General features: G+C 41.1%; 1 protein-coding gene and 1 long non-coding RNA gene across 9 annotated transcripts; one reads left to right on the top strand and one right to left on the bottom strand.

The window, feature by feature from the left end:
* Positions 1-26,650: 26,650 nt before the first annotated feature.
* On the bottom strand, positions 26,651-120,260 carry LOC126457347 (delta(3,5)-Delta(2,4)-dienoyl-CoA isomerase, mitochondrial). 7 transcript variants are annotated; one of them, XM_050093573.1, is made up of 8 exons: positions 120,168-120,260; positions 88,227-88,356; positions 77,745-77,833; positions 67,509-67,636; positions 53,087-53,213; positions 44,402-44,555; positions 37,650-37,776; positions 26,651-26,841 (listed from the first exon to the last, which is right to left on the bottom strand). In XM_050093573.1, the coding sequence occupies exons 2-8, from the start codon at positions 88,343-88,345 to the stop codon at positions 26,743-26,745; spliced, it is 843 nt and encodes a 280-aa protein (XP_049949530.1). In that variant the 5' UTR covers positions 88,346-88,356; positions 120,168-120,260; the 3' UTR covers positions 26,651-26,742. The 7 variants fall into 7 exon arrangements, with proteins under 7 accessions (XP_049949530.1, XP_049949532.1, XP_049949528.1 ...); XM_050093575.1 differs by lacking the exon at positions 120,168-120,260 and adding an exon at positions 112,851-112,936; XM_050093571.1 differs by lacking the exon at positions 120,168-120,260 and adding an exon at positions 90,293-90,436.
* On the top strand, positions 91,062-99,467 carry LOC126457349 (uncharacterized). Of its 2 annotated transcripts, none has more exons than XR_007585462.1 (2): positions 91,062-91,111; positions 99,289-99,467. It is a non-coding gene; the product is annotated as an uncharacterized LOC126457349 (long non-coding RNA). The 2 variants fall into 2 exon arrangements; XR_007585461.1 differs by lacking the exon at positions 91,062-91,111 and adding an exon at positions 98,897-98,946.
* Positions 120,261-144,179: the final 23,919 nt, after the last annotated feature.

Genomic DNA, 144,179 nt, shown 5'->3' with positions numbered 1-144,179 from the left:
CCATGCACATGCCCCACCAATCATTATTTTTAGTATGTTACTCATTACACTCCACCCTACCACCATACAAAAATTTGCTATTACAAGAATTTTTTCCTCTATTTTTCCTTCATTGACTGGACTGTCCAAGTGGTGCACCATTTCTGGTGTAGCAATGCATATCACCCATATAAAATCAGACAGGAGCTAGCTTGTTACATGCAATACCATAAACCAAATAGCATAAAACTCTGTACAAAATTTTGTAATGATGCAGCTACAAACAAGATGAGTTTCAGCTTCTTATGTAAAGTACCATTTGAAGCACATACAATTTAGAACTTTTGTTAATAAATAACTTCCTAATAAGTTAATATGTATTGAGTAAAAGTCAGTGAAGAAAGTTGACTCTATATCTAGTCCTCAACAACATAGCCTGATATAACCAAACCTTAGACATGTACTTTCCGATACCAGCAGGTACCACTTATTTCATTTGATACATCTAAAAGTTCATATAAAACTATACCCAATAAATTTCATCATTTCATGCAAAAATATTTCTATTCTATTTTTATAAAGTATAAGTTTTGAAGTTTAACATAAAAAAATCTGTAAATTTTGATGTACCAAGTTTTGCTAAATTTTTATTCTTTAATATCTGACAATCTTGTAGGAATGTTCCTTACTTTTTTGAACTGAGTAACACGTGAAGTTACAAACACATAAAGGTCAGGTGCACACATAGCTGGAGTAACACAAAACAGTCTCAGGTTCAAAACTTAACAGTCACTCACTCAAGATCTGAATGCACTAGCCAGGCCCAGCGGTAGAAATGCTGGAGTATGAGAAATTGTTGCCTGATCCCAGTGTTCCCTGCTTGATATTCACACTTACAATGGTTGCACTAAGACAAGCAAAGTGAAATTTATTTTCTGCACAGGAGCATGTTGCAAAAGCACAATATCCTCAGTGATTGCATGCCAGACTTAAAGATGGTGTGGCGCAGGCATCTTGCAGCATTGCAAAAGCATCAGCGTCAGGTGCGTCATCACCTGACCAGCTCCTCATGGCACGAGTGCAGAGCAGCAACCGAAGTGGACGCTATGAGGTATAGAAAAAGACTGGTGATGCTCGGTTGGCAGAAACCTCACTAGGGTCAGCTATTTTTCCACACCTGTAGTCAGTGACTGTAGCAGTGAAGTGTCTTTTCGCACAGCAGGATCGACAGCCATGTACGGAAGTGTTGTGTAAGGGTTGAAACTCACTGTATTTGCCGACGGCCATAGTGAGTTGTGAGCATACGGATCTTCTAAGACAGCTGTGTGGTGAAAAGCCACCATACAGTCAAGCCCCCAGTGAGAGCAGAGCTGTGGTCTGGAGTAAGATGGCAATAGTGATGGAGGGTCATGTTGTGCCAGTAGTGATGCCAGGGGCAGTGGCGTTGACAGTATGGGTGTAGGATCTGCAGCAGGGGCGGGCATCCCACGTCAAGGCACTGGGTGCACGGAGGGCGGAGCGGCCAACTCTCAGTAGTGCTCATCCACTGCGTGACAGTGTACCGTGGCACATGGGCTGGAGATGCCACACCAGGACTGTCTGAGCCTGTGTTAGTGCTGCACGTGCAGGTGTGGGCAGGTGCAGTTGCCAGTGCAGTACTGTGGAGGCAAGAGTGCAGTTGCCAGTGCAGTACTGTGGAGGCAAGAGTGCAGTGGCCTTTCCAGGTGACTGTGAAGTGCTGTTGACAGAAAAGTCACAGACTACAGCGAAAGTGCATGCGCCGGGCACTGTGAGTGTAAATAGCCAATGCATATGGTGTCAGGACAAGTGGGGGCAGGCTGGGAATGAGGTGCTGGGGTCAGGTGAAATAACACTGTTGTGGAAGGATGGGGGCTGTGATGCAGCATTGAGGATGTACCCAACAGTTGATGGCACGGAGCGGAAATTGCTGGGTCAGTTGTAGTGTGTGTTTGGATATGATGAGCACCCAACGGCAAGGTCATCAGCGCCCTTACACTTATAAAAACAAACAAATGTAGAGATGAACATAAAAACAAACAAATGTAGAGATGAACTGAAAGTGTTGTACACGCTTGCACTCGAAATGGCCACACAGTCACTCACTCTGTATTACATACCCTTTCACATGCACTAAAGTCAATTAGGAGGGAAGAGAGCTAATCAAGAAATTAAAACACAGAGAAAAAACACAGAAGAACTAAAAGAAAACCACAGGGGAATGTGACAGGCTGCCCACTTACAAAAATCTAGGATTAGCCAGCCACCCTTTGACACACTAAGAACATCTCCCAGAAATCTTGTTAAAAATGTTGGACAGTTCACAAGAGTTTAAAACCCCAGCCACATTTGTTTGATCATTACATAAAACAGGTGGTAGATCTGCTGGCAAATCCGCCACAATCTGCTGGTTGGCAAATAAAATGCAGTCCACTAAAATGTGGCACATCGTGATCTGCACACCACAAGCACCACACACTGGAGGGGCCTCTCCCTGGAGGAAGACTCCATGTGTCGTAGGGCTGTGACCTATGCGAAGACCAGTAAGAAGGACCTCGTCCCACCGAAGTGGCTGGAAGGAAGTACTCCACGGCCAGGTTGTGAGCTTGTTTTCAGTCACTGCCAGCCACACATCTTCCCATTGACACACGACTTTGTATCTCAACAGCGAGGTGATCGCATGCAGGGGGATAGCACACCGAAGTACCGGAGGATGACAAAATGCCTCCTCGGCTACTTGATCTGCCCTTTCATTCCCCGCAATTCCAATGTGGCCAGGTATCCAGCAAAAAGATGCCTCCTTCCCCAGTAGTTGTAGTTGTAGGAGGACATCCTGGACATTCTTGGTTAATGTATCTGCTGGGTATAAACGTCGGAGAGAGTAAAGGGCACACAAAGAATCTGAGAAGATGAGAAATCTAACACCAGGAGAATGTCTCATCTGCTCCAGTGCTCACAAGATCGCATATAATTCTGCATTGGAGACATTAAATTCTGGAGGCAATCTCACCTTGAGGACACGATGTGGAAAAACAACATGGCAACCAACAGAGTCCCCGTGCTTAGACCCATACATAAAAACAGCTACATGCCTGTGGTACTCAGATAAAATATCGGAGAATATCACATTAAAAATGGAAGCAGGAATGCTATCTCTCCTGTACTGCACCATATCTAAAATCACTCTGGGCTTCTCCAGTAACCAGGGCAGTAGGTGGTTAGGACACTGGATTTGGAGTCATACTGGCTCCACACAGAGTGACTCCAGCAAACGCTGCACACAGATCCCAAATGGCATCGTGGCTCGTGTATGGTCGGAATAAAGGTGTTCCAGAGGTGGACGAGCAACAGTATGGTGTGCTGGTCAAGTTGAAGCTGCAAGGAACTTACATGCCTGATGCACCATGAGTAGCTGGCACCAGATGGTAAATGGTGGTTCCCCCGCCTCATCACAGGTGCTAGGTATGGGATTGGTCCGATAAGCACCCCTGGCCAGCTGAATGCCTCCATGATGGATAGTGTCAATGATAAGCCAGTAAGAGAGCTTCGCTGACCCATACACCATGCAACCATAGTCCAGCTGCAACACACAAAAGCCCTATAAAACTGAAGGAGGCGTGCGCTGTCCACTCCCCAAGATCTGTGCCTAAGGCACTTGATGATGTTCAATGCGTTCAGGATTTTAGCTTTCAGGTCTCGCAGGTGTGGTAACCGCAACAATCAGGAGTCAAAAATGAGGCCCAGAAACTGCACTGTGTCTCTAAAATGTAGGATGGTGTCCCCCATATTCAAGGCATGCAAATTAAAAAGATGATGAGAATGATTAAAATGAACACACACACATAAACGCACACACTTATCTGCAGAAAACTGAAAACCCGTCTTTGCAGACCACTCCTCTAACTGCTGAACTGTAAGATATGTTAAACATTACAGAATTTAAATTAGCCTCTTACTTCTGTAGTCAAAAGATGGAGAAAGGGGGAGCTGCCACATTTGTTAAAAACAGTTTTAAATTTAAGAATACTGACATTAATAAATTTTGCTTAGAGCAGCACTTAGAAGCATGTGCAACAGAGATAGAATTTCATAATAGGTCCTTTATAATAGTAGCCATATACAGAGCACCTTCAGGAAATTATTATCTCATCTAAAATTAAAAAACAAAGAACTAGTGGTTGCTGGTGATTTTAGTATAGATGTCCTGAAAAACACTGTCAGTGAATAGTTACTGAAATCAGTTACATTGTCATTCAATTTAATTTCTACTGTAAATTTCCCAACTAGGGTATACAAATGTTCTAAGACTGCCATTGATAATATATTTATAGACAATTCTAGGCAACTAAGCAACATTACAAAACCAGCAGTAAATGGGCTATCTGACCATGACATGCAACACCTAACATTAAAGTTTGAAAATTGTCAGGGTAAAACATCTATCAGAACTGAGTACAGAAAGCCAATAAAACCGTCAAAAACTGAGCAATTTAGGAGATTGCTCAAAGAAATTAATTGGATGGATGTTTACAGCATCCAAGACACAAATCGAAAATACAAAACATTCATTAATAAAGTTAGCACCTTATTTGAAAATTGTTTTCCCCTGAAGGTAACTCAAATTAAGCAGAAGCCTAATGATGATGAGCGTTTGGCGTCATTGGCTGGGAGGCCCCTCGCGGGGCAGGTCCGGCCGCCATATCGCAGGTCTTATTACATTCGGCGCCACATTGGGCGACCTGCACGCCGGATGGGGATGAAATGATGATGAACACAACACAACACCCAGTCCCTGAGCGGAGAAAATCTCCGACCCAGCCGGGAATCGAACCCGGGCCCAGAGGACGACAATCCGTCACGCTGACCACTCAGCTACTGGGGCGGACAGAAGCCTAATAAAAAACCATGGATTACACAAGGGATAAAGATATCATGTGAGACAAAAAGGAAACTCTATCTGATACGTTGGGACACCTTTGACACTAGCATTACAGCTCATTACAAAAATTATTGCAAAATATTGAAGAAGGTTATCCAGAAATCTAAACACCTGCATTACGAGAAGGAGATAAGTACATGCAGAAATAAAATAAAAACAATATGGGATATATTTAAGTCAGAGACAAGGTAGGACCAGAAATGAGGAGGAAGAAATAGCTCTAAAAATAAATGAAACCCTGGTAACAAATGCATGTTGTGTTGCAAATCATTTAAACAAGTATTTTGTCTCTGTTACTGATAGCATGGGGTTGTCAGGTTCAGTAAATAATGCAATGGAATATCTGAGACCAGTGCACACAAGTAATCTCAGTAAAATGGAATTGACACTTACTTCACCCAAAGAAATAGAAACCATCATAAAATTCTTGAAATCAAAGCATTCTCGTGGTTATGATAACATATCAACTTAGTCATATCTTAAGTTATTTGTGTAATCAATCACTTGTCACAGGAACATTCCTGGACTGGCATAAATATGCTGAAGTTATACATCTCCATACAAAAGAGGACAAAGAAATTCCATCAAATTACCGACCAATCTCACTTTTGCCTGCCTTTTCAAAAATCTTTGAAAAGGTTATGTTCAAGCATCTATTTAAGCACCTTAGTGAAAATAACATACTGTCAAAGTCACAGTTTGGGTTTCTTAAGGGTTCTGATATTGGGAAAGCTATTTAGACTTACAGCAAAAATGTCCTTAATTCATTGGCCAACAAATTAGAGGCAACTGACATATTCTGTGACCTGTCAAAGGCGTTTGACTGTGTGAATCACAGCATTCTTTTAAGTAAATTAAAATATTATGACGTCACTGGTAGTGCTGCAAAGTGGTTTCAGTCATATCTTACTAATAGAAAACAAAGGGTGTCATTACATAACACTTCAGCAGTAGGCAATCAGACATCATCTGACTGGGAAGAAATTACATGTGGTGTTCCCCAAGGTTCCATACTAGGTCCACTACTGTTTCTTGTGTATATTAATGACCTGTCATCTGTTACATTACCAGATGCCAAGTTTGTCTTATTTGCAGATGATCCAAGCATTGTAATAAATATTAAATCAAATATAAATTTAGAACGGGCAGCTAATCAAATTTTTACTGACATTAATAAGTGGTTCATAGACAATTCACTGTCATTAAACTTTGAAAAGACCCACTATATGCAGTTCAGAACTTCCAAGAGATTTCCTTCTGGTGTGTGTATAAGATATGATGACATGGAAATAGGAGAAGTTAAGAGTGTAAAATTCTTGGGATTACAACTTGATAATAAATTCAGTCAGGAGCAAAATACTAACGAACTGCTAAAGTGCCTAAAAAAGGTCTGTGTTTGCAATGTGAATGATGTCAGACATAGGATATATAAATATAAAAAAAATGGCATATTTTGATTATCTTCACTCCATTATGTCATATGGTATCATATTTTGGGGTAACTCCACAAACAGAGAAAAATTTTTTAGAGAACAGAAGCGTATAATAAGAGTAATGAGTAGTGTAAATCCAAGAACATCATGTCGAAATCTATTCAAAGAATTGGGCATATTAACTACAGCTTCTCAGTATATTTATTCCTTAATGAAGGTTTTTGTAAATAATACATCTCTTTGTCCAACTAACTGCTTAGTACATAGTATCAATTCGTCTGCTTGTGTCTGTGTATGTGTGGATGGATATGTGTGTGTGTGCGAGTGTATACCCGTCCTTTTTTCCCCCTAAGGTAAGTCTTTCCGCTCCCGGGATTGGAATGACTCCTTACCCTCTCCCTTAAAACCCACATCCTTTTGTCTTTCCCTCTCCTTCCCTCTTTCCTGATGAGGCAACAATTTGTTGCGAAAGCTTGAATTTTGTGTGTATGTTTGTGTTTGTTTGTGTGTCTTTCGACCTGCCAGCGCTTTCGTTCGGTAAGTCACATCATCTTTGTTTTTTGATAAATTTTTCCCACTAGGAATAAGAACAATATACATAAAGATTTAAAATCACTTACTCTTGCCCAGAAAGGAGTCCAGTATTCAGCAACGTATATTTTCAATAAGTTACCAGCAATCATTAAGAGTTTAGTTTCAGACAAGGCACAACTTAAACATAATTTAAAAGAATTTTTGGAGGCCAACTCCTCCTATTCCATCCATGAGTTTCTCAACAAGTGCAGAAGACCATTTTAACGAAAATTTATTATACTTTAATTTTTGACAGTACTTGGTTGTAACAGCCCCCGATGGATGTATGGAAAGCAGATGTAAGTCTTAAGTCAGTAAATAGTGGAAGTTTAATTTTAAATCTTGTACATAATTTGACTGTTCTTAACTGAGGATCACTGAAATGAATAATTTACTTTAATTTTTGACAATACTTGGTTGTAATAGACAAGAAAATAGCAAATGTCTGAAATATGGATTTAATGCAAGCAGATGTAAGTATTAAACCTGTAAATATTTGAAGTTTGAATTTAATTTGTGTACACAATTTTACTGTTTATTGACTGAGAATCATTAAAATTAATGAAACTCAAGTTTTTCTAATTACATTTTTGTAATGTGTTTATCTGACATGTACCACACAGGAGGATTCCCTCTTTTATGGGTCTATGGAATGAATAATTAATCTAATCTAATCTAAGTTGCAACTGACAGCTTGCTGTTGCAACACTGCCCTGAGGAGCACCATTCTCCTGCTCAGATCGATCAGACAGCGTGTTATCAACTTGGGTCCTAAAAAACCACTGAGACAGGAAAGACAGTATGAAGATGGGAAGGTGGCCATGAAAACCCCATTGACGCAGTTGTGCGAGAATACAGTGTCTCCAAGTAGTATCATATGCCTTACTTACATCAAAGAATATGCTGATACAGTGACGCTTATGGAGGAAAGCCAGATGAATAGCCACCTAAAGGAGGGTGAGACTGTCGACAATGGACCAAAATCTTCTGAATCCACACTGAGAGCTGCTAAGGATTTGCCTGGTCTCTAAGAACCAGACCAGATGATGGTTAACCATTCACTCCAGGGTCTTTCCTACACAGCTTGTTAGGGCAATACTCCAATAACTACTGGGACATGTGCAGTCCTTTCCTGGTTTGAGGAGAGGGGTCAGAATTTTCTCCCTCCACTAGTTGGGGAAGTTGCCTGTCTGCCATATTAGATTGAAACATTCGAGGAATTCTTGATGCCACTGCCAAATGTCGAAGCATGTAGTACCGGAAGGGGAACGCTTACCATGACTTTTACTTACTCATCCTAATGACGCATCGAGCCTTGGCCCTTGTGACTCGAAAGGCCCTAAGGTTGTCTGCTGTCGGTCAGCATTTAAAATGCCGAAGAGCCAAATGCCTTTCCTGGGTCACAGAATGGCACTCATCTCTTCACCAAGGTACTGGTCACCTCCTAAGATGACCTGAGGACTGTGGGATGGAGAAGTCAGTAGCACGATGGATCACTCATGTGATGTGGTCCACTCATCCTTTGATGCTGTCGTAGTGTTCAAACACAGACAGCTAGCTGAAATGTGTCCAATTAGCCCTGCTGACCAACCATTTTGGGGGCTTATTTCAGTTGGTGAGCCATTTGCTGTCAGTGATCTCCAGTAACAGTGTCGGTGAGGGTGGGAGAACAGAAAGAGAGGTCGATGGCTGAGAATGCTCCAGGAGCAGTAGAGAAATGTGTGTGAGTACCTGTGTTCAGGATGCACAGCTTGTAAGACATCATGAGGCTCTCCAAAACCCGATCCCAAGGGCAAGTATTGGTCGAGCCCCACAGGAAATGATGGGCATTGAAGTCGCCCAGGTGGAGGAATGGTCGCGGGAGTTGTGCGATAAGATTCGTGAGAGCCTCAGAGCCTAGTGCATCTTGAGAAGATAAATACAGAGAAAAAAAGGTGATCCTTCGACACACACGAATTTGAACTACAACTGCTTGCATGTCAGTAGTCAAAGGGAGAACACCGGATTGGCGTGTATTAGTGACAAACACTGCAACACCTCCTTTGTCCCTTTCCCCAGATAGCACAGGGACATCTGTATCTTTAAAATGTGTTTCTTGTAAATAAAAGCACAAGGGATGTGCCTGTGCTAGGAGTTTCAGTTCCTCCATATGAGTCCTGAACTCATTCATGTTCTACTGTAATATGGAAGCCATGTCATCAGTGCAGTTTTAATTTACCCCTACCTTTGCACTGAAGAGGTGAAGCACTGGAAGAGTGAGGGGGAGTAGAGAGGCTGCCTAAATCCAAGGCATCTAATTCAATGATATCCTCATCATAAGTCAGATGGGAAAGAATGACGTCTGACGGCATTTAAGACAGCTTTTGACCCAAATGTCGTGAGCCTTTCCCTGCACCCTGTCTCTTCGAGGATGGGGGGGAACGGGGACATTGAGAGGCACTCTGCTTTTCTTGTACCTTCTGGATGCTCCCTGCAGAACTGTTGTTGGTCTTTCTTGGTGCAGCAGCCTGGATTAGTTTGTCCTTACTCTTTTCCTCTTGACATGTACACGTGCAAGTACAGGTGCTTGTGGTGGATGCAGGCACACTAGGTGTCATCTGCGTCAAAGTGTCTGCCTTGGGAGTAGGTTTCAACACCATGGAAGAATATGAAGTGGCAAAGACAGAGGGTTTAGTCACCTTATATTCTTTCTTGGCTTTGGCATAGGGGACCTGCTTGGTCACTTTTACCTCCTATATTTTGCATTCTTCAGCAAAAACAGGGCAGTCTCAGCTCCAGACTGGATGGTTCCCAGAGCAGTTGATGCGGAGATGGGCAGACAGTCCCAGCGTCATGAGCGGCTTTTCTACAGTTCCTGCAGATCTCTTCACCTCCACAACTCATGGTTTTGTGGCCGAAATGCTGGAATTTATAGCACCGCATAGGGTTTGTGGAGTTGAGAGAAGTGTGCATCTCAACAATGATATCATAGTCCCCCAGTTTGTCCAATTTCTTAAAAAGGTCTACCTGCTTTGACCTGTTAAGTTTCCACCAACAATGAGCCATTATGCAGTCGTCTTATAGATTTTAATGTTCCAGCAAGACCTTCCAAACCTTTGTGGATATAAAAGGGGGACACTTTTTCAGATGTCCCCTCCTTCCTCTATATCAGCAGAAACATATTGTTATTCATGACTCCATGAGCCCTGTTACTGCAGTCCAAAGTATTCTTATAATCAGGAAGACTAGCATCTCTTTCTCATTCTTTTGGATGAATGGGTGTCAGTACTCCCAGGTGGTACATACTTCCCACTGGTAGGAGAAGAAGATGATTTTGAGGGTTCCATCTTGGTCCAACGAGCAGCTAGGGAAAAAAGGGTCCACTCAGACAGAGCCCTGCGTGTCTGAGTAAGCCTTATACAACTGAGTTGCGGCAGGTTCCCCAGAGGTTTGCCGCTAATGACTGTTCCATTTCAACAGCCATGCATCCCATCAGCGCACAGCACACCTTGAGACTGAGGGTTATCCTGTCCTCACGATCTGGGCAGTCAAGCCAAACCCCCGTTCCCTGAGACACACACCGTTCCACTGCCCCGCCATGCTGTGGTCACTGGAGCATACCCAGAGCTTAAAGTGACAGGGGACCAGCAGCTCTTACCAGTCCCCAGCTCAGAACCATGGGTGTCGCCAAGCCCATACCCAACAAATCAATGCTGAGCCCCTGAGGGGGTTGGGGAGGAGTGAGGGGTCAGTTGTTGGCTGTGGGAAAGGTAGAGAGGCAATGACATGAGTACCCTGTGCATCTGTATTGGCAACAGCCAGTGGGTCTGGTGCAGCACCAGCATAGTGTGATGAGTCTTCCATGAAGCTTTTGGCTGTAGTGTTGTAGGCGGGCACGTTGTGGGCTGTGGTGGTGGGGGTGGTTGGCACATCGTCGTTGCAGGGCCTAACATCGGCAGTGGCACTCATCTGCAGGTTATTGATGTAGTCGAGCTGGGTGGCATGGGGTCAGGCAGGCATATATGTGGGCTTTAACTTCTATTGATCGAAACACAGATCGGCGTGCTGTGCAGATGCAAGGTGAATGTCTTTAAGTCCCACTTCAGTACCAGGTGCAGCCCAAAGTAATGCAGTCAGAGTTGGTGAGCATAACTTGGGTGCCTGATGAAAATTACTGTGAATGAAAGTCCTGAGATCACCGTGGCACAGGGGAGGGCTGGGTTGCAGGCAGGCCATTCAGTTCTGCAAGCCAGCAATGAACTCAGAGATGACATCACCTGCGGGCAGGTCGGCAGGCTCCAGAAAGTCACCTGGCATGTTGAACAGCTGGCCATAAACAAGATCAGTGGCTTACATCTCAAGGTCTGCCTTGTGAGTGACATGGAGACTGAGATGTACCGGTGGTAGGGCTGTGGTCCACCTGTTGTTGCGACTGGTGAGGGCAGCCATGAGGTGCAATGTAGCCATTCATCGTACCGTAGTAAGATGTGTAATAGCTCAATGTCAGGTGCAGGTCACCCCCACACAGATCTGTCAGCACTTGAAAAAAGGCCAATGTAAATTGGTGCCCACTGTCTGTGATGATATGGCGTGGGCAGCCGAATGGGCAGTCCATGTAAAGACGAAGGTGGGTGCAACCAAAGTGGCAATAATGTCAGGTATTGGCATTGCCTCAGGTCAGCAGGTGAACCTGTCCACCATGGTAGGAACATAGCGGCAGCCATCAAAGCAGGTGCAGACTCAAGTGGCCGGCAGAAGACAGGTAGTCCAGCAGTGGTATCAATGTAATGTACGGTTGAGTGGTGGACCTTCCAAGGCATGCTGGATGGGTGTGTAAGAGCAGGGAATTGTACCAGGATGTCAGCGTATGGGTCATAATATGCCACTGCTTTACTTAAAAGAGAATAGTGACACGAGTGGTGGACTTTGTTGATCTCCTGGTATCACTGTCAATGAGGCACAAGCCATCAATGTCAGGGAGCAGTAGTGTCCAATGAAGTGTCAGGGAGCAGTAGTGTCCAATGAAGTCTGCCCGATAATGGGGTCAGTGACATTGGCAATGGTGAAGGAACAGGGCAGGACTCATTGCAGGTCAAGATCTAGAACGAATGTCATACATAGTGATGGCAGAATTATTCACTGCCATCAGGAGAATGGTTGTGGCAATACCAGAATTCCTTATGAGCCACTGTTTGAAGATAGACAACTTGGAGCCAGTTTCTATGAGGAATGGTGTGGCGGAACAGGTGTTGTGGACGAACAGCTGCTGGGAGACAGAGCAGAAGCCAGGCACACTTAGTACCAGTGGTCAAAAATGGGTGCCAAGAGCAGGTTTATCTGCAGTTCGTGACATCCGGGCTGAAGCACATATGATATCAGCAGAGGCAAGCCCTGTCACAAGGGGCATCAACAAGTCAGCTGGAGCTGTGGCGTCAGTAGTGGTGGTTGTGCCAGTGGCTGGGGTTCATGGGCTGTGGTGATCAGAGTCGAGTAAAGCCACGGTTGCTTGCAGTGTTGTCATGTCAGTGCTGAGGCAGGCGAGGATGTCATATATTCCTGGCTGCTGTGCTGCACAGGCCCGCAGTGAGGGGTGGGGCCGGTGACACCATAAGCTTCACATTGAGTGGAAAGGGTAGCGCGGGATGGGGTGGCTGGCAAGGTGATGGCCAGCTGGCTCCACCAGGTGCGTGTGAGGTTGGTGTGTTGTGGCAGTGGTCACAGGCAGAGAGGCCAGCATCTCATGCACCCTGTCAGCGAGGCTGGAAGTGGCAGTGAGGGAGAGGTCGGTTTGTGATGCTACTTCTGTCTGTACTGGGGCGAGGAGGCGAGCCAGCCAGATGTTATAAAGAAAAACATCAGAGACCATGTGTGGCTCCGTCAGACTTCGAAGGTGCGCAGGAATTAAGAGAGTTGGTTCCCACACTGCTCAAGGGAAAGTAGGACCCAGACATGCTGCATTTCGGCAGAAGTGGCACCAGAGTATCTTTTAGTGGTCAATGACTGGGTGCAATGAGTTGACATTGCGGGCATCCGTTGCGTATGTAGGCTCAGGCTGGCTGATCACCAAAGTGAACTTTGTAGCACCCTAGGTGGAGCCACAGTCAGTGAAGATAGTGTCTGCCAAAGAAAATCACAGGCACTTGTCCCAAGGGTTGAAGGGCATCAGATGAGCCGTGGCATGGCTGGATGGAGTGGTGCCAGTGTGTGTGGATCTGACAGCCGTGTTTCAAGGCCAGGAGGATTGGCGATGGTGGCGGGTGCGGCCGGTGCAGTCAATGGTATGGAATCCAACGTTAGGGACTGGGCCACTGGCAGTCATGTCGCTGTGAGGCAGTGCTTCGAGGCCGGGAGGAGCAGCGATGGTGGTGGGTGTGGTTGGTGTGGGCAATGGCATGGAATACAACATTGGGGACTAGGCCAATGGCGGTCACATTGCCATGAGTTGCATGCGCAGGTCAGCATCGCAGTGTCCAGTTCTGCGAGGTGTGTGGTCAGCTCGGCAATAAAGTTGTGCAGCACTGGCATGGCACTTGCTTGGAGTGGGGCATCAGGTGGGCCATTGGAAATAGCCATTGGTCACTAGGTTGCACAAGTGGCTGCAAAACGAACATAAGGAATGAATTTGTGGTGCGAAGCACACCAGCATCCATAGCACAAAAACAGAAGTTCCTGGGCGCACACATGCGGGATTCGGAGAATGTGGCTAGTGGGGTAAGGTGGCCAGTAACATGCCTAAATAGAATATTAAGTTGACCAAGTTCATCATCAGGTCACCAGTGTAGGAATGTTCATTACTTTATTGAATGAAGTAACATGCAAAGTTACAAACACATAAAGGTCAGGTCCACAGGGGCTAGAGTAACACAAAATGGCCTCAGGTTCAAAACGTAATTCAGTCACTCATTCAAAATGGGAATGCTCTAGCTGGGTACAAGCGCAGTTGGAGAAATTATTGTCTCGTCCCAGTGTTCACCACACAATATCCACACTTACGACACCTGCACTGAGACGTGTAAAGTGAAATTTGTAGTCTGCACAGGAATGCGAAGTGAAAGCATATGCTCAGCAGTTGTGTGTGCCAAGCATAAAAACCAGCATCAGATGCATGTGGCCATTTCCTCACAGTACAGGCACAGAGCAGTAACTGAACTGGATGCTATGAGGGAAGCACAAAGACTGATGACCATCAGCAGAGCCTCGCTAAGGGCAGCTGTTGTTCCACGCTCATAGTCAATGACCATAGCAGTGAAGTGTCCTGTTGCATAAGATCAACAGGCATGAATCGAAGTACTGTGTGAGGGATGAAACTCACTGCCGTAGCAGATGGCCATAGCGAATTGTGAGTGAACGAAACTGCTAAGACAGCTGTGCACTGAAAGGCCACCACAATATTAACCTATTTGTTTCAATTTTTATCTTTGAACTTTGTCTTTGTAGCTTGGTAGGAAGTCATGGGTGGGAGAAAAGGTCATGTTTGTCAGTTGGCGCTGATAGCTCAAGGAAGCAAATGAATGCTACAGTTTGTTATTCTAAGTTTGAAGTTTTAAAATATGAATATAAAGACCTGAGGACATTATCATACCTTTACAAGAAGAAAATGAAGATAATTTTAAGACAATCAGATAACTAAAAAGTTACATTCAAGTAAAGTGAATATACTCTTCAACACAGCTACATTCAGAATAACAACAAATGTCCGTTCCACAGAAAAGTCATTGTGTAGACAGTATTGATCAGTTTATTACAATAGTAAAACACTTCTTAAACATGTTAATTTTATATTTTAGTGACATTATGATTTCTGTTGAGTAGTATTATTTTCATTTGCAGTGCGTCTGAGTGAATAAATGCAGCATATATATGACTTATGAATCCTTGTAATTCTGAGTAGCAAAGTGTGTATGAGGTTGGGAATCTGAGTATATGTTGCTTGAGTGTGTCATACATGGGAGAAATTGCAAATTGTAAAGAAGCCAGTTTCTCGTACTTTGTGTATTCCCGATTAGTAAACATAAGGCTAATTTTCTTTTATTTGTTAATTTTGAGAAAAAGTAATTATGGAATGGGACAAGTTCAGTATGGGAAAATGACAGGTTTTGTGTCTGCAAATGGAAAGTGGACTGGCTATGTTGTGATACAGTCAATCAGAAGTGAGACACTTCATGCACTTTAGGTCCGGGAGTAGGTTTACATGCTGGAGTCGAGAGTAGTCATGCATAGCTCTTGGGAGAACCTGATGTGTCACACTGAGCTCTATACAAATTTACTAAGCTAGAGTAATTGTGAAATTTAGGAAATTGTAGACACTGGAAAACAATTAAGAACGAAGGAAGGTTTCATTCACAGAAATCCCGAATATTTTCTGTGCAAACTATGATCCTATTTTTGAAGAACAAAATCCATGTCATACGCTGTCCAGGCATGAACAAGAAATTTTTAACTGCAAAGTGAAGATTTGCAAAGTATAGGGTTATCAATCCTCAATGCAAGTACCTGGCAACGATTTTATTGCCCAGTCAGCCACCAACCAAAATGGCAGGGGGTATATTTCCCTTAATTGTGAGGCTTTGGTTTGTGCAGGCAGTACATTTTGTTAGGCGATGCAGTACAGTGTATTGAGTGAACGTGCTAAAAGTGAAATTTCAAAATACACCTATGACAATATTACGAAATGCTACTCACCGTAAAGTGGAGATGATGAGCCGCAGACAGGCACCTAGTTGCTCTTCCCTGTCCCCACCACATCCATGTATGCTCCAACAAGCATCACTTTACAGGCCCCCCGCTATCCCTCCCTCCTCCCCACCCCAGCCACCTCCTCACTCCCACCACCCAGATCGCTTGTCCCATCACGCAGAGTAGCTCACAGTCTGACCTCGTTGGACAGAGACAGTGCTCATGTGTGATTTGTGCTTCCATGAATGAATGTGTAAGTGTGTGTGTTTTGTCTACTTTAGAAGGCCTTTTGGCTGAAAGCTCACATTTAGCAGTTTGTTGTTTCTGTCTGTGACTTAACATCTCTGTTATATGGTGAGTAGCAACCTATCCTTTCATAGTATTGTTGTTATTCTAAACTATTCTATTCACCAAAGAGTATACATGTATGATTCATACATGCGTACAGAATCAGCATATGCAGTAAGAAGATTATTTCAACATGAATTACCTGACGTCCAAGTTCTTAATCAGAGTACAATTCATTAATTGATGAATTTCACAAAACAGAAAGTATTCTTGACAGGAAATATAGACAACCGTGTATTGTACTCACAAAAGGAAGTGGATAACATTGAGCATACTCTGAAAATTTCTCCTAGAAAATCAGTTAAACATCTTTCTCAGCAAATGAGAATTTCCTTGGGCTCTGTTCAAATAGCCACAAATGTTACTGAAGTTACAGCTCTATAAAATACCTGTAGTGCAATGACTTAAACCAGTTGTCCCTCGAAAAATGTTCGGGTTTTGTGAATGGATTTTGAATAGGGTCTGCTGTTGAATAGAATCTGCTGTTGTGGTCATCAGTCTGAAGACTGGTTTGTTGCAGCTTTCCATGCTACTCTATCCTCGCCAAGCCCTTTCATCTCTCTACTCATTCTACTGGGTTTGCTTCTGGGTGAAACAGGCTTACTAATATGTGCTTTATGCCCTGTGAGGTCATAAATTGTTTCCACTTCTGCCCAACAAAATTTGAAGCATTGTCAGTTAATAGTATAGCTTTGGTTTATCTACTCTACTCAAATGGTCTCCCTCAATTTTTTTTCCTGATATTTGTAGCTGTTGCATTTTTAATGCCATACATTTTGATACGTTTTGAGAAATTATCATATAGTGCTACTATGTGTCTTTACTACTCCTTTACTTCTTAGATATGGACCAGTTATGTCCAGGGATACTATATTTAGAGGTTCTTTTGTGAGTATTGTGTGTAGTTCAGTATATTTTGATATATTGGACTGTTTTGATTTTTGACATATTGCACATTTTATTAATATCTGTGGGACTCGCCTTCTCAAATTGGGAAAATAACAAAGTGTTGTAATTTTTTCAGTACATTTGCATATTCCAAAACGTCCCCATACTTAAATGTCCCCATACTTCATGGGTGTGTCTTATAAATTTGTCGATGTTATCTTCAGGAAAAAAAATATATATATTCAGGGTTATTACAAATGATTGAAGCGATTTCACAGCTCTACAATAACTTTATTATTTGAGATATTTTCACAATGCTTTGCACACACATACAAAAACTCAGAAAGTTTTTTTAGGCATTCACAAATGTTCGATATGTGCCCCTTTAGTGATTCGGCAGACATCAAGCCGATAATCAAGTTCCTCCCACACTCGGTGAAGCATGTCCCCATCAATGAGTTCGAAAGCATCGTTGATGTGAGCTCGCAGTTCTGGCACGTTTCTTGGTAGAGGAGGTTTAAACACTGAATCTTTCACATAACCCCACAGAAAGAAATCACATGGGGTTAAGTCGGGAGAGCGTGGAGGCCATGACATGAATTTCTGATCATGATCTCCATCACGACCGATCCATTGGTTTTCCAATCTCCTGTTTAAGAAATGCCGAACATCATGATGGAAGTGCGGTGGAGTACCATCCTGTTGAAAGATGAAGTCGGCGCAGTCGGTCTCCAGTTGTGGCATGAGCCAATTTTCCAGCATGTCCAGATACACGTGTCCTGTAACCTTTTTTTTTGCAGAAGAAAAAGGGGCTGTAAACTTTAAACCGTGAGATTGCACAAAACACTTCAACTTTTGGTGAATTGCGAATTTGCTGCACGAATGTGTGAGGATTCTCTACCACCCAGATTCGCACATTGTGTCTGTTCACTTCACCATTAAGAAAAAATGTTACTTCAGCACTGAAAATAAGTTTCGCACTGAATGCATCCTCTTCCATGAGCTGTTGCAACCGCGCCGAAAATTCAAAGCGTTTGACTTTGTCATCGGGTGTCAGGGCTTGTAGCAATTGTAAACGGTTAGGCTTCTGCTTTAGCCTTTTCTGTAAGATTTTCCAAACCGTCGGCTGTGGTACGTTTAGCTCCCTGCTTGCTTTATTAGTCGACTTCCGTGGGCTACGTGTGAAACTTGCCCGCATGCGTTCAACCGTTTATTCGCTCGCTGCAGGCCGACCTGTTGATTTCCCCTTACAGAGGCATCCAGAAGCTTTAAACTGCGCATACCATCGCCGAATGGAGTTAGCAGTTGGTGGATCTTTGTTGAACTTCGTCCTGAAGTGTCGTTGCACTGTTATGACTGACTGATGTGAGTGCATTTCAAGCACGACATACGCTTTCTCGGTTCCTGTCGCCATTTTGTCTCACTGCGCTCTCGAGCGCTCTGGCGGCAGAAACCTGAAGTGTGTCTTCAGCCGAACAAAACTTTATGAATTTTTCTACGTATCTGTAGTGTGTCGTGATCGTATGTCAATGAATGGAGCTACAGTGAATTTATGAAATTGCTTCAATCATTTGTAATAGCCCTGTGTGTGTGTGTGTGTGTGTGTGTGTGTGTGTGTGTGTGTGTGTGTGTGTGTGTGTGTGTGTGTGTGTGTCTATATATATATTAGCGCTTTCGTTTGGTAAGTCACATCATCTTTGTTTAAAAACAAAGATGATGTGACTTACCAAACGAAAGCGCTGGCAGGTCGATAGACACACAAACAAACACAAACATACACACAAAATTCAAGCTTTTGCAACAAACTGTTGCCTCATCAGGAAAGAGGGAAGGAGAGGGAAAGACGGAAGGATGTGGGTTGTAAGGGAGAGGGTAAGGAGTCATTCCAATCCCGGGAGCGGAAAGACTTACCTTAGGGGGAAAAAAGGACGGGTATACACTCGCACACACACACATATCCATCCACACATACACAGACACAAGCATATATATATATATATATATATATATATATATATATATATATATATATATATATATATATATATATATATATATATATACACAAAAAAAAAAAAAAAAAAAAAAATCTGATCAGATTTTTTCATGTTTCCTACGAAAGAAAATGACCTTTCACTCCTGACACAATTTAATTACCTTTCCACTTTCATCTTGCTTAAGGTTTTGCATGACTTTACTCCATCTGCAAACTTGCTGTGGTATAATTTCCATTTGCTTACAAAACTTATGGTAATCAGACTGTTGTGCTGTACCTTACATTAATAACGTTCCGATTTCTGCATCCTGCTCTGTTAATTCACAAAATTTCTCTAAACCTTGTGGTAACCTGGAAAAGGCATCTGCAATAACATTCTGACTTCCTTTAATATAAATGATCTCAAAATTTAATTCTTGTAGATATAGACACCACACAGCTAATTGACATGTAACAGTTCACGTGTTAAAAGAAATGACAGTGACTGATGGTCACAATAAACTTTGGTATTTTTGCCCCACAAAAAATATTAAAGCTAAACTTTCCAGTTCTGACAAAGAGTAAGATCTTTCTACTTCTTATAACATGGGAGTAGCAAAACTGATGACTCTGGGTACTTCCCTACCTTCTTCCTCTCGCATAAAGATCAAACACGCCCCCAGCCCTTTATATGAGGCATCTGCGCATAGACAAAGATCCTTGGACATGTCAGGGCAGCTAAGAATGTTTGCATTGACTAATGTCTGCTTAATGTTAATAAAGTCCTCTTGACACTTATCATCCCATAACCAAAGCTTATCTTTTTGTAACAAGTTGAGCAATGCATCACTGTTCATCAGTTGTGGTACGAACTTACGAAAAAATGAAACTAGTCCTAAAGAGGCTTTTAGTTGTTTTTTTATTCCATGGAGCTGGACAATTGCATATGGCATCAAGTTTTTTCAGATCAGGTAATATACCTTGTTCTGACACACCATGTCCAAAAAAGTTGACTTGATACTTATCGAAACTAGACTTTTTAAAATTGGCTGTTACTCCATAATCTGCAAATCGTTGAAGCACCTGTTCAATGAGCCTGATATGATCTAACCAAGTGGGTGTGGCTATTAGCTTGTTGTCTATATAGACAGTGACTTTGCTAAGCAATTCTGGTCGGAAAACCTTGTCCAATGCAGGTATAAACACTCCTGCAATGTTCAGTTCAAAATGTAGAACACGGAATTTGTTAACTTCTGCCACCAAAAACAAATGCTGTATATTTTCAGCTTTCTTCATGGAGCTTTATTTGCCAAGAGGACATCTTGAGATGGAGTATACTGAAATATTTTGTGTATTGTAAAACTTTATAGAAGCTGTTCATCCAAGTTGTCTGGTCTTATGCAAACTGTTACTATAATCTTACTGATACCTCTAGCATCGAGAACTAATCTTACAGAACCATCTGGTTTGCTTACTGGTAATATTGGACTACCATAGTGTGAAAATGAAGGTTGTATAATTCCCCATTTAATCATACAGTTGATCTGTTCCCTTACTGCCTCTTGTTTTGCCCAAGGAATAGGATATGACATTACACAAAATGTTTCATGTGGATAGACTTCAAATTTATATTTATTGTCTTTGATTACTCCTGGCTCCTTACTGAAAACCTTGACATACTTAAATAACAAGTCAGAAAGTTCTTGTCGTTGCATCTCATTTAGTACCTGTGATTAGTTTCTGCTCTACCTTTTTGTAACTAACACCAGTATTTGCTTCTTGTTCAGTATCAAATCTGTTTGTGAAATATACAACTGGAAAGAAATACTGTACCACTACACTTGACTCTGGTTTGGTTTTGCTACTTTCATCAGGTATTCTGACTAAATCAATAGAAAAGATCTGTTCATTTACCAAAAAGTGACATTTAGTATTACCTATGTCAGTCTGTGTTTTGTATATTTTAAACATTCCCATGGCAATAAGACAATTAACTATAAGTTTATCGATTATGTGAACTTCACTGTTATGTTCAGTTTGTAATGGAATAAGTGCCTGATATTTAACCAATTTAGTCTTACTGCCTGTAGCAGTTTGCACCTTTCAATTATGGAAAGGAAATGTTGGAAGTTGCCCCTCTTCTTCAGTTCACAAAAAAATGCATTTGTCATTAGGTTAGTAGTTGAACCTATATCTAAAATTAACTGTGTGTAAATGTTAAATATTTTCACCTTAATGAATGCTTGTATTTGTTCTTCCTTGACTTTATCCACTATATCTAACTCATTCTGATACAAATCATCCTTGGTATCACCTTGTTTGTCAAACCTTACAAAACGTGTATTTGGTTCTGCCTTGCCCCCACTCCCTGAGAGGTCACTAGCCTCAGGCTTAACTACAACCAGTTGGTGTTTCCCAATGTCGTAGCGTGACTTATTTTGTTACCTGGAGAAATTTCAGTTAGTTGCACTGTGTGGGTACTTCATCAGTTTGTGTAATTAGCTCTGTGCAGTTATTTTGCTGTCCAAAGGTCGGCTGCGGTACAGCGTACGGCATTGCATTGTTGCCACGCTTCGGCCACTGCTGCGGCTGACTGTTCCTGTTCATGTTCGGCATAGTGCCTTGTGATGGTGAATTGTAATTCGCTTGTGCATTGAAATTACCCAAGTTGTTTTGGAAATTTCCTTTAAATCTTTTGTTTTTCTGTTCCCATTACTGTACTCATTATCTCTGGGTATGTAATTTTGCTGTTGTGTTTACCATCCTTTCTGTGTGTTTGGATCACGATTTACTGACTGATTTACATACCTATGTTGTTGTTGTGCCTGATTTTCTGTTGCTCCATTGGGTGCAGGTCTTTCCTCATAGATTAAGTCGATAGAATCAAGCACTGACAGAAAGTATTCTGTGTCGTGATCTGGCATTGTGACTAATTTTTCTCTAATGTGCAATGGTTAATGACTTATCAAAATTTTTAACACATCTACCTGTGATATTGGGTTCGTTCAGTAGCACGACTTGTTCAGGTATTTTTCAAAGTATCCATGTAGACTACCGTATTTGCCATTGAATGGTGCAGGGTTGAAAACCTCACATCTGAGTTGTTCTTGCACTGCCTCAGACTAGTGTTTGTCGAGGAAAGCTCGTTCAAATTCGATATAAGTGCTGCAATGTTCGGCCTCTTCAGTTGCTCATAAAAGTACATCACCTTGCGTATATCCCACAACAAATCTGATTTTCTGTGCTTCCGTCCAGTTGTGTGGAAATAAATGACAAAAAACACTGATAAATACTACAGGATTCATCCTTTTACCTTCAGTAGTGAATGTAGGAAACTGTCTATGTCTCAGCAAACCTTCGTCTGCAAAAATAGTTAGACACACGGCATTTTCGGTCGTATTTGGGTAGTTATTGTAGTTGCCTGTAATTCCGACTAGTAATTGTTCAGCTATTGGAGTTGTGGATATGTTTAGATTTTGCACTGTACAACTGTCACCGGTATCTGCTGTGGGACTACTGACAATTTGTGGATAAATACCAACGGCTTGTGGTTTGTTCACTGTAGCCTGTGTATTATTTACATGCATATTTCGAGATTCAGTAATATTTTCTTCTAAAAGATTGCGGATCCTATTTTTTGCGGCTTGTAGATTGATGTTTACCTTGTTCACTATTTCATTTTCCTTTTTCTGAATAGCCTTTTCTTCTACATCTGTGTACAGCTTACAATCTGTTACTAACTTCTCTGCAATGGTATTACCCTTATCTAACATACCTACTTCAGCTGGACTAATGATATTACTCAAATTTTCATTGATGTTCTCTTTCTCCTTCTTAGCATATGCTGAGCCAACTTCTAATGTTGCTACTCTTAAAGTAAGCTCTTCTACAGCTAGAGGTACACCTTCATAGTCTTTATTTAGTTTGTTAACAGCGGTTACCTTTTTTACTGTCGAATACAATTGGTTTTGTGTGGCTTCAATGTTTGTGTTTGCGTCTGTGATTTTCTTTATCTGTTGTGTTACTAGGTCATTATAGTTGTTAAAGGAATCTGCCTCTTGTCTTAACTTCGTAATGTTACTGTTAAAATTAGACAGCACTTCATGCTTTACCTATGTTTTCATATCAATCAATTTTTCATCAACTTCAGTGTAAAAATTTTTGTGAGACCATGTCTTGCAAATCATTGAATACTTTTTTTTCTTCTTGTTTCAATGTAATTACATCTTGGGTGATGGTGTTCAGATTGTGTGTCAAACTATCAATTTTGGTATTCACATCTTGTTTCATATCACTGAAATTGGTGTTCATATTGTGTTTCATATCATCAAATTTCACGATTACGTTAGATAATAACTGCCATAGTAGTGCTTCAGTTGTACCACTGTGATTGTTGTGATTGTTGTCAGCTGTACTTACCAAGTTAAATGTTTGTGTTGTGACCAAGTGGTGTTTGTAACGCGTTGTCAAAATTCATATTGGAATCGTTCTCCAATGTTTCATTCATAAGCGGTATGTCACAATGGGAGATGCGTAATATTGTCTCGTCAATTGTAAACATTGTCTAGTCAAGGTGGTGGTTCTGTGGAGTGTCGCTATCATTTGTTGCTCCTGCGACACTCATCTCTGATCTACGTAAACTTTCTGTAGTAGGCACGCATGGCGCCTGAACTTCAATTGTTTGATCTTGCAATTCTACGCCATCTTGGCTGATTGTGCTTTTGCTGTTGTTATAAACAATAGGCATATATTTTTCGGCCATGTTGTATGAATATGCAAAAAATAAAATTCTCACAAAAATGTTAAAAAATTCATATGCTAACCATTACACTTGAAAAATGCAATTTATGTGATGTCAAAGCATGTTTTACAGCTATTATGATATGCAAACTATTGTGTCACAACTATTTATGTTTTACTGACAATATGTATCACACTGAAAATTTTTTGTACTTTTTTTGCACATAAAATTCAAGGAAGGGAATAATGAGGAAAAGGTTTCTATCTAAATCAAATGAGGCGCTACCAAGCGTAACCATGCAAACAACTTTGCTGCGCCAAACAAAAAGGCTTACTATTGAAATTTTATGTGACCTGGGTCCAATTCTTATTCCTTTCAAAATTTTTCTCCTCAGTTTTGCCAAATTTGTAGTACTTGCTCCCCATTGTGATTCATGTAAACAGAAAATACAGGCAACTAATTTTTATGATTCATAACAATGTCACAGAAATTTGTTACTATAACAATACTTAACAAACCCTACTTACAACCAGTGCTCTGAAGTCAAGACACTCAGGTCCCCAATTATAATAAAAGAAGAATAAATAGGTTAATAAATATTACTTAATATTCTTTACTATGCATATGAAGACATATTTTTTTGTGGAGTATAACTACCCTCTAGCTGTAGGTGTTATTAAAATGTTCTGTGCTTATTTGCATCTTTTGGCCATCTGACTTCACTTACATTTTAATTGTAGCTGCAGGCAGCAGACTCCAAGAACACCAGCACTTGTCATAATCAAGAAAATCCTCCTTATATGTTCTTCTCTTCACTTCAATAAATAAAAAAATACTTGATACTGTTATTCAATATAAAAAAACTTGATACTGTTGTTCTGTATAATATTATTCATGCACACACATGATACACAGAGCTCGCAATGCTTCATATCTAAGATCGCACATCTTCATCGTCCTACATACGAAAGAGTGTAAGATAAAAACTTTACAACAATTGAATGTTTTTTCTTTTATTTGTCTGCACCTTACCACACTTTCATAATAATGTCTTTGCCGAACTGTCTGGTCACTTGGCGTTTTTTTTTTTTTTTTTTTTAAATAAATAAATCTTAATTTTACGGCATCCTGGGGCCCTTTCATCATGTACCACATACAGTATTATCAAATTGTGTACATGTAGGTGCATGTGTGAAGGGGTTCTAGTTGCATACACCTATAACACCTTTATTACATGTGTATCTGCATCTCAACATTGCCAACAGGAAGGGGCAAGTGATAGAGGGACACTTCTTTAAAAAAAGCCTTGGACCAGGTGCTCCACTGGTAGCACCTTTTTAAGAGTCCCTTGCCAGAGTTATGATGAAGATCTCATTGGGAAATCATTGCTGGAGGAAGCATTTGGTACAGCACAGCTGGTGGAAGAGGGAAAGCTGCTTCTTTGGGGTGAAGTAAGGACTACTTCCTTGGGGTGAAGATGACCTCCAAAGACCAGGGGAGTAAACCACAACAAGAAAATCTGGCTTGTCATTACACCATAAGATGGGAACCTGCATCAATTGCCTACAGCTAGAGGGTGGTTTCCTGTAATGATCACACATGAGTATATCAAAATCTTTGAAAGGTGCAGTTGGTCAGACTTAAAAGATGATGATCTGCAGCTCAAAGTCTCTTCCATTTAATGAGTTGTTAAATCTTAATTGTATCCTGTCTGAGCTACTTCATTACCATATTATTTGTTGAGTTAAAGCTTCAGAGTTTTGTTGTTTGATGTCTAATGACATAAATCAGTGTCCAATTCTTTAATTACTTGCGTAAGGTACAAGCGGTGTTCCTTATTGATTTACACTTTTACTTATTCCCATCATTCATGGTGCACCATGTAATGCATCATGACAGTTCCAAGTATATAGTACTTTGGTCTATCCTAAGTGGCAGGGAAATCACTACAAGTGTAATCCCTGCACAGTACAGCTCATTTTCCCAACTGCTGTCATTACGTGAATGGACAAAATGGAGTATAACAACAAGGAAAGCACTGGAAAACACAGTTCCTTTGGAAGCAGATGTAAACATTGCAGATATTCACAGGCAATTGGTAGCAGTGTGTGGAGAGTATGCACTGTCATGAATAACCATGTGCAACTAGGTGGATGGCTGGAAAAGTGTCCACACGTCAACGGAGAAAGGAATCAGATCTGGGAGGAAAGTGACTATGGTAACACCAGACAACATTTCAAGTGTGGTAAGGCACCTATTCAAGAGAATAGGTGCATCACAGTCACAGAACTGGAGGTGGACACAGGAATCACCAGAAACACTCTGCACTGCATAGTATATTAACCACTCAACCTTGGGATGGCATCTGCCAGGTTGGTTCCCAGATCTCTGAGTACAGCACAAACACAACTGCAAAAGGATGTATGGAGTGAACACCAAGGCCAGGATCCAGAAAGTGTCATGTCCAAACTCATGGCTGTCAATGAGAATTGGCTTCACTACCATGAGCTGGAGACAAAAGCCCAGTCAGTACAGTGAAAGCATACAGGCAGCTCCCTCACTGAGGGAGTTCTCCACAGCAACTTCAGAGGAAAAACACTTGACCACAGTCTTTTGAGACAAGGGTGGAATCCTATTCATTGACTGGGTGGTACTAGGGACTACCATTAACAATACAGCATACATGGAGACTCTTCAGAGGTCATGCTGTGCAGTTTCAAAGAAAAAAACAGTAAAATGAGTGAAAGGAGTGCTCTTGCAACACGACAACCCTTGTCCCAATACATTTAACATAACTACAGCTGTCATCACTGAGATAGGCTCCCAGGTACTGCCACACCAACCATATTCTCCTGAATTGGCTCCTTGTGGCTACCACCTATTTGGGGCTATCAAGAAATCTCTGTACAGACTTAATTTCACATACATCCAGAAAGTGTGAGAAGGTGACCTTTGGTGAGTGCGAGACTCAACAGAATTTGCCAAATTGATGGAACAAGTGTGTGCAGCTTAACGGATAATGTTGAAAAAGTGCACGCGAAATAAGGTACACTTCAAAAAGGAAGTATATCTGTCGAAAAGAGGAAATTAAATTAGCGATGATTTCAAAATACATTGTTTTATGCAAAAATATGTACAAAAGTAATTGTAAAACATTCTTTACATTAAGAAGACAGTTACAAATTTATATAATTTATAGCTTCGAAAATTCTGGAGCACCACTCTTCGTTGCTGCAGCTGCTGCTGCATTCATGAAATCTTCACTCTGAAGCATTACCATATTCCAGTCACGCTGCAACAGGAAGTTTTTTTTAATACGTCTGTGTCTGTACAAATGTGTGGGAAAGTTATGGCAGAATGTAAATAGGGTAAAGGAGACCACTCACTGAATAGCAGAAGTGTTGAATCATTGAGAGGCACACACAAAAGAGAATGAAAACTCTGCTAGCTTTTGGAAGAAATCCTTTGATGTGCTCTAGAATACAAATACACATAGAAATGCACAACTGTGTACCATTATCAGGACTGTGTGTCCAGCTGGCATAAGCACAATGTGTGTGTGTGTGTGTGTGTGTGTGTGTGTGTGTGTGTGTGTGTGTGTGTGTGTGAGAGAGAGAGAGAGAGAGAGAGAGAGAGAGAGAGAGAGAGAGAACGTGCAAGTCTGTAAAGGATTTCCTCCAAAAACTAGCCTGTCGATGACCAACTTATTACCTCTCCTACTGGGTGAGTGTGGTTTCCTTTACTCCAACATATTTCTTGTGTCTGTATAAGGAGTGCAACACAACAATTAACTAAAACATGATTTAAGATTATGGAGTTTATAGTGATTGCAAAGTTCCCAGTACAGAAACCACTATCAACTAAAGTTAAACTCGGGAATCCCAGAATCGATTACATAGTTATAGCCAGGGGACAAAATTGATTGCCTATTGTGCATCATCATCTTTAAATTTTAAGACATCCTCTTTAACTATCAATATGCATTTTGCTCCTAACACATTTTCTGATGTCATCTACCTACATTCCATTATGTAATAACGTCTGTCTTTCTTATACCTTGAAATCCAGCAAAGAACCCCTTTGGCTCACATATTACCTGACAACATTACCTGCCAATCTCCATTTGATTTTGACTGCAGTCTAAATTACATTTCTCACTTACCTGTTCCACAGTCTATTTCCTTTTCCTCTTGTATCTTCTAATAACCCCTGTAACGCATCTCTCGATTACTTACTGAGCAACGCTATGTCTCATATGGCATTATTTCCAGCATCTTTTTATTTTTAGTAATGTCTGAGGTACAGTTTTACATGACGAAGGTCGTCCGCAGATTAGTGGAACCAAATTTTCTCGTATGACAATGCGTAGCGAGTGGCTACTGTGATGAAATCCATGACAGTCAGCAGTAGTGATGATCAGGGAGATGCCATGAATAAATAGCGACACAGTCCCAATGAGCTCATGGGCGACTGAAGAGGTGGTCCGATGGAGCAGAGCCTTCCAGAATGGTTGGCAGCAGTCTAATAGCTGCGACCCAGGTGAAAGTGAAAGGGGCCTTCTAGAGGGGCACAAGGGTGCCCAACGGCTAAGATCATGGCAAAGGTACAAGACGGCTCTGTCAGCCAGACACGAACAGCGGCAGGCATTGCAGTCCAAAGCCTTGGTTATGGCAGTCGTTGGTCAGCCTAGAGCTGAAATGGCCATCAATGAGCCACGCAGCAGCCTAAGCACCCATCAGTGGAGGAATACAGGTGCAGTTTCATGTGACTGCTTGTAAGTGCTTACAATTGTGGCAGTGCTTAGTGTGACCTATGCACCATATACTGGTTTGGCTTACAGCCCCTGACTCTTTGGCAGGCTTGGCAATAAACAACCTCCAGAGTTAATCCACGGCCTTTACCTGGCCTACTAAGCATCTCCACAAGCGTGGTAGCTGAACGTGCAGGAGCCCCGCCCAGCAAGTATTACATTCCTACCCCCTTACGGGTGATAGTGCAACTGTCTCAGAGAATCACAGCACCAACAGGAGGCGGCACTTAGCAGCCACCAGAGAAGATTGGAACAAAACATCGGGACAATCAGTCAATGAACCAAAAATTTGACCTGATGAAAGAAGTGCACTGCATCTGTGTAGGGGACAACAACTGGTCACTGTAGGCAGTGAAAAGGTAGCACTGGTGGTTAAGTGTCCAACAAAGTGCAATCCAGGCTCAGAAGAGCACACAACAGCGTCAGCATTGGCAGCAGGGATGGCTGGCTGCACGAAAGCATGGTTGCAGAGGAGGTGACACCAAAAATGGTGTCGAAAGGGCCAGCAATGACTGCAGAGAATGCTACATGGTCAGCTGCAGTGGTGGCCACAACAATGGCAGCAGTGGCAATGAAGGCAGGGCAAGGGATCGTGAAGGCTGGTGATGACGGGATGAGGCTGCACAGAACACCGCAACAGCCAGGGATGGGGTCCAGAGGACTAGTTGCAGTAGGGATGGCTGGCCATGACAGGTGGTGAAAAAGCAGTTGGTTGATTGGCGATTTTGTTTTTTTTTTTGGCGGGGGTGGGATGGGGGGAGGGGTCATAAGCACCAAACAACAAGATCATTAGTCCCTTGATTCATGAGTGGTGCATCTGGAAATAGACACATCCACCAAGAACATGTTCTGATCTAGTTGGGAGATTCATAAAAGTAAAAAAGAGAATGCTAAAAATGTAATGGATGTCTGTTGTACAGTCAATAATAAAAGTAAGATGAAGGAAATAGAGAAGACAGTGGTGGGCGTCCCTGGAGCTCTGCATGCGATACCAACAGCTGTTGCACCCTTGATCCATTACAGTCAGGAGTGGCCACTGTTCAACAAATTGTGACACCCAGAATAAATGACTGAGTGTGGCAGAGAGGACATAAAGCAGGAGATGAAGGAAAAAACCACTTCCACAGAGATAACCGAGAACCAATTCAACCATACTTGAACTGTGTGCCAATATTGGAGGCAATGAGTCCGAAATCTATACTTAGAATGGAGGGCCAAAAAAAGGGGGGGGCATCCCACCAACATATGAGCTACTGTTTATTTTTTTTATTTTACTGTCTATAAGGCTCAACAACCACATGAAGGTGGCTTGTGACACAAAAAAAGAAAACTATGGGTTAACCTGGAGTGACTGATGCAGAGACAACACAGGACTGTGGATTCCTTTCAGGAGAAGCGAAAGAAAGAGCACCATGCTGCAATAGTCTCCTTGACAGTGCAGAATTATTAGATGGAAAAGTAGCCCACTAGATGTTGTTCCATTTCTGAGTGAGCAGAGATCACACATGCAACCACACTCATGTGCACCCAAAAATCCGCACCTGGGGGTGGCAAAGTGAACAAGGAGCCAAATGGTTGGCCATTTCATTCCCCAGGATACCCACATGACTTGGGACCCAGAGAAAGAAGACTGAACAGGTAGCATAATGAAGGTCAACAAGGCCATGAATAGTGGGAGACCAAACAGTGACAAGAATAGATCTGTCAGTAGCCTGGAGACTTGTCATTGAAACAAAACATATTAAAACACCATCAATGGAGGCCCATTAATAAAATGGAGGGCTCTGCTAACAATTGACAGTTCTGCCATACACACACCTCACATTCCCTGCAGCAAATGGCATTCCATACTGGCAGGAGATGTATGAACATATCCTGTCTGACACACAGTTTTAAAGCCATTGGCGTAAAACATGGTAGCATACTGGAACTCTTGAAGAACAGGATGTAACAGACTCCGAAAGGTCATAGGGGCACCTAAGACTTTAGGACCTTGGAAGAGATCGGTCCAAATCCATGGTCTGGACACCATCCAAGGGGGAGTACACAAACAAACACAGGGAGCACAGTCCAGGGAGAGGAGATGGAGAACTTGGCAGAAGGAAGCAAGTTGCATTCCAACTGGTAAGCCCATTCGAGGGCAGGTAATCGGGAAGATAACACTCCTTGTATGTGAAGAGAATGTGACATCAGATAATCAGGGAATTGCCAAATGGACTGGGTCTAACAGTTTCAAAGCTGGAGGAGCTGCCATGCTATAAACTTGGCAACTGTAGTTCAATCAGGACAAAACCACGGCCCAGTCAATGGAGATAAAGTGTAGCACAATCTGCACCTCAAGATATTCAGGTAAGGAAGCAGAGTGTTGAGCTTATGCATGCATCTAGTCTCCACATGATGAATATGAGCAGCCAAGTCAGCTTTTTATCAAAAAGGAGGTCCAAGAAAAGTAACTGCACTACAATGTTCAGGGGTTGGGTACCTAAGAAGAGTTCCAGAATAGGATGGACCATGTTACAATGGCAGAAATGACCTGTATTTTTGTAGGGGGGGAACCTGAAACCATGGGAAAGAGCTCAAGAGAGGCGTGCCAGATGGCATTTTGGAGCTGGCATTCAGCACAGGCTATCGAGTGGGAGCTGTACCAAATGCAAAAATAAATGACATGCAATGCAGGGGTGACCAGCAGCCCAACAGAGGTCACTAGCCTACTGATGGCATGAGGAAGACAATAACACAATACAGAGCCCTTTGGAATGCCGTTCTCCGGACCCATGAGGAACACATTGAAGTGCTGACTCCACCTTGGAACAACCAGTGGGATAAAAACTAATGAATAACAATTGGTACGAGGCCTCAAAAGCCCCATTCATGGAGGTTGAATAAAATGTGATGACACCAAACAATATCTTACACCTTTGCAGATCAAAGAAGACTGAGAGAAGGTGTCAGCATTTAGAAAAAGCTTGTTGGATTGCTGTTTCCAACCTAAGCATATGCTTGGTTGTGGATAGTCTCTCCTGGAAACCACACTGATAGGAGGACACTAGGCCCCAATATTCGAGAACCCAGCATAATCTGCAGGCAACTATTCTTCCGAGGGGCTTACAGAGTACATTGGTCAGGCTAATCAGCCAATAACTGTTGAGAGACATTTGGTTCTTGCCTGCATTAAAGATTGGGACAATTATGCTATCTCATCACTACAAAGGGAAGGCATCTTTGAGCCAATGGTAACTGAAGAGCCTGAAGAGCCTGAGGAGGTAGTGCTTTTGGGGAATATCCAGGTGTTGGATCCTGGGGCTTGTGTCATGGGATGAGGTAAGGGCTTTTTGCAGTAGAAAGGAGGCCAGATAGAAAAACTATGCCACTGCTGTAACAAAGTGGGTCACAAGATGTTCCACAAAAGCCAATGAGCTGGCACAAAGGCCACCCTATGGGACAAGAACCAGAACAAATGTTGATCGTTCGTGGCCCATAAGACCACAGAGCTTGGCCCACACCTGAGATGAAGGGGGCATACATCTCCTGGGAGGAGACGCAGCACTCCCAGCATTCCTTCTTATTGTGTTTGATTAGACAGCAAGCCTTAGCACGAAGTCACTTACAAGTACTATGATTTATTGGCGGAGGATGTTGTTTGAATCACAGCAGGGCTCATCGGGAATCCACAATAGCTAATGAAATCTCCATGGCACCAACCAACCATTGTGGTGGGTGGGTGGGTGTGTGAGGGGGGGGGGGGGGGGCGGGAGGAGGAGGGAGACATTAAAAATGAGAATAGCAGTTACAGCAGTGTGGATGACCGCATCTGAGATGTCTTGCACAACCTCATCAGTACAATCCAACAGAGTTGGCAAATGTAACAGTAGAGGCATACAAAGACCAGTTTACTCTGTGAAGTGCACAACATGGTAGTCAGTTGGTCCAGCAATGGAATGGAAACATCATGATTACGGGAAAGTGGTCACTGCAACAAGGGTCATCGCGTAGTGACCAATGTAGTGAAGTGACAAGATTAAGGGAAGACATCAATAGCTGAAAAGATGTGATGGGCACCACTGACGGGGATAGAGGAACCTGAACTTAGGAGCAACAGATCATGGTCTGTAAGAAGCTGGCCAATTGGAAGGTTGCTGTCTGAAGAAATGGTATTCCCCCACCGGGTGTGGTGTGTGTTGAAGTCCCAATCAGGAGAAAAAGGGTGGGGGGATTGTTGAATTAATGTGGTCAATTCAATGTAAGTGGCCTGCTTGGAGGTAGATGAACACAGCAAATGGTAATCGCTGAGGTCATTTACACCCCCTTCACCACTGCCTCCAACAAGGCAAAAAGAGGAATCATTCACTGACTACATCTTTATGAACCATAGTACAGACCCTTCCAGATGCCCTCTTTGGACCAGCACAGTTCCAACACAACATACAACAGATACTGACTGTTGGAGAATGGTCATCAGTGAAGTTCGTTACTTGTAAAGCAATGTAAACTGCAGAAGACGACAGAACAGTAGCACCCATTACAATTCCAATGAATTACCATGCGACTGGTCACTAGGTTAGGTGTGACAGGGCTAGGAGGACTGTTCACAATGCAGGATCACTGCCTGTCACCAAATGGGGATGGAACCACATCCACAAACATAGGCTCAGTATCTGCATGGGGGAGGGGGGGGGGGGGGGATCTGGTGTCTACAGGGGCACCAGAAGCCATTGTTTCCATTGTTTGGCTTTGGGCCTCCAGTCTGGGGGTTGCCAGGGAGAAGGAGCCCTGTCACTGGTAGATGCCAAAGTAGGAGAATGCTTCTCTGGCTAGGTGCAGGAAGTGGTTCCCAAAGAAGTTACTGCAGGAACCACAGCAGAGAAGGGTGGTGCAAGATTTAGTTTGGGGAAGGTTGGGGGAGAGGGGGCAGCAATGGTCGTGATCTTGGGGAACTTAATCATCATATCCACAAGGTGTAAGAATTTAATCCCTTCTGTGCTTCAGCATATGACAGGCAGCCAATAGATTTGTATTCCTGGATCTTTTGTTCTTTCTTGAATCTGGGCAAACTGGCGAATGTGGAGGGTGGTGTTCAGTGCAGTTGACACACAAAGGAGGATATTCACAAAGGATACCTTCATGGAGTGATAATCCACAGTTGCCGAATTTTGGGTCCACCAAGCGTAGGGACAACGTATGTCCAAAGCGTAAACATCTGAAGCACTTCATAGGCGATGGTTTCACAGTCACACCTGTACACCTTGGTCTTATCCTTTTATGGGGGACATTTCCTTCAAAGGCGTCCCTGTCCATACAGTTATCCATGGGTCCTTTTTGTACACGTCATATAAAATGTACGCCTCACTGCTGGAGATTAGTCCAGAGCTCCTCATCTATCTGGAGTGTGTAAGATGATTCCCCGGACCATGTTCTAAGTTTTATGTGGGGCAATGGTCAGAGGTATGTCACCTACATGATCACATGCCTGAAGAGCTGTAGATTGAGCAGCAGAGAAAGTTTTAATTAATAATGAATAATTTTGCATTTTCCCCACAGATCAACCTTCCCAAATCTGTCTTAAGTGTTTTTGACAAAATGTAATTGTTTCATCAAATTAAAATTACTCCCATAAATCTGAATATTTACCAAGTATTGAGGGACATGTTTTGCTCCCATAAATTTGGCATGTACCTCTTTCCACAGTGTACTGAGGGAAGGAAACATCATCGAATTGAGTGGGGTCATTGTCTGTGGAATTCTGGGAATAAGAACAGAGTGCTGTATGGCATGAAAACATCATAATCACACTTGATGGCAGGAGGCCCAGCTTGCCACATGCACAACTCCAGGATGCGCTGTCCAAACACTGTGGAAAAACTGGAGAGCCTAACAGAGCCGAGTGATGCTTTGCAGCATTTCCTGAATTTATCTGCCCCTGAATAAAAGGGCTGAAGGCAACAAGGAACTGCCTGACCCCAGAACTGGAGGGCTGCCAGCAATGATAGCTCCCATTGAGAATGCACTGCAAGTGAACGAGAATCTGACTGAACACAGAAAAATGAGAAATTCATAAATTTACAACAGTAAGTAAGAGAATGTCCATTAGAACAACACATGAATGGACTGATCAAACTATGCAGAAAAGAAAACTTCTGCTGAGAAACATGTACATATATCGAGGGGGGGAAAAAAATGGGTTGACACAATCCCACTATAGTAAGGCATCAAATTACTGGTCCGGTAGATGGTTGGATACACTCGCGCTGAAATAGGAATCAAATACAGACTCGTAACAGAAGGACAAGAAAATGCTGCCCCATCAAGACGAACTAACATACTAGCAAAATCAAACAAGCGAGAAAGAACAAAGCCTTGTTCCAGCAAAAATTAATGAAGACACATCAAGAAACACAAACAAACACCTGATAGCACCTCAACTCACAGAACATGGGCTGGCCATGGCTACATCGCACATGCAAAATGCAACGTGGCAGGGCAGCATCGAGCTCAGCATAGCAGAGGGGAGGCAGCTGGGTGACAGATGAGACCAGAAGCTGGCACCGCAGCCAGCAAACTATACGTAAGTGGTGTACTGAGAATTCACACAAACTATAAATGTCACAGGTATCACGAAACTTGTATTGTGGTCACCAGTTGAAGCATATGGCGAACGAGGGAAGAGCAATGAATCATGAAACCGTAATCATCATTGCCACTTGAATTATCTTTGACCGAATGGTGTACCAAGATAGTGATTGATATGCACATGTTACAGGGACAAAGTTTGTTTATTAATGATGAATTAAATTCAGTACAGCTTTAAAGGGCAAAGTTCACCAAATAAATACAACTGAATGTCCTACGACGGTATGTAGCAAGTGACCTCTATGATAAAGTGCATGATCGTCAGTAGCAGTTCAGCAGAGAGGAGCCATGGATTTGTAGCAACACTGCCCCATGAGGCCATGAACTTGTGAGTGAAACTGGGCCTTCCAGAGTAGCTGAAGAAAGTCGAGTGGCTGAAGAAAGTCCATTGGCTGAGGAGAATCCAGTGGCTGTGATCCACATGAAGGCAAAGTAGGACCTTCCAGAGCAGCTGTGATTCTGGTGAAGTGCAAGATGGTTAGCAGCGATGGGAGGCACTGTGGCCCAAATTGTAGTCTTGAGGGCAACTGGTGGTTGACCTGGTGCCCAGACCTGAACTGGCCATCAAGAACAGTGACTCAAGTACCCATCAGTGGAGGAAAACAGGTGAGATGCTCACGTGGACATGTGACCACACAGACACAAGTAGGACCAGCAACTGCAGTGCTGTTTACCGCAAACTGTGTGCAATGTATTGGCACAGCTTGCACCCCCAGATACTGCAAGAGGCTTGGTGATAAACAGCTCAGCACCTCTTCAGTTGACAAACAACCTCCAGAGATAAGACAGGGCCTAACATGGCATATACTACAATACCTGTCTGTCTTCGATTCTTCATTTGACATGTTCAAATGCTTTAGAGGATCGTGGCATCCTTGGATAATTTCCTCTCTTTTCTTCTAATAACAGTGCTAACCTTCATTTTAACTGATGTAATATGGTGTCTACTATCCGACCAAAATATTTTAGACACACAGTGACTACATAAATAAGTACAATGTTGACTAAGGAAAACACATTGCACTGTGAGTGATTTCAAGATAGTTGTGCACTGTGGGTGATTTCAAGATAGTTGTACATGTACTATCAAGTGGTTCAGTGTGTTCTCATGAAATATTCAGTGTGTTCTCATGAAATATCACAATAAAAACTTATGGTAAGCCAACTGAAGGGGCCTCTCTAACAGGAACAATAATATTGTGGTTGACTAATAATCAACATCAATTGTTTTGTTTTCTTCTCACTATTACTGTTTTCAAATGCTTCTTATACCGATATTCATTACACGAGGGCTATCCACAAAGTACATTACGTTTTGGAATTAAAAATAAATAAAGTATTGGAAAATTTTTTAATTATATACAGATGAAAGCCACACTTAAATACTACTTTTCTACATAGTTGCCATTTAAATTAAGGCACTTATCGTAGCGATGGACGAGCTTGGAAATTCCTTCGTCGTAAAATTCGGCCACCTGCGCCGTCAACCACGTGGTTACCTCTTTTGGGACAGAAAAGGTGTGATTTTTGTGGATTTCCTGCAAAAAGGCACTACAATAAACTCCCAAAGGTATTGCCAAACTCTGCACAACCTCAGAAGAGCAATACAAAACAAGCGCAGGGGAAAATTGGGCTCAAAGATCTTGCTGATTCACGACAACGCCCGGGTCCACACGGCAAATGCCACTCGTGAAGTTCTCGAATCTTTTAAGTGGGAGTTGTTTCCTCATCCGCCGTACAGTCCCGACCTGGCACCGAGCGACTTCCACTTATTCCCAGCAATGAAGAAGTGGTTGGCTATGCAGCGTTTTGATGACGACGCACAGCTTCACGAAGAGGTAACCACGTGGTTGAAGGCCCAGGCAGCCGAATTTTACGACGAAGGAATTTCCAAGCTCGTCCATCGCTACGATAAGTGCCTTAATTTAAATGGCAACTATGTAGAAAAGTAGTATTTAAGTGCGGCTTCTCATCTGTATATAATTAAAAAAATTTCCAATACTTTATTTATTTTAAGTTCCAAAACGTAATGTACTTTGTGGATAGCCCTCGTATTTCTCATCTTCTCTGAGACATTTCCCAATAGTTATGTTTCATTTTGTATATTCCTTCAACTTCTATAATCATTTGCTAGAATCCCTTGCCTTTTCTTTAACAGTTGCATTTGCATTGTTCCATTTGAGATTTTATTTTTTTGGTTGACTTTGTATCTGCAGTACTTTCTGCTGTTTGTACACCTGTCTTTGTTAAGTAAACACCTGTCTTTGTTAAGTAACTTACACTTTTGTCTATTACTGTGTAACCTTAGCTTTCCAAGATGGAGAATTTTTTTACTTAATTTAATCTGGTTTATCTATTTGTACATAAATTTTCAATCTACATTTTTTACTTCCATCTGATCAGTGCTTCTTTCTAGCCTTGAATTTATTTTTAACTTGCATCCTAAATCTTTTTTAAATCTTACTCTGAAGAGGTACTATCCCTTAACTTCAGGGAAAAACATGAGTCAGTGAATGGCGTAAATGCTACAACTTTTTTGTGCACATATTGATGAAAGCTTTTCAGTATGTATATTCAATAATGGAATTTATCATCAATAATCCAGAGCAGAGCAGAGAGAGACACTATGCCATTGAAAAAATCACCAGACTGCCTGTACTTACAATATTGTCCAGCCCTTCCTGTACTGTGTGATCTCTTGAAAATACCAAATTTTTCTTAGTACCTTGGACAGCAACAGGACTGTGCGAAGCTATAGAGGCAGCCACAGAAAATGCCTCTTTCATCATACTGAAACAATAGTGCCATATTCAATAATGATGTTCTTATCTTACAAAATGCAAATTATTTTACTGTGATTCTGTTGAGGGGATGTACCCTTTAATATTCACAATCAAGATTAAGCAAACTTGTTCCAAGTATGTACAAACATAAAAGAAATGTATGTTGGTATAACCAAATGAGGTAGTGCATTTGTTAAGATGCTGCCTCAGATTTGGGAGGACAGAGTCTCATGGCTTGTGCAGCCATCCTGATTTAGTTTGCTTAAATATTTCAGGTAAATGCTGGGATGGTTCCTTCAATAAGCCCAGAGCTGACCACCTGCCCTGTACTCTTGTCGCTAAAAAGATGTTTCTTATATTTTCCTTGTATAAAATAACAAATTTTTATAATTGTAAAATGATGGTTAGGTGAATAAATTAATAATAATAATAATACAAATATGTGATTTGTTTCAAGTTTACTTCTACAAGAATGAGTTCTACCTTTGAACATTAACCAGGCCCCAGTGATTATCAGCTGTCATTTGGCCATAATCCATAAAAAGGATAATTGTGGGCTAGGTGAAACATTGTACATTGCACCCTTATCAGAAAAGGGCAAATATAAAATCACCTTATTTAAGAAATAATGAATATTCCACTATATCAATCAAGACAATATTAAGTTTGGAAAATATGTTAGGATAATTTCACAAAACTGAGTTACTACAATTATGAAGCCTTATGTGCAAGATAATGTAAACCTTGCCTTCAAATGACAGACTGGCCATATTAGGAAATTCATGCATTGGTTCCAGGATTCAAGCACGCTATCAGTAGACTGATAAATACTTCTGGTGAATTAGCTCACAAGAAAATAGTTATTGTAAATAATCCACATAGATACAATCTGGTACAGTTGTGTGCCATAAATAATGAAGCATTGAAAATTAATTATCACCTTAAAAGCATTTGATATTTATCTCTCAATAACTGTGACATAATGGTGGCATAGAATCACCCAATGTAATTCAACAAACTTAAATAATAAGCATAGTGTTATATATTTAAACCAGATGTAGTAGTCATACCTGAACACTGGCAACACGATGACATGGTTTAGTATTTGAAAATGTGTCCATGACATTCTATACTGCTTTCAGTCTAAAAAACAAACCAGGCAGTGGCAAACAAATTTAAAATGGAAAAAAATGAATGTTTAGTAACTAATTATGTGAACAAACTGACTGGAGCAATTTTGAAAGCTTCCTAACTGAAGTTACAGAAATGCTACTTTCCATAGGCAAGAAATACTGTAGCAAACATTGAATTACTGTAGAAATAAATATCTATGTGCTGACAAATTATGTACTAGAAAAAAGTAATATCTGGTAATAAGTGAATTTGGTCAACTGATGAATCAACCATGGAAACAGATGACACCACGACAACTTACCAATTTTTTCTGTGGTGACTCTACCCTTGAGCTTGGCATTTCTGATTACTCTCCAGCTTGCCTTCATTTGGATCCCCAAGGAAACAAAAATGGAAATAGTATGTATGTAAAAGACTAAACTATAGCGATAATATCAGTGGCCAATGTGTGTTTAGCAACACGTTCTACATATGATTGTTTTGCCACTGATTTCTGGTGCTGTTAATGTTTCAGTGTCACTTGCTCAGTGGCCAAGAAAGCTTTTGTTGCAAAATATACAAGTAAAAGTAGCTAGATCAATAATGATAGCTGCTAGATGAATTACAATAATTCTAATAACAATGCAAAATATAGTAAAAAACATAAATAAAGCTTTTTTCAATGATTATTGCGAATACTATAAAGGTTGAAAACTAAAATTAGAAGCAATTATACATTACCATTCGCCAAAGTGCATATACCACTTAGCTATAACAAATAGCTTTAAAAATGGAAGAAACAAATACTACAGTTACTTCAACATTCACTGGATGGGAACTTAAAACATGATCACTGTGAAATTACAAATCGTTTCAATGATTATTTCCCCTCAGTTGACTGAGTAAAATGTATTCATGAAACCTTTTTCTGCTGCATTTAATAAGGTATTTTAAACAGCTAACTTTCCTGAAAGACTGAGTGCAGCTTAATAGTCACAGTTTCTGAGAACGGTGATAACAAATACAAAATTTAAAGACAGTCTCTGTTCTGTCCATCTCCTCCAACATAACAGAAAAGCTGATCTACAGCTCAATCATAAACATTCGGAACAAAGACAACACAACACAATTGTTTAGAACCAAAATGGCTTCTTAAGAAAAATCCACTTATCTAGCAACTATATATTTCCTTGAAGAAGTAATAAGTAATTTCTACACAAGACTACTACTTATCCGTAATCCTTCGTACACAACGGAGTTATTTTTTCCTTTTTGAAGTTGACAAAAATTACTATTGGCTTTGGTGCTGCTCAGCAGTATGCTCCTACTCAGAGGCACAGAGAACAGTGTAAAGGGAAACAGAGTTTTTCACAATTGCATTTGTCTTCAGTGCGTCATGGTTGTAGCACTGATGCTGTAATTTCATCTCTGGGAGCTACACTTTCGATTCATCTTAATTCTGCTAGACAAGCTGCTTCTGGGATAAATTCATTGTGGTGTCTGAAAATGATTGGAGGGAACTCTGCTGTTCACCTAGCTTGCGCACATGTCAAAGAAACCTTTGAGGCAGTGTTTCCTGGAAGCGGTCCTTCTGAGTTCATCAGTTCAAGAACAAAGGCAACATATTTAATATGTGATACTTTAGTGCATATTTGAAGCAGCAGTTGATGAATGATATTGGAGGAGTTTTGAGGATAATGCAAGGGTGGCTTCAAATTGTAGGTATATACTGGTCCGATTCCAAACAAATGATTATGTCAAAACATCTACAGACTTTCTTCACCGCCAAAGCCACTGTTAGTCATATTTACTCTGAGTTAAATTAAGCCTTGCATAATGCACAGCTTTCTCATTCAAAGCTGTTGGTGATGGATGGTGATGGACCCAATGTTAACAAAACTGTTTATCATATTATGAATGCCTCTCTGAGCCTGTTAGGAAGAAAACAGAAAACTGATGTTGGAACATATAACATACATATGATCCATAATGCATTCCGAAAAAGATAACACTTTGGTGAAAATGCTTCAGATATAATGTTTCTCTTTAATTTTTTTGATGGCCAAACATCTCATCGGGAAAATTTTGAAAAATACAATCAGACATGAAACTCCCAGGGCATTGTTTTATGAAACATGTTTCCTCTAAATGTGTGACATTAGGACTAGCTGGAGAGAGACTAAGACTGTTGGTCAGCTGCAGAAAAATACCTTCTTCAGTTCATGCCACAGCACAAAAGCAAGCTGAGTTCTTTGCAATACAAGAATATTGTTAAACTATTAAAAGACAAAACTACCAAAACACAAATTATCTTTGCTTGTCCAAGGCTAACACATGTTCATGGTCCACTGGTTTCTTTCAGAGGAGAGATCTTTTAATGCAACTAATCTGCAATGAACTCCCACAACTCAGCAGAACACCCTCAAATCAATTTTGTTTTATTGCTGCTCCACTGAGTCTGGGGCATTTTGGGTAAGTAGTACTTGCCATTAAAAAAAACATAATACTTGAAATTATAGAAGATGAAACTAAGCGTACAAGAAAGATGCCATAACTCCCTGCAGGCTAGAAAGCACTTTGTATCTGCTTGTACACACAGTTTGGTCAAGTCTTCTTTGGATAAATCTATGTGTATTATCTTTGATGTTTGCATCTTGCAATGAGAGTGCAAGAAGAAACAGTGACATTCTTCCAACTGAGTACAGCGAGTATGTGTTAGTTGATGAATGGAAATTACTGGCATTAGAAGAAAGAGAAACTATTCATATCACAAGAAAGATCAGGTAGTGACAAGAACCCAGTGAACGTTTACTGGAGTAATTTTTTTGCAAAGACATATACCCTACTGTCACAAAAATTGTGAATAATGCACTTGCAGTTTCGCTTGGCAGTGATGGTGTAGTAAGAGGATTCTCTTTTTTAGGGAACGTCTTGAATGAAAGCACCACAAATATGTGTGAAGGAACATTGGATTCTCATTTGACTGTAAGAGATGCTGTGGTTAATTTATGTGAGAGGAAGGCTTACTTTGTAATTATTACTTGGGAACTTCAATTGGCATGTATAGCTCATGTCAGATAAAAGCAGTACTGTGAAGATAAGGAGAAAATGGCTGAGGAAATAACAAGAACAGGAAAAAGAAACACTGTTACAAGGAAATATGAAGAGTAAGTTTGAAAAAGAAAAAGTGTGTGTTGAACGCGGTGCCACGAAACAACAGATTAAAATGCAGTAGTGTAACTATTTGAAACTAAAATAAACATGGTGTGGTTAGCATCTTAAATGAGATTGATTGTATAACAGTAAACTAAAGTTCCATTTGATTTTAAGAAGCTAACAACATAATGTGTATTTTCATTTCAAACAGTTGCACTAACTTATTTTAACATACTGTATGATGGCACAGTGATAAAACCCACATAAGGGTCATATTTATTCCTTTGCACATATGGATATCACATCTGAGAGTGACCTCTGCCTATTTTCGACATCAATGTGCAATAACGAGTCACGGACAGCATGTGGCAGCACTGGCAGTGGAGAGTATGTAAAGCATTTGGGTGGGGGCAATGGGAGGGGGGTGGGGGTGCAGAAGACAGTGCAAGTCATTGTCATAATGCAAAAATGAGTGAATTATCTGACTCCAAAATGGAAGAACATTGTCTGACAGGCGAAGAGTGGAAGCAGTTCTGAAACGGCTATGTTCGTAAACTGTTTACATGCCCCAGTGGTTAAAGTACACCACACACGGCGAAATGATGGTATCCAAAACTAACTCTCCTCAATGACTCTTCGGCGAATGTTCCTGCGTACAGGGCTCCAAACAGGCACCAGATTCAAGCACTCATGCTAACTGCTGTTCATTGGTGGCGAAGGCAGAACTTCACAAGCCAGTACCACAACTGAACATCCACTGAGTGCTAACAGGTGGCCTTTTTAGATGAATTACATTGTATGCGCCATCAGACAGATGGCCATTGGTGTGTATGTCTGAAAGCAAAGACTTAGGCTGAAGGAGTGAGCATTATTGGGCGGGGAATGTTTTCATGGCATCCTCCAGGTTATCTCATCGTTCTGGAAGGCACAATGGATCAACACAAGTATGCATCTCTCTGTGGGGACCATATCCACCCCTACAAGCAATTTGTTTTTCTTTGACATAATGGCATCTACCAGTAGGACAACGCAACATGGTACACAGCTCGCAGTGTGTGTACATGATTCAAAGAGCATAAGAGTGGGTTTACCGTACTTCAAGACAATCAAACTGTCCAGATTTAAACCCAATTGAGAATCTATGGGACCACCTTGATTGGGCTGTTGCACCAGAGATCCTCTATCAAGGAGCCTAGAGCAGCTAGCCACAGCACCGGAGTCAGCATGGCTCCACATCCCTGTCAGTAACTTCCACAAACTCATTGACACTCTTCCTGCACATCTCACACTGCAGAAGGAGGTTATTTAGCCTTTTGACTGGTGGTCACATTAACATGACTGGACTGTGTAGTAATACATTGCTTTGAATGTGCATTCCCAGATTTTTGAAAATAATCCTCTTCATGATGCGCAATGTCTCTCTTGTAACATCTGTCACTGGAGAGTGAAGAGCATCTCAGTGACACTTGGACATTTTCTAAACGAAACAGTGATAAACTGCACTTATCTTCTTTGGATGTTCTCCATCTCAAGTATTAATTCTGTCTCATAAAGAATCTCTCTTTGCTCATTTTCTGTTAAAAATGCCCATAATTGGGAGAAGAGGGAAGCACGATACCTGCAAGAACAGTTAAAATGTTTTCTAATGTAGTTATTTCTAATTAAATCTTTGTCAATCTTCGAGAATACAACTATGGACGACTTCACAAATATGCATAGTGATCAGCACTGTAAGATAAAATAAGAAAAGTGTACCAGAGTTTACTGAAATAAGCATCACTGGTTTTATTTTTTAATACCAGCAGCCCTTCTACCTCTGGAATTACTACTGCACATTGTGATATTTTACTTGTAGGAAACAAGTGTATTTAATAATAATACAACACCACCAACAACAACATGAGCTTATTGCTTAATAAAATGGTTTTTAAATTATGTTCTTTACTGCACAAGCCACCTCAAAAACATGGTTTATGTTCTTTTCTTTTGTTAGTATTTTATCTCTCATGCAGTAGGATTCTTAAAAGTATGTTCTAACTAAGTTAGATTAAGAACAGTTCTCTTTAAGAACAATTCCCCCTTCACTTGGTCTGAGGAAATTTCCCATCATTTATTTGTAGTGAAAAACTCGAATGGAGATAATCAGATGAAATTTGAAAACATTTTCACTAGTAACAGTCTCACCACGATTTTGCCAAAATTCTTTTGTTAACATTAAATACATTATAAATATAATTTACTTTTTGGGAACTACAGCAAGCAGTTTGCTGTTGAACTGAAAAAATCTAATGTAATAATGTGGAAAATAACAAATTTAAGTTTTAACAATCCATATCTAACATACCCATCAGCACCCAACATACCTTTCTTTATCATCAAAAACTTTGCTGAGAAGTCCAAACTCTTTCGCTTCCGATGACAAAAGTTTACGTGCTGTGTAAGACAATTCTCGACATAAGCTATCATTTCCAGTCACTTTTGGAAGCCTCTGAAGAACACCAACATCTGCAGCCAGTCCTGCAACCATCCCCCAAATCAGAATTTCATAAAAAAACACACAGTTACTAAATACCATATCACAAATTACATTAACTATCTTTAAATGTGACATTAAATGCAAGACTTTTCTCATCTGGCATACTTCCCGTACACACAAATTAAGAAATATGAAATTCATTGCTATGTGCGTAAGCAGTGACAGTTATGCCCCTCATAATAGGCCTTAAAATATTAGTAACAAATTTGTATGTTTTGTAAATAAATTAGGAGCAAAGGCAGTTTCCTTTGTGGTGTGATCTATTTACGAAATTTCAATCACCAACTTTCTCTTCTGAATGTGAAAATATTTGGCTGACACCCACCTACACGGGGAGAAATGATCATCATCATAAAATAAGAGAAATCAGGGCCCAAACGGAAAGATTTAGGTGTTCCTTTTTCTCATGTGCCATTCGAGAGCGGAATGGTAGAGAAGTAGTACGAAAATGGTTTGACGAACCCTCTGCCAGGCACTTAAGTGTGAATTGCAGAGTAACCATGTAGATGTAGATAACAACTTACTGAATAGTAGAAGCACTGAGTCGTCAACAGGAAGACTTAAATCTTCGCTAGCTTTAGAATGAATTATTTTTGATAGATTCTACCAGGACTTTCCATTAATGTGTTAAAATCACTATTTTTATGTTTTAAAAATAATTCATGAAATTTGGTGTTCAATGAGAGTTTCTGCTTATTTATGTGCATGAAAGTAGGTGACAATTATAAACTTGTTTAAAAGGAGATTCACAAGACATTCACCAACAAAAGAAAACCTAGGCAACTGTAGTGACTGTGGCAGCATAACATAGATCTACTGTTGTACTAACTGATCAAACAGCACGTTCAAATAAAAATATTTACTTTAACTGAAAAGCCTTTGCAGAAATGATTTCTTTCCTGATCTAAAAATAACACTTACTATAGAAGTGTACAACTTGACCCTATTCAACTGCAATATCTGTTATGTTTGTGCTTTGAACAGATAAAAGGATTGTCTATTAAGATTTTATGAGCTCTCAACGATGACCTCATTAGAAGCCAAGCACAACTTCTGAGTGAGGACTGATAGGGCAAGAAATTAGCCATAGCCTTCTTAACTGAAACCATCGTGAAATATGCTCAAAATGGACTGCAGGACAGAAGAAAAACTACATCTTGATTGTCACCAGATGAGAACCTAAACCCCACTCCTCCAAAATGCATTCCAGGTATGTCGCCTAACTGTTTCAAACCATCGTGACATGGTAATTTATTATCTTCAGTTAACCAATATATCAAGTCAGTTTTACTGTTCAAAAATGCCACATACAGAAGTACAGTAGAAGTAATATTTATAATACTGTTACATTCTCTATTCAGAGTGTGACACAAGGAATTTTGCAGCTGCAAGCTGTGTTTTTATGGAGCTAGGTGAAATGCACTAAAAGTATACTTTTAGTTTTAACAAAACTGAACAGTAAACTACACAGACTTTGTGGACTTTACAGTAAATGTTGGAATGGCTGTTGTACATGTTCTGTGTACAATGAATTTCCAATTAGAACTTTGCTCAAGTGATTGTATTTGTTGCAGCGTTAACTTCACTCAGTGAAGACTTGACCACTATTATAAACACTGTTCACTGTAAACACTATGCGGACTGTCTATGCCATTATTCACCACACCTATTCAAAGATGCACATAGGAGAGCTTTCATGAAACGTAAAATACAAAGTTATTACATTTTCAGTATTAACATAAAAAAGCAAAGTTAGTTAACTCATAGAGAATGAATTTTTTTAACTATTACTTATATACCCTCAAAATGGCATAATGGTAGGTTCTACTTTTATGAAAGGCAACTTTGGATTAATGTACGCAGCGATACCAGCACAACATTTATGTTTTAATTATGTGTGCTTTTATTTCTGACACACTGATTTTCCCTGCCACATTTTATCTGAAACAAAATGACCATGTGACTTTCAGTATTGTAACAAATGTGTACAACTAATAATGTTACAAGATCCGATGATGACAGCATACATCTGTCGAAACTGGTCATAGTAATAAAAAGAATTGCTAGTGATCTTGACTAACTTGATTCTTCAGGAACATCAAACATATATAAAAATACACATTTTTTGGAACAAAAAATCAGGGCTGATTGACAATGACACCAGCTTTTTTTTTTTTTTTCCTATTTGAAAAGATTACCTCTCAAGTTTCAAACATTTCAGATTTCTTACGATAGCAAGAATTTTGAATATAGATATTTTCATAATTATACAATTTTCAGAAAATACAATATATTCATTAAAAAGAAGGAAACTAGGGTTTCAAAGAAGATATGTCAATCATAAAAAGACAGTAAAGTAGTCATTACCGGTAATCTGGATATTGTTTCGAACACTACAGTGCTTTACTAAGCATGGTAATTTTGGAGGTCTTCCTCGTCTTTCTCCAGCCTTTGAACTGACTTACCCAGCCAGTTATGTAGGGGTCTTTCACATTGTGGATGCTGAACTGTGATTTTTCACATCAACAAACATTGCCACAGGTGAAAGAGTTGATAAATAATAGGTAAAAATACTAGGACAAACCAGGGATTGAATCTGTCGGGTTCAGCTAAACTGGTGGCTATCCAACCTTTGCCTAACGTGATTCGGAAGAATGAAGACCTTCAGTTGAGCAACAATAACTTTATTGCGAGTACGTATCTGACGACGCCCGGCATGCATGGACAGATCCGAGCTATAAAATTTGCTTCCGCCCTATACAGAGGATCCTTAATCCTCGGAATCTTCCGTAGTTAGGAGAGAAAACAGTACTCGTCCACACCAGTCAAGAGACACGGAACTACTCACTAACTCAAAAAACAAGGAATAATAACAATAAACAGAACGTATATAAAAGCTAGAAAACACAGCGCCTCTAGAGGCTGGGCGCGGAACTACACTGACGTCGTGTACAGTAATTACGACCACACACCACAGCACTGACACATGCGCACAGCACACACACACGCCGGCGAGCTTGAATTAGCGCACGGCAGCGTCGCTACATCAGCCCCCCGGGCGGAAGCGGAGCGTTGGCGTCGAGATACCGCGCCGGAAAGTGCACCCGACGTCCAGAACGGGTCGTCCTCGTCGGAGGAGGAGGAACAACGTCAGGAGGCGGATGTTGTGCTGCGTTGGGCGGCGGATGTTGAAGTGCCGGCGCCAGAGATGTGGCGTCAGTGTCTGGAACAGCGGTAGGTGGATGCCTACGACGAGGTGCCACTAGTGGGGTGTCAGGAAAAACATACGCAGGTTTAACCCCATTCAACACAACAGTCGTGGTTTTGCCATTCACTAGGATATCCATGGTGTGGGCACTGCGCCGTAGCACTTCATATGGACCAGAATAAGGAGCTTGTAGAGGCGGTTTAATGCCCTCAGTGTGGAGCATGACGTGACGACATTGTTCCAGGTCCTGGTGCACGAAAGTGGGCGGCTTGCCATGACGTGTGGCTTTCGGAGGGCGAATCTTTGATACATGGTCCCTCAATCGTCGCAAGAAATCCGGCTGGCCAGTAGCAACTGTCTCTGTGGCATCGGCGTCTACAAAGTCACCAGGAAGGCGCAGTGTTTCTCCATAAACCAGTTTTGCCGCTGACGACCCCAGGTCTGGTTTGAAAGTCGTCCGTAAGCCTAACAAGACCACTGGTAGTGCGGCTGTCCAGGTTTCTTCGTGGCACATCAGCGCAGCCTTCAAACAACGGTGCCAGCGTTCGATCATTCCGTTGCTTGCTGGGTGATAACTTGTGATCTTATGGTGGGTGTAACCACAAAACTTGGCCAGCTGTGAGAACAGGTCTGATTCAAATTGCCATCTGCGGTCAGTGGTAATATGTAGTGGGCATCCAAATCTTGCCAACCAAGTCATTGCAAAAGCGGAAGCTAATGTGTCTGCTGTGATATTATCCACCGGCACTGCCTCCGGCCAACGCGTAAAACGGTCGATCATTGTAAACAGATATCTTTGCCCGTTCGAAGGTGGAAGTGGTCCGACTACATTTAAATGAACGTGCGCAAAGCGGGCGGTGGTATCCGGAAAATCGCCGATCGATGCGTGTACATGACGGTTAATCTTGCAGAGTTGGCACTGAAGACGAGATTGGACCCACTCGCGGCAGTCTTTTTGCATGCCTGGCCACACGAATCGTTGCGATGCTAGGCGGAATGTCGGGCGTACCCCGGGATGGCACAATCCATGTACTATATCAAAGGCTTGTCTTCTAAAAGCCGGCGTCAGAAAGGGACGAGGTCGGCCGCGAGAAACGTCGCAGTATAGCTGTGTATCTTCCCCCGGAACATCAACGAGTTTCAGTTGCAATGCGGAAGCCGTGTCTTTAACATAGGCAAGGAGTTCTTCGTCGTCTCTCTGTGCCTGTGCCAGTGCAGGAAAGTCTATGGTACTGGAAACACTGCTGATCCGTGAAAGGCAATCCGCAACAATGTTGTCGATCCCAGAAATATGTCTAATGTCGGTAGTAAACTGGGCCACAAACTCAAGGTGATGAAATTGACGGGGAGAGCAGTTGACACTATTCCGACGGAAGGTGAACGTGAGTGGCTTGTGGTCTGTATATATCGTGAAAGTTCGCGCTTCCACTTGGGGGCGAAAATATTTCACTGCCTGGTATACTGCCAGGAGCTCACGGTCATATGTGCTCCATTTTCTCTGTGCAGGCGAAAGCTTGTGGGAATAATACGCCAGTGGCTGCCATGCGTTGTCGGACCATTGTTGTAACGCGGCACCAATCGCCGTCTGGCTCGCATCTACGACAATTGCTAATGGCGCGTCGAGCCATGGGTGTGCGAGAAGCGCCGCGTCGGCCATGCTCTTCTTTGTTGCCTCGAACGCAGAACACATGTCCTCTGTCCACTGTATCAGAGACTTGCTATTTACTTTGGGGCCTGATAATGCCGCCGTCAAAGGTTCCTGCAGCTCCGCAGCATGCGGAAGGTGTCGTCGATAAAAATTGAGCATCCCCAAAAACCGACGTAATTCTTTTATCGTAGTTGGTCGGGGTAGCTGCAAGATAGCGTCCACCTTCTCGGACAGAGGAAGAGAGCCTTCAGCAGAAATCTTATGGCCAAGAAATGTCACCTCTGACTGCCCAAAAATACACTTGTCCACGTTCAAGACGACACCGTAACGCTCCAATCGCTCGAAAATCTCTCACAGATGTTGTCGGTGTTGATTGTGGTCAGCAGAGAACACTAACACATTGTCCAGCTAGGCGAAACAGAACGGCAGCCCCTGGAGAACCGAGTCTATAAACCTTTGCCAGGTCTGAGCGGCATTGCGTAAACCAAAAGTCATAAATTTGCTTTCAAATAAACCGAAAGGCGTTATTATTGCAGTCTTTGGAATGTCGTCATTGGCCACCGGAATCTGTGTATACGCTTTAGCGCAGTCCAGAACTGTGAACACCGTGGCACCATGTAAAGCGTGATTATAATCTCTCAGTAACGGAACGGGATATCTGTCCGGTACTGTTCGCACGTTAAGCGCACGGTAGTCACTGCATGGGTGCCAAGCTCCACCCTTCTTCAGAACAAGATGTAATGCGGAGGACCACGGGCTCTTGGATGGCCGCATTATGCCCTCGCGAATCATGGCGTCAAATTCTGCCTTCGCTATCTTCAATCGGTCCGGAGCGAGACGCCTAGGTCGGCATGCTACTGGGGGACCATCAGTCGTTGAATGTGATGCACCGTGTCATGTGGTATGAACCTAGGAGCGCCGGGTGGCCTGGTCAAGTTCGGATAGTTAAGCAGTAATTCAGTGTACTCACCCTCTGTAGCATGGACCAACTTGGCACTGTGCGTTGCGGTGTTGCGACGGAAACCCGTGACTGCTAAGCCAGTGACGCTGTCTACCAAGCGTGCGTTCGCGACGTCCGGCAGCAGGTGCTAGTGCGCGACGAGATCAGCCCCGACAGTCGCCTCCGTGACGTCAGCCACTGTAAAATTCCACTCGTACGCGCGACATAGGCCGAGATTAAGCTCCATCCTCTGTGTGCCATATGTTGCGATGGAAGAATTGTTGGCAGCCGTCAGACGGAAGGCAGTTGGCGGCCGGCAACGATGTATGGCTGTTCGTGGTATGATACTCAGGTCCGACCCAGTGTCAATTAAAAACTTAACGCCGGAACTCCTATCGGTAACGAACAGGCGCTTGGAGGATAACTGGCAGTCGGTTGCGCCTATTGTCGACCGCCGGTGGCGTTTGGGTGCGAGCATGGCGATGTGCACTTCCTTGCTTGATCGCCGAATCGTCGGTGGTACCAGCACAACAGTACCTCGCCTTGTGGAGTGGTAGTACCGCCGGAAGATCTGCTTCTCGAACGCCGCCGTCTGTATCGGCTTCTTCTATTATTGTCGTCGTCACGTGCCAGCAGCGCACTGACCTGGGCGCACAAAAGCTCAACCTTGGCAGCGAGAGAATAATGGTCGGTTCATGCTACAGACGCGGTACTGTTTGCACTGTTGTCCAACGCCGCGACTGCGCTGACCGGAGCAGGTGTGATCGCGTCCTGAATCCGGTCTGCTAGCTGCGCCACGTCATCCAGCGGCATGTCCGTTTGTGAGGCGATTATGGCTTTTATTTGCTGCGGCAACCTACTGCTCCACAGCGTTCTGAGCAGACTGTCTGGCACAGTAACGGTGTCAACTTTGCTGCGTAGATGTCGCAGGTATTGAGAAGGCTTCCTGTCGCCAATTTCTTCCTGTGTCAGAACCTGACGTATCTGGTCCTCTTGTGACGCGGCCACCCGCCGAATCAACTCTGATTTTAGCCTGGCATAAGCTCCAGCCTCGGGCGGTGCTGTGATTATGTCCTGCACCTCGGCTGCATAACGTCGGTCGAGTTGGCTCACAATCAGCGCAAATTTAGTTGCTTCGACCGTTATTCCAGCGCAGCTAAAACTTGCCTCTGCCTGCGCGAACCAGAGTACCGGGTTGTCGGGCCAGAATGGCGGCAAACGGACTGCAATCCTGGAGATGGCCTGCTGTTCGGTCATTATGTGCTCGTTACTTGCGTAGCTCACGGCTGCTTCTTCTTAATCATGTCGGTCTCTGCTTGAATCACGTTGGGGTCACAACTTGTCGGGTTCAGCTAAACTGGTGGCTGTCCGACCTTTGCTTAACGTGATTCGGAAGAATGAAGACCTTCAGTTGAGCAACAATAACTTTATTGCGAGCACGTATCTGACGACGCCCGGCATGCATGGACAGATCGGAGCTATAAAATTTGCTTCCGGCCTATACAGAGGATCCTTAATCCTCGGAAACTTCCGTAGTTAGGAGAGAAAACAGTACTCGTCCACACCAGTCAGGAGACACGGAACTACTCACTAACTCAAAAAACAAGGAATAATAACAATAAACAGAACTATATAAAAGCTAGAAAACACAGCGCCTCTAGAGGCTGGGCGCGGAACTACACTGACGTCATGTACAGTAATTACGACCGCACACCACAGCACTGACACACGCGCACAGCACACACACACACACCAGCGAGCTTGAATTAGCGCGCGGCAGCGTCGCTACAAATCCAAGAACTTTTGGCTTGTAGTTTGGCAATTTATCTTTTAGTCACTGAGTCACATGATGCCAATAATAAAATCATTTAAAAAATAAAAATAAACAGTAATTAGCAAGTCAAATCTTCAAGTGCATGCAGTTTTTATAAATTGTAAGTTCTGAATATCTAATTTAAGAAAAATGTGTTTTATGAACTAGCTACATTATTAGCATCAGTCAAATACATGCTAAATAATAAGGTTTAGACAAATTCAGCTCAAGTAAGAATTTAGGGATATCATGTAGCCTATACATGGCAAAGACATTAAGTTTGGAAAGGAGACAGGGAAAAATAAACTAGTATTTATGTTAAGAGTGGTTTTATAATTAGTGGAGCTATTTCACATTGCTTGGTTTTAGTGACAGTGTGTATTTTAATAGATTTAAGCATTTGTGAATTCTTTACACATTTCAAATATATAACTTCAGGATCATTTCTTCCCCCTCTATATTCAACAGTACTGCCATTTGTTATTAGCCTCACTTATTCAGAAAGCTGCCTGTGAACAAACAGCTTCTGAAGAAGATCTCGACAGATGAGACCATGCAGGGAGTGGGGAAAGTCAGGTATGGGGTTGACAGAAAATGATGTTAACTGAAAACGTCAGGAATTACCCAAATTCTTCAACCTCGGCATAACTTGTATATAGCCAAATTAAGCCACCAGTTATAAAATTTCATCAACAAAATCAACCTTGATAACTGTAAATGCACAAAAATCAATCTAAATATATAACAAGTTTCAGGTAAATGAATTAATAACTTTGAACACAAACAACCAATTACATACAAACAAAAACCACAATTCCATTTTGGAGACCAGAATCAACAGTTGCACATGGTTAGTGTGTGCCTTTAAATGTAAATAAAAAGGAGGAAAATCATTTCACATACCTATGGCAACTTCTTTCACCTGAAACCATGCATCTTTAGTGCAATATCTAATGTCCGCTGCTGTCACCAAGTTAATACCGGCACCAATGCAAGCACCATGGATTGCAGCAATGACTGGTTTAGGACACTAGAGAAGTTAGACAATAAAATATTAATTAATCTGTATATCTAGAAATAGAAGAAGTGATATAATGAGAAATTATCAGAGTACTGGACAATAAGTGCAACAACACACTTAGAATTCTACAAAAACCTGCTATTTCTACTGAATGTCAAATTTTACTACACTATATACTAATAATTATTTTAATTGCAACAGAGTCAACAGCCACCACAAATTTCCTGATTGATAACATTTTACCGTACAGACTGTAATTTGTTGACTTCATACAATCTTCTGTTTTCTGTCCTTATGCAAAATTTTCACTGTCAAGCCACTTTCAAAGCAGACCTTTGAAAATTGCTTCAGAAAGAAAAATGCACAGCAATAGAAAAAATTTCTTCATTTACCCAAAAACGACCAGTGCAGTAATATAATTACAGTGGTTCCTATATTAACACTTAGTTAAATAAGCCTACATTAACTCCTGCTTAAATAAGCCTACATTAACTCTTGCTTAAATAAGCCTATATTAACTCTTGCTTAAACAAGAAGCAGCTTAATTTTTCAATGAACTCCTCGACATAATAGGAGTGACCCATGAGGAAACGCTTCAGTTTCGATTTGAATGCGCATGGATTACTGCTAAGATATTTGAATTCGAGTGGTAGTTTATTGAAAATGGATGGAGCAGTATACTGTACACCTTTCTGCACAAGAGTTAGGGAAATCCGATCCAAATGCAGGTTTGATTTCTGCCGGATATTAACTGAGTGAAAGATGCTTATCCTTGGGAAAAAGCTAAGGTTGTTAACAAGAAATGACAGTAAGGAATATATATAGGAAACATTCCACGTGGGAAAAATATATCTAAAAACAAAGATGATGAGACTTACCAAACAAAAGCGCTGGCAGGTCGATAGACACACAAACATACACACAAAATTCTAGCTTTCGGAACCAACGGTTGCTTCGTCAGGAAAGAGGGAAGGAGAGGGAAAGACGAAAGGATGTGGGTTTTAAGGGAGAGGGTAAGGAGTCATTCCAATCCCAGGAGCGGAAAGACTTACCTTAGGGGGAAAAAAGGACAGGTATACACTCGCATACACACACATATCCATCCACACATACACAGACACAAGATCAGTTTGGGTTCCAGAGAGATGTAGGAACACGCAAGGCAATACTGAACCTACGACTTCTCATAGAAGATAGGTCGAGGAAAGGCAAACTTACATTTATAGAATTTAGAGAAAGCTTTTGACTATGTTGACTGGAAGAATCCCTTTCAAATTTTGAAAGTGGTGGGGGTTAAATACAGGAAGCGAAAAGCTATTTACAATTTGTACGGAAACCAGGCAATAGCTATAAGAGTTGAGGGGCAGGAGTGGGAAGCAATGGTGAGAAGAGAGCGAGACAGGGTTGTAGCCTACCCCGATGTTATTTAATCTGTAGATCTAGCATGCAGTGAAAGAAACAAAAGAAAAATTTGGAATAGGAATTAAAATCCATGGAGAAGAAATAAAAACTTTGAGGTTCACTGATGACACTGTAATTCTGTCGGAGACAGCAAAGGACCTGGAAGAGCAGTTGAGCAAAAAAAGTTATGATGGCCGAAGCAGAGAGGATATAAAATTTAGACTGGCAATGGCAAGGAAAGCGTTTCTGAAGAAGAGAAATTTGCTAACATCGAGTATAGATTTAAGTGTTAGGAAGTCTTTTCTGAAAGTATTTGTATAGAGTGTAGCCATGTATGGAAGTGAACATGGATGATAAATAGTTTGGGCAAGAAGAGAATAGAAGCTTTTGAAATGTGTTGCTACAAAAGAATGCTGAAGATTAGATGGGTAGATCACATAACTAATGAGGAGGTATTGAACAGATCTGGGGAGAAGAGAAATTTAGGGCACAACCTGACTAGAAGATGGGATCGGTTGGTAGGACACATTCTGTGGCATCAAGGGACCACCAATTAGCACCGGAGGGAAATGGGTGGGGTAAAAGTCACAGAGGGAGACCAAGAGACGAAAGCATTAAGCAGATTCAGAACAATGTAGGTTGCAGCAGTTACTCAGAGGTGAAGAAATTTCCACAGGATAGAGTAGCATGGAGAGCTGCATCAAACCGGTCTTTGGACTGAAGACCACAACAACAACAAGCAGCTATGAAATACTCAATTCATATTTTTTCCTAAAATAAAAAAATCCAACTGATAGTCCTATTCCACATCTCTTAGGATATAATTTGTGAAGAGCAGGAAGATGGATTTCAAATGACCAGAATCCTGTAATCATTCTTTAATAGGACATGTAGGCCATACCACGACATAGTTTAAACCCTGCTCTGTTACACTGACACAGCATCACATAGTCTGTGCAGCTGTTTGTGCTGCAGGTTATTTAACAAGTATTTGTCACTTCAGTACTCTGCTCCATAGATACTTCCCAGCCAGTTATCACAAAACAAATAAAGAGTTCAATATCTTTGCACTGGTAGCCAGTAAAACCTCAACATCCTCAGGTTTTATGCTTTACATGCATTAATTCTTTAGGTGACAATTTTTTTGACTTAAAAATGAAATAAGTCAGCATGTACTATTTGGGAATAATAAAGAATAAAACTGCTTGATTCATTATTTACTTCTCTGTTCATCATGAGGTATGGTGTGGTAATTATCAATGCCACTGAATTGGGGGAAAAAGTTTATACATTGTAATTCCAATGGTGTATATATATTTACTGCTGTCACTGAAAATGTTAATACAATTCAGATAGATAATGTGTTGCGTGGTAGGTACTTCTGTTATTATAGATAAGATGGGCATTTTACTAAAATAAATACTCTCAACAGCCAGAACATTATGCCACCAAATTGCGAGTTCTTCCATGTTTGCCATAAACATGTGTGTAGGTAATCTTGGATGAATTTTACAATGGCACCTGCTACCCACAAATAGGTTGCACAAGTCCTGTTGATTATAAGAGGCCCATCTGTAACTTTTCCTATGTCATTCTGAGAAATGCCAGTAGGGTAAACATTGATAAATTTGGGGGACTGACACTCACCAACATATTTCTCTAGCTAGCATGAACACAACTCTGGCCTTACAGGAAATGTAAAAGGTTATTCTATCAAAAGGAGCAACTTGTCAACAATAATATTAATGTAGCCCACAGCTTTTATTGTGTCATTTGTAACCACCAAAGGTTGCATGATATCATAAGTGAATTTCCCTGGCTGCGTAGTGCTGCACCCACTGGTCTACATTCACGGTGAACTGGAAGTGCCAAGCAGAAATTCTATGCAAATGGCAGAGTGAAAACCACTGATGTGAAGCAATACAGCAGGTCCAGTACTTCTTGCTTGACAATCTCAGAAAAATCTGACATTCACTGGGCAATTCCTCATGTTTAGTGGACTCAAAAATATTTTAATTTTTTTTTATTGGTTATCATTTAGAAACAAAGGCCGTTTTAGTTTCAGGCAAAGAGCACTCTTTTGCATTTACAATAATCTGTAGTTTCTTAAATTATTCAGTAATAGGCTGCCCCAGACATATCAGATCAGAAGCATTTAGCTCAGCACACAATGGACTATAAATTCCTTCGGTCATTAATGAAAGTTTGGTGCAGGAAGTGGAGAATAAGGTGAGAGAAAACAGACGCTTTATGATTTCCTCCTTGTGGGATGATTTTCCTAATGTTTCTTGTAGTGTTTTGTACGGCATCGTGACCGAGCACTTGAATTACCGGAAACTGTGCGCACGTTAGGTACCGAAAATGTTGACGGATGTGCACAAAACCAAACGTTTAGACAGTGAATTGACTTTCCTTGAGCGGTACCACAATGATGGTGATGATTCCTTAAGCCAAATTGTTATGGCCGATGAAACATGGGTGACCTAAGTCAAACCAGAAACAAAGCAACAGTCCATGGAAGTTGAGCAAGGGCATCGTTTTGCTGCAAGACAATGCCCGTCCGCATGTGGCGAATCAGACCAAAGATCTCATCACATCTTTTCGATGGGAAACTCTAGATCATTCTCCGTACAGCCCCGATCTTGTGCCCAGTGACTACCATCTGTTCCTGCACTTGAAGAAACACCTGGGTGGTCAGCATCTTCAAGACGATGACGTCAAAACAGTGGTGATGCAGTGGTTAACAAGTCAGATGGCAGACTTCTATGTGGAGGGTGTTCAAAAATTGATACAACGTTATGACAAGTGCCTCAATATTGACGGAAATTATGTAGAAAAGTAGATTAAGGTACAGGGTTTCGTTGTTGTTGTTGTTGTTGTTGTTGTTGCTGTTGTTGTTGTCTTCAGTCCTGAGACTGGTTTGATGCAGCTCTCCATGCACAGGCTTTCATGTAAAAATAAAATTATTGAGATATCTTAGCATGTCTTTTTTTAATTTCAAAACAGTACTTACTTAAAAATATGCCTCATATTTCTTAATATATTTTTAATGGCTCGAAGTTATTGATCACAAATTTAAAAAATTCAATTTTTGAACTGTGTTTCTCCACAGAAAAAGTAATTTCTCAGCCTCAATATTTTTTTGTGCTATTACACTATACAGTATAGTTACTGTTTATTGAGTAGCAATGGTAAGGAATTTACACTTTAAAAAATGCTCTGTTTTCAAAAATAGATGTTTTCAATTTTTTCATTCTTTGGCCTAAAATATCTTTGTTAGTGGACCAGATAAAATCTGAAAATTACATATTTAATAGACCTTTATGATATCAAACTACTGTATAAATTTCAACTTTGAGATTCAGTGGGAAGTTATGAAAATATCACCAATATGAGTCCAAAATAAGTTTCTTAATATTTGCAATATCTGGACTAATATAAGTGTACCAGTTACATAACTTAAGCATATCTACAATAATTAATTACGGTATCTTGCTCTCACCTTATTTGTTTTTACTATGTTGTTCACTGAACAAAAGAGAAATTTCTTCACTCAGTTTGGGCATCAGGTTAAAAGTTCACCCAGTTGTAACTATAACTCCAGGGGAGACAGCTTATTCAGTACATTTTTGACAGGCATCCAGACTCAACCATTTTCAACTTTTTTAAACAAGGGCCTTGGTAAAATATAAAATGTACATCTTGGTTTTGACAATCAATATTATCAACTTCAGCACTCCACCATTGTTTGCCATAAACACAAGCCACTATGTCCTCATTTGGAAGTGTCAGTGGTACAAGTTTTCCACAATGGTGAAGCTCACAAGGGAACCTCCCCATCGCACCCCCCTCAGATTTAGTTATAAGTTGGCACAGGGATAGGCCTTGAAAAACTGAACACAGATCAATCGAGAAAACAGGAAGAAGTTGAGTGGAACTATGAAAAAAATAAGCAAAATATACAAACTGAGTAGTCCATGCGCAACATAAGCAACATCAAGGCGGGTATGAGCTAATGAGTGCCGTAGTCCCGTGGTTAGCGTGAGCAGCTGCGGAATGAGAGGTCCTTGGTTCAAGCCTTCTCACGAGTGAAAAATTTAATTTTTTATTTTCAGACAATTATCAAAGTTCAGACACTCACACATAATCAACTTCGCTCTCCAAAATTCCAGGACATGTTCAGATTTGCTTGGACATATGCAGGATTTGACGGTCTACACACGGAAACATTTGAAAACGTAAAAAACATGTTTTGACAGAGCACAGGGAAAACTGTGCGACTGTGAAACTGTTGCATTCATTTGTTGCAGTTTATGTGACAAACTCTTATGTTTTCATCACTTTTTTGGGAGTGATTATCACATCCACAAGAAAACCTAAATTGGGCAAGGTAGAAGAATCTTTTTACCCATTCGCCAAGTGTGCAAGTGAGGTGGGTCGACAACATATTCCTGTCGTGACGCACATGCCATCACCAGTGCCGTATAGAATATATCAGACGTGTTTTCCTGTGGAGGAATCGGTTGACCTATGACCTTGTGATCAAATGTTTTCGGTTCATATTGGAGAGGCACGTCCTTTCGTCTACTAATCGCACGGTTTTGCAGTGCGGTCGCAAAACACAGACACTAAACTTATTACAGTGAACAGAGACGTCAATGAATGAACGGGCAGATCGTAACTTTGGGAAAATAAAGAAAGTAAAATTTTCACCCGAGGGAAGACTTGAACCAAGGACCTCTCGTTCCGCAGCTGCTCACTCTATCCACGGGACCACGGCGCTCGTCAGCTGGCATGGTCCTTGATGTTACATATCTTGCACATAGACTACTCAGTTTGTATATTTTGCTTACTTTTTCATAGTTCCACACAACTTCTTCCTGTTTTCTCGATTGATCTGTGTTCAGTTTTTCAAGGCCTATCCACTGTGTCAATTTATAACTAAATCTGAGGGGGGTGCGATGGGGAGGTTCCCTTGTCAGTATCATGGTATGTTGATGTGGACTTACACTCGAGCAAGTTATGTGACTGAAGCATAAAACAATGAAAAGATCAGGTGCCTTTAATCTTCTGACAAGCACTGAATCTTTCCTCCAAGACAATGACATAGAGTTCTTGTATTTCCTCACATTTTTATAAAAACATAGGCAATCCATTTACCTGTTCTTTAGAGAATTTAAACATTTATTGACGTGTCAAGATCTGGTTCTCATACGTCCACTACAGACTAGGTTTTGCATTAGCTCGCTTTGTTGTACCTCCGATGCCATCATAAGCATTCTTTCCATGGCATGATGCAAAAAAAAAAGTGCTATATATATTCCTTGCAGCACCATCACTTGAGTAGATCTGTTTGTTTATGGAAGACTGGAGCTGTTTTATGCAGTGAATTGCAGTTGAAAAGTGTGCACTGCGGTAGCATGGTGTTCACATTAGTCACTTATGACAAAAAACTGTGACATTCTAGTTTATCTTTATCTTTATAATAAAACAAAAATGAACAGTCTGTGGCCCATTTGTTTACCCAATGGTGCCTTTGTACCTCATCTTGAAAAATGAAGGAATAGTTTTCAGTGAAGTTGGCATGAACTAAGCATTCATCAGCTGCCAGGGTTAGCTCTTTGTCTTTCAGAAATTTACCTTGAGCTTTGGCAATAATATGATGCATTTTCAGGTTTTCAAGGTTAGCTACCAACACTTCAAAAACCTCTTCTCATGGTTTTGTAATGTCACGATTCCCATTCTGTCTGGTGTCATCCACTGTTTGTATTCTATATTGTCAGACATCAAATCGTCTTCTTCCGATTCTTTGAATACATGAAGTAAAGCTTGTTTGTCTGGACAGTCTTAACATTTTCCCATGATCATGCAACTGCAACTGTCAATGTTGCAAACCAAAACTTCCAAAAGGTCTTTATAGTCAACTGCAAGATTGGACCCATCTATCATCAACTTTACATTCTGGTGATACAAACAAATGCAAATGTTACGGGTGCCATATGGCCCTGCAACAATACACCATTTCAGTTTCAGCTTGCGAAATTTCAACCTTCTAATTTTAATATCAGGATTCTTGTTTTTGATTTCAGTGAAAAGGTCATTTAAATTACACAATATTAACCCTTTTTTGTCTCTGAACCTTAGAAAAACTATCTTTTTTGCCAGGCGTCACGTGGCTGCCATTGTCATCTTCATAAAACCTAATAACCTTTTCGATTGTGTTTTCATCTATGAAATTAGATGCAGTTTTCTTTTGTAATGCAGGTAAAATTCCCTGCTCTTTTACTAACTGCTTTGTTAATTTGACCAAATGTTCTGACACATTAAATTCATAACCAACTTCTGCTCAACTCCAAGAGTTTGGTAGTAAACAGATAATCTTAACTTTATCCTCTTTGTTTGAAATATAACATTTAGTTTTCAGCTTTTCTATCAGATCATCATATTCAGTTGGAGAAATTTTACAGCTTCCATCTACTTTACTGCAACTTTTCTTTTGAAATGAGACTTCCAAATTCTTTTGGACAGTAGTTGCCATTTTCTCAATTTTTGCATTCAATGCAAGATGTCTTTTCTTCGCTTAGTTTCCTAATTTTACCAGCAGGCCATACACCTATGATTTCACAAACAAAATCCATTTTTTTTAAATAGTTTCTGATGGGTCACAAAATTCTGTATCCAACCTATCTCCATCCCTTTCTTTGTCAATGACAAATATCTTAGAATAACATGTTGGACACATTGACTTTCCTGGTATTATATTGATAAAAGGGCTTTTATTTTTAGAATAATAATCACATAATGAAACATTATTTCTCTCAGACCTTTTGTTATAGGCTTCTTATGTTTCTTAAATGTGTTCAAGCATGAATGGCCAAAAAGGTGAGGAAATTTCTTTGCGTATTTAATTTTATGGGACTTTCAAGTTGATTGACCTCTGAGCCAACTCTTAAGTAAACCAACACTTTTTTTCTTCACTATAATCTTCAGGTAAAATAATGTCTATAGGAAACACACACACACACACACACACACACACACACACACACACACACACACACACACACACACTTATGGAAAGCTTCATTAATATGAACACCAATAGAACACCAAGACTCCATTGTTAAACTGCACACTTCAAGAGCTCATTGTTAACTGAGTGTGAGTGCACAGACAGTGGTGGAAGGGGAAAGACAACACACAGACTTATACTGGCTTGTCTGTGAGTCTTCATAGATTTGAAGATGCTAACTGATAATCTTTTGAAACATCCTGCAGAGGATTGCTTCAATAGATAATCATTCACTGCTTTAATTTCAAGTGCTCTTTCATTTGTTTAAATTATATAATAGATATACTTTATTCCATTATTCCGGATATTGTAGGTATTAAGAGACATATTTCTGACCAATTTTTTTTTTTTTTTTTTTTTTTCCTTCCGATTGAATCTCAAAGCTGTAATTTATACTGATGTTTGATATTAAAGGCTTATGAAGTGTGTAATTTTCAGATTTTTATCTGGTCCCCTAACAAATATATAGCACGTCAAAGATTGAAAAAATTCAAAAAATCAGTTTTTTAAAATACTGTATTTTTTTTAAAGTGTATGCTTCTCACCATCAATGCTGTACACAAAGTAATTATGCCATGTAATGTAATAGCACAAAAAATATTAAGCCTGATAAATTACTGCTTCTTTGGAAAAATACTGTTCAAAACTCTTTTTTTTTTGCACGCGACCAATAACTATGAGCCAATACAAATTTATTAAGGAATACATTCAGCTAGGTGAGCATGGTTTTAACTTTTAGTCCAAAGAGTGTTGAACTAAACAGTTCTTATTTGAAAGGTCAGGGGCAACCCATTGTTGAATAATTTAAAAAACTGCAGATGCTTGTGAATGCAAAAAAACTGCTTGCAGCCTGAAACAAAGATGGCTGCTGTTTCTAAAGGATAAACAATAAAAAAATTTAAAAATGTTTTTAAACCCACTAAACATTAGAGAATTCATCCAGCAAATATAAATTTTTTCAGCATGGTCAAGCAAGCAGTTATTTTTTTCCTGAACCACTTGGTATGGAATGACCCGGCAGGATTACTAACGGCAATGGATTTTCATCCTTCCATGGTGTCATTATGACTGTCCAGTCCCCACTGCAGCAGTAATTGAAAATTTCATTGATGTCAAGTATGGGGATTGTGATAGTCCCCTGTGTTAGCTTGATGACTTTTCAATGCACTTGTCATTAACAGATGTTGCCTAGGAGACTGCATAGCATCATATCCAACCCTCTTATAATCTTATTGTTCCTATGCCCAAACCAGACTCAGGTTACGTTTAGCCTCCTTTCCTGTATATTACTCTCACTTTGTACCAAGATGTTTGCAGTACATTACTGAAAAACTCCTTCATTAAAAGATGGCTCTGCACAATATGCACAATGGCATGAGCAATTTCTTAAAGGTACTAAGATAACAACAAACAGTGTGACTCAAACGTTTGTCAATATAGAATTTTGCATATTCCAGAAACTGATTTTAATGTCAGAGATAAAAATTTGCCCAATTTAAAAATAAAACACCAATTAGATAGTCACAGGTATAGATTTAGCATGCAAATGTCCATAGGTTACATAATGTTATAAAAGCAGTTAACATTCCTCCTGTTCTGACTCCTAGTGTAATATAGTCAACTGTATTGCCTCTCAAAAGGGAGAGTATTCACAAATACTCTCAAACTTACAAGGAGTTCTCACAAACTTACTTGAGGCAGCATGTGGGTGAATAAAAAAATTGAAAAATGGGAGAGACTGTAAAGCCAAGCTGATCAGTGTATATAAGAAAGATGAATTTTGAGCAATTTAAAGTTGGGTCATTGGAGTGAAAGAACACAATAAGAAGAGAGAAGAAGGTGGACACAATGTAGAGAGAAATGTGGGGGAGGGATGGAAAAGCTGGAGCAGCTTATTTTCCCCAACAGACCCAGTCAAGGGCCAGAAGATGATGATGTAAAGTAATGACTATCAATAAATAATTACTTTTCCAAAATCTATAATAATAATGGCATCCGTCCATCCTTGAGGGATGATGGTGTAGCATGTTTGGTTCAGAGTCTACAGCGTCTGCTGTGACTAAAAAGTCCCACTTGAGAGTGGCAGTCCCTACTGCAGTTTGGACATGTGAAATTTGAGGGTCTTCGAACAGAAGCCGCTCTGTCTCTCCGCTTTGTCCGCTTCCTGATTTGTTCCTGTGTGTGTTCGTCCTCTGAGAGCTTGACGCCGTTGCGCACAGTTGCTTGCCACTTGACACAGTCATCTGCAATGCTTTCCCAGCAACTTTGATTCATTCTGGTCTTGGTCAGGTCTCTCTTGCAGACATCCTTGACACAAAGATGCGGTCATCCCACTGGCCTCACACCCTCCTGAAGTTCTCTGTACAGCAGTTGTTTCGGTATCCGTTCAGGTTCCATGCGCCTGACATGTCCCAACCATCTTAGACGTCGATGACTCAGGAGTGCAAAGATGCTGGTTGTGCTTGCACGATGAAAGCCTTCGGTGTTGGATACCCTATCTCTGAAGGATCTTCCGAAGACAGCGGAGATGGAAGCTGTTGAGTCGAGATTCATGCCTAGAAAGAGTTGTCCATGTCTCACAGCTATAGTGAAGGATGCTTATAACACAAGTGTTGTAGACTTTTAATTTAGTTTTTGTGGTAAGCAGTCCGTTGTTCCATACTCTGTTTTTCAATCTAGCCATGACAGATGATGCCTTTGCTATACTGTTAGTAATTTCAGTGTCCATGGACAAGTTGCTACATATTGTGGATCCCAAGTAGGTAAAGTCATCAACTATCTGGAGAGGATTACCATCAATGCTGATGGATGGAAGGTTGGTAGTGCTCTGTGCCATGATCTTAGTCTTTTGAAGGCTGATGAGTAGACCAAATTTTTCACAGGCATTTGATAATTTGTTGATTATATACTGCAGCTCATCTTCTGTGTTCGCTACTAGAGCTGCATCGTCCGCATATAACAACTCACGGATAACAACTGTATTTACTTTGGTCTTGGCCTTGAGGCGAGCAATGTTGAAAAGATTTCCATCAGACCTCATATGTAGATACACTCCCTCCTCACAGTCTTCAAAGGCAAATCTGAGCAGAAGGGAAAAGAAAATCCCAAATAATGTAGGAGCTAACACACACCCCTGTTTCACACCACTATTAACAGGGAATGCTTCTGATGTTTTACGGTTGAAGCAGATTGTTGCTTGTGTTTCCTCATGGAGAGAGACAATTATCTGTAGTAGTTTAGGGGGGCATCCAATCTTCTGCAACAGTTTGAAAAGCCCATTTCTGCTCACTAAATCAAATGCTTTAACAAGGTCAATGAAAGCTGCTCACGACATTTCTCTTGTAGCTGTCTTAAGGAGAAGATCATATCTACGGTTGATCGGCCGGGCCTGAAGCCACACTGAGATTCTGGGTAGATTCTGGAAGCTAAGATTTGTAATCGCTTTAGGATGACTCTTGCATAAGCTTTCCTGGCTACACTTAGTAATGAAATGCCTCGGTAATTGTTACAGTCACTTCTGTTCCCTTTCTGTTTATATAGAGTAACTATCCTCGAATTCCGCATACTCATCGGGACATAACCTTCTTCCCCGCTGATTGTGATAAGTGAATATAAATGTTTGAGAAGAACAGACTTGTTATACTAAATAACTTCTGCAGGGATCCCATCTTCACCTGGGGCCTTTCCGTTAGCAAGAGAATCTATTTCTCTACTAAGTTCTTCCATAGTAGGCATTGCATCTAGTTCTTCCATAACTGGCGTTTGTTTGATGGCATCACATGCATCCTTGCTAACTTCATTCTCGGCTGCATACAACTCGAGGTAGTGTTCAACCCAGCGTTCTATTTGTTTGCCTTCATCAGTAATGACTTCACCCGTCTTGGACTTCAGAGGAGCTGCTTTTCTGACAGTTGGTCCAATTGCTTTCGTAATACCATCGTACATTGCCTTAGCATCCCCAGAATCTGCCACTTTCTGTATACCTGCACATAAATTCAGCCAGTAGTTCTTTGTGCATCTCCTGGATGTTTACTGTGCCCTGTTCTTTGCTTTTTGTAGGTCATCTCGAGTTCTTTCATTTGGGTTTCTTTTGTAAGGGAGCAGGGCTTTCCGTTTAGCCTCAGTGACTGGTTCCATTTCTTCCAAATTTTGCTCGTACCAGTCCTTATTTCTTTTTCCTTTTATTCCATAGGCCAATACTGCTGAGTTGTAGATTGCACCTGAGAGTTTTGCCCATTTCTTATCAACATTCCTTTCTGCTTGCACATTTCTTGGGAAAGCACTTTCAAAATTATTGGCAAAATCCTGCTTTCTTTGTGTGTCATGAACATGATCTGTGTTGATATGGGGATGACCTCTCAGTTTAGCGTAGTGACATTTCTTAGAAGTGAACCTCAATGTGCACTCCACCAGGGCGTAGTCAGTGTTGCAATCAGCACTACGATAACTTCGTGTCAATAGCACATTTTTGAGACCAGTACGCCTAGCTATGACTAAGTCAAGTTGATGCCAGTGATGAGAGTGCGGGTCTCTCCAAGACACCATGTGCTGATCCTTAAGCTGTAAATGTGTGTTTGTAATACAGAGTCCATAAAAGCAGCAAACTTCAAGCAGTCTCTGGCCATTTTCATTCATTTTTCCCACCCCATGATGTCCCAGGCAATTCGGCCATATGTCATTATCTGATCCAACTCTAGAATTAAAGTCCCCTAGAATATACAGTATCTCGGTGCTAGGTACCTTGGCTATTCCATCGCTAAGTAAATCATAAAACAGATCCTTCTCTTCCATGCTGGATGATAAGGTGGGAGTGTACACATTTAGGATGTTGACAGCGTCACTTGAGGAGCATATTTTCAAAGCAATAATTCGCTCTGTTCCACCGGATGGTGGCACAGTATAGTTCAGGAGGGTGTTTTTAACAGCAAATCCTACACCATGAAGTCTTGGCTCGTCTTGAGACTTCCCCTGCCAGAAGAATGTGTAATTATCTTCCCTGACAAAGCTCGCATCTGGAAGCTGTGTCTCCTGCAGTCCCGCGATGTCAACATTCAAATGATGGAGCTCTCTGTCAATTATGGCAGTCTTACAGATGTAATCAACCTCTTGGGCATTGTCAATGTACCTTGAACACATGGTCCTAACATTCCAGGTGGCAATACGAAATAGTGATTTCTTTATTATTTCATTTTTGTTGTTGATAGGTGCACTATATCAACCCGCTTGTCAAAGATTACTTCTAAGCTCCACACACCCCATGAAGCAGGCGGATAGTGATGGGATAGCACCTTATTGGCTGGGGACTGCCAAGCTTGAGGCGGGCGGTAGCTGTCCAGTGAGATGCAATGATCTCTCCCACCGTCGGAAGTGGCCCCTGGCACTCGAGTCTTACGCCAATCAGACAGAGCTTATAACCGTTAACTGCCTCTTCCCATGTTGTGCCAAAGTCCTTGGACGTCGCTGAAGTGTCCTCTCCAGGACGCTACAAGCCTGAGCGATAAATATGAAGACTCGTGAGTTGCCCAATCATCACGGTCTCCCTCTCGACCTAAATGATAATATCCAGAGGAAAGGCAAACCAATATGTCTGGTAACACTTTGGTTGCAGGAGCTGCCAGAAGGGGACGTAGTGTGCCTTCCAACCGCCTTTGGGGCCCCACTCCAGATTTTCTTTCAGGGTTTTCTCCCTTAGCCTTCATCCCTCCCGAGACCAACCACAAGGCAGTGGTGTGTTAAGATAATTAGAGAAAGAAAAGGAATGGTAACTGAGGAGAGGGTAGGGAATAGGATATATAGGATATCTATGCAGCAAAGAAAAACAGCATACCAACCTTCTCAAGTGATGTAATGGCATCTTGGTACTTTTTAATAAAATTGGACAGAATTTTACAGCGACGTGCGACATCATCTTGTTCTGATATTGAAGCACCAATTTTGACCATAGAATTTAGGTCAATACCTGAAACAAATTTTAACAAGAGAAGCAATAGCAAAGCAGATCTTCATTTCAAATTTGATTGTAATAATCATCAGATATTTCATATATACTGCTGAATAAAGCCTGTAGATATTTTATTTCATTCCTGTCTTCAGTCATATGCATCCATGTTGCTCTTACGTGTCTACAAATGTCCTCTACCCACCTTGTTACATCATCAGCTCAATCTTTTCTTATCTCTTAAAGCAGCAAAGAATGTCTTTGGCTGATCTACCACTTTCCACTCCAGGGATTGGAATAACTCCTTACCCTCTCCCTTAAAACCCACATTCTTTCGTTTTTCCCTCTCCTTCCCTCTTTCCTGATGAAGCAACCATGGGTTGCGAAAGCTTGATATTTTTGTGTGTGTGTGTGTGTGTGTGTGTGTGTGTGTGTGTGTGTGTGTGTGTGTGTGTGTGTGTGTGTGTTTCATTGTGTCTATCTACCAGCGCTTTCCCGTTTGGTAAGTCACAGCATCTTTTTTAATACATTAAGCAGTTTAATTGAAGTAGACATGGTTTTATGACAAGTTAATTTCGTTCCTTAAACTGCTGCAAACCACTGAACCAATGTGTCCTGGGTGGTAGAGAAACACCCCTAGACATGAAAATGTTCAGTAGAGGAAATGCAGAAGCTAGATTGTGCTGGACATAAACATTTGATCCAATGATGTGCTTGTTCTCTTGTGATAAATCTATCAAAGTGTCTGTGACCATCATAGTTACTGAGTCTTCTGCAGCCAGACAATATATGGAAATGTGGATGGACAAATGGAAGCCATATGTAAATATTGTAACAAAGCTATAACATTATGCACTGGCATTGCAACTGTCAGCATCTCAATGAATGTCAGGTAGAGGCATAACTTAATACATGTCTGGTATTGTCACAACCTACAACAAGAAAGAAAAAGAAGCAGTTGGAAATAGAAGCTGGAAGGAATAGTGTTGAGACTATGCCTTCTGCATCAGCAAGTATGACAGTCTGTAGAGATGTTTAAAGCTGACTGTTGTACTGTTGCCATTCAGTCTATAGCTGTTACAGATGAATAAGTTGCTAAAGATGTGCTAAAGCAGTGTATGTGACAGGTGTACCTCTTTTAATGTTAAAAACTACACACTGGCAAGATTCCTTCAAGAAGATACGACCTTATTATGAGGCACCAACACACCATGCACTTGCCCAATATTGTCAAGATATACCAATGATGTTATCAATGAGGTAGGCAATAGAAAGTTTGCTGCTGTTATAACAAGAAATGCTCAAAATATGTTGGCTGTGAGTAACATTTCATGCTAACTATATCTACACATTGCCAGCATAGGCTGTGCAACATGCACACCATCAATCTATTGAAGAAAAACGTTATTGCCCTGGAAGTACTTCATAATCTTAATCGTGCTGGTAAAAGATAATTAAATCTTTGAAGTTCTCAGTGCAATTCTGGAAGCTAAAAGGAAAGAGAAATATGGTATGTCACCCTGTCACACTCAAACTTCTATCTGGAATGCGATGGTCTGATGTAGAAATATTTTTTGACAGGTTGTTAAAGGACAGGGAAGATATACTTGAAACAAATTATTGTTCTAGTTCGCACATCAACAAGGCCATGAAGACTGCAGTGCCAGAAGATGAGAGACAGCATATACCAGAAGAGGCTTCGCACTTACTGGCACTGTAAATACGAGCAGAAACAAACAATACTGTTTTGTCATAAGTTCACGAGTATTTTTATTGTAATTTCATCAACATAGAGGTAGTGCTAAAGGAGAGTCAGATATGAAATGTACAAAAAAATTTACATGCGACACGATCCATGCAGTAGCAAACCTTCAATACCCACAGTTTAAGAGAGCAGTTCTTACTATGGAAAGTCAAGAAAAGTACTATATAGCAACACTAAATACACTCTAAGACAAATATGATGCATGATGGAGGATTATCTGAATGGGACAGAAATTGGTACATGTTACGTACATGTACAGACAGAGAAATGATTACAGTTTCAGAAAAGTTGGATGATTTTTGCAAGTGAAAGAGCTTCAAAAATTGAGCACAAGTCAATTACACTTGATCCACCTCTGGCCCTTATGCAATCAATTATTCAGCTTGACATTGATCGATAGGTGGTGTTGGATGTCCTCCTAATGGATATTGTGCCAAATTCTGTCCAACTGGTGTGTTAGATTGTAAAAACTTCTGAGGTGGTTGGAGGGTCCAGCCCATAATGCTCCAAACATTATCAACTGGGGAGAGATATAGCAACCTTGCTGGCCAAGGCAGGGTTTGGCAAGTATGAAGACAACCAATAGAAACTCCCATGATGTGTGAGCAGGCATTTTCTTGCTGAAATGTGAGCCCAAGATGGCTTTCCATGAAGTGCAACAAAACAGGGAACAGAATATCATCAACATACTACTGTGCTATGAGGGTGCTGTGGATGACAACCGAAGGAGTCTGACTGCTATGAAATGAAATGATGCTCACACTATCACTCCTGGCTGTTGGGCCATATGATGTGTGGGTGACAGGTTGGTATCCCACCACAGTCCACGGAATCTCCAGACACATCTTTGCTGGTCATCAGGGCTCATCACTAAAGACAATTTACGCCAGTCAATGAGATTCCAGGCTGAAAATGACCCGATCAGTGGTGGGAGACCAATCTGACGGTCGCCCACTAGACTGGCTCCAATACAGACAGGAAAAATTGTCTGTGCAGCCAATTCAGCATTCTAAATAGATGCTGCATGAGATTGCAAAAGATGGTGCCAAAGATTAGACCCAGATATCATGTACACAATAATATTAAAATATTGTCTGCCATTATGAATGACAGTGGGTTAAAAACTGAACAGAAACAATTTCACACATTTGTAATTTTTTTTTTTTTTTCAGATGCTAACAAATATAGGCGTTTTCTGTCTATTCTCCTTGTCTTTTCAAAACAAATACAGTTGGCATTTTATGGTTATTAGGTTACATGAACAGCAGAAAATTTCATAGAAACCTCGCACACATGCATCTACATGTTCTTTTCTACTCTTCACTCCCCATCTTTTTCTTAAATCATCCAACCCCATGCGGCTCCCTTTCCCAGACACTCACTACAATCAAAATTGCTACTTGCCTTAGATTCAAGCTCGCACTCTGATGAGCCAAAACATTACAATCACTACCCACCACAAGATTGAACTACCTGCAGGCGTTGCAGGCACGTGATGTGGTAAGGAACATATGTAAGCAGAGCAGAGAAGCATGGGGAATCATAGTAGCAATGATAAGGACCGCAAATGGGAAAATCCACTGACATCAGAGACTGACAAGGGCAGATTGTTAAGGCCTGATATCTGGGAATGAACAAATTTGAAACGGTGAAGTTGATTATCTGTTCATGTGCTATTGTCGTGAACTTTTATGGAAAGTGGTTGAAGGAGAGTTAAACTGACTAGGCAACAAGCTTTTGGACTTCCACACTTCTTCCAAGAACACGGGAGCAAGGGCTTTCCTGCTCTGTAAACGAGGATATATGGCAATCTGTGGCGTATTGATGACAGAGTATAATGCTGAGCAGGCCCAAGTGTTTCAGAGCACTCTATTCAGAACATATTGTTGAGTGTAGTGCTCTGCAGCAGACAACCCTTAAGTGTTTCCATGTTAACTCAACAATACTGTCAATTATGACTGCAGTGGGCAGAGGATTATTGAGGTTGGACTTTGGATCAATAGAAACATGTCTCCTGGTGAGATGAAGCACATTTCTAGATTCCCCATCCCAAATATCCATGTCCACACACACCATGTTGCAGAAGAACACCTACTCAAAACACACAACGTGCCATGAATGCTGGTGGAGTTGTATTATGTCATGGGGGACATAGACCTAAGTTTTCATGGACATGCAGTACTAATTGAAGGTACTGTGACAGATATGGGGCTACACGAACATTATTGTGGACCACATTCATCCTTCCATGCTTGAAGTTTTCCACAATGGTGATGGAATCTTCCAGCAGCATAACTCTCTCTGTCACAAGGCTAGATTCATGCTACAGTAGTCTGAGAAGCACAATAGTGAATTCATATTGCTGCTTCCACTGAATTCACCAGACCTGAACCCAATGGAACACATCAGGTGTGAGCTCCATGTCCACAAACCAGAAGTCCACAATTTATGGGAAATGTGTGACCTGGGTGTAGGTATCTAGTGCAACTTACCTCCAGAAACCTAGCTAGGACTTGTCAAATCCAAGCCCACACAAACACTGCAGTATTTCATTCCAAATGTGCAGCAACACACTAGTTAGCAGGTGCTAATCAGTTTATGTCCAAGTTATGTTGCAAGATTTTTACAGGGGCATAAAAGTTGATTATTTGTGTGATAGGAAAACTTGTTACTAACGGTAACCTATTTTAAGCAGCTCAGAAGAATTTTGTTCACCAAATTCATGGTCACAGTTCTCCTTTGATGCACAAGTACCTCCTCTAAATGGAATGAGAGTAACACTGCAGTAACTACGTGGTTTGGTACACTCCTTTTTAGGCTTTAATGTAGGAATCATTATTGCATTTTCATACTGTCTGTAACAACAGTTTTTATTTGTATAATTCCAGTTTCCATTAGAAGAACACATTTTTGTGTGTGTCTGCATTGTTTGAGATGATGTTTAATCTCCTTGCATCTACAGCTCCATAGAGAGCCTAAAACACTTGACATTGCTTTCTGATGGAAATATGTGAGCAAACCTATCACTGCTTGTGATGTACCTGTAGTTGTGGTCATCAGGATATGCTCTCAGTACGACATAAAAGTCTCCAGCTCTTGGCTGCGATACGAGTACGTCTACAGAGTGGCAAGTTAAGTGGTTTATCCTTTTCTGTGTTTTCCACATAGTAAATTTATTAAATTTCGTGTGTGTGTCTCTGTTTAAGAGTGTCAATCTTGCATTTTTGTAAGTGTACATTCATTCAGTCTGAAGCGCATTAGTTTCTCATTTGTTTTGTTTTGAAAGCAACCATCCATTCATTTAGTAAGACAGTCAGTCAAGCTACAGGTCTTGACTGTGATACAAACACGTCTAAAGAGTGGCAAGTTAAGTGTTTATCCTCTTCTGTGTTTTCCACGTAGTATATTTAATAACTTTCGTGCCTGTGTCTCTGTTTAAGAGGGTTAATCTTGCGTTTTTGTAAGTGTCAATTCATTCAGTCTTTAGCACAGTAGTTGCTCACAGAACAGCCAGCTACAAAGTTCTTTAACACATCATTGCCTATTGGTGATACAACAGGAGGGTAGCAAGTCCCATATCTAGGATTGTCTGCTTTTATAGTTCACTTCTTCAGTTAGTCTTGCTAGGATGTGTGGATGCTGTGTGCAGACGCAGGAGGAGTTGGCCACAGTTCGCGACCAGCTGAACGTGCTGTTGGCTATGGTCAGTCACCATCAGGCTACTGCCTCAGGGTGTAGCAGTGGCAGAGAATCTCGCACATCAGATGGGACACCTCAGGTGTCACTAGTTTTCTCATGAGCTCAGCTTCTGTGGCACCTCCTAGTGCACACGACACGGTGGATCCACCCTCACAGCAGGGTGAGTGGTGGGTGGTAACGCGTTCGCATTGCTCGAGGCAGAGGGCCAGTGTGGACTGGCCGCCTGACCACTCCTTCAGCAGGGTCCAAGCAGGCACATGGGGGGAGGGGTGTATTGATTATTGGGTGCTGCAATGTTAGGCGCAATATGGAGCTAGTGTTCAGGGTTGGCAAAAAAGCCAGTGTGATGCACTCTGTATGTCTGCCAGGGGGCCTCATCCAAGATGTGGAAGCAGCCTTGTCGGTGGCTATCGAGCATGCAGGGTGCAGTCTTCTGCAAGTTGTGGCTCACATTGGTACCGATGACAACTGTCGCCTGGGTTCTGAGGCGATCCTCAATTGATACAGGCGACTGGCAGAGGTGGTGAAAAGTGCTGCCCTTGCCCACGGGGTGCAAGTGGAGCTTGCAATTTGCAGCATCATTTCTAGAGTTGACTGGGGTCCTTTGGTTTGGAGCCAAGTGGAGGGTCTTAACCAAAGGCTTCGTCGACTCTGTGATGGTCTTTGTTGTGGATTCCTGGACCTGCGCTACCATGTGGGGATTTGCAGGACTCCCCTTGATAGGTCAGAGGTGCACTACATAAAGGAAGCAGCTACTTAGGTAGCAGAGTACTTGTGGAATGCATATGAGGGTTTTTATAGGCCAAGCGGTAGTTTGAGGTACTATGATGAACACTCGCCAGTCAATTAACAGCAAGGGAAGTCAAACAGCATTCAGAATAAAGACACTTTGACTGTCACAATTTTATCAGTAAACTGTCAAAGTATTTGTAATAAAGTTCCTGAATTTACTGTCCTATAGGAAAGTTCTCACATTCAAATTATTCTTGGGACTGAGAGCTGACTGAAACCCGAAGTAGAAAGCTCGGGAATATTTAACGAGTCGTGGAACATATATCAGAAACGCAGATTAGAGGCCATAGGAGGTGGAGTTTGCATTGCTGTTGACAAAAATATTATCTCTATTGAGGTTGAAGTTGAGTGTGGTCATGTGTAACAGGTATAGGTGAAACAAAGTTAATTGTTGGATGTTTTTACTGGCCACCCAACTCTGCTGTGGCAGTTCTAGAGTTATTCAAAGAAAGTCTAAGGTCAATAGTGCATAAATAGTCAGACCATGCAATACTACTTGGAGGCAACTTTAACCTGTCGAGTTGGATTGGGATGTCCATGGATTCATTGCAGGGAGTACAGACATACAGTCATACGAAATACTTCGAACACGTTTTCTGAAAATTGTCTTGAGCAGCTAGCTCAACAGCCCACATGCAGTGGAAATATCTTAGACCTTGCAGCTACAAATAGGCCAGATCTTATTGATAATGTCAGTACAGAACTAGGGATGAGCCATCACGATGTTGTTATAGCAACTACGATTACGAAAGTTAATAAACCAGTCAAGAAGGCTAGGAGAGTGGTTTTGCTAGATAGAGCAGATAAGCAGTCATTGGCATCTTATTGAGACAGTGAATTGGCGTCACTTAGTACAAGTAAGATGGATGTAGAGGAATTACGGGCAAAGTTTAAGCAGATATTAAATCGATGTCTGGAGAGCTAAGTGCGTAATATGTGCATAAAGGACGGAAAATACCCACCATGGTTTAATAACAAAACATGTAAGATGCTGAGGAAGCAGAGGCTGTTGCACTCTAGGTTCAAAAGGGGATGCACAAATGACAAGCGAAGGTTAGTAGAGATTCACGAGTCTGTGAAAATATCTATGCCTGAAGCATGCAATAACTGCCACCGTCACACCTTAGTAAAAGATCTGGCAGAGTACCCGAGAAAATTCTGGTTGTATGTAAAATCACTAAGTGGGTCTAAGGCTTCCATATAGTCTCTTGTTGACCATTCTGGTATGGCAGTTGAAGATAACAAAATGAAAGCCGAAGTTTTAAATTTCACGTTCAAAAAATCATTCACACACGAGAACTGTACAAACATACAATATCAAAGCAACTCAAAGGAATGCTGCTAGATTTGTTACCGGAAGGTTAAAAGAAACTTAAGTGTTACGGAGATGCTTCTGGAACTCAAATGGGAATCCCTAGAGGGAAGGTGGCATTCTTTTCAGGAATCACTATTGAGAAAATTTAGAGAACCGGCATATGAAAATGACTGCCAAACAATTGTGCACCTGCCAGCAAACATGCTTAAGGACCATGAAGATAAGATACTAGAAATTAGGGCTCATACGGAGGCGTACAGACAGTCATTTTTCCCTCACTCTGTTTGTGAGTGGAACAAGAGGGGAAATGACAAGTAGAGGTACAGGGTACCACACACCTTACGGTGGCTTGTGAAGTATCGATGTAGATGCAGATATGTATCACTCCAGAGGAGTTATGTGTATCTTTACATCTAATTACTGATGAATGATACACTTGAGAATTATACAATAAGATCTCATACATAGAAGTGCAAATATTGTGTGGGGATTATTATTAATATTTAATGTTCTGAGCTCTATCAAAGGACAATGTGATTTTTCAACATGTGACAGCAATTACAGTGACTTCACAAAAGGAAATACCTGCTCGAACATGGAAATAATTATATCATGGACTGCCAATCTGCCTTGGAGATTCATTGCATTCCGAAGCATAGAGAGAAACAGTTGAAACTTGTAAAAAAATTAGATTTGTAATTAATCTTTGACATTCTTGCTGATTATGATTCCAAGTTCAGATATGATATCCAGAATCAAGAAAGTGGTTGCATGGCAAGTTTATGTATGTTTCATGAAGAGAATACAAACATTATCAATACTTCTGAAATCTCAAAGTTATTTGGTAAAGATTTAAGATGTGGTGTACCAGTTTATAATTGCAATGGAAGTACAGGTGAATCAGGAGTCCGAGATGAACCATCATAGTCAAGAAGAAAAGGTTAAGAATGACAAATTACATTAATCTATCATGCTAGATCTAATCAAGCATTAGGCATGGATTTGCTGAGCAGTTTGCCATAGATGGGAAACAAACACACCTGCAAAGTTCTGCACTGGTCTTATATTGTCATTTTACCTAGATTAAGGTTGTCTCCTAAGGGTGTCAGAGAAAGTGAGTAAGTGGTTCATCTTAAGAACTTTAAATTAACCACATGGCTCTCATTTTTCATTAAAATGTGGGAGCCAGTTAATACAGTGGCTTGGTCTCATCTCGTACCCCTAGTCCGCAAAGTGGTAATAACACACGGGATTTTTTGACTGTTCATCCTGTTGTTATCAAGCTGGTAGAATCATCATCGTTGAGCCCTCAAAAGATGTGAAATTGATATCAGACTCTATTTTTGCCTTGCTTTTCATTCTTCAGTGTTTCCCTTTCTTTGAAGAACGATGTGGCATTTCTGAAGATAACAATGATAACAGATGAAGACGGAGGAGGAGGAGGAGGCGGAGAAACATGATACCATCAACCATAATGTTATCAATGATCCGCACAATCTAGGTTTTGAATTAAACTGGCTACATTCATTTTGAATGGGTCATTCCACCTCCAGCCCTCAACAATTTACGAGAACTGCAGAAAACCTAAACCCATACGGTTAGGAAGGGATTTAAACTTCTGAAAGTGAGTCCAGTGATTTAACAGCTGGATTACCTTGGTTGTAGCAGCAGTTTTAAATGTGCACGAACTATTCAGATTCTCCGCCAACTAAAAATCTGGTAAGCTGGGCAAGGTCGTTACTAGCAAACAGCTGTTAAAAATATATCTACATCTGGTTTCATTTGTATTGTTAAAGGTTGTTTCGGGGGATTTTTTTTTTTTTTTGGGGGGGGGGGGGGGGGAGGGGAGGGGAGGAGCCTGTGGCTAAGCCATGTCTCCACAGTATCGTTCCTTATAGGACCGCTCAGTCTATGAGACATATGGCTGATTATATTAAATACAGCTGTCGTATTGAAGGTGAGTGAGAAATTGCATGCTAATACAAGTTTTGGCTTCCCTTCTTGTATCTGTAGCCCACATCGAAATTTAGAGCTTTTAATATAAGTTTCTACCATTCTCATGAACCATTAAAAAAGAAGACATTTCATTCGCTGAAATATGGAACAATCCCTAATTACATGCAACAGTTGATATATCTCTGTGGACCCAACAAATAGTTGTCGGTTTTTTCATGATTATCTTTTTTTATGTTCAGAGATAGAATACTAAAGCATTCTTAATCAACACAATCTTTCAATAAACTCTCAAACTTAGCAAATAATGCCACTACAGCAAGGACTATGAACTTTTACTTAACTACTATATTATTGAGGCTGGCATTGCATTTTAAGATAATAATAAATAAAACTAGTGTTTCAAACATTCTTGATTAACATCATGAGAAAGTTTCTAGTTGGCTATCATATGAATAGTAACCCTATATGCTAGAGTTACTGTGAAGATACAAATTGTTCATTACTTGATTCCATTAAGAATTAACACAAAAAACTCAAATTTTGAACTGTGTCCACACAGTACACAAATACTGTAATTCCACGGTATTAAAAAATTTCAGTACCTGCAGTGAACAGCTTCCCTGCACCTGACAGAACAATAGCTCTGCAATCTGCATTTTGTCCCAGATCATTGAAACATTCTCCAAGGTTACTGAAATTTAATTTTAAAAGCTTGAGTAATAAATACTCTCAACCAAAAGTGTAGATTATGTGTATTTAAATATGTTAACAGTGAGTATTAACTACTAACCCATTGCAAAAAATATTAAGGTAGTACTGATAGCTAACAGAATCTGGAAATAGCACAGTATCTATAAATGATATAAATTACAGAAACTTTTTTTCCCAGACTTATAACTCTCTCTCTCTCTCTCTCTCTCTCTCTCTCTCTCTCTCTCTCTCTCTCTCTCTCTCTCTCTCTCTCTGGTGTCTTCCTTGACTCATCACCATTCTGTATGCCTAATATGGTCCTTAATGCTGGAATCAGTATAATGCTGTGTAGTGATTTTAATAGACTACTTCTTTCTTTGATTGCGACGTTATAATTATCAACAGCATTCAATAACTGAATGGCTTGATTTGACTTAAGTACATAACTTGCTGCATTTTGGTTAAATTTTAGAAAGCAAAAAACACAAATGTGGCAACCACAATTATGTACTTTGATTGTCAGAGCTTTTTCGTACATTAGTTTGTGGTTGTATGTAATAGAATGTTTCCTGAAATTATTTTCACATTGTGCCCACTCTAAGTGGACCACGACTCTGAAGTTCTGCCTTCCAGGGAAACTTTCTATACTTGGCCATCCAGCCATGTCTTACAACCAGATTGGCAGAATAGGAAACTTCAGAGTACACAGCTCTTCTGAGAACACTACATTTCTTGGAATTTGCCAGAACAGGGGGAAGATACTGGCAGATTGATACTTTTACACAGCCTATAAGACTTTTCTGGATGGCTGAGTCGAGAGACTTTTCAGTGTGAAAGAGAGGTCCAAGCCTGATTCCAAGCATAGTCAGTCATTCACTTACAGGCTTGTGGAATGAGTCAAGTTATCGGAACGAGTCAAGCTACACATTAACAGGCAGAGATACACATACAAATTCTGTGTGCTTACATGGGTTCACGATCATGTCATCATCATAAAATGTGAATTACATAGAAATATCTCAGGTCACAGGTAGAGAGAGAGAGAGAGAGAGAGAGGAGAGAGAGAGAGAGAGAGAGAGATATTGAAAAATAATAGCATTTATATAAAGTTTTAAACGGCATTTATAATATCGTTAGGGGCAGTGGATTATATGATGTATTAAACAGATTATCTGAAAAGGTATTACATCATGAATTGAAAGTGTATTTGACAAGACAAAATCCTGCCACAAGAAGATTCCAGACACTACAGCCAGTACAAGTTAAATGGCAGCAAGGCTTTCTCAGGATAGGAAGAAGAGCATTTATGATACTTGGAAACAACCAAGAAACCAATGTATCATCCCAGAGGACCAGCAAGAATGAAATATCTAAAATCATAGACTTCACTTGTGAGATACAATTCATGGCAGGAGAAACAGATTAGGCAACACTTAATAAGAATGAGTTAAACATGCTCCTTAACTGAATCAAACAGTGATATTACATGAATAATTTCTCGATTTTAAGCCACAGTAGAATATAAATTGTAGGTAATAATGAGCACATTCCATGTAAAAATATCATCGTTAATTCAAAGTAATTTGTACACTATAAATAATAATGTGCAACATGTGGCATAATATTCGCTGTGTGTATGGATGGAAATAGATGAAAAACCCTTCTTGGGTTGTTCCCTATACATTTCAAATGTACGTAGAAAATTAAGAGTGACGTCACATTCGGCAAGCAGCCTATAAGTGTTTTGGGGAAACAGAACCCCATGGAGGTGTGTGTGTGTGTGTGTGTGTGTGTGTGTGTGTGTGTGTGTGTGTGTGTGTGTGTGTGTGTGGTGGTAATGTGTGAACCGATACCATGATGTGTTAGTCCACATAACGTACAAGACAACTGTTACAATATAGTTTGTACTTCTATAACCAAATACAACAAAGTAGTAGGAGTCCTTTTCTTCTTCTTCTTCAGTTTGAAGACTAGCTTCAGGCAGCTCTCCATACCTGTCTCTCTCTGTCCTTGTGCAAAAATGGAGCATGAATAAAAGGTTTTACAGACATACAAAACAGACTCATTTCGGTAGACAGACCAACTCGCCAAGTTTTTACTCCATATTGTATATATAAAGGCACCATTTGTGCTGGAGCAAACATCGATGTGCTTGTGGTTCACTGAAGTCACCAATACAAACTGCCTAGGATAGCACAATAGCAGCCAGCTTTGAAAATCTGTTCATTGGGTTACCTGTTTGCACGTGCAAACTAATTCAATGAAACAATGTGGAGCAGATTATTTGTCTACTCGTTCTGAGATTCCTCCACCCTAGAGCGGCTACACCACGGCAAGTATTATGAAATTACACTTGGAGAGAGAGCTCTATCCACTGGTATATGTCTTTTTCCTGTATGTCTTGTAGTTTTTGCACAGTTGTCTTCTGAAACCCCAGACGTACTTACAAGTAACTCTGCATGTGGTATACAGAGTATTAAAAATATATTACAAGATGTGGTTGGTCCATGGGTACCTTGCGAGTATATTTTGCTAATAAACATATGTTAAAAAAATGCCTTGTTTGCATGCAAGTGTCCCTGAAAAGTGCAGGAAAATGTCGGCAGTTTGGACAACACAAGCTAGGCAAGGAGTAAAGAAGAAAATACATATTGCAGTCACTTTGTGACTTTTGATGTGCTAGGGCCTCTGAAATGGGACTGTAGGTAAGCAAATTGACACAGACTAGCAGTAGAGAGAACACTGTGATGTGGATGTGTTTGCCAGTGGTATTTCTTCATTTGTTTACAATACACACAGCAATAGATGTAGACAACAGTAGAGTACAGTACTGTATTGTGTTCCGTAGTTTAGTAGTGTTTGTAGTTTTCAGTAACTCGTGTGACTAAGGTAAAATGAGATTGAGCATTGGTGGTTGTGTGCATAACTGGAGTTTACACTAACATGCTTCACATGTTTGGGGAAACCCAAAGGAATGCAAGAGGGGTTTGCCTGCTCTGCGAAGAAGATTACCCCAACAAGTGTCACCCAGCCCACATCACGTTTACAGGGATGGAGGCGGGTTCATGTGAAATGGACAGCTTATGTCCTGATCATCACCACACGCCTGTAAACACAGGGCACATCAGAATTTGAAGAAGCTTTATGTCCGCATCTCACAATGCAGCCTTTTATGAGCATCCCGGCTATAGCACACGCCACAGGTGTGAAACGCATGGTAGTGCGGCACATTAGGCACAATGAGCACCTCCATACCTACAAACTACATAAGGCTACTGCAATGACTCAGGATGACTTTCCTCATTTTGTCAACTTTTGCCAATGGTTGCTATAACAAAGTATGCAGATTCCTCATTTCCTACAATGTATTTTGTTTTCTGATGAGTGTCTCTTTATGAGGGGTCACATGTTCCAATGCCAGAAACAGCTATATTTGGATGGAAGGACATCCTCACGGGCCGCATATCTGAAGCCATCAGTGCTTTGTTGTAAGTGTGGGGCCAAGTCTCACTGATGACCCTGTCACAGGTCCATACATCATGCCCAATGTTGATGGTGCCAATTACCTCGTATTTATGTGAGATGTCTTATCCAGTTGTTAGACAAGGGGCCTTTAGACATTCCTCATGCCATGTGGTTCGAGTAGGTGGTGTTCCTGCACACTTCAACAATGTGGTATGTGGCCATTCGAATGACACCTTTGGTAACACATTGTTTGGACATGAAGGCCCAATAGCCTGACCACCTCACTCACCATACCTGATACCACTAGACATGAAAACTGTGGTGTACAAGACTCCCATGGTGTCACCACAAGATCTTGTGGCATGAATATGTGCAGAAATCATTGGAGTCATTTGTGATATGCCGGAAATCTTTCCAAAGTTTCAGCAATACATCATCAGACAAAAAACAAAGTGTATCAGAGTGGGTTGCAGTCATATTGAGCACCTTCTGTAAGAGAATTAAACCAGTGTTTACTGATAGTGATGTACAGAGTTTTCTCCATTCCTTGTCTACCATGTGCAGTACAAACCACCTATGTCAACCTCTACATTTCACACTGAAAGGTAGCACATCTGGCAACCAGCAGGATATGCCATGGTGAACCAAAGTACGAGATTGTGATTTGGTAAATCTGTTATAACTTCAAGTTGAACAAATATATTTCAAGGAAGACACAATACATGAAAGTCACAGATCAAGTAAACAGAGTAAGACGTGTGTACACTTTAACAGTCAAATCATAACCGAGTTCGAGTATAGCGGCCGCTGGCTGGCTGGCCGCTTAGGTGGCGCTGCTGCTGCATGGCTGGCAGACAGCGCCGCATGTAGAGGATGCACGTAACTGCGCGGCGGCACTTTGAAAGATCGGAAAGTCACAACAAAAATGAGAATTGAATTTAGTTTCCAAATTTCGTATGATAGCTAGTTTTCGCTTCTAGAATTTATTTTGTTATGCACATAATGTAATTTCTCTTTTCTTTTTTCATTTACACAATCGTAGTAGCAATCCAATACTCCAAACAAAGCATTTATGTGATTTTACACAGTCCACTATCAGCTGTTTATATACTAGCAGTCATGATCTAACAAAAATAATGAGGTTACTCAGAATTAACATTCCTGAGTGCAAGTATTCCGATAAACTGTAGACAGTGTGGCTAACAAGGTAGTCTTTCACTGTGTTTTTAAATATTTGGAGATTTCCAATATCCTGCCAGATCTCCACCAGCGATCGATTAGAGATTTTTGTACCCAAGTACAAAACTTCATTCTCAACGTTAGAGAGGGATGCGTAGCTTATAGAAATCATTTCTATTTATAGTACTGGAGTTGTGAATTTTTCAGTACATTGTACAGGCACCTTTGTTCTCAACCAGGCAGAATTCAATCTTTCAAAAAATACTTCTTGACTCATCAGCTGACAAAAATTACGTCTGGTGGTGTAGAATGAACAACCTATTTACAGGAACTGCTTTTAATGAACAATTTTTTGACTTATGTTTTCAGCTAGGAAGAATTTGACACTTTTAGTAGCCAATTTTACACCATCTGTCCCACTACTACTATTGCCTGGATGTCCAATAGCATTTGCTTCACTGAGTTTGTTTCATGCCTGTTACAATGTGGGCAAAACCAAATCCTGATGTACATAACTCTAGGTGTCCTAAATAAGAACTATCCAAGGCGTAATTTATAACAATAATGGAAGTTCATGGCTGGAACAGTATGTAAAATAAGGAAACGGTAACCACTCACCTCCTAGCAGACCAGTTCTTGGAGCACAGAAAACAGCATTCACATTAGCTATCGAGCTTCCCCCCCCCCCCCCCCCTCCGTCTCTCTCTCTCTCTCTCTCTCTCTCTCTCTCTCTCTGTGTGGGTGTGTGTGTGTGTGTGTGTGTGTGTGTGTGTGTGTGTGTGTGTGTGTGTGTGTGTGTGTGTGTCCTTTCCTTTTGTTAGTACTCAAAAGCTAGTGTGAACGCTGTCTGCCGTTGTGTGTTTCTGTGCTCCCACATCAATCTGCTATGAATGAGTAGTTGCCTTTCCCTTATTTCACATAGTGCTCCAAGACATAATCTATATTAAAATCTACCAAATGTTATTAATACCACCTCTAAGGGATTGATGAGGTTTAAAAGATTTCCTATTGTGGCCTACAGGTTGTCAGAAAACCTTGCTATCTTTTATGTATCCAGGTCTAATACTGAAGTACACCAGATAGCTGTTCAATTCAGTATTCACTGATGTCTCTGGCATGGAGCTTTTGTGTGTGTGTGTGTGTGTGTGTGTGTGTGTGTGTGTGTGTGTGTGTGTGTGTGTGTGTGTGTGTAACTCCTTTCCTCACAATGCACCTATAAAATGTGATACAAACTTGTATCCATCTAGAAGTCTCTATTCAATTTCTGTGACTTCCAAATGATGTTATGGCATGCACAGCACATCTGTAGTAATACTTTAATCTTCCACCAGTTAATTGGGAAGATTATAGTTTTGTCAGTGATGGGTGTGATAAGACATCCTGTGAAACTTTACTAAATGCCTTCTCTGAAAACAACTGAGAACAGATAATCAGGAAACCCATTCATGATGGCAATATATTGAATCTAATTGCAACAAATAGATCTGACCTCGAAAGTGCTATCAGTGACCATGACATGGTTGTGGCCACATTAATTGACAAAGGACAACTGAAACAAGCAGAAATATATCTACTTTCAGTAAACTAGATAAAAAAATCAGTAGTGTTATATCTCAATGAGGAACTTGAGACTTTCAGCACAGGGCAGGAGCATGTAGAAGAACTCTGGCTCAAGATGAAAAGAATAGCTGACCATGCACTGGATAGATGTATACCCCGTAGAGCAGTTCCTAATGGGAGGGAACTTCCATGGTATACATTCACTGTAAAGAAACTTCTAAAGAAACAGAGGTTAGTGCGCAACAGTTGTAAAACATAGCGTAGGGCTATAGATGGGGAGATGCTGAATTGAACGTGTTTGGCTGTCTAGAGAGCAATGTGTGATGCCTTCAGTGACTACCATAGCAGAATATTGTCAAGTGATCTTTCACTGGTCGTATGTAAAGGTTATTAATGGCACCAAAGTTAGTGTCCAATCCCCAGCAAATGAAGGTAGCAAAGCAAAAACTGAGATGCTGAACTCCATTTTCAAATGTTCCTTTACAAAGGAAAACCCAGGAGAATTGCCCCAGTTTAATCCTCATACCACTGACAAGATGAATGAAATGATTATTAGTGTCAGTGGTGTTGAGAAACACCCTAAACTGTTAAAATTAAACAAAGCTCCAGAAACCAACAGAATCCCTGTCAGCTTCTATACTGAATTTGCAGCTGAGTTAGCCCCTGTTCTTACTGTAATCTATCATAGATCCCTCAAACAAAAAACTGTGCCCAGTTCTTTGAAAAAGACACAAGTCAAACCCGTCTACAAGAAGGATAGTAGAAGTGATCCACATAACTACTATGTCGTATCCTTGACATTGATTTGTTGTACAATCTTGGAACACATTTTGAGCTCAAGCATGAGGTAACAACCAGCATGGATTTCGAAAACACTGATCATGTGAAACCCAACTTGGACTTTTCTCACATGACATACTGAAAGCTTTCGATCAAGACAACCAGTTAGTTGCAGTGTTTCTTGATTTCTTAAAAGCATTTGACTCAGTACTGCACCTACACGTATTGTCAAAAGAGGGACCATATAGGGTGTCAAGTGAAATTTGTGACTGGACTGAGGACTTTTTGGTAGGGAAGACATAGCATGTTGTCTTGGATGGAAAGTCATCATCAGATGTAGAAATAATTTCAGGCATGCCTAAGGGAAGTGTGTTGGGACCCTTGCTGTACATATTGTACGTTAATGACCTTGCAGACAATATTAACAGTAAAATCTGGATTTTTTTAAGATGGTACAGTTTTCTATGTACTATCTGAAAAAAGCTGCATAAATATTCAGTCATTTCTTGATGAGATTTCAACGTGGTGCAGAGATTGGCAACTTGCTCTAATGTTCATAAATGTACAATTTTGCACTTCACAAAACGAAAAAATGAAGTATCCTATGTTGAGTGTTACTTACGTAAATAAATTAGTGAAATCAAAGTGAACTACAAATTAGAATATAAATGGAAAACTTGGTTTAGTTTAGAGAGTTACATACTGGCATTCAGCGGGCAGAACAGAAGAAACAATGAACGTGGAGTCAGCGAGTTCCACATAAGCGGGCGCTGTCGATTCAGCCGTCAGGGCATCGCCGACCGGCTCACGTGTTTCTCAGTTGTCGCATGTGAGCAAAGGCCCTCGCCTACCAGAAGCTTTTCAACGTGACGGAAGAGGCAATGACCGGCTCACGTGTTTCTCAGTCGTCACATGCGATCAGAGGCCCCCGCCTACATTCCAAGAGCCAATGACCGAGGTCAATAAGATTCTTCGAGAAGCTTTTCAACGTGACAGAAGAGGCAATGGCCGTGAAGTCGTTCACCTCCAGTGAACTGAAGTGAATAAATACGCGAGACGCGGTGGGCCCGACAAAGGTAGACGGAGGAAGACAGATGAAGACAGTTGAAGACAGATGAAGACGGGGACGGAGACGAAGACGAGAGACGAAGGAAGAAAAGAAGAGTAGCAGTAGTTTTCAGTCAGTTTCGGTGCTGAAGACCGTCATGCAAGAAGAGACTGCATCATGCACAGACGCACCAAGTCCGCCGCTGTAATGGAATAGCAAGCAGCAGCCGCGGCGCCAGAAGACAGAAGTTAAAAGGTATTGGAAGTCTGGTTTTTACATACCCGGGTGACTCGTGAGGACGGGAAGGAGACGGCCTCACATCAGTAGTTACCTGTGAGCTGGGATGAAGACCTGACAGCCGAAGACTGGCAAGCGGGAGTCCGTGGCTCGAGTTCGGGACACTGGCCTTCCCCCGCCGCGCCGCTCCGCTGGTCGACGCACAACACACGCGGCCGCTTAGAGAAGAGAAACACTGGGACGTCACATTCAAGGTATCACCATCCGATGCACGACGTCGCTCGCAATAATTAAACGGGCCACCTCGCGCTGCGCGTCTCCGGTCAGCTGGGCGAGACGGCGACACGAGATACACACCGCTACGCGTAATCAGACGCCGCCGCCGCCGCTGTCGCAGCACAAGGCTACGCAAACGACACGGCTGCCGCTCTCCGAACCAGAACGTCCCAGTAAGATACAGTTGTATGAAACTTTTAATAAAAGTTAACTTACGTAAAAATGATGTTTCATTCGACCTCATACCCGAGCCAAGGAAGAACCCACCCTGCCCACATGTTGTTAAGAGAGAAAAGTTAATTTATTTAATATTTTCACCCTGACAGAATACTTTAGAATGCTCATCCTGACAATTGACAGCATCAAAAGAGAAAACACAGTTACATTGAGTGACAGAAGTGTCACATTTAGTAACACAACTGTTACATTTGATGTCAGAAGCCGTTATAGTTGTTACACCTATGACTATAATAACAATTAGTCACTGTTGGAATCAGCCAACTCGTACACATACCTGAGTGTAACACTTTGTAGGGATATGAAATGGAATGATCACATAGGTTCTGTCACGGATAAAGAAGGCGGTAGATTTCAGTTTATTGGTTGAATACTGGGGAAATGTAATCAGTCTATACACAGGAGATTGTGCAACTAATTCTAGAATTCTGTTGAAGTGTGTGGGACCCATACCAGATAGGACTAACAAGGGATATTGAATGGACACAGAGAAGGGCAGCACGAATTGTCACAGGGTTGTTTAATCCATGGGAGTGTGTCACAGAGATAGTGAAGGTACTGAACTGGTAGGAAGACAGACGTAAACTATCCCAAGAAAGTCTACTAACAAATCATCAAGAACCGCCTTTAAATGACTGCTCTGGGAATATACTAGAATGCCCTACATATCGCTGACCCAGGGACTGTGAGGATAAGATTAGAATAATTACTGCACGGACAGAGGCATTCGAACAACCATTCTTCCTGTGCTCCATACGTGAATGGAACAGAAAGAAAGCCTAATAACTGGTACAATGGAACATATCCTCTGCCATGCACCTCACAGTGGTTTGCAGAGTATAGATGTAGATGTACTGTTGCAACTGTGTGTATCGTTACTCAGCAACTATCTCCTACAGAAAAATTTGCCATAAAAATGTCTTAGTAAAATTATTGGGAATTGCAGGGCTTGGAGAGACAGTAAATGCTTCTGGAAGACAGTCATGTAAGTAACCTCTTACTGGGAACATTCAAATGTAGACCATGCCAAGTGTGGTGTGACCATGTGAGGAGTGAGGCAATAACAAAACCATTGTGTGATGGGAGAGTCCTGAAGCTTTGCATTTACACACTCAGCAGGATGTTCTGATCACTCAAAGAGTGACACAATCTTCACATCTATATGAGGAGCTTTTCCACCACCGTGACTACTATCAATTTCAATTGTGTACTTACTGCTAATATCCAATCTGTTCCTGGAACCACCAATAACCACGACATGATTTTCTCTACCAAGATCTTTCCTCCTGTTTAATCTGTCAGACAGCTTCGAATTAAATGCTGTTAGTTATTCAATGGACTATTCAATTACAAATGGTTCCATTTACAAACACTTGGTACACTAGTGTTCACAAAGCACGCAATGTATATTATCAGAAGTATGATGTATATTACCAATAAATTTGTAGCACCTCTTTAAAAACTCATATTTTGATACATTAAATTTCCTTAACAGATAAGTACCACTTTTTACTTATTAATTTACTTATTTAAGAATAACACTCTAAACAAGTGAGGTTACTCCAGAAAAAAATGAAGTATGCAATTACACCAAACATAGGAAAATACTCACTGCCACATTGCTTCATTGAAAGCATTTAATTTTTCAGGCCTGTTTAATTCCACATGATAAACATACGGGCTCACTGAAGACACTGCCAGAGCCTCATATGATGGGCCTGTTGATGCCATTCTTTGGCCTGCTGAAAAGACGAAGAAACCTTTGTGACCAAATATTTTGGGACTAGAATACAACATACTTTTTGTATGATTTCAATAAGAGAAACTTGGTGACACTACTAAACAAGTCAATGATGGTATTAAATAAATTAGTATCCAACGATTGAAGATTAAATTTTTTACACAGTATACAATTTTTTTAACCAACAAGATTGTAAATGTAACTAATCCCTGAGAAAATGTTCATTTATGCCTGATAAATTCTCTCTGAAGTATTATTTCTTAAATGTACATAATATATTTGTTTGTATTTATTCCTGTTATTGCTCACAGTCTGCTCCAATCATGTGTCATTAATTGCACCGCATATTATTTCTTCTTATACCTAGCAAAAACTATGTATGTAATACATGTAATGTTTATCGTATTCTTTTGTTATTTAAAAGGCCTTCATGTAACACATTAAATTGTTAAAATTTACCTTTAAATGCACAATTGCTTTTTTTCCAATATTATATGTACGGACTATACAATATAGTGTGCGTAGTGAATGAAGTGTTATGATACAATGTGTGTATAGTGTGTGCAGTAACTGATAGTGAGATATGAGTGAACAGTGTGGCATTACATTATTTAATAAGTTATTTGTAAAAAAAGAACTGTATACCAGGAATAAATCTAATGATTGTCTATAACTACCATAGAAGTCTGTAAATATATGTGTATACGAATTAGATTATTTTAAATTGATATAATCTTGTAAATACTTTGACATGTCCTTTATCCTTGTACAAAGAGATCTACGGGTGAACAAAGCTGCTGCTGCTGTTAGTAGTGTTAGTAGTAGTAGTAGTAGTAGTAGTAGTACAGTCTAAAATGTTATGTTAGACTGTGGTAGTGGTAGCAGCAGTAGTAGTAGTAGTAGTAGTTTCTTGGATCACTATAACACATTCACATGGCACTATTATACTCTGTTGTGTACTAACAGTTGCGAACTTTGTAATGAAAACTACACACAAAACTGGATTTCAAGCATTATATTTATTAGGGCTGTTTAATTGAAAGTTAAATTCCATATAATAAAACCATTGTGCTCCTTAAAGGGAATATATAAAACTTTGTTCTATTTATTTGTTTCTGTAGGAACTATGATTGGGCTTGAGGGGGTGGGGAATTGTCTTTCTGTATTAATACACAGCACTTCTACCTCTCGCAAGATACCTTTGGTTTCTTAGTAACTTAAATATTGTGTTTCCTTCGCTTTTCCTCTATAACACTAAACTTAACTACTAGTAATAAAATGACTTTTAAGCTACTGTACGTATCACTGTACAATTAAAGTGCTTGGATGATTTATTTTAAAGTTCTCACCATCTTCAAAAGCCGCATATGTAATTGTAGATAAAGAAGACACACACACACACACACACACACACACACACACACACACACACATAAAAATAGGCGTGCAATATACAACCAAGGCGTTTTAATAGCATAATAAAAAACAAAGTACAGTTCTGGTCTTAGGTTCTCCCAAAATTTCATTCACTACAACTGGCAGAATATGCGATTAGCCCCGTAGTTACATTTATGTTTATAGCGCAACCGTATCCTCTACGAGAGTTTCCGATTTTAAGGATTTGCTCGTAAACTCCCTGAACGCGTCTCCATCCATTTTTCTGCTATTGTTGTTTTGTAATACACTGTGGCACCCTGTTTATTGAAATACCTCTTCGAAACCAGTTATGAGAAACCAGTAATATTCTAGCTGAAATCTGAAGAAACAAGTTTTCCTTTTTTTTCTCATTAGGTGTATTGCGAGCCTAAGCTTTAGAACAGGAGCAAAACATATAGCGAACTTACTCCGCGAAATCACAGCCCCGGAAAACACCGCTCTTACCGCATTCAACATCTTTCACCGCTAACTTTAACTCACAATATGCAGTATGCACGTACAAGAGCGTTTGACTGCAGTGGCATTTGCTACCAAAGTTCAGTTCATGATTTGGTGGACTTCGCCCAGTCCAGTGAATCATCTACCAGTTCACCTGTACGTCTGTACTAGTGGTGGGCAGGAAATCGCGTATGTTAGAAATCACAGTGACTGAGAAGTCACAGATATCACAGTAGTAACTTTACAGAATCTAACTGCGATTTCAGTCACAGTTAGCAGTCGCAAGTAGTATTTCACGTTCAAAGACGTGAGCCATCTATTGGTCGAATTTAGCACTACTTTCTGCGATTTCAGTGACAAGTCGCAACTAAGAGTCGCAAGTAGCAACTAAAAAGCGTGGTGAACAGTGGCATCTGTTGGCCAAAGTTCGTACTACGTCCATCTCTGCGATACGGTATCGAGTCTAACTGCGATTTCCGTGACAAGTCGCAACTAAGATTCGCAAGTAGCGACAAGAAAACGCGGTTAACAGTGCCATCTGTTGGCCAAAGTTCGTACTACGTCCATATCTGCGAAGAAGCGTCTCGCGGGCCCCGAGGAATCATGACGTCACATCATGGCATGACGTTGTCTCTCATGCAAGCCAATATCGCTGGTAGTTTTGGAAACGCGGATATTCTTTGAACATGGCATGCTGATGCCATGTGTATGATGGCGGGATTTGTGTGCGTTAAAGCTTTTCAGTCACGGAAAAAAATTGATAATACCTGCTGCAAAAGCACGTGTTTGCAGACGAGAAAGGATAGTTTATATTCCAGACAATGGACGGTAAGTAACTTCCGTTAGTAATCTTATCATGCGCAAGAAAAGTAAAATGTATGGTAAATCTACAGAAATTTCATTCTTTGTGCCTATAGTATTCTGATGCATTATGTTACTCAGTAAAGTTTCTTTCAATGCATCTATGTGGATTATTTGTGGTAACGGCGTATTCTCATAACAAATGACTTCGGTATTTAAGTTGCAATCATCGTAACTTTTTCCGGGTCTAGTGCAGCAGGGGATACAACCCGTCGGCTTTGAACAATGACGTCACAAGTCGCCAAAGAGCATTTATTACAAAGATGAAAGAGCTGAGAAGCGTCTCGCGGGCCCCGAGGAATCATGACGTCGTCTCTCACGCTAGCCAATATCGCTGGTAGTTTTCGAAACGCGGATATTCTTTGAACATGACATGCTAATGCATTGTGGGTGCGTGTGTATAATGGCGGGTTTTGTGATTTGTATGCGTTAAAGCTTTTCAATCACGGAAAAAAATTGATAATACTTGCTGCAAAAGCAGATGTTTGCAGAGGAGAAAGGATAGTTTATATTCCAGATAATGGACGGTAAGTAACTTCCGTTAGTAATCTTATAATGCTCAAGAAAAATAAAGTGTATGGTAAATCTACAGAAATTTCATTCTTTATGCCTATAGCATTCTTATGCATTATGTTACCCAGTAAAGTTTCTTTCAATGCATCTATGTGGATTATTTGTGGTAATGGCGTATTCTCATAACAAATGGCTTCGGTATTTAAGTTGCAATCATCGTAACTTTTTCCTGATCAAAAAGTGTGTAGTAACTGTATTCTAACGTCAGTAACCTGCACATTTGAAAACTTTTGAATGTTCAAAATTACATCATTCATCATAGTCAGTATTTTTTTACAGTAAAATAGGTATGAATTGCAATGACTGAATCCAGATTTGTGAGTGATGTAATCTGTTTTTGTAATGGATGTTTCAGTTTCTGAAGTGAAGTGAAAATCCAAAGAAGAGAAGACAGCGAGAAGTAGCTTTTTGTCTGTTTCATGGTTTATAGGCCTACTGGGGAAACTCGCCATGTAAAGAAACGAGTAACGCATCAAGCTTGGAACCTCTATGGTGATGTGGAAACCTGAGCGTTGTTAATAAAGAAATTAATTCAGTGTGTGTGTGTTTGTTTTGATTCCTTTATCATGTTGCTTATAGTAGACCAAGTTTAATTAAAATACCCAGGTGATAATTTCAACATAAATTGGACTATGTGCATAACTGTTTCTAATGGCTTTGCTGCTTGTCAGAGGCAAAGTATGAATATTTACCATCCTCTGGCATGTGCATTCACTAGTCATTTACCGAGCGAGGTGGCGCAGTGGTTAGCACACTGGACTCGCATTCGGGAGGACGACGGTTCAATCCCGTCTCCGGCCATCCTGATTTAGGTTTTCCGTGATTTCCCTAAATCGCTTCAGGCAAATGCCGGGATGGTTCCTTTGAAAGGGCACGGCCGATTACCTTCCCCATCCTTCCCTCACCCGAGCTTGTGCTCCGTCTCTAATGACCTCGTTGTTGACGGGACGTTAAACACTACTTTCCTCCTCCTCCACTAGTCATTTATGGCAAAAGAAATCACTGACTGAAAGCATAATTTGCTTGGTAGACATAATTGGAAATGACCTTTTTAGTTATAATTTTACGTTTTTAGATTATAGTACTCCCTGAGAGATTATCTTCTGCATTTCTTGACCCTGACATCACTAGTAATGGATGTTTCACCACCAGGTTAGGCATACAGCATTAAGTGTCCTGCTCTGCTGTAGCAGGCATTTAGGGACTTTGAATGTGAAGTACATGCATCTGTACAATTGTGGCTAAAAAGAACAGCTAGAATGCTAATTACTGTTTCAGGAATTATCCTTTACACAGTTAAATATGTATCTAAAAATGAATTCATGAATAACTGTGTAGTCATTTAATCGTTTCGTATTGTAAGACATTTAAATAAAAATACTGCACACCCAAAAATAGTCTGGAAATGGCAAGGAATATCAAATATAAGTAAATATTTTTCCTCAGTAAGATAAAAGTGTAAAATTGCTGATACCTGGTTGTTACCATATCACTGCTGGCCCCAGCAGAGCAGTCTGCTGTGACCACCGGCACATTCATGCCAGCCAACGGGTTAATACACAAAACAGGGCAGTGCAAGACCTGGTCCGTAATTCTCATTGGTTGAAGCAACTAAAATCAAATTTCTGAGGTGTGCTGGAACTGTGTTATTGGTATATTCCCCAGCATGATTTGAAATTTTTGCATTGAAATGGCACTGACAGTGCGTAATATATTTTGCAACTGAGAATAGATACTAAAAAATTTATGTGGGAATATATTTCAAGAAACCCTTTTATACCAAACCTGACAATTATATTGACACACAAGTAAACCACCTGAATGGAACACTGGGTTATACAACCATTAGCTGTACGTGTAGGTGTAGAATAGGTAATTTACACAGAAAACTTTTCATACAAATTTTGTAAAGCACACTAAAGTTAAGGGAAAGGTGCAATGCCTAGATGAGATAAACTTGGACACGCAAGAACTGGTTTTGCTCAGATATATGGAAAATTAACTGTAGTATTATATGACATACAACACATCTGAGGTGCAAATTTGTGGAGAGGAGAGATTGCATTTAACTTGTTGTGTATGGTGCACATTTTGTTACAGTGCTGGGATGATGTCATCCAGATTTCAAAATTAGTGGTCTAGTAATGAAACTCTCATCAGTTTTAATATTTAAAAATAAACATGCCTGAAAAAGGAAGCTGAATTAGGACTTTCAATTAAATTGCAAAAATGTTCTTGTTTTGCACATTCACTGTGGATGACACTTAAAAGCACGGTGTTAGTAGCTCTTATTGACCTTTGTGTCAGCCACAGTGAACATGTTGAAGGTTTTAAAGTAACAAAGTAGTTGTTGACATTGAGGAATTAATGGATGACAGCAGGAAACAGCAATGAAATAATGTGAATTACTTAAACCAGGAATTAAACAAGTCTACATAGCTTTGAACACAGCCAAAAAATGGTTGGTTCAAATGGCTCTGAGAACTACAGGATTTAACTTCTGAGGTCGTTAGTCCCCTAGAACTTAGAACTGCGTAAACCTAACTAACCGAAGGACATCACACACATCCATGCCCAAGGCGGGATTCGAACCTGCGACCGTAGCGGTCGCGCAGTTCCAGACTGTAGCACCTGGAACTGCTCGGCCACCGCGGCCGGCGAACACAGTCATTTCACACTTCTTATTCACTGCATATTTGTGTGCTATAACTAATACAGCAACCTTTTATTTTCTCATCTTTGATCTGGAACACGTGTCACATCTTACTTGTTTTCCTAGAGCAACTCTAGATTTACAAGATCCACATTTCAGAATTCTGGTAGTTGCTAGTCCTACCTCATGCTGAAAGGGTGGGTTGATAGCTGTCTCTTCAGATATGATCTCATCAACTGCCATTTCAGAAACATGAAGCAAAAATGTGATTATTCAGTTTTCTGTCAGTGATGAATATATCACTAATGTATAGGTATATTCATGATGGTATAGAACAGTGCAGGGCCATCTTCTGCTGGGTAGACTAAACTGTGCACTTCACATCCAGTGCATCAATTTCTTCATAGGTAGTATCATAGTACACTACTATCTCAGACTTGATTGTTGTGATGCTCAATGAAACAACATTATGCCTTCAAGACACTAAACTAACAGCCTTCTTAAGTTTTTGAATGAAGGATATAAGAAGTAATATATCCAAAAACAATTAAGTTTTACTTTTTGCTGTCAGGAACTCTTTTGGAATCTTTCCTTTTATTATTATTTTGTACATGTGTGGTCTTTTTATTTCCTCTTCCCAGTTTGACAAGAACATCTGATTTGCTTAATGGGGATATTTATGGTTACAAAAAATAAATAAATAAATATGTGGATACAATGAAACCGGCAAACCAAGATCATCCTCCAAAACTTTACGAGCCTAGGAAATAAGAACAATGATTTGGACATAGTAACATGTTTTAATAAACCAGATGTTTCAGCTATTACTGAGCATTGGTATACCAAAAAAGAATCTTATTATGCACCCATTAACAAAAAATTTCTGCTCATCTTTCAGTAGGGATATCAAACCTTATGGTGATGTTGCAGAAAGTGGCAATAATTGGTGCTCAAAGATGTAATTCCTACATGTTGAAGGTGTTACTCAACTTTCTGCGATAAGCTATAGATGGGAAAGGAATCATAATTTTAGATATAGACAGACCTCCATCTGAAATTACAGATTTGTTTTAGCTAGTCTCTATCAGTTGCTTGTAGAGAGAGATAGTAAACACTAAGGGAAAACGGCTGATAATTATGCTGATAATTGTTCACAGTTTAATAAAACCTTATCTAACACAAATCAGTTTTCGCTCATAAGGATGGCGAGTGGCACACACAGATCTAACATTACTGATATGTAATACACGGTACCTAGGATCTAGTACTGGGATACTTTCTTTTGTCGATTTATGTAAAGGACAAAATACTGCTCCCCAAATTCAAGGATAGTTCTGTATGCTGATGCTACATCTATTGCATGCACGTGTAAAGATCGTGAGCAACTACAAAAACTATGAAACTGTATTACAAATGAAATAATTCAGTATTTCTATGAAAGTCATCTCATTGTCAGCACAAGATAGCAGCAGTAATGGATTTTCACCCCACAAGACAGATTTTGAAATTCAGTTGTGCACTGGAACTGATATTGTCATCAAAGAAAACTACTGCTTGGTTACAGTTAAACTTTCTATATTTAACATGTTATAACATGGAAACTAATTACAGTACAAGAACACAACTTGGTAGCATTAATGTCAAGGACATGAGGAAGAGAAATAATGCAGAATCAATTCAATTGAAACACTTTTAATGTTTCCAGAATGAGAAACATCCCGCAGGCTGTGGCTAAGCCATGTCTCTGCTATATCATTCTTTCAGGAGTGCTAGTTCTGCAAGGTTCGCAGGAGAGCTTCTGTAAAGTTTGGAAGGTAGGAGACGAGATACTGGCAGAAGTAAAGCTGTGAGTACCGAGTGTGAGTCGTGCTTCGATAGCTCAGATGGTAGAGCACTTGCTCGCGAAAGGCAAAGGTCCCGAGTTCGAGTCTCGGTCGGGCACACAGTTTTAATCTGCCAGGAAGTTTCACTTTTAATGTGCTGCTACAGTACACCACACCAGTACCATTACTGGTGACGGTGATGGAGGCTGCTATGAAAAGCTTGCGATTTTATTCAAATCTGATGTGGCAAGTTAACAAAACTTTTTATCCATGTGAGTAAAATTATTGTGTAAAATTGATAGCGCAGCTTCTTACAGAAGTCTTTTCAGAGCCCTTCGGAGTCTTTCACTTACATGTAACATATTTACTCCCTAAAAGTATTTGTTGTTCATAATAGGGGTAATTTTACTCTGTTCAGTGAAATGCACTTGCAAAATACTGGAAGTAAAAACAATGCCCATGTAGGCTATACATCCCTGCCTACAATTCAGAATGGAATATCACATTCTGATTGAAAGTCTTTAACAGGTTGCTGCTAGACATCAGGCAGAAAACTGAAAATCGTAAGGTAATAAAAAAATACAAACTAAAAAAAATATTTTATTAGCTTCTCCTTCTATAACTATAATTAAACATAATGTTTCGACTCACGAATGCAATTGCTAGTTAATGTTAACACTAAGGTTCAAATTAACAGGATTTTAATGTTACCATTATATGAACAGCTGACAGTACTCATTGTAAAATTATGAAATGACTTGTACAAAGTATGAGAGAAAAACAGCACTTAAAACAAAGAAAAAAAAACCTTTCTAGCTTTCAGGGTTGTTACTTCTTTCCTCTGGGAAGATGAATATAGTTTGTGACTGGAAATGAGGGGAAGATCACTTACACCACCCGTATAGAACAATTATGTGACACATTCATGAGTACTGCTCCAATGTTTGAGATCCAGGTCAGATTTAAGCAACACATTGAAGCAACTCAGAGTCTGGATGCTATATAGGTTACCAGTAGTTTCAAACTATGTGTGAGTATAATGAGAATCCCTGGAGGGAAAATAATGTTCTTTTTGTACAACACTATTGAGAAAATTTAGAAGGCATGAGAAATCTGGGTTCGGATGGTAGATAGCCTTTCTTCCCTCTCTCTGTTTGCGAGTGGAACAGGAAAGAAAATGATTTGTAGTGGTACAAGGTACCCTCCACCAGGTACCATTTGGTTGCTTGTGTAGTATGTATGTACATCAAAATACGGAAGAAAATTGTGACTGCCTACTACATTAAGAAGTAATAGTTGAACTAACCTAAGCTTTGTGATTTACTTCAAATGTTTTGTCCCACTGATACACTCTGACAATCAGTGACTTGCATCTATAGCAGTCTTACAATTTGGAGATGTCAGTAGGCTTACTGCTTAGATCTATTAATATTCCCTCATTGAGCTCTTTTTATCTTAAGATCACATAAACTGGATTTTTGAGAAACTACATACAGGGAGATGTGATTGGCATATAGCTGTTTGTTTACAGAAAAACAGCGATCAAAATTTAAGCATATCGGTAACACACACTGGGCAAGAGCACATATCTGGGCTAGAGCACTATATTGGATTTCGCCCCCTTCCCCCCCTTTCCCTAGAAACCTTGGCTGGAGTAATAACTATTTGTAGCATAGTCTGAGGTCTACATTAGGTTGAAAAGCGATAATTTCGTCGACAGTTGTGGAACACAGCGAATGAGAAATAACGGTTGTGATAACAGACAGACGTGTGGCTTTGCCTAATATTTGTTTGCGGCGTATTTAAATGCACTTTCCCACATTTAATGCATTTCTCATAATAAAATAATAAAACTACTGGGTCATCCCCAAAAAACATATATTAGAAAATGAACAATCATCCGACGTGTTTTGATGCATATTATTTACAGATATCGTACACAAACTGGAAAAAATGCAATGGGCGTTCCACTACGTATCCTTTACCATATTTGATTTGTTTTTCCGCATTTGCTACTGCTGGTATGGGTTCAAAGACAAATTCGTGCTGCAAACGTCTCAGTGGTAGTTAGCCTACATTGGTAAGCAGCAGTTAATGCGTTAAAAACATTTATACACATTGTCCTCAATGCGTAATATGTGTTATGCTATAAATCACTCTGCCTTTCGATCAATAATTCGTTATCAATTGGCTTCAATCAATCACGTAAGACTCTAATGTGTAACTTTGACTACGCTGCGGATTATTATGTCACCATAATACAGATTATTCGCATTCAAACCTTCTTTCTACATTTAATTCTGTTAATGGAAGCTTCATTCAAACAATCTGGATTGATTTGACGTTCCAAAACAATAGCTGATGGCAAGTCTGAACAAACACTGTGGCCAACGTGTGACGTCACATACGTCAACAGAGTTGTTTACAGGTCTAGTCACCAGGCAGCGCTGTCACGCTTTCAGCCTTACTGATGATGTCATGAAGCGATTCCTCAGGGCCCGCGAGACGCACAGAAGCGTCTCGCGGGCCCCGAGGAATCATGACGTCATATCATGGCATGACGTTGTCTCTCATGCAAGCCAACATCGCTGGTAGTTTTCGAAACGCGGATATTCTTTGAACATGGCATGCTGATGTCTTGTGGATTTGTATGCGTTAAAGCTTTTCAATCACGGAAAAAAATTGATAATACTTGCTGCAAAAGCACGTGTTTGCAGACAAGAAAGGATAGTTTATATTCCAGACAATGGACGGTAAGTAACTTCCGTTAGTAATCTTATCATGCGCAAGAAAAGTAAAATGTATGGTAAATGTACAGAATTTCATTCTTTGTGCCTATAGTATTCTGATGCATTATGTTACTCAGTAAAGTTTCTTTCAATGCATCCATGTGGATTATTTGTGGTAACGGCGTATTCTCATAATAAATGGCTTCGGTATTTAAGTTGCAATCATCGTAACTTTTTCCTGATCAAAAATTGTGTAGTAACTGTATTCTAACAGTAAACTGCACATTTGAAAACTTTTGAATGTTCACAATTAATCATTGATCATAGTCAGTATTTTTGACAGTAAAATAGATATGAATTGCAGTGACTGAATCCAGATTTGTGAGTGGTGTAATGTGTTTTTGTAATGGATGTTTCAGAGTTTCTGAAGTGAAAGTCCAAGGAAGAGAAGACAACGAGAAGTAGCTTTTTTGTCTGTTTCATGGTTTATAGGCCTACTGGGGAAACTCGCCATGTAAAAAAACGAGTAACGCATCCAGCTTGGTACCTCTATGGTGATGTGGAAATCCGAGCATTGTTAATAAAGAAATTAATTCTGTGTGTGTCTTTCTTTTGATTCCTTTATCATGTTGCTTATAGTAGATCAAATTTAATTAAAATACCCAGGTGATAATTTCAACATAAATTGGACTATGTGCATAGCTGCTTCTCGCAGGCAAAGTATAAATATTCACCATCCTATGGCATGCGTGTTCACTAGTCAGTTATGGCAAAAGAAATCACTGACTCAAAGCATAATTTGCTTGGTAGACATAATTGGAAATGGCCTTTTTAGTTCTCTCCCTGAGAGATTATCTTCTGCATTTCTTGGCCCTGACATGATTAGGTCTGGAATACAGCATTAAGTGTGCTGCTCTGCTGTCAGCAGCATGGTAGTCAATGTGTTAAGCAGTCGTTTAGGAACTAGTGTGAAGTATATGCATCTGTACAGTCTTGGCCAAAAAGATACAGCTAGAGTGTGAAGTATATGCATCTGTACAGCCTTGGCCAAAAAGATACAGCTAGAATGCTAATTACTGTTTCAGGAATTATCCTTTACACAGTTAAATATATTATGTTAAATATGTATCTAAAACTGAATTCATGAATAACTTTGTAGTCATTTAAATAAAAATACCACAAACCGAAAAATTGTCTTGAAATGGTAAGGGGTATCAAATATAAGTAAATATTTTTCCTCGGTAAGATTAAAGTGTAAAATTGCTGATACCTGGTTGTTACCACGAGATCAGTGCTGGCCCCAGCAGAGCAATGTGCTGTGACCACCGGCACCTTCATGCCAGCCAACGGGTTAATACACAAAACAGGGCAGTGCAAGACTTGGTCCATAATTGTCATTGGTTGAAGCAACTAAAATTAAATTTCTGAGGTATGCTGCAACTGTGTTATTGGTGTATTCCCCAGCATGATTTAAAATCTTTGCATTGAAATGGCACTGACAGTGTGTAATATATTTTGCAACTGAGAATAGATAAAAATTTATGTGGGAATATATTTCAAGAAACCCTTTCAAACCAAACCTCTCAATTATGTTGACACACCAGTAAACCCACCTGAATGGCACACTGGGTTACACAAGCATTAGCTGTAGAATAGGTAATTTACACAGAAAACTTTTCATACAAATTTTATTGTAAAGCACACTGAAGTTAAGGGAAAGATGCAATGCCTAGATGAGATAAACATGGACACACAATAACTCTTTTTGCTCAGATATATGGAAAATTAACTGTAGTATTATATGATGTATAACATATATATGACATATAACACATCTGAGGTGCAAATTTGTGGAGAGGAGAGATTGCATTGAACCTGTTGTGTATGGTGCATATTTTGTTGCAGTGCTGGGATGATGTCATCCAGATTTCAAAATTAGGGGTCTTGTAATGAAACTCTCATCAGTTTTAATATTTAAAAATAAACACGCCTGAAAAAGGAAGCTGAATAGGACTTTAAATTAAATTGCAAAAATTTTCTTGTTTTGCACATTCACTGCAGCTGACACTTAAAAGCTCTTGGCTAGTAGCTCTTATTGACCTTTGTGTCAGCCACAGTGAACATGTTGAAGATTTTAAAGTAACAAAGTAGTTGTTGACATTCTGGTATTAATGGATGGCAGCAGGAAACACAGCAATGAAATTATGTGAATGACTTAAACCAGGAATTAAACAAGTCTACATAGCTTTGAACACAGTCATTTCACACTTCTTAGTCACTGCATATTTGTGTGCTATAACTAATACAGCAACCTTTCATTTTCTCATCTTTGATCTGGGACACATGTCACATCTTACTTATTTTCCTAAAGCAACTCTAGGTTTACTAGATCCACATTTCAGAATTCTGGTAATTGTAGTCCTACTTCATGCTGAAAGTGTGGGTTGATAGCTGTCTCTTCAGATATGATCTCATCAACTGCCATTTCAGAAACTTGAAGGAAAACTGTGATTATTAAATTTTCTGTCAGTGATGAATATATCACTAATGTATATACCACACAAATATTCATGATGCTATAGAATAGTGCAGGGCCATCTTCTGGAACACCTGCTGGGTAGACTAAACAGTGCACTTCACATCCAGTGCATCAGTTTCTTCATAGGTAGTATCATAGTACACTACTATCTCAGGTTTGATTGTTGCGATGCTCAGTGAAACACCATTATGCCTTGAAGACACTAAACTAACAGCCTTCTTAAGTTTTTGAATGAAGGATATAAGTAAGTAATATATCCAAAAACAATTAAGTTTTACATTTTGCTGTAAGAAACTCGTTTGGAATCTTTCCTTTTATTATTATTTTGTACATGTGTGACCTTTTTGTGTCCTCTTCCCAGTTTGACAAGCACATCTGATTTACTTAATGAGGATATTTATGGTTACAAACAAAAAAAAAAGAGAAAACATGTGGTGACAATGCAACCTGCGAACAAAGATCATCTTCCAAAACTTTACGAACCTAGGAAGTAAGCACAATGATTTGGACATAATAGCATGTTTTAATAAACCAGATGTTTCAGTTATTACTGAGCACCGGTGTACCAAAAAAGAACCTTATTATGCACCAATTAACAAAAAATTTCTGCTCGTCTTTCAGTAGGGATATCAAACCTTATGGTGATGTTGCAAAATGTGCGAATAGTTGGTGCTCAATTCCTTACATGTTGAAGGTGTTACTGAACTTTCTGCGATAAGCTATAGATGGGAAAGCTAATCTCTATCAATTGCTTGTAGAGAGAGATAGTAAATACTCTGGGAAAACGGATGGGTAATAATGCTGATAATTGTTCACAGTTTAATAAAACCTTATCTAACACAAATCAGTTTCCACTCTTAAGAATGGCAAGTGGCACACACTGATCTGACATTACTGATATGTAATACAGGGTACCCAGGACTTAGTACTGGGATACTTTCTTTTGTCAATTTATGTAAATGACAAAATACTGCTCCCTAAATTCAAGGATAGTTCTGTATGCTGATGCTACATCTATTGCATGCACGTGTAAAGGTCATGAGCAACTACAAAAACTATGAACCTGTATTACGAATGAAATAATTCAGTATTTCTATGAAAGCCATCTCACTGTCAGCACAAGATAGGAGCAGTAATTGATTTTCACCCCACAAGACATATTTTGAAATTCAGTTGTGCACTGGAACTGATATTGTCATCAAAGAAAACTACTGCTTGGTTACAGTTAAACTTTCTATATTTAACATGTTATAACATGGAAACTAATTACAGTACAAGAACACAACTTGGTAGCATTAATGTCAAGGACATGAGGAAGAGAAATAATGCAGAATCAATTCAATTGAAACACTTTTAATGTTTCCAGAATGAGAAACATCCCCCAGGCTGTGGCTAAGCCATGTCTCTGCTATATCTTTTCTTTCAGGAGTGCTAGTTCTGCAAGGTTCGCAGGAGAGCTTCTGTAAAGTTTGGAAGGTAGGAGACGAGATACTGGCAGAAGTAAAGCTGTGAGTACCGAGCGTGAGTCGTGCTTCGGTAGCTCAGATGGTAGAGCACTTGCTCGCGAAAGGCAAAGGTCCCGAGTTCGAGTCTCGGTCGGGCACACAGTTTTAATCTGCCAGGAAGTTTCACTTTTAATGTGCTGCTACAGTACACCACACCAGTACCATTACTGGTGACGGTGATGGAGGCTGCTATGAAAAGCTTGCGATTTTATTCAAATCTGATGTGGCAAGTTAACAAAACTTTTTATCCATGTGAGTAAAATTATTGTGTAAAATTGATAGCGCAGCTTCTTACAGAAGTCTTTTCAGGGCCCTTCGGAGTCTTTCACTTACATGTCAACATATTTACTCCCTAATAGTATTTGTTGTTCATAATAGGGGTAATTTTACTCTGTTCAGTGAAATGAACTTGCAAAATACTGGAAGTAAAAACAATGTCCATGTAGACTATACATCCCTGCCTACGATTCAGAATGGAATATCACATTCTGATCGAAAGTCTTTAACAGGTTGCTGCTAGACATCAGGCAGAAAATTGAAAATCCTAAGGTAATAAAAAAATACAAAGTAAAAAAAATATTTTATTAGCTTCTCCTTCTATAATTATAATTAAACATAAAGTTTCGACTCACGAATGCAATTTCTAGTTAATGTTAACACTAAGGTTCAAATTAACAGGATATTAATGTTACCATTATACGAGGGTTATTCCAAAAGTAAGGTCCGATTGATTGCCAAATTGAAACCACAGTGAACATCAGAAATGTTTTACTTGTAACAATTAGCTACACCTTTCAGCTACTTCTCTACGTAGTCGCCGTTCTGACTTAGACTTTTGTCATAGCGTTGTACCAACTTTTCAATAGCCTCATCATAGAAGGCAGCTGCCAGTGCTTTCCGCCAATTCTCCATGCTTGCCTACACCTCGTTGTCTGTGTCAAAATGTTGTCTTCAAAGACAGCGGTTCATGTGACCAGAGATGAAACTCAGGGGGAGACAATTGCGGACTGTATTGTGGGTAATCTAACATTTCCATTTGAAAACGATGCAGGAGCATCTTCATTGCCCCTGCAGAATGCGGCTGAGAATTGTCGTGAAGACGAAACAGCACGACAGTTATGTAATGTTGGCTGCATAGCTTCAGGCGAAATTTCTCACCAGGCCCTCGTACTTGGCGGCAGACACTATTTTCTAGACATCTTTACGCACTCACTGCGAGCTCAGAAATGAGAAGAGCGACGTGATGCTAACTGGGGTTATACTAGAGACACTACCCAACACATCTGTGCAAAGCTTTATCGGATTTTCATAGTCGTTTCCATTTCGCGACCGATCGGACCTTACTTTTGGAATAACCCTCGTATGTACAGCTGACAGTAGTCATTGTAAAATTATGAAATGACTTGTACAAAGTATGAGAGAAAAACAGCACTTAAAACAAAGAAAAAAAAACCTTTCTAGCTTTCAGGGTTGTTACTTCCTTCCTCTGGGAAGATGAATATAGTTTGTGGCTGGAAATGAGGGGAAGATCACTTACACCACCCGTATAGAACAATTATGTGACACATTCACCAGTACTGCTCCAATGTTTGAGATCCAGGTCAGATTTAAGCAACACACTGAAGCAACTCAGAGTCTGGATGCTATATAGGTTACCAGTAATTTCAAACTATGTGTGAGTATAATGAAGATGCTTGGCAAACACATGTGAGAATCCCTGGACGGAAAATAATGTTCTTTTTGTACCACACTATTGAGAAAATTTAAAAGGCATGAGAAATCTGGGCTCGGATGGTAGATAGCCTTTCTTCCCTCTCTCTGATTGCGAGTGGAACAGGAAAGAAAATGATTTGTAGTGGTACAAGGTACCCTCCACCAGGTACCATTTGGTTGCTTGTGTAGTATGTATGTACATCAAAATACGGAAGAAAATTGTGACTGCCTACTACATTAAGAAGTAATAGTTGAACTAACCTAAGCTTTGTGATTTACTTCAAATGTTTTGTCCCACTGATACACTCTGACAATTAGTGACTTGCATCTATAGCAGTCTTACAATTTGGAGATGTCAGTAGGCTTACTGCTTAGATCTATTAATATTCCCTCGTTGAGCTCTTTTTATCTTAAGATCACATAAACTGGATTTTTGAGAAACTACATACAGGGAGATGTGATTGGCATATAGCTGTCTGTTTACAGAAAAACAGCGATCAAAATTTAAGCATATCGGTAACACACACTGGGCAAGAGCACATATCTGGGCTAGAGCACTATACTGGATTTCGGCCCCTTCCCCTAGAAACCTTGGCTGGAGTAATAACTATTTGTAGCAAAGTCTGAGGTCTACATTAGGTTGAAAAGCGATAATTTCGTCGACAGTTATGGAACACAGCGAATGAGAAATAACGGTTGTGATAACAGACAGATGTGTGGCTTTGCCTAATATTTGTTTGCGGCATATTTAAATGCACTTTCCCACATTTAATGCATTTCTCTTAATAAAAAAATGAAACTACTGGGTCATCCCCACAAAACATATATTAGAAAATGAACAATCATCCGACGTGTTTTGATGCATATTATTTACAGATATCGTACACAAACTGGAAAAAATGCAATGGGCGTTCCACTACGTATCCTTTGCCATATTTGATTTGTTTTTCCGCATTTGCTACTGCTGGTATGAGTTCAAAGACAAATTCGTGCTGCAAACGTCTCAGTGGTAGTTAGTCTACATTGGTAAGCTGCAGTTCATGCGTTAAAAACATTTATACACATTGTCCTCAATGCGTAATATGTGTTATGCTATAAATCACTCTGCCTTTCGACCAATAATTTGTTATCAGTTGGCTTCAACCAATCACGTAAGACTCTAATGTGTAACTTTGACTACGCTGCGGATTATTATGCCACCATAATCCAGATTATTCGCATTCAAACCTTCTTTCAACGTTTATTTCTGTTAATGGAACCTTCATTCAAACAATCTGGATTGATTTGACGTTCCAAAACAATAGCTGATGGCAAGTCTGTAGAAACGCTGTGGCCAACGTGTGACGTCACTTACGTCAACAGAGTTGTTTACAGGTCTAGTCACCAGGCAGCGCTGTCACGCTTTCAGCCTTACTGATGACGTCATGAAGCGATTCCTCGGGGCCCGCGAGACGCACGTAAAGAGCTGAGGAGAATGTTGAGAAACAAAGGAATGCGAGAGAGATAAACTTTATTTCACATATGTAAGGGCCAGTAGTATTTTCACGTTAACGATATCGCGTGTTTGTATCTTAGTATTTCTTCGCAAAATACAATGGAAAGAAATGAATGAAATTACTATCAAAGAATACATCACGTTATATGTATGTCAGTTGTATCTCGAAAGACTTTCGAACTGTATTGCTTAAGTGCAGTACGGGATACAAGTTCAGCGTAGTCGATTTCTTAGTTTCAACTAGCATTGCTGTCCTGTTGTTCACTGGAACTATACGTCTCCGCTATTACTAACAGTCTTTTCTTAAGTACATATCAGTATTATTGATGACAGAATGACCTACGTATGTAATATATGTATACCAGACTTCCATTGACCTCGATATATGTACACTGGTAACGAATAGGTGGAAATACACGTACGTTACATTTGCAACCTGTTTCATTTTATATGTTTTGATTGTTTATTTAATCTTTGTGTTTCACTTGTTGAAAGGCAACTACACATTGATCTTATCAAAAGCCGAGAAGCGATTCTTCTTAGTGTTGTAGCTCCCTTCAGTAGCTGATAAGTGTTTTTTGGCTTTTTTTTAAAAAAATCTCACGAGATAGAATAAACTGATCCTACTTTATTAAGCAATCAATAAAAAAAACTAAACTACGACATAACAGCGAAAGCAGGATCAGTTTATTCTATCTCGTGAAATTTTTTTTTAAAAAAAGCCAAAAAACACTTATCAGCTACTGAAGCATCTGTATCTTAGGATCAGTTTATTCTATCTCGTGAGATTTTTTTTTTTTTTAGTAAGCCAAAAACACTTATCAGCTACTGAAGCATATTGGTGGAATAAGAAAGTGAAATATGGTAAAATAGTGAAATATAGATAAACGATCGCTTTTAGATTCACATTCAATTATTTTAATGATAGCGCTTATTAGAACACAGAACTGCTTTATTATCTATGCCTCGAAGTGAAGACATTACTATCTATGACTAAGGAATGACGTCATTGTTCAAAGCCGACGGGTTGTATCCCCTGCTGCACTAGACCCCTTTTTCCTGATCAAAAATTGTGTAGTAACTGTATTCTAACAGTAACCTGCACATTTGAAAACTTTTGAATGTTCACAATTAATCATTGATCATAGTCAGTATTTTTGACAGTAAAATAGATATGAATTGCAGTGACTGAATCCAGGTTTGTGAGTGGTGTAATGTGTTTTTGTAATGGATGTTTCAGAGTTTCTGAAGTGAAAGTCCGAGGAAGAGAAGACAACGAGAAGTAGCTTTTTTGTCTGTTTCATGGTTTATAGGCCTACTGGGGAAACTCGCCATGTAAAAAAACGAGTAACGCATCCAGCTTGGTACCTCTATGGTGATGTGGAAATCCGAGCATTGTTAATAAAGAAATTAATTCTGTGTGTGTCTTTCTTTTGATTCCTTCATCATGTTGCTTATAGTAGACCAAATTTAATTAAAATACCCAGGTGATAATTTCAACATCAATTAGACTATGTGCATAGCTGCTTCTCACAGGCAAAGTATAAATATTCACCATCCTATGGCATGAGTGTTCACTAGTCAGTTATGGCAAAAGAAATCACTGACTCAAAGCATAATTTGCTTGGTAGACATAATTGGAAATTGCCTTTTTAGTTATAAGTTTACATTATTAGATTATAGTACTCCTGAGATCTGCATTTCTTGGCCCTGGCATGATTAGGTCTGGAATGCAGCATTAAGTGTGCTGCTCTGCTGTCAGCAGCATGGTAGTCAATGTGTTAAGCAGTCGTTTAGGAACTAGTGTGAAGTATATGCATCTGTACAGCTTTGGCTAAAAAGATACAGCTAGAATGCTAATTACTGTTTCAGGAATTATCATTTACACAGTTAAATATATTATGTTAAATATGTATCTAAAACTAAATTCATGAATAACTTTGTAGTCATTTAAATAAAAATACCGCAAACCGAAAAATTGTCTTGAAATGGTAAGGGATATCAAATATAAGTAAGATTAAAGTGTAAAATTGCTGATATCTGGTTGTTACCATGAGTTCAGTGCTGGCCCCAGCAGAGCAATCTGCTGTGACCACCGTCACCTTCATGCCAGCCAACGGGTTAATACACAAAACAGGGCAGTGCAAGACTTGGTCCGTAATTGTCATTGGTTGAAGCAACTAAAATTAAATTTCTGAGGTATGCTGGGACTGTGTTATTGGTATATTCCCCAGCATGATTTAAAATCTTTACATTGAAATGGCACTGACAGTGTGTAATATATTTTGCAACTGAGAATAGATAAAAATTTATGTGGGAATATATTTCAAGAACACCTTTCAAACGAAACCTGACAGTTATATTGACACACCAGTAAACCCACCTGAATGGCACACTGGGTTACACAAGCATTAGCTGTAGAATAGGTAATTTACACAGAAAACTTTTCATACAAATTTTATTGTAAAGCACACTGAAGTTAAGGGAAAGATGCAATGCCTAGATGAGATAAACATGGACACACAATAACTCTTTTTGCTCAGATATATGGAAAATTAACTGTAGTATTATATGATGTATAACATATATATGACATATAACACATCTGAGGTGCAAATTTGTGGAGAGGAGAGATTGCATTGAACCTGTTGTGCATGGTGCATATTTTGTTGCAATGCTGGGATGATGTCATCCAGATTTCAAAATTAGGGGTCTTGGAATGAAACTCTCATCAGTTTTAATATTTAAAAATAAACACACCTGAAAAAGGAAGCTGAATAGGACTTTAAATTAAATTGCAAAAATTTTCTTGTTTTGCACATTCACTGCAGCTGACACTTAAAAGCTCATGGCTAGTAGCTCTTATTGACCTTTGTGTCAGCCACAGTGAACATGTTGAAGATTTTAAAGTAACAAAATAGTTGTTGACATTCTGTATTAATGGATGGCAGCAGGAAACACAGCAATGAAATAATGTGAATGACTTAAACCAGGAATTAAACAAGTCTACATAGCTTTGAACACAGTCGTTTCACACTTCTTAGTCACTGCATATTTGTGTGCTATAGCTAATACAGCAACCTTTCATTTTCTCATCTTTGATCTGGGACACATGTCACATCTTACTTATTTTCCTAGAGCAACTCTAGGTTTACTAGATCCACATTTCAGAATTCTGGTAATTGTAGTGCTACTTCATGCTGAAAGTGCAGGTTGATAGCTGTATCTTCAGAAATGATCTCATCAACTGCCATTTCAGAAACTTGAAGGAAAAATGTGATTATTAAATTTTCTGTCAGTGAAGAATATATCACTAATGTATATACCACACAAATATTCATGATGCTATAGAATAGTGCAGGGCCATCTTCTGGAACACCTGCTGGGTAGACTAAACATTGCACTTCACATCCAGTGCATCAATTTCTTCATATGTAGTATCATAGTACACTACTATCTCAGGCTTGATTGTTGTGATGCTCAGTGAAACAGCATTATGCCTTGAAGACACTAAACTAACAGCCTTCTTAAGTTTTTGAATGAAGGATATAAGTAAGTAATATATCCAAAAACAATTAAGTTTTACATTTTGCTGTAAGAAACTCGTTTGGAATCTTTCCTTTTATTATTATTTTGTACATGTGTGACCTTTTTGTGTCCTCTTCCCAGTTTGACAAGTACATCTGATTTACTTAATGAGGATATTTATGGTTACAAACAAAAAAAAGAAAAAACATGTGGTGACAATGCAACCTGCGAACAAAGATCATCTTCCAAAACTTTACGAGCCTAGGAAGTAAGCACAATGATTTGGGCATAATAGCATGTTTTAATAAACCAGATGTTTCAGTTATTACTGAGCACTGGTATACCAAAAAAGAACCTTATTATGCACCAATTAACAAAAAATTTCTGCTCGTCTTTCAGTAGGGCTATCAAACCTTATGGTGATGTTGTAAAAAGTGTCAATAGTTGGTGCTCAATTCCTTATGTGTTGAAGGTGTTACTGAACTTTCTGCGATAAGCTATAGATGGGAAAGCTAATCTCTATCATTTGCTTGTAAAGAGAGATAGTAAATACTCTGGGAAAACGGCTGGATAATAGTGCTGATAATTGTTCACAGTTTAATAAAACCTTATCTAACACAAATCAGTTTTCACTCTTAAGAATGGCGAGTGGCACACACTGATCTAACATTACTGATATGTAATACAGGGTACCCAGGACTTAGTACTGGGATACTTTCTTTTGTCAATTTATGTAAATGACAAAATAATGCTCCCCAAATTCAAGGATAGTTCTGTATGCTGATGCTACATCCATTGCATGCAAGTGTAAAGGTCATGAGCAACTACAAAAACTATGAAACTGTATTACAAATGAAATAATTCAGTATTTCTATGAAAGTCATCTCATTGTCAGCACAAGATAGCAGCAGTAATGGATTTTCACCCCACAAGACAGATTTTGAAATTCAGTTGTGCACTGGAACTGATATTGTCATCAAAGAAAACTACTGCTTGGTTACAGTTAAACTTTCTATATTTAACATGTTATAACATGGAAACTAATTACTGTACAAGAACACAACTTGGTAGCATTAATGTCAAGGACATGAGAAAGAGAAATAATGCAGAATCAATTCAATTGAAACACTTTTAATGTTTCCAGAATGAGAAACATCCCCCAGGCTGTGGCTAAGCCATGTCTCCGCTATATCCTTTCTTTCAGGAGTGCTAGTTCTGCTAGGTTCACAGGAGAGCTTCTGTAAAGTTTGGAAGGTAGGAGACAAGATACTGGCAGAAGTAAAGCTGTGAGTACCGAGCGTGAGTCGTGCTTCGGTAGCTCAGATGGTAGAGCACTTGCTCGCAAAAGGCAAAGGTCCCGAGTTCGAGTCTCGGTCGAGCACACAGTTTTAGTCTGCCAGGAAGTTTCACTTTTAATGTGCTGCTACAGTACACCACACCACTACCATTACTGGTGACGGTGATGGAGGCTGCTATGAAAAGCTTGCGATTTTATTCAAATCTGATGTGGCAAGTTAACAAAACTTTTTATCCATGAGAGTAAAATTATTGTGTAAAATTAATAGCGCAGTGAGTCTTTTCAGGGCCCTTCGGAGTCTTTCACTTACATGTAACATATTTACTCCCTAATAGTATTTGTTGTTCATAATAGGGGTAATTTTACCCTGTTCAGTGAAATGCACTTGCAAAATACTGGAAGTAGAAACAATGTCCATGTAGACTATACATCCCTGCCTACGATTCAGAATGGAATATCACATTCTGATCGAAAGTCTTTAACAGGTTGCTGCTAGACATCAGGCAGAAAACTGAAAATCCTAAGGTAATAAAAAAATACAAAGTAAAAAAAAAATATTTCATTAGCTTCTCCTTCCATAATTATAATTAAACATAATGTTTCGACTCACGAATGCAATTGCTAGTTAATGTTAACACTAAGGTTCAAATTAACAGGATATTAATGTAACCATTATATGTACAGCTGACAGTACTCATTGTAAAATTATGAAATGACTTATACAAAGTATGAGAGAAAAACAGCACTTGAATTAAAAAAAAAAAACACAACCTTTCTAGCTTTCAGGATTGTTACTTCCTTCCTCTGGGAAGATGAATATAGTTTGTGACTGGAAATGAGGGGAAGATCACTTACACCATCCGTATAGAACAATTATGTGACACATTCATGAGTACTGCTCCAATGTTTGAGATCCAGGTCAGATTTAAGCAACACAATGAAGCAACTCAGAGTCTGGATGCTATATAGGTTACCAGTAGTTTCAAAATATGTGCGAGTATAATGAAGATGCTTGGCAAACACATGTGAGAATCCCTGGAGGGAAAATAGTGTTCTTTTTGTACAACACTATTGAGAAAATTTAGAAGGCATGAGAAATCTAGGCTCAGATGGTAGATAGCCTTTCTTCCCTCTCTCTGTTTGTGAGTGGAACACGAAAGAAAATGATTTGTAGTGGTACAAGGTACCCTCCACCAGGTACCATTTGGTTGCTTGTGTAGTATGTATGTACATCAAAATACGGAAGAAAATTGTGACTGCCTACTACATTAAGAAGTAATAGTTGAACTAACCTAAGCTTTGTGATTTACTTCAAATGTTTTGTCCCACTGATACACTCTGACAATCAGTGACTTGCATCTATAGCAGTATTACAATTTGGAGATGTCAGTAGGCTTACTGCTTAGATCTATTAATATTCCCTCATTGAGCTCTTTTTATCTTAAGATCACATAAACTGGATTTTTGAGAAACTACATACAGGGAGATGTGATTGGCATATAGCTGTTTGTTTATAGAAAAACAGCGATCAAAATTTAAGCAAACCTGTAACACACACTGGGCAAGAGCACATATCTGGGCTAGAGCACTATACTGGATTTCGCCCCCTTCCCCTAGAAACCTTGGTTGGAGTAATAACTATTTGTAGCATAGTCTGAGGTCTACATTATGTTGAAAAGCGATAATTTTTTCGACAGTTGTGGAACACAGCGAAAGAGAAATAACGGTTATGATAACAGACAGACGTGTGGCTTTGCCTAATATTTGTTTGCGGCGTATTTAAATGCACTTTCCCACATTTAATGCATTTCTCATAATAAAAAATAAAACTACTGGGTCATCCCCAAAAAACATATATTAGAAAATGAACAATCATCCGACGTGTTTTGATGCATATTACTTACAGATATCGTACACAAACTGGAAAAATGCGGGACTAGTGCAGCAGGGGATACAACCCGTCGGCTTTGGACAATGACGTCACAAGTGGCCAATCGAGAAGCGATTCTTCTTAGTGTTGTAGCTCCCTTCAGTGGCTGATAAGTGTTTTTTGGCTTTTTAAAAAAAAATCTCACGAGATAGAATAAACAGATCCACTTTATTAAGCAATCAGTAAAAAAACGAAACTGAAACATAACAGTAAAAGCGAAAATGGTAAACTGCTCTCTGGCGACTTGTGACGTCATTGTCCAAAGCCGACGGGTTGTATCCCCTGCTACACTAGACCCAATGGGCGTTCCACTACGTATCCTTTACCATATTTGATTTTTTTTTCCGCATTTGCTACTGCTGGTATGGGTTCAAAGACAAATTCGTGCTGCAAACGTCTCAGTGGTAGTTAGCCTACATTGGTAAGCTCAAAGCTGCAGTTAATGCGTTAGAAACATTTATACACATTGTCCTCAATGCGTAATATGTGTTATGCTATAAATCACTCTGACTTTCGACCAATAATTTGTTATCAGTTGGCTTCAATCAATCACGTAAGACTCTAATGTGTAACTTTGACTACGCTGCGGATTATTATGTCACCATAATCCAGATTATTCGCATTCAAACCTTCTTTCTACATTTAATTCTGTTAATGGAAGCTTCATTCAAACAATCTGGATTGATATGACGTTCCAAAACAATAGCTGATGGCAAGTCTGTATAAACGCTGTGGCCAAAGTGTGACGTCACTTACGTCAACAGATTTGTTTACAGGTCTAGTCACCAGGCAGCGCTGTCACGCTTTCAGCCTTACTGATGACGTCATGAAGCGATTCCTCGGGGCCCGCGAGACGCACGTTCTCTGCCTGCCTGCTTTCATCTAATACTTTCCCCTCTTTGGGGAAGTGTGAGGGGGAGTTTGCAGTCTTTTGGCTTTTACTCCCCTGTGTACAGGTGTGTGTGATTTTTCTATATATTTTTGGTGTCTGTGATAAGTGATGAATTGTTGTGAGTGTGTCTAGTACTTGCCTGAGGTAGGCGAGATGATTGGTGATATATGGGAAGGAACTGGATTAGGGATTGGGTATTGGGATTTTCTCTTCGACTTAATCGTCGAAGATCGTCATAGGGCGCTTGTGTTTATCGCGGGACATGTCATACCGACCTAGGGAGTGGATCAGTGCATTTCCGGATCTGGAAGAACCTTCATAGAAGGCCCTTACCAGATCCTGGAAACGCTCTCTCAGGAGTGGGATTTCGGCTGCGGCGTGCAAGTCGTCTGTGGGGAATCCAAGAGGTAGGTGCAGTGCCCTTCTGAGGGCGCGGTTCTGCAGCCTCTGGAGTTTGTCCAGGTGCTGCTTTGCCGCGTATCCCCAGACAGGGCACGCATACTCCATTACTGGCCGGATCAGGGCCTGGTAAACATTTACTGCTACTGGGCAGGGAAGGGAGCTGTTTGTGTTCAGGATAGGGTATAGGATGGACATTCTGGCGCAGACCTTCCTGTGGACCTCGTCTATGTGGGGTTTCCATGTAAGACGAGAGTCCAAGGTTACGCCAAGGTACTTGGCTGTTCTGCGCCAGGGGAGTTGGGTTCCATTTAGGTGGTGGTGGAGGGGGGGACGTTGAGGAGGTTCGCGCCTTCCGAGCCTGCGGGTAATCAGCATTGCCTGCGTCTTCTCCGAATTGATGGTGATGCGCCAGCGACGGGCCCAGGTTTCTGTGTCGTCTAAAACCCTTTGTAGCCTACGAATGACCAGGTCCTTGTTCGCATTTCTCGTGTAGAAGGCTGTGTCGTCTGCGTACTGCGCGGTGTGCACCAGGGGGGCCGTTGGAGTGTCCACAGTGTACAAGCTGTACAATACGGGCCCCAGGACCGATCCCTGTGGCACCCCGGCACGAATACGCCTTCTGGTGGAGGTGGCAGTTTCTACTTTGACAGAGAAAGTCCTATTCGCGAAGTAGCTCTTGATTAGCTGAACTATGCTCCCTGGAAACCCTTGTGAGTACAACTTGTAGAGTAGCCCTCTATGCCATACTGAATCAAAGGCTTTGGCTATGTCTAGTAGCACTATCCCGCAGTAGCCTTTGTGGTTGAAGCCCTCTGTAGCTGCTTCAACCATTCTCATGACCTGTTGTGGGGCAGAGTGGTTCTGTCGGAATCCAAATTGGAAATCCGGCAGAATTTGCTCTCTGGTAATGTGTTCTTGTATGGGTTTTAGCAGGAGGCGCTTATAGATCTTGCTGAGTGTTGGCAAGAGGCTAATCGGCCTGTAGTGCTGCGGGAATAAAGGGTCTTTTCCTGGTTTGTGTATCGCGACCACTTCCGCATGTTTCCAGCAAGCTGGGAACTCGCGGGAACGAGTAATCTCGTTGAGGACGTTCGCGAGGTGTGTGATCGCTGTGGGTGGGAGTTTTTTGACTAACTGGTTTGTGACACTGTCGTGCCCTGGCGCCTTTTTCGTAGGGAGGGACCTGATTACTCTTGCCACGTCCTCAGGGGCAAAAAGTATGGGTTCGTCCTCTGGGTCCTCATCAGCATTGAGGAAGACGGCCAGTTGACGACTGACTACCTCTTCATGCTCTTCATCCTGGGGTTCTGCCGTTTGAAACTGCTTCTCGAAGGAGTCGGCGAGGGAGTTGGCCTTCTCAGCATTGCTGTAGACCAGTCCCCGCTCGCCGTGCAGTGGCGGCATCCTAGCGCGTCTTTTTGTGAATTGTTTGGTTGCTTGCCAAAGTGTATGATCGTCTACTTTGAGAGCTGCAAGGCGGTTTTGCCATTGCTGGTTTCTGTGCTCATTGAGCGCTACCTTCAGTTCTCTCTGTAGACGATTGAGCAGCCTCCTGGTGGCCTGATTTCTGGTGATCTTCCACTCTTTTGCCACTCTGTTGTTATGTCGAATTTGAGCTAGCAAGTGTTCCGGGAGCTGTATTTGCGGCGGTGGGCCATCCCTTTGTGGAGGGGTGGCTTCTTCCGCTGCCTGCAAGATGGTGCCTGTTAGGTCTTGTAGCGCTTGGTCTACTGTTTCGGCACTAGGTGGCGGAGCGCGAGCGATATCAGAGGCGACTGTTTCTTGGTATCGCTCCCAGTCTGTGCGTTTGTAAGACGTCTGGTACCGTGGGAGTGCTACCCATTCTCCCACATCGACTTCTAAAATCACTGGGTTGTGGTTGGAGGACATTCTGTTGATTGTCCTTGCGGTCACAAATCCTGCGATCCTCCTAGTGAGAGCTATGTCTAACACATCGGGCCTGCTTCCGTTTTTCGGAAAATGTGTGGGCTCGACTGGACCCCATGTTTCGAAGTGGTGGGTGCGCGCTAGTTGTTGCAGTTTGGCGCCTGCTCTGGAGGTTACTCTAGAATTCCAGTCAGGGTGTTTGGCATTGAAGTCTCCCCCTATTACGAGTTTGCCTTCAATTTGCCCTAGAGCAGCTATGTCTCCCTCATCTATCTGGTCATGTGGGGGTCGGTAGACTGCAACAATTGTTAGGGTTACTTCCACCGCCACTGCTTCAATTTTGTTGGTAGCTGGTAAGAATACCTGGTGGTGGGGGATCCCTCTTTTTATGTATATGGCCACCCCTCCGCCTTGGGTTGGCCTGTCTTTGCGATAGCTAACATAGTTGGGGACTGTCGCTTTTATTCGCGGTTTTAGGTGGGTTTCCCCCATCATGCATATGTCGATGGAGAACTCCTTCATGAGTTCTCTGAACTCGACCTCTTGATTGACAATGCCGTCTGCGTTAAAGACGCACATTGTCAGGCCTTGGATGTTTGGTTGTCTATCCATGATGGGGTTTTGATACTACTGAGGAAGTCGCAGAGGGGAGCGACTGCTGGACTGTTGCCTGAAGGGCTGCGAGGATCTGTGTGTTCTGCTTTTGGGCTTCCCTGAATTCCTTCATCATTTCCATGACGAGGTTCATGGTCTGCACCATTACGCCTAACAACTGATCCATGGGGGGGAAGTGTGTCTGGGGTTTCCTAGGGCCTTCTCCGTCAAGGTGGACCTAGTCGTTGTTGCTGTGTATTTCCCGGTGTTGTTCATGTGTTGGTGTCTGATGTTGTGCTGGTTGGGCAATGCTTTCGTGGCTCCTCGGGGGAGAAACCACTTCCGCATATGTTGCCCTTGGTGTGTCTGGCCTTGGTTTTACCCAGGCCTTGTCTGTGTGTGTTGTCATGTTTTGGTTTCTTGTGTGTCTGGATGGGTTCGTGGTGTTTTCTTTTCGTGTGTGGGGGGCGGCCTTTGCGCCCTTTGCCTGCTGTGTGTGTCTTTTATGGACCTCGCAACCTTGGTAAACCGCTGTGTGTTTTTTGCCACACAGCGCGCACCTTATTTGCGGGTCCGTGTGTTTTATGTTGCACGTTCGTGTGTCATGGGCCTCAGCGCATTTTCTGCACCTTACTGCCATTGAGCAGTGTGCCGCAATGTGGTTGAGGCCCTGACATCTGAAGCACTGCACCGTCTTGTTTTTGCGGCGCAGTGGTTCAGTGGTCACAGGGACCGCCAGGATAGTCTTAATGTCCCTTTTGTTCTGTGGGACGTCTGGCAGCGTGACCTGATACAGGGGCCATTTGCTGCCTATGTTTCCCATCTGTTGGACCGCCTTGATGATGTACCCCTGGGCACTCAGGTCTGTTTTGATTGCCTGGTGGGCCACTCGTCTCGGTAGGTCTCTGATGACAATGTTTCTATTATGTGTTTTTGTTGTGGGGAAAGTGTAGTGGGGTATGTCTTTGCTGTTGAGAAGTGTTTTTATTGTGGTGTAGTGCTCGAGTGTGAGTAATGTTATTTTTATTTTGTCACCACCAGCAGGTTTTGCTTTGAAATTGCCTCCCCCGATTGCTGTTTTTAACATTTCGAAGAGTTCAGCCTTACTGATGACGTCATGAAGCGATTCCTCGGGGCCCGCGAGACGCACGTTCTCTGCGATATGGTATCGAGTCTAACTGCGATTTCCATGACAAGTCGCAACTAAGAGTCGCAAGTAGCAACTAAAAAGCGCAGTTAGCACTGCCATCTGTTGAGCAAAGTTCATACTACGCTATTCGCTACCGAGTCAAACTGCGATTTCTGTGACAAATCGCAACTAAGAGTCGCAAGTAGCAACTAAAAAGGGCAGTTAACATACTTTTCCTAGTGTCATCTGTTGACCGACGTACGTACTTCGTTATGAGAGCCTTGTGCCTCACGAGATCGATGTGCTGTGTGTGCATATGAAGGGCTTATTTCAATAGTGGTACAAGTCCATTTTTGTTCATTTTGAGATACAGAGTCGTAAAGTTAAATGAGCGCTGAAAAATCTGCAGTTGAGATACCAGAAATATTCAAGCATATGGCTTCTTGCTAGAGATGAACCTTTATTTATGTTTGTTTGGATCACAAATTTCAGAAGCATTATAGACAGAAAAGTGGAGGTAATGGACTTGTACCACTATTGAAATAAGCCCTTCGTATTATATGACGACATGCACATTGAGCATCAGTTATGGTAGGTCAAATACTGCTGTGACTCTGAATGTATTATATTAATAAAAAGCAACATTGACTTTTTCTCCTGAAAATATCAAGTAACGTAACAAATGTGTTTGATTCTGCTTCCAATATGACAGTTTTGGTTAATACTCCACATGCCTACAAGACTTTGCAATGTCAACACAGCAGAACTCAGACATCTGTATAAGTGTAGAGAAATGAAAACAGTCATATGAATGCCACACTTTTGTTCCGACACAGTTCAAGACTCGGGAGAAAAGTTTTACACCTGGTGTTCTACATGGCAACTTCACACACAAAAACTTTTTGCCGACACTACTACCACCTACATAACTAAGCTTTTCCTGTGTTACTTTCAAGTAATGCACTTAAGCTATTCCTGCCTGATTTAACTGGAAGATCTGTACTTCCCACTTTCATATCAATAGCCTCAAAATGCATATTGTAGACTTCGGGATATGTTACAGGTCAGTGTCACACCAAGATTGTGGAGAAAGGGGGGGCGGCATGTCACTCTCCAACAAGTGTTTACCAATAAGTAAGTGGCGGAAAATTATGGGTATACAACGGCTTAAACATGTGGAAAATGAGATTTTTATTATTCACTCACTGTATTTGACATTTATTATTCCTTTAAAATCGCACAACAACTTCAATAAAACACAGTTTAATCATTCACACACTCACTTCACATTTATTTCACTTTTAAACTGCAAATCCTCTAAGAGCTGTCTTGAATCTTCAGGAGTCTCTCTCAACAGTCTTGATGTGGATAGATACGTACAGCAACCAGTAATCAGAGTCAGAACTGTGTCTGCAAAAACACAAGGATTATTAAACAATTTTTGCTGTCATTAATTACTAGCAATATAATTGACAGAGTAGATTGCTAATATTTGATATAATGAATATCACATTTGCAAGAACGATCTCATTGAAGTAATTAAGTCCATCGAAACGCTTAGAAACTAACCTCTCGTCTGACGAAAACGGTCTAAAGACGCAGTGGCAATTTCTTCAGATCTGTTGACAATGATATTTTGAGTTATCACTTTACTGAGTGACTGAAATGTAGTTCAGGTACCTGTGAACATAACAATATGTTAGAATTCATTTTCTAAATACGAACTATTACGGTACTGTACGGCTACTTACATATTAATTACACTATTAATATTTTCACAGTTGTTTCTTTAATACAAAATTAAAGCCAACGGAAGAAAAAACGTAAAACATTCTTGCCAATGACAGGTTTGTTGAGATGCAATTTTCTGTGTTGACAGATGTAACTTTTTCATAGGTGGTAAGTCGCAGAAATCGCAGGAATCACAGAAATCGCAGAAGTAGCAGAAGTCACAGAAATCGCAGAAGTAGCAGAAATCGCGGAAGTAGCAGAAATCGTAGAAATCGCAGAAATAGCAGTGGCAGAGGGATACACGACCTATGTTCCTTAACTGCGACTCTTAACTGCGACAAATCACAGTTAAGAATAACAGATACTGAAAAGTAGCATTCACAGAAATCACTGATATCGGAAAATCGCAGTTTAGCCCATCACTAGTCTGTACAGCTAATCTGATGTTCAGTCAGAACAGCTGTTTTTTCAAAAACTGATCCCTCTCACACCTAGCTGCGAGCAAGCCATCACATATGTTACAAGTCGCAGTGACTAAGAAATCACAACAACTTTACTGAATATGGCTGCGATTTCAGTCACATTTATCACAACTAAGGGTCGCAAGAGCATTTAACATTCAACGTTGTTTGCCATCTGTTGGACGAATTTCGTACTTCTTTCTGTGAACCTTGTGTAATACCACCGAGTCTATAGCCCGCTTCGTTCACGTTAGACGACGTTTCCGCGCATACAGGCGGAACAATAGGGAGGCGTGAAGGGGACGAAGTTTGCGCATGGGAGGCAGCAGAGAGCGAGCAAACGAAGTCCGTGTTACCGAACTGTGTTGCTGCAGACAACAATTCTGTTCCATTTGTTTTCGGTACACCGTATTGTAGTTCAAATCTATGAGGGAATAATACATTTTAAAACCGATTTCGATCATTCGTCTACATGAGAGAAATCTTAGTAGGTGAGTTTGGAGGTTGTGTCCACTGCTCCACAGCAGTTGCCTGTGTGACGTCGGAAGGCGAGAACAGCTGATGCAGCTTTGTGAAGACGTCAAGAACAATTTTTCTCAAAACGACGATTGTCTAACGACAAGATCATCGAAAATAGTTGCAATAAGTGCCATTTATCGCGATTTGGACTGTATTATAAGTAAAAATGTAATACATAACAAAATAAACTGAAATCGTTTTGTTTGCTTGACAACTCATTCTACTCCATATAATTTTTAAATGTGTATAATGCGCGTATGTGGACGTGTTTCACTACTGTCAATGTAAACCACTATGTGTAAAAAAGAATTACTTGTAGAAAACACTAGTGCAAAAAAATTGTCAGTATGTTATCATATTTTTCGGTGTCAACAGGCATTATGAGTTTAAACTAACTGCTTCGACATTATAGTGGGAGAACACTTAGTTTTTTATATAGATAAGGAATGTCTAAGGACCAGTTCAGATTGCTATTAACAAATAGATACAGGAACTTTGTTGACTCCACTCTTGCTAAATTCCCATCATTGTATTTAACATTAATCTCACCTTCGATATTTTGCCTTGTACGGAATTGAATCAATTGAGTTTTTTCAAAATTTAGTGATAATCCATTAGAAGTAAACCAGTTAAAGGTCTCCTGAAAAATGGCATTTACAGTGATCTCAAGATTAGTATTTGTTGAATTGGCTACCAGAATCGTTGTGTCATCAGCAAACAAAGTAAATTTTACCTTAGCGCTTGTACACATTGGAAGGTCATTTATGAAAATAAGGAAAAGTAGAGGAGCCAGAGTAGAGCCCTGGGGGACTCAGCAGTTTATTGTCCCCCAAGAAGAGGCCACTTGTTCCCCATTAGTGTCGTTTACCATGACTTTCTGTTTCTGGTCCTTTAAATAGGAGGAAAGCCACATCCTTGCTTCTCCAGTTAACCCGTAAAATTCTGGATTTCTCAGAAAAATCTCATGGTCAAGCAATCGAACGCCTTAGAAAGGTCACAAAAAATTCCAGTTGGAGACATTTTGTTATTGAATGATTTAAGAATTGCATTGGTGAAAGAATATATTGCATCTTCTGTTGAAATGTTTTTCTGGAAACCAACTTGACTTTTATTGAGAATATTGCATTTACTAAGATGTTCAAGAATCCTTCCGCGTACAAGTTTCTCGAGAACCGTGGAGAAACAAGTTAGAGTGAAATAGGACGATAATTGGTTACTTCGTTTCTGTCACCCTTCTTGTATAATGGTTTCACAACTGCATATTTAAGTCTATCAGGGGCAATTCCTAATATCAGTGATTCATTAAAGATGTGGCACAGGACTTCACAAATGAAACGTGTGTGTGTTTCAATACTTTGATGGAAATACCATCAATACCAGTTGAGATTTTGTTTTTCAGTCAGAGCACAATATGCCCTTTCCTGGTGGTCGTACTTGGCCATTTCTCTGTAACTGCTGAATGATAAGTGGAACGGTACTTACAATGACCGAGTTCGAAGCTAGGTATGGCAAGAACTGTTCAGTGAATCATTTCTTGAAAGTGACAGCGTTCATTTCCGAATGGTAGTCACCACTGTTTTTCTTATACCTAAATACAAGTTTACTCTCAGGAAACAAATCAGAAAAGAAGAGCCAGTGTGTACAATAAGTATCCGAGAACCTTTTCCTATGGGAATTTTAAAACCGCTTGTATGGTACCATCACTCATTTTCCAGCAGGTATTCATGGAATGATTCTGTTTCACAAACGTTTCATCAAGGTACTACACTGTAGAACTACCTCCTCCTCTTGTATCGTGAATCTTTATAAAAGGCGAGCTTCGTGCTGCTTCTGTGTCACTTCTTTTAATTAAAAACGCTTTTCTTAACAAACAAATGTCTTTAAATTCTTTGCATTGACGAAGTGCTACCTTTGAAGCCAATTTGCTCAGGCATAATTGAAACAAGTTTTTGTGATACACACATTCCAAACACTGAGCACTTCAAAACATCATTGTCAAAACCATCTATTTGTATTACAGGTTTATTGCGATTTCGATGATTTTCCGGCGACACGAAAACAAATTTTCATGAGGTTTCCACAGCTCCGACACTTTTGTTTACTGTTCTCTGTACTACACGTGCAAACAAAGTTGACACTCGGCGTGGATTGCTTTTCCCATTTACTGTCGCTCTCATCAGCCACTGCACAGAGTATCAACATTATTTGCGCGAACAATACAGTTCCCTTACCGACACGTGCTTCTGCAGTTCATTCTTATGTCTTCAAAATCTCAAAACTAGAAGTATGCTTTCAGACTCACGTTTGAAGAAGTTATAAGTGCGGGATATACACCTCCTCGACTTCTTTTGAAGCATCTAAATCTACATCGTCACTCTGCAATTCACAATTAAGTGCCTGGTAGAGCGTTCATAGAAGCGCCGTCAAGCTATTTCTCTGCCATTCCCCTCTCAAACTGTGCGCCGGTAATACGAACGCTTTCATCTTTCCTTGGAGCTCTAATATCTCTTATTTTATTATGATGAACATTCCTCACTATGTAGGTGGGCGCCAACAAAGTATTTTCATACTCTCGGCAGAAAGTTGGCGACTAGGAATGAATACTGATTCTCAGTTGAAAAGTGGTGTGAACACAGGAAGGTACTTGCAAACAGAATGTCATCAGAATGAGATTTTCACTCTGCAGCGGAGTGTGCGCTGATATGAAACTTCCTGGCAGATTAAAACTGTGTGCCCGACTGAGACTCGAACTCGGGACCTTTGCCTTTCGCGGGCAAGTGCTCTACCAACTGAGCTACCGAAGCACGACTCACGCCCGGTACTCACAGCTTTACTTCTGCCAGTACCTCGTCTCCTACCTTACAAACTTTACAGAAGCTCTGTAGTTCTGCAAGGTTCACAGGAGAGCTTCTGTAAAGTTTGGAAGGTAGGAGATGAGGTACTGGCAGAAGTAAAGCTGTGAGTACCGGGCGTGAGTCGTGCTTCGGTAGCTCAGTTGGTAGAGCACTTGCCCGCGAAAGGCAAAGGTCCCGAGTTCGAGTCTCGGTCGGGCACACAGTTTTAATCTGCCAGGAAGTTTCAGAATGTCATCAGCATGTTGTGCCCTTAGAATCCTATCATCAGTGTGTAACATGCAGTGTCTTACATATTATTCATATGTACACTCAATTCTTAGCTATGGCATTCTTTTTTGGAAACAAATGCACAAAATATGAACACAATTTTCAAGCTCCAGAAAAGAGGCATAAGAGTAATAACCAAAAATATTAGTCGAGCTCACTGTAAAGATCTAGTCAAAACATTGGGGATTTTAACTGCTCCATGTGAATACATTTACCAGACAGTTGAACACATCAAAAATAACATTGGTAATTATTGCACAAACAGCTCTGGCCATGATCATGCAACAAGAGATAGACTCAACTTACATTTACAAAGAAAAAATTAGCATAAAACTCAAAACAGCATTTTCTACCAAGGAATAAAACTGTACAATAAAGTAACAAAAGAGATTAAAGAAATTGCAAAAATACTCTTATGTAAAAAGGCAGCTGAAAAGTACCTATTATGCAATACAGTTTATACATTGAATGATTACTTAGATAAAAAGAGTAGGGGGTTGATAAAAATGTTATTCAAATAAATAATAATAATAATAATAATAATGATTATAAAACGTCCAACATGCCGTATAACACCTTCACTCTATGTTTTTTCCCTCTTTTTCCTTTCTAGAAATACTCATCCCCAAGCTATGCATAGCACAATACTAACACCTTTTCCTCCTTCTGAGCTCAATATCTCACTCATTGTGGAAGGACGATGACTCAGTTTTTCAGGATAGCAAATGGGAAGTTGCAGTGCAGAAAATGGCCCAGAGATCACCAGTTTGTGTGTGTGTGTGTGTGTGTGTGTATGTGTGTGTGTGTAGTGAGTGAAGTGTTATGAAACAATGTGCGTATAGTGTGTGCAGTAACTGATAGTGATATAGTGAACAGTGTGGCATTACATTATTTAGTAAGTTATTTGTAAAGAAAGTGTTGTATACCAGGAATAAATCTAATGATTGTCTCTAACTAGAAGTCTGTAAATATATGTGAATACGAATTAGCTTATTTTAAATTGATCTAATCTTGTAAATAGTTTGACATGTCCTATATCCTTGTAAAAAGAGATCTACAGATGAATAAAGCTGCTACTACTACTACTACTACTGCTAATACTCCTTAAATTTCATGAGAAAATACTCCCACAATGACAAACGCCTCTGTTTTAATGATTGCCACCCCAATTCGCGTATATCATATCCATGGCAGTCACTCCCCTATTTCGTGAAAATACAAAACGAGCTGCCCTCTACATCTACATCTACGTGATTACCCTGCTATTCACAATTAAGTGCCTGGCAGAGGGTTTAATGAACCACCTTCAAGCTGCCTCTCTACCATTCCATTCTCGAATGGCGAGTGGGAAAACCGAGCACTTAAATTTTTCTGTGTGATCCCTGATTTCTCTTATTTTATCGTTATGATCATTTCTCCCTATGTAGATGGGTGCCAAACAGAATGTTCTCGCAATCGGAGGGGAAAATTAGAGATTTAAATTTCAAGAGAAAATCCAGCAATAACGAAAAACGCCTTTGTTTTAGTGATTGCCACAGCCATAATTTTTCCCGAGGGCATGCAGCTTCACTGGATGATTAAATGATGATGGCGTCCTCTTGGGTAAAATATTCTGGAGGTAAAATAGTCCCCCATTCGGATCTCCGGGTGGGGACTACTCAAGAGGACGTCATTATCAGGAGAAAGAAAACTTGCGTTCTACGGATCGGAGTGCGGAATGTCAGGTCCCTTAATCGGGCAGGTAGGTTAGAAAATTTAAAAAGAAAATGGATAGGTTACAGTTAGATATAGTGGGAATTAGTGAAGTTCGGTGGAAGGTGGAACAAGACTTTTGGTCAGGTGAATACAGGGTTATAAATACAAAATCAAATAGGGGTAATGCAGGTGTAGGTTTAATAATGAATAAAAAAATAGGAGTGTGGGTTAGCTACTACAAACAGCATAGCGAACGCATTATTGTGGCCAAGATAGATACGAAGCCCACGCCTACTACAGTAGTACAAGTTTATATGCCAACTAGCTCTGCAGATGATGAAGAAATTGATGAAATGTATGATTAAATAAAAGAAATTATTCAGGTAGTGAAGGGAGACGAAAATTTAATAGTCATGGGTGACTGGAATTCGTCAGTAGGAAAAGGGAGAGAAGGAAACATAGTAGGTGAATATGTATTGGGGCTAAGATATGAAAGAGGAAGCCACCTGGTAGAATTTTGGGCAGAGCATAACTTAATCATAGCTAACACTTGGTTCAAGAATCATGAAAGGAGGTTGTATACATGGAAGAACCCTGGAGATACTAAAAGGTATCAGATAGATTATATAATGGTAAGACAGAGATTTAGGAACCAGGTTTTAAATTGTAAGACATTTCCAGGGGCAGATGTGGACTCTGACCACAATCTATTGGTTATGAACTGTAGATTAAAACTGAAGAAACTGCAAAAAGGTGGCAATTTAAGGAGATGGGACCTGGATAAACTGAAAGAACCAGGGGTTGTACAGAGTTTCAGGGAGAGCATAAGGGAACAATTGACAGGAATGGGGGAAAGAAATACAGTAGAAGAAGAATGGGTAGCTTTGAGGGATGAAATAGTGAAGGCACCAGAGGATCAAATAGGTGAAAAGACGAGGGCCAGTAGCAACCCTTGGATAACAGAAGAAATATTGAATTTCATTGATGAAAGGAGAAAATATAAAAATGCGGTAAATGAAGCAGGCAAAAATGAATACAAACGTCTCAAAACTGAGATCAACATGAAGTGCAAAATGGCTAAGTAGGGATGGCTAGAGGACAAATGTAAGGATGTAGAGGCTTATCTCACTAGGGGTAAGATAGATACTGCTTACAGGAAAATTAAAGAGACCTTTGGAGAAAGGAGAACCACTTGCGTGAATATCAAGATCTTTGATGGAAACCCAGTTCTAAGCAAAGAAGGGAAAGCAGAAAGGTGGAAGGAGTATATAGAGGGTCTATACAAGGGTGACGTACTTGAGGTCAATGTTATGGAAATGGAAGAGGATGTAGATGAAGATGAAATGGGAGATATGATACTGCGTAAAGAGTTTGACAGAGCACTGAAAGACCTGAGTCGAAACAAGGCCCCAGGAGTAGACAACATTCCATTAGAACTACTAACAGCCTTGGGAGAGCCAGTCCTGACAAAACTCTACCATCTGGTGAGCAAGATGTATGAGACAGGCGAAATACCCTCAGACATCAAGAAGAATATAATAACTCCAATCCCAAAGAAAGCAGGTGTTGACAGATGTGAAAATAACCGAACTATGAGTTTAATATGTCACAGCTGCAAAATACTAATGCGAATTCTTTACAGACGAATGGAAAAACTGATAGAAGCCGACCTCGGGGAAGATCAGTTTTGATTCTGTAGAAATATTGGGACACGTGAGGCAATACTGACCCTACGACTTATATTAGAAGAAAGATTAAGGAAAGGCAAACCTACGTTTCTAGCATTTGTAGACTTAGAGAAAGCTTTTGACAATGTTGAATGGAATACTCTCTTTCAAATTCTGAAGGTGGCAGGGGTAAAATACAGGGAGCGAAAGGCTATTTACAATTTGTACAGAAAGCAGATGGCAGTTATAAGAGTCGAGGGGTATGAAAGGGAAGCAGTGGTTGGGAAGGGAGTGAGACAGGGTTGTAGCCTCTCCCCAATGTTATTCAATCTGTATATTGAGCAAGCAATAAAGGAAACAAAAGAAAAATTCGGAGTAGGTATTAAAATTCGTGGAGAAGAAATAAAAACTTTGAGGTTCGCCGATGACATTGTAATTCTGTCAGAGACAGCAAAAGACTTGGAAGAGCAGCTGAACGGAATGGACAGTGTCTTGAAAGGAGGCTACAAGATGAACATCAACAAAAGCAAAACGAGGATAATGGAATGTAGTCGAATTAAGTCGGGTGATGCTGAGGGAATTAGATTAGGAAATGAGACACTTAAAGTAGTAAAGGAGTTTTGCTATTTGGGGAGCAAAATAACTGACGATGGTCGAAGTAGAGAGGAAATAAAATGTAGACTGGCAATGGCAAGGAAAGCGTTTCTGAAGAAGAAAAATTTGTTAACATCGAGTATAGATTTAAATGTCAGGAAGTCGTTTCTGAAAGTATTTGTATGGAGTGTAGCCATGTATGGAAGTGAAACGTGGACGATAAATAGTGTAGGTAAGAAGAGAATAGAAGCTTTCGAAATGTGGTGCTACAGAAGAATGCTGAAGATTAGATGGGTAGATCACATAACTAATGAGGAGGTTCTGAATAGAATTGGGAAGAAGAGAAATTTGTGGCACAACTTGACTAGAAGAAGGGATCCGTTGGTAGGACATATTCTGAGGCATCAAGGGATCACCAATTTAGTATTGGAGGGCAGCGTGGAAAGTAAAAATCGTAGAGGGAGACAAAGAGATGAACACACTAAGCAGATTCAGAGGGATGTAGGTTGCAGTAGGTACTGGGAGATGAAGAAGCTTGCACAGGATAGAGTAGCATGGAGAGCTGCATCAAACCAGTCTCAGGACTGAAGACCACAACAACAACACCCCAATTCACGTATCATGTCTGTGGCACTATCTCTCCTATTTCACGATAGTACAAAACGAGCTGCCCTTCTCTGAACTTTTTCGATGTCACCCATTAGTCCCACCTGACGTGGATTGGACACCGCACAGGAATACTCCAGAACAGGGCAGACAAGTGTAGTGTAAGCAGTCTCTTTAGCTAACCTGTTGCACGTTCTAAGTGTTCTGCCAATGAATCGCAGTCTTTGGTTTGCTCTACCCATAACATTTTCTATGTGATCATTCCAATTTAGCTTATTTGTAATTGTAACCCCTAAGTATTTAGTTGAATTTACAGCCTTCAGATTTGTGTGACTTATCGCGTAATTCAAATTTAGCGGATTTCTTTCCATGTGAATAACTTCACACTTTTCTTTATTCAGGGTCAACTGTCACTTTTCGCACCATAGAGGTAACTTATCTAAATCGTTCTGCAATTCGTTTTGGTCATCTGATGACTTTACAAGATGGTAAATGATAGCATCATCTGCAAAGAATCTAAGACGGCTACTCAGATTGTCTCCTATCTCATTAATATAGATCAGGAACAATAGAGGGACTATAACACTTCCTTGGGGAACGCCAGATATTACTTCTGTTTTACTCGATGACTTTCCGTCTATTATTTACGAACTGTGACCTTTCTGACAGGAAATCATGAATCCAGTCGCACAACTGAGGCGATATTCCATAGCCATGCAGTCTGATTAGAAGATGCTTGTGAGGAGAGGTGTCGAAAATCTTCTGGAAATCTAAAAATGTAGAATCAATTTGACATCCTCTGTCGATAGCACTCATTACTTCATGAGTGTAAAGAGCTAGATGTGTTTCACGAGAACGATATTTCCTGAATCCGTGCTGACTGTCAATAAATCGTTTTCTTCGAGGTACTGTATTATGTTCAAACACAGTATATGTTCCAAAACCCTACTGCAAATCGACGTTAGTGATATGGGCTTGTAATTCAGAGGATTACTCCTACTTCCCTTTTTGGACATTGATGTGACTTGAGCAATTTTCCAATCTTTAGGTACAGATCTTTCTGTGGGCGAGTGGTTGTATATACATACATCAAAAAAAGTTTTGCATCTCCTTGGTTACGAGAGTTCCGGAATCTGTACAGAAAATTGGAATAGAGGTCAAATAAAAATCATTTCTGCCCTTTTTACTGCTGATTGCATGTTGTACCACGATACAGTGAGACCTTCAGAGGTGGTGGTCCAGATTCCTGTACATACCGTTACGTCTCACACCCAGTAGCATGTCCTCTTGCATTGATGCATGCCTGTGTTTGTCGTGGCATACTATCCACAAGTTCACAATTCCTGTATTCGTCACGATACTCCCTATTTGTCCAGGATCATTTGTTGCTAATAGGTCAAGTATGCTTTCGCAACCATTTACGCTTAGAGTGGGCACTGATTGTCTAGATTGTCCCATTCCTCAACGGCGATTAGGTGTAGATCTCTCAGAGTGGTTGGTGGATCACATCGTCCATAAACAACCCTTTTCGATCTATCCCAGGCATGTTCGATAGGGTTCATGTCTGGAGAACATGCTGGCCACTCTAGTCTTGCGATATCGTTAACCTGAAGGAAGTCATTCACAAAATATGCACCATGGGGCACGCATTGTCGCCCATGAAGACGAATGCCTGATCAATATGCTCCCGATATGGTTGCACTATCGGTCAGAGGATGGCATTCACGTGTCGCACTGATTGTCTAGATTGTCCCATTCCTCAACTGCGATTAGGTGTAGATCTCTCAGAGTGGTTGGTGGATCACATCGTCCATAAACAACCCTTTTCGATCTATCCCAGGCATGTTCGATAGGGTTCATGTCTGGAGAACATGACAGAGCCTTTCATGACCATCAGCGCTGTACGTCAATCCCACATAATGCCACCCCAAAAATTCAGGGAACCTTCACCTTGCTGCACTCGCTGGACAGTGTTTCTAAGGGGTTTAGCCTGACTGGGTTGCCTCCAAACATGACTCCAACAATTGTCTGGTTGAAGGCAAATAAGACACTCATTGGTGAAGAGAACGTGATGCCAGTCCTGAGCGGTCCATTCGGCATGTTGTTGGGCCCATCTGTATCACACTGCATGGTGTTGTGGTGGCAAAGATGGACCTCACGGTGGACTTCGGGAGTGAAGTTGCCCACAGATTGAGTCTTAATATAACGTCCTGTGGCTGAACGAAAAGCATTATTCAGTATGGTGGCTTTGTTTGCTGTCAGGGTTCCTTCAAGCCATAATCCATAGGTAGCGGTCATCCACTGCAGTAGCAGCCCTTGGGCGGCCTGAGTGAGGCATGTCATCAACAGTTCCTGTCTCTCTGTATCTTTTCCATGTCCGTACAACATCACTTTGGTTCGCTTCGAGACACCTGGACACTTCCCTTGTTGAGAGCCCTCCCCGGTACAAAGTAACAATGCGGACACGATCGAACCGCAGTATTGACTGTCTAGGCATGGTTGAACTGCAGATAACACGAACTGTGTACCTCCTTCCTGGTGGAAAGACTGAAACTGATCATCTGTCGGACCCCATCCGTCTAATAGGCGCTGCTCATGCATGATTGTTTACATCTTTGGGCAGGTTTAGTGACTTCTCTGAACAGTCAGAGGGACTGTGTCTGTGATACAATATCCACAGACAATGTCTATCTTCAAGAGTTCTCGAACCGAGGTGATGTAAAACTTTTTTTGATGTGTGTACTTACAAAATTACTAGATATGGAGCTATGGTATGAGCATTCTCTGAAAGGAACCTGACTGGTATACAATCGGGACTGGAGACCTTGCCTTTATTGAGTGATTCAAGCTGCTTTGCTACACGGAGAATATCTACTTCTATTTTTCTGATCTTTGCAGTTGTTCTTGATTGAAATTCAGGAATATTTAATTCGTCTTCTTTGGTGAAGGAGCTTCGGAAAACCGTGTTTAATAACTCTCCTTTACTGGCACTGTCATCAGTGACTTCACCATTGTTATTGCGCAGTGAAGGTATTGATTGCGTCTTGCCACTGGTGTGCTTAATGTATGACCAGACTCTCTTGGGGTTTTCTGCCAGATTCCAAGACAAGAGTTTCGTTGTGGAAATTATTAAAAGCTTCTCACATTGAAGTATGCGTTATATTTCGAACTTCTACAAACCTTTGCCAATTTTGGGGATTTTGTGTTCTTTTAAATTTGCTTTTTTCGTTGCTTCTGCAACAGCGATCTGACCCGTTTTGTGTACCACGGGGGACCACCACCATCACTTATTAATTTATGTGGTATATATCTCGCAACTGCCATCGATACTATCTCTTTGAAATCATTGCACATCTTTGCTACGCTTACATGATCAGATCGGAAGGAGCGAAGACTGTCTCTTAAAAAGGTGTTAAGAGCCTTTTTATCAGCTTTTTTAAATAATTATGCTTTGTGTTTCAATGGTCGCTAATCCCTGTATTTGTCACTATACTCTCTATTTGTACAGGATTATTTGTTGTTAAGAGGTAAAGTGCGGTTTCGCAACCATTTACGATTAGAATGGACTCATAAACTAATTGTTCAAAGTAATTTTCTGAGAAAGCATTCGGTACAATTTCGGATGACATTTTATGCCTGCCGCCGGCTTTAAACGTATAATTTTTCCAGAATGTCGAGAGTAGATTGAAGTCACCACCGACTATAAATATATGAGTGGGGTACCAATTTGAAATGAGACTCAAGTTTCCTTTGAACTGTACAGCAACTACTGGGTGTACATAAAGTCCGGGAACACTTTCAATTATTTATTGCACAAGAACCGATCATTTTACTGATATCATACATATGTCATTTGGAAAAGAAACCCTGGAAGTTTTTTTTTTTTTCACGTATACCGCCACAGTGTAGTTTGGTAATTTGCTGCTAGTCAGCGCTAGTCACAAACATGGGGACTTCAGGTGCAGATCTCATTCCATGTGACTTTGTTCTGTGAGAACACATTAAAGATCTGGTGTATGCACTATCTCTACCACATGATGTAGCAGAGCTCCGGGAGAGAATACGGGAAGCGACTGCTACAGTCAACGATGCCATGCTGGGACAGGTATGGCAAGAATTTGATAACCGTATTGACGTCTGCCGGGACAGTCATGGTTTGCATATCGAATGTTTATAAAAAAAACTTCCAGAGTTTCTCTTCAAAATGCAATATGTATCACATCTGTACAATGTTTAGTTCTTGTGCAATAAATAATTGAAAGTGTTACGGACTTTATGTGCACCCTGTATATCTTCTGAGTCAGGAGGTCGGTAAAACGATCCAATTAATAGTTTAGTCCGATTGTCAAGCATAACCTCTACCCATACTATTTCGTAGGAACTATCTACTTCAATTTCACTACAAGGTAAACTACCTCTGACAGCAATGAATACTCCACCACCAACAGTATTTAATCTATCCTTTCTGAACACTGTCAGATTGTTTGAAAAAATTTAAGCTGAACTTATTTCTGGCTTTAGCCAACTTTCTTTACCTACAACTATTTGAGCTTCAGTGTTTTCTATTAGGGCTTGGAGATCTGGTTGTTTCTGAACACAGCTACGAGAATTTACAACTACAATACTGATCGCTTCTAAACTACCTTATTGTGTTTTACCTGCCCCCTTTCAGACAGACGCCTTTCTGTGGTTTCCTGAGACCCTCTAACTTAAAAAAAAAAACCGCCCAGTCCCTTCCACACAGACCCCACTACCCGTGTAGCCACGTCCAGTATACAGTAGACTCCTGACCTATTAAGCAGAAGCCGGAAACCGCCCACCCGATGGTGCAAGTCAATGAAACTGCAGCCTACACAGTCAGAGAACCGCCTGAGCCCCTGATTCAGAGCCTCCACTCGGCTCTGCACTAAAGGACCACAGTCGGTTCTATCGATGATGCCTTAATCTCTCAAGCAAGACTGGAAGTCTTTACCATTTGCACTAGCTGTCCAAAACCAGAAGGAATCTCCTCTGATCCAAAGCGTCACACGTCATTGACATGAGCCACCACCTGCAGTTGGCTGCACTCTGTACTCTTCCTGGCATTCTGAATGCACATGGAGGGCATGCTGTCTACCTTCCCCTACTTGGCAGCCATATTCCTAAGGGGCCCCATTACGAGCCTAACGTTGGAGCTCCTAACTACCAGCAAAACCACCCTTTGTGAACACCCAGACCTCCACAGATAACGCCTGAAACCTGTTTGTCAAAGTTTTTCGCTTCTTTGAATTTTTTCGATCGATTCTATCTGCTGTGAATCCCACTCCTGACAGCAATACTCCAGAATGAGGGCAGAAAAGCATAGTGTATGTAGTCACTTTAGTGGATCTGTTGCATTTACTAAGTGCTCAATCAGTACATCTCAGTCTTTGGTCTGCTTTCCACACAATGTTATCCATGTGGCAGTTGCATTTTAAGTTATTCATAACTGTAATCACTAAGCACCTAGTTGAATTTACAGCCTTTAGAATCATATGTTTTATCCTGCAAACCGAAGTTAGCGGATTCCTATTAGTACTCATGTGGATGACTTCAGATCTTTCATTATCTAGGTCAATTGCCACTTTTCTCACCATACAGATATCTTGTCTATGTCGTTTTCTAATTTTTCCTTATCTCTGATGACTTTACAAGACGGTAAATCACAGCATCATCTGCAAACAGTCTAAGAGGGCTGCATAGATTGTCTCCTAAATAGTTCATTAGAACAGGAACAGAGGAGCACCTACAACACTTCCTTGCAAATGCCAGGTATCACTTCCGTTTTACTTGATGATTTTCCGTCAATAGCTACGTACGTGATCTTTCTGACAGCAGATCACAAAACCAGTCGCACAACTAAGACGATACTCCATAGGAATGTAATTTAATTAAATTTGCTTGTTAGGAACTTCACATTTATTGCCGTCACATGACATTCTCATTTGGAAATCACACTAAAACGTTTACAGATATATTGGGTATTATGTGGCATATGTCCATAATAACATACTTTTGCAGACAAAATGAACATTTATTTCAGCACTGGACAGAGCGAATACAAAAGTGGCTGTTGAACATAGCGTGAGAACACAAAGCAAAGCCAAAGAACATAGTCCAAACAAATGGCGCTTCGCGCCAGAGGTGCCACAGAGCCCCTTCCCCCCCCCCCCCCTCCCCAGCAGTTAGGAGCACGATGGGGCAGAGCTAGCTCATGTCAACAAAAAATCCTGGTGCCAGCATGGCAGGCAAAGGCAGCGTCCAGCGTGTGAAGTGGGCGCCTCGAAAGCAGCGTCGACATGGTCCCGTGTGTCGGACTGCAGTGCAGGTGGACGAGAGTCGTAGGAGGCAGCAATGGAGGCACCAGCGGGCGAGGCATCGGTGGAGGCAGGCTGGCCGGGGTGACAGAAAGTGGCTCCGAGAGTGACCATGCAGGTTTTAATCGGGGTACTGAAATCATACTCGGTCGTCCATTGAGCAGAATCACAAATGTATTAATTCCGTGGTATAAGACACGGTGTGGACCTGAGTATGGAGGTTGCAGGGCTGCACAAACAGAGTCATCTCTTAGCATAACGAAACTTCACGATGCCAAGTCTTTGTGAACAAACACTGGTGGCGTGGAGTGAGCGCGAGGCAGGGATGGGCGAAGGCAGGCCACATGCGCACGCACTCATTAGACAAGGGCCGGCAGGTCGATAGTGTCGCTCGAGGGTGTGTCCTCGACGAATTCAGCTGGCAGGACGAGTGGTTCTCCGTACAAGACCTCTGCCAATGAAGCACTGAGGTCCTCCTTGTGTGCGGAGCGGGTGCTGAGCCTGACCACAGCAGAGCCTCAGACCAAAGCCCACCATGGCACATGAATGCAGATTTTTAGAGTTCTGTGCCATCATTCAACTAGGGCATTGGCCCGCAGATAATACACTACTGGCCATTAAAATTGCTACACCATGAAGATGACGTGCTACAGACGCAAAATTTAACCAACGGGAAGAAGATGCTGTGATATGCAAATGATTAGCTTTTCAGAGCATTCACACAAGGTTGGCGCCGATGGCGACACCTACAACGTCCTGACATGAGGAAAGTTTCCAACCGATTTCTCATAGACAAAGAGCAGTTGACCGGCGTTGCCTGGTGAAACATTGTTGTGATGCCTCGTGTAAGGAGGAGAAATGCGTACCATCACGTTTCCGACTTTGATAAAGGTCGGATCGTAGCCTATCGCAATTGTGGTTTATTGTATCGCGACATTGCTGCTCACGTTGGTCGAGATCCAATGACTGTTAGCAGAATATGGAATCGGTGGGTTCAGGAGGGTAATACGGAACACTGTGCTGGATCCCAACGGCCTCGTATCACTAGCAGTCGAGATGACAGACATCTTATCCGCATGCGGTAAAGTATCATGCAGCCACGTCTCGATCCCTGAGTCAACAGATGGGGATGTTTGCAAGACAAAAACCATCTGCACGAACAGTTCGATGACGATTACAGCAGCATGGACTATCAGCTCGGAGACCATGGCTGCCATTACCCTTGACGCTGCATCACAGACAGGAGCAATGGTGTACTCAACGACGAAACTAGGTGCACGAATGGCAAAACGTCATTTTTTCAGATGAATCCAGGTTCTGTTTACAGCATCATGATGGTCGCATCTGTGTTTGGCAACATCACAGTGAACACACATTGGAAGCATCTATTCGTCATTGCCATACTGGCATATCACCCCACATGATGGTATGGGGCGCCATTGGTTACACATCTCGGTCACCTCTTGTTCGCATTGTCAGCACTTCGAACACTGGAAGTTACATTTCAGATGTGTTACGACCCATGGCTCTACCTTTCATTCGATCCCTGCGAAACCCTACATTTCAGCTGGATAATGCACGACCGCACGTTGCAGGTCCTGTATGGGCCTTTCTGGATACAGAAAATGTTCGACTGCTGACCTGGCCAGCACATTCTCCAGATCTCGCACCAATTGAAAACGACTGGTCAATGGTGACCGAGCAACTGGTTCATCACAATACGCCAGTCACTACTCTTGATGAATTGTGATATTGTGTTGAAGCTGCATGGGCAGCTGTACCTGTACACGCCATCCAAGCTCTGTTTGACTCAATGCCCAGGCATATCAAGGCTGTTATTATGGCCAGAGGCGGTTGTTCTGAGTTCTGATTTCTCAGGATCTATGCACCCAAATTGCATGAAAATGTAATCAGATGTCAGTTCTAGTGTAATATATTTGTCCAATGAATACCCGTTTATCAACTGCATTTCATCTTGGTGTAGCAATTTTAATGGCAAGTAGTGTATGTTGTCATGTGAAATTTTGCCACCCCTCACAGCTCACACAGTTCAGCAAAAATCGACGACTCGAATTGTCGGCCCTGGTCCATAGTAAGTGAAAGGGGGCAGCCCAATCTCGCCAGCCACACCAATATGAAAGTGTGAGCAATGGTCTCAGCTGTAATGCCTACCAGAGGAACCACCTCAAGCCAACGGGGAACATTGTCGATCATGGACAGAATGTATTTGTACCCCTCAGAAGGGGGGGAGAGGATCGACCATGTCAATGTGCAAGTGGCACAGGCAGCCATTGGGGATGTCGAGCTGTCCTAAAGGCGGTTGCATGTGTCTGCCCACCTTACTACATTGGCAAAGAACGCTCGTGCATCTCCAGGAGTAGCAATCATGCTGCACACCCGGCCAGACAAAATGTTCGGTGACAAGTCTTGTCATTGCCCGTGTCCCAGGGTGGGCAAGACTGTGCAACGCATCGAAGATCCCACGCCAAAGGGCTGACGTCATCAAGAGGCGGAGGGAGCCAGTAGAAACGTCGCACAAGACAGGGGATGACGACCCATGTAGGGTGTAATAGGTTTGATGGCGAGCGAAGACCTGGCGTCCAAAAGCAGTTGCTGTGTGTCCACTTCCTCAGCCTGAAGTCGCGCCAATTCATGTAAGTTCAAGGGGGCGGAGATCACTGAAATACAGGAGAGGTAGTCAGCAACTACATTTTCTGCACTGTGGATGTAATAAGTGTCCGAAGAATGTTGGCAAATAAACTCCATGTGCCGGAAGCTTCATGGTGAGAGATCCTTCACCGGGTTGCGTATTGCATCAACAAGAGGTATATCGTCCGAATAGGTGGTGAAAGCGCGCCCTTCCACGTCGCTCCTGAGGTGTATGACTGCCTCATAAACCACAAGAAGGCCGACCATTCACACTGACTTCTGGTTAGTTTTTTTTTAAAGAAACGGAGCGGCTGCGTGGAGTCTGTGGTGTGCTGCTGGAGGACAGTGCCCAACGCCGACTCGCTTGCGCCGGTAGTGATAGCAATGCGTGCCTCTGGACATGGATGCGCGAGAGTGATAGCTTTCGCAATGGCCAATTTCAGATTGTCGAAAGCGTCGAGCATGGGCTTAGACCAGTCCAACTTATGCTTCCCGGTGGTATTATTACCAAAGAGAGCGTCAGTAAGGGCCCACTGACGGAAGCAGCCCGAGGGATATGTCAGCGATAAAAGTTCACCATCCCCAGAAACCGGTGGAGTTGCGCGTAATATTCAGGGAGAGACAGTGCAAAAATATGAGACCTGAGTTTCTCCTGGCGTATACAACTTTCAAATAACTTCCGGGAATTCAGCCAGGTAACACTTTCAGCGACCGCCGATATTTCGGAGGGAGAACACCCCACCATTTTCAAGGCAAACCGCAACGGACAGGCGGCGTACATGCAAATTTAAAAACTCAGTTGTCGGACTGAAGCAGGAAACAACACACCCACTGAACAATAGTGAGACTACGAATTCGCAGGTGAGGTAGCATTGACTCTGTCCCTCTGTTTTTTGACAAGGGAGAGAGCCGGATTCCAGAGTTCCGAAGGTTCACAAGGAAGGGGTTCCTTTCTGTCCTGTAGCGAGTAACATCGGCACTCCAACATGTCGGGTAGCCAAGCATCTTGCTTCTCTGTTGAGTCCACAAGTAGGTCAGCGTGAACATTATATCAGTAACTCAGCTGATTTTTTACGTCGTTTGGAGGGACTGCGGTTGAATGACTCTGATAATTTAGTGAGTTTCGATGTGGTCTCGCTCTTAACTCGTGTTCCTCTGTCTGATTCGTTGCGGTTAATTGAGGTTAGGTTTGGTGCTGAATTAACTAATCTCTTTCGGCATGTGTTGACATCCACTTACTTTTTATTCAATGATCAGTATTACAAGCAGACAGATGGAGTTGCGATGGGTAGTCCGTTGTCTCCTGTGACAAGAAATTTGTTTATGGAAGACTTTGAGGAACGTGCAATGGAGTCGGCGTCTTTGAAACCCGCCTGTTTCTTTGGATACGGTATGTTGATGATACCTTTGTTGTTTGGCCTCATGGTAGGGAGAATTTGAATGCCATTCTAGAACATCTGAACACGATCCACCTGAACATTCGTTTTACGATGGAGGTGGAAGAGGATGGTTGCCTTCCCTTTCTTGACATGTTGGTTAGGAGGAGGAATGATGGATCATTGGGACATGCAGTCTACAGCAAACGTACTCACACCGACTTGTACTTACAGGCTAATATTTGTCACGATCTGGCTCAGCGTGAAGGGGTACTTCGTATCTTGGTACACAGGGCACATGTCGTTTCTGACGCTGAGACTTTTCCAACTGAGCTATCCCATCTTGAAGTTACTTTTCCTCAAAATGGTTATAGTGATAGGCAGATTGAACGTGCGTTGTGCTATCGACCAACTGTACATCAGGTGATTGATGATAATTCTGAGTCAACACCTAAGTCTACTGCCTTTTTGCCTTACGTAAGAAACACTTCTAACAAGATCGGACGTATTTTACGGAAATACGGTGTTAAATGTTTTTTACGACCTCCATCTAAAATTAGAGCGCTTTTCAGTTCTGTTGAGGATGATCTTGGTCTCCTTAAGGTGGGTGTATATCGTATTCCTTGTAGCTGTGGCATGGCATATATTGGTCAAACTATCAGGACCGTGGAGGACAGATGTACTGAGCATAAACGGCACACGCGATTACAGCTGCCAAGTAGATCTGCTATTGCTGAACATTGCTTGGATACTGGTCACCCCATGTTATATAATAACACCGAGATATTGTCATGCACGTCCAGCTATTGGGACAGTGTTATTAAGGAGGCAGTTGAGATTAAATTAGCTAGCACCCTCGTTAACAGGGATGGAGGTGTTTGTTGAAATTCTGTTTGGAATCCGTCTCTCTCCCTTGTCAAAAAACAGAGGGACAGAGTCAATGCTGCCTCACCTGTGAATTCGTAGTCTCACTATCGATAGCTCTGACTCTGGTCATCTTTGGTAGCACTAGTGTTCAGTGTGTGTGTTATGTTTCCTGCTTGAATCCGAGAACCGAGGTTTTAAATTTGCATGTACGTTGCCTGTTTGTTGCTGTTTGCCTTGAAAATGGCGGGGTGTTCTCCCGCCGAAATATCAGCGGTCGCTGAAAGTGTTACCTGGCTGAATTACCAGAAGTTATTTGAAAGTGCAAGAATGGTTGCAATCAGTAGGGCAGAGGCCGCCGACTGAGACCGTATGGCCAAGGAATATAACAGATGTGGAACATAATTGCGATTTGTCGTGGTTGATAACGACACCGTTGGCTGCAAGAGCCACACGAACTGCATCAAGGTGAAATTTGTGTTCCTCAGCAGACGAGGAAAAGATTAGTATGTCATCCAAATAGGAAAAAGTGAAAGGTTGAGGAAGCAAAATCGAATCAATGAAACGTTGCCACGTCTGCGCGGCGGTTTACAAGCCATAGGGCATGTAACAGTATTCGAAAAGGCCGAATGATGTGATGATGGCCATCTTCGGAATGTCTGGTGGGTGCAAGAGAATTTGGTGATACGCCTTCAAACAGTCCAAGACAGAGAAGAACTTTGAGCCATGCAGTAACTGAGTAAAATCCTGGATATGAGGAATTAGTTAGTTATCTATTATTGTCCTAGCATTAAGAGACCTGTAGGCCCTGCACATGCATAGTAAACCGTCTTTCTTAGGCACTAGGTGGATGGGAGAAGACCAGTTACTGTCCGATGGTCAGAGCATGCCAGAAGCCAGTAAATCCTGAACGATTTCTTTCGCTCACAGCAATTTTGAAGCGTTAAGATGTCGAGCTTTGTGAGGTACAGTTGGGCCATCCGTGGTGCGGATTCAGGGACAAGTGCTGTTGCTGACTGCCAAGACCAGTGAAGGGAGGCACACGTGGTGGGGCGAGAGGGGGGGGGGTATGAGCGGCGGCGGTTCACTGACCTAGGCTGGCCAGGAACGCATGTGCAGAGCATCAGCAGCAGGTGACGACTGAGGACATGGCACAGTATCCACGCGATGCGAGGGTTCCTGCGAAGTGGGAACAGGAGCATTCTGCAGTTCCAACTGCGACAGCACAGAACCAGCAGCACGGAAAGTGCAGCTCGATACGCGAGCAAAGCAGGAGAAGAGGATGGTGCACCAAAAGAAGCAGCTCTGCAGAGAGACTGCATAAGCCAATTCAGCAGAGGTGGTAGCAATGCGAGAGCATAACTCCGGGTTATGTGTGCGGAGCCCGTCGAACTGTTTGCGGACGTCCAGTAAATTGAAGAGACGTGCCGTAATATCTGTAAGCAGAGATGCACATGTGGAAAGCACAAGCAAGGACGCGAAGAGCAGAATGTGCTGCACTCGTTCTAGCACAGAACAGTAGGACCAGATGCGTGGCAGAGTACAGCAAACTGCAGGTATGGCGAAAGTTCATAATGGTGTAGAAAGTCCAACCCAATCACAAGTTCATCCACATCGGTGATGTGGAACGTTCAAGGAAACGTCGCGCTCAGTGACAGACGAAGCAACATCTTGATGGAGCCAAGGACCATGATGGGAGAGTGATTTGCAGCGATCAGTGCAAAGTTAGCAGGAGAAAGTGTGTTGCCCACATGCTTGGCCAGGATAACGCTGACATCGGCTCCATTATCGACGACAAAGCATGTGCCTAATGACAAGTCTGTGAAGTAGAGGCATCACGCCTCTGGGGCACGTGGTGCAGCGTCGGAAGGTGGGCGCCATTGACGATCATGGCAGGATGTGGCGCCTAAATGTGCCCGCCAGAATCGTTTGGGTATGCACGAGGCTCACAGCAGTTGCGAGTGGCATCCCCGTAGGTTGCATGGTACCATCAAAGTGTGTAAACTTGGAAGCGAGGCGTTGCGTGACGGGCAGGGGACACAGCTCACTGCATCGTTGTCCGAGACCCCTCAGGCTGCTGCTCGGGCGAGGTCGGCTACTGTCAGGAGTTTTCAGGCAGTATCTTCCGTAGGCCGCCAGGAGGCAGCTCCTGGCAGGCCGCTGAGCTGCTGAGGTGCACACGCTGCCCCCTACCAACAAGGCACAGAACCGAAAGTGCAGGCATGCCAACTGAAGGTGAAGGCGATGTCGTCCATGACAGATGATGTCAGTGAAGAATGAATGCATAGGCCTGATCTGCCATACGTAAACGAACATTGAGAGGGGCCACTACATGAGAATAGGTGAAGTTGTCAGTCCAACGGAAGCTTGACCATACACAGGGTCCACAGCAGGGTGTGTGCTAGAGCTTGGTCATCAATCAATGCATGAAGATGCCGCCAAAGTTGCAAAGATGTGCGGTTGTTGAGATGCTCGTCATGGATGATGTGGTGGATAGCCTCCACTGGAGGACAAAGAAAGGCGTTCAATCAGTAATGTTTTTGCCATTGAAAACTTTGGCGAGGCAGGCGGTGAGAGGAGCAGATCACTGATGAGGTCGAGCATGGTGTTGGCTCAGCAGGCAGACGAAATGTGCGTCGTCATCCGAAATTCTGTGGATATCCAGTAGATGGTCCACCAATGTGAACCAAGTCTTAGGGTTGGCCTTTTGCAACACAAGTAGCTTAGGAAATCTGCCGGGTAACACATGTTGATGCAGTTCAGGGAGACGAAGATCTGAGTGAGCGGTGTAGGAAACCCCCGACGCCGGGAGTGCAGTAGTGGTTGGACGATGCATCGCTCGAGGTCTGTGTGGGAGGATGGCTGCAGGCAGCACACCATGTGGAGTGAGCTGGTGCAATTGATGGCACGGTATGTCCCAACTGCAGGCCTGGAGGTGGGTGCAGCGCAGGTGTAACAGCCGGTGCCATTGCAACAGTGGGCAGGAGGCGTTTGTGATGTAGCCAAGGGAGGGGGGGGGGGGGTCTGATCTGGAAACCAGTGCAGATGAAATGGCTGATGCCATTACGAGAGCAGGCAGAAGACGAGCATGGAGGGGGGGGGGGGAGGGGGGGGGGGAATGACGCCAGGTATATAAAAATTTGCTACCCCGTGTACATGAACTTTCGAATTACAGTTCTCAAGCTTCATAGATACATCAAATCAACCCGAAGGTGACTGTTTAGCTGAGGCGTGAAACACAACGTCCTTCACACAGTTATCATTCACAATGTCACTAAGCGGTGTGCACTGTCCATGCAGAAGGCATTGCTGCATGGTAGCATTTGATGGTGGCTACGTTGGTCCGGTAACGGTTAAGTGACTGCAGGTGTGGCTGGGGCCAGGTAATTGTTCACTTTTAACCAAATGTACATTGGGAACACTAGTAAAAACGCAAACACAGTTAATAGGATGCGGAGGCACTGGCACAAACTTGTGGATCCATTGTTCTGAGGACATTGTGAGCCACCACACGGGATTCATTAATGATGAAAAGAAGCACAGAATTATCCTCAAACACACCACGATGATGTTGGGTCACCACAGTTGGTATTACGTGGCGTAGATCTGTAATAACACACTTTTTCAGACAAAATGAACATTTATTTTGGCACTGAACAGAGCAAAAACAAAAATGGCTGTTGAACATAGTGTGAGAACACAAAGACAAAAGCAAAGTGAAAGAACATAGTCCAAAGAAATGGCACTCGCATCAGAGGCACCACATTACTTCTATCCTTCTGTTCTACTTGATGATTTTCCATCGACAACTACATACAGTGATCTTTCTGACAGCAAATCATAAACCAGTTGCATGACTAAGACGATACTCCATAGGCATGCAGTTGAATTAAAGTTGCTTGTGAGGGAGGAACTTCACGTTTATTGCCGTGACATAACATTTTCATTTGGAAATCACACTAAAACTTTTACAGATATACATTCACAACTATACAGCTACAAGAAAGTAAAATCAACGTCTGAGTGAATAATTTGGTTGCTCTGTGAATGAAACTGCATTGCTGCAAAATACGGTAACAGAGCAGCATTTGACAGAGAGATTCTCGCAGTCCACTTTGCAACTCGCAGCTGGCTACTAGGAAAGAGAGTGAACCTTATTGGCTACTAGAAGTTAATGGTGGGGGATGCACAGAACAGCTAAAAATAGGACCACCTTCCAACATGGCGCAAGCTGGTGGAAGACAGTTTAATAGGAACCTACCATAGAGGTCCCCCCTGAACTGCTCATAATGCTGTTTATGATAGAGACATTATTATTATTATTATTATTAATATTAATATCAGCAATATTATTATGTTGTGTGTGTAAAATTTTATTGAATATATGAATAAGTTAGAACTCAACACTTTTATTTATGATCATAATTACTGATCCTGCTGAGTAAATAGAGTGTAGAAATACTTGTGAGCAGAAGAAGAATGTGGACTTGCAGACTGGAAACTATGGTCCGTATGTTCTCCATTGCTTTCTGGCTGACCGCAAGAATAATGTTCAGCCTGTTGTAAAGTGACATAGCAATGCCCGACTGCAGTGCCAGCATCTCATGCAACTCTGTCATTATGCTGGAATGCCTACCAGGCCTGTTCACTCTACTTCTAAGACATGCTGAGCATAGCAACCACATGCAACTACATGACAACAATTCATTGACAAGGGCTGTTGGTTTGACAACCCTTCTCCATCTTGTGGACGGCAACACAAGTCTGGGCTGAATAAACA

The sequence above is a fragment of the Schistocerca serialis genome, chromosome 2, assembly GCF_023864345.2.
Source record: "Schistocerca serialis cubense isolate TAMUIC-IGC-003099 chromosome 2, iqSchSeri2.2, whole genome shotgun sequence".
NCBI lineage: Eukaryota > Metazoa > Arthropoda > Insecta > Orthoptera > Acrididae > Schistocerca > Schistocerca serialis.
This window is presented reverse-complemented; position numbering and strand designations above follow the sequence as displayed.

What these genes read in the sequence shown, in the direction of transcription:
- LOC126457347 (XM_050093569.1), bottom strand. Translation starts at nt 90,248, where the DNA reads ATGTTGAATGCGGTAAGAGCGGTGTTTTCCGGGGCTGTGATTTCGCGG. An exon ending in AGGGAAGCTGTTCACTGCAG is followed by an intron (nt 67,637 to 77,744) that starts GTACTGAAATTT and finishes AATTTGTTTCAG; the next exon opens with GTATTGACCTAAATTCTATG. An exon ending in GGTGAAAGAAGTTGCCATAG is followed by an intron (nt 44,556 to 53,086) that starts GTATGTGAAATG and finishes GGATGGTTGCAG; the next exon opens with GACTGGCTGCAGATGTTGGT.